Source organism: Sitophilus oryzae, unplaced genomic scaffold (genome assembly GCF_002938485.1).
Source record: "Sitophilus oryzae breed Bouriz unplaced genomic scaffold, Soryzae_2.0 scaffold_1350_pilon_pilon, whole genome shotgun sequence".
Taxonomy (NCBI): domain Eukaryota; kingdom Metazoa; phylum Arthropoda; class Insecta; order Coleoptera; family Curculionidae; genus Sitophilus; species Sitophilus oryzae.
The window spans coordinates 1,212,952-1,357,130 of record NW_022146005.1 but is presented as its reverse complement, the minus strand read 5'-3'; the positions used below and the strand labels follow the sequence as shown (position 1 = coordinate 1,357,130).

The following is a 144,179-nucleotide window of genomic DNA, read 5'->3' as shown; positions in this document are numbered from 1 at the left end:
GTCGATTTTGGCTTAATTGGGGACAGGCTACAGGATGACGCCCTCGACGTTTCGAACCGATGCCTCTAAATGGACGAAATCATCGGGATTTTTCTTAATTATGGGTCGATTAGAATCAAACTCGGCACGTGGATAGAGGCACCCGAATGGAGTGCTCAGACGGACAGACGGATAGACAGACAGAAGGAAATAAGGAGAAGTTTCACTCCAAATTTGCGCACATAGTGCACACACAATTTTTTTTAGATACAAATGGATAAATAAATAGAAAATGGATTCTGCAGCATTTTATGAAAAACATATTGTTTATTACAATTTCTGTGTATTTACTGTATTATAAATATTTTAATGTAAATTATACAAGGTACTTAAAATATAATCGGCGATAATTTTGGTCTGTACTCAATCAATACTCTAATCTGTATTCTTATTAGTTTTTTATGACGCTTACAGCGAGCTGGAGAAGGTTGTAATTTATTTTTACATTGAGTAAAGATGATTTTTAAATGGTGTAGTTTAAAATTCGAGAAAAAAATATTTTTTTTGAAATAGACTTGTGCTTCTCGAAAAGTTATATCGTTTTTAATCTTTTTATAATTATTAGTGTTAATTTTTTACAAGTTTTTTGTAAACTTTTATCATCGATTATCATACCCCAGCCATTTTTTTTGATCATACGGTTTTATGTATGCTACCTTGGAAAGAAATGAAATTCAAAAATAAAATTGATCTGGTATTCTGTGTAAGAACACTTGTTCAAAATACTGTATAATAAAAACAAAGAAATAAAAAATAAATAAAAAAATAAAATAAACAATTAATAAAATAAATAATAAAATCGAGAAAAAATGTAAAAAAAAACAGAGTAAAAGATAAGATGATCAAACGTTTCATGTAAGACTTATATAGAGTTGAAAAAAATGCTTTAACTCACCCTCTAGTGTAAAAAAGTCCGTATTTTCTACGAGAAATCGCGCCAAAATTCTTTCGAAATTTCTCAACAGCCGACAAAATAAAAATCCGACAAAAATATTTCAAAAAAATCAGCTTTTATCAGCGTTCAAAAAAATTCACCGCCAATCAAATAAACAACAAACTTTCTCTATTACGCTTACGTCTCCCCGAACTATATCGCTTGGCGTGGCGTTCCGACGCGTTCCCGATACCCGTCTGGTCGTCGTCGCGGCGCTTCTACGCTCGCCGGCGTCGCTTTCTGGGCAATGAGGCGTCGAGTGCCGGAGGCGCGCGGGGGCGGCGGTGGAGGCGACAGGCGTCGGTGGACGGGGGCGGGTGGGCGCGGGGCGGGCGGGAAACCGTTTGGTCGCGTGCCGACACCGCCACATCGCGCTGCTGGCACCGATGGAGGTCCCCGCACGAAGTGAGGGAGGTTGGGAGGCGAGGAGGGAGTGAAGAGGTGGGTGAGGGAGAGTCGGTGCTGGTCAAAATGTTATCGGTACGGATTTCGTTGGTTTTTTTCAGGCGCTGAGGTTAATCACTATGACCTTATAGATCTATTGTGTCCTCCTTTCTTAAATTCTAACTCATCATACAGGGTTTAGGGAAAAGCCAATATCTGAGACGGCTTTACAGAAGGTAGGGGTGAAGTTTTTTTACTTGATATCACTTATAAAAAATCCAAAACAAACACCAAAAAACCAAAGCAATCAAAACACGATGTAACCTAAAACGCGTCTGTTTACGAATTTCAATTGACAAGTACTTTTCAAATCTTGATATGTCAATATTTTATCAATAAATGAAAATGGTACACTTCCGCCAGAAGTGTTTTTGTGTGTCTATGTTTAGAAAAATTTCTAGAATGAAAAAGAGAAACGCCTTTTTATGTAGCTATTCTAAAGTAGAAAAACTGAAAATTATGCATTTCTGCAGAAATTTTTTTCTGACATATTATTCAAAAAGGCTTCCAAATTAAATAAACAAATATTTCTTACATAATTCAAGTAAACGAAACTTGAGCCGAGGCTAGTTCTTCATATCCGATATCAGTCACACCAAAGTTTATGACATGGATGGTTGTCGTTTCGGCGCAATCAATGATAATGTGTTCTGGTGTTTCCCCATTTTCCCGACAGAATCTGCATTCGCCGTTGTTTCTCAATCTACGTACTGAGGTGTTCATGTTAAAAAACATCAGTGTCATGTTAAAAAACCCGCGACAATCCAAAAATTGTTCTTACTTAAATCAAGAAAAATCTTTGATTTCTTTCGATTGTAAGTCCTGTGAAACTTCTTCGAGTGTCTTCGACCGTTGAAGGAATCTCATGCCAAATTAGGGATGGAGTCTTCCAGGTTCTTGAGTTCCACTTTAAGTTAGTTTTTACTTGCGACATCTGGTCTGTGCAACTATTGTAGTGAAGAAAATGATTTCGAGCACACGCTGTTTGTCTACCCGAGATGGACTACACAGAGAGATATATTTATGAATTTCACTGCCTTTTAACGCTGTCAACATGATGGACGGACTTACTGGAGAACTAAAGCAGTGGACAAAAACCTATAAAACACAATTCGGAATATTATTTCTGGGAAAGAAAATGATCTTAGAGAGCAATTATGCCAACTTCTACTCTGAAGTATTGCGAAAACGGTTCCAGAGTAGAATAGTGAAGAAAAGGAGGGGTACGAATCTTACACTGTCCACAACCACCACTACCGATGGACGTCTGTGTAAGATTTCTCTTTCTACAAAAAAAGTTAGCTTTTACTTGGGAAGCAGAACAGTTCTGGTCCAATTAGTTGTGTGTTTGCTCCTTTTCTAGCTAGATCGTTTGCTTTCATTACCTTCTATCTATTGGTGGGCTGACACCCAAAGTATGTGTTTCCAATAGTTATATTTTCGATAGATCCAAGAGATAAGTTGTACGCATCTTTCAACTGCGTAGATTTCTACCTGAACGATGCTGGGTTAGGTGTTGTTCCTGCTTTGCATAGGTCTTGTTCCTGCTTTGGTTTTTGAAGTATCAGTATACCGCATTATGATATGGTCTTTTAACTGCTGAGCAAACTTTTCTCTCTTCCAATTGTTTTTATTGCTCAATGCTACAGTGAGGTATTCTATAAGTTGTACATTCTTGGTAAATCATCCACTGGGAGTTGAAGAAGTGGAATTTTCATTGTGAGGGCGTTCCAAACTTCTGAGCTGCTGGGCCTGAATTCTGGAATTTAAACGTTACGCTTCCAAAACGATACGCGAAAGTATTCGATTAGTGGAACGCCAAGTAGTCGATTTTGGTATTCGCGTTGCCGTGCGAATCGTTTTCTTGATACGCATTGAGCGCATATTGGCAGCATCGCAATTTCTCAGGTATCTAATAGTCAAATATGAATAAAATAACGAAAAATGTCAATTTTACGTGAATTTTATAAACTATTCTTGAGTTATGTCAATCTATTTTTCTATGGATATGTCATATATTCTTATTATACGACGGAAATGTTGAAAACGCTTCTCAGCATTTTCGATGTTTTGAACAATATTTACAGCTGCCAAGTCGTAAATTATCAATTACTTATTGAGGAATTTTTAGAAAAGGGTTTTCACTAAAGAGCAAGAGAAAGCACAAAATCAAATTTTCTAATTTTACTGACAGTTCGACAAGCAAAACGATCCTTTAAGGTAGCCGTTTTCGAATCGCTTAGTGCAATCAGTTAAGCGCGTCAGATGAGAATACCCAAATCGGTAGTTATGTACGCTCTAAGCGAAAATTAATGTCATATACGCTGAGCGTCTAAAAGCGCTTAGCGTTTTCTAAGTTACAGAATTCGGGCCCTAACACTTCTTCCAGTGCAGTTACTAATAATTTTCGCATTGGCAACCTTTGAGACTAACTCTGATTATAACTGTGACTGTAATTAACTCTAACTATATCTAACTGTTAGACTGACAATTTTAAAACAAATCCAGATCGAGGTGATGCAAGCAACTGTTAGCCGGCCGCAAACCGATTGGTTTTCTATCAGCCTGGTTGAGTAAAATTTAATTTTACATCGTTTTGCTCAACTTGATAATAAATCCGTCTTAATTTTGGTCCGCTATTATACCCACAATTCATTTTCATATTGTTAAAAAAGCATTGAAAATTATCCAAAACTCCATGAAATATTTCCGAAAACATTTTGATTGCCGCCGTGGTCCCTACCCGGGGGCGCGGGTGGGCCGCCGCTTGTTAGACACGAGACGCGTCAGACACGCGCCGCCGCGTCCACGCCGCCGCCACCGCCGCAGCCGCGTCGCGACGCCAACGCTGCCCGCGGAGAGCGCCGTTTGCGCCAGCGATAGGATAGCACTACGAGTTTTAAAGGGGAACTAGCCAACGGATTGGGAGAGAAGAGTCGATGAGATATCGGTAATTACGGCTAATATTTCTTACTATTAGGTATGATGTAGTTAAATCCATTCAAATTGGGGTTATTTATGCATCATTGTAGATTATATTTTATATGAGAGGGATAAATTAATTACCGCAACCTCTTATATCTATTGTGTCCTCCTTTCTTGAGTTCTAACTCATCATACGGTCTATAAGGGCTTTGACATAAGTCACTATCTGAGACGGTTTTACAGAGGCTAGTTTTCCATTTTCCATACCAGTCGTATCAAAGTTTATGGCACAATTTTTTGTCTTCTCGGCACACTCAGTGATGAGGTGTTCTGGTGTTTTCTCATTTTCTCCACAGAATCTGCATTTGTCGTTGCTTCTTAGCTCCAATCTACTGAGCTCTTCATTGAGGAGACAGTGTTCTAATGAAGACCACGTGACAATCTGAAGATTCTTCTTACATAAATCAAGGAAAATTTTTGGTTCCCAATCCTGGTTCTTGAGTTTCGGTTCCACCTCCAGGTTGAGTTAAATCTTGGGTTTTTTTTCGGTCTTAAGTCTAAAAAATTTCTTCGAGTGTCTTAAGCCGGGTCTCCACCAAAGCAACATATGTCGACGACATTGTCATTAACTTTTGTTACTATTTTCATAAATATTGTCGAGAAATGTAGATCGTACCTACCAAAGAAATATTGTTGCTTGACTTCATTTTTCGACTAAAGAGCGAAAGTTTAATTAATGTTTATCAACATGTGGAACGACGAGGATGTAATTATAATCTCAGCCGGATTCCTTATTATTTCGCGAAATGAGCATCGTCAAGCCAGACGGCAACGTCGTTTTTGGATACGTCCTAGCCTCCGGAAGAGAAGTTTACATAGTGGTAGTGACTTGCTCACTGATGTTTGTACAGATAACTTAAATCCGCTCCACAATGAAATAAGAAGTAGTTTCAAGAATTTTCTAAGAATGAGATCAGCTGTCTTTGAATCATTGCTCCAAATGATTGGTCTCAGGATTTGTAAAATGGACACAAATTATCGAGATGCAATTCCTGTTCAGGAGCGTCTTGCTATTACGCTTAGATTTTTGGCTTCTGGGGATTCATATACTAGCCTTTGTTATCTTTTCAAATGTGGAAAGCAGACGATTTCAAAAATAATACCAGAAGTATGTGATGCACTAAGAGCTGAACTTAAGGAAAATGTATATATGGTAAGTATTCATAACACAAAATATCCGTTTTTTCCAAAAAAAACTCAGCAATCCTTGAAATTTTTAAAACTTTTTTGATGGCATCTTGGTGAACATCTCAAAGTGCAACTTTGCCCCAATTTAACCATATTCGTATCTATTACGGTAACCGAGTTACCAATGCTCGTACCTCGAATTTGTGGCACCCTGTATATTTTTTAATTTTATAAACTAGTTGATTATGTATGCAAAATTTTTCACAAAAACTAAATAGAAATTACTATTACTATTATTAAGGATGTAACTAACCGCGCTATCCATCCTTCTGATCTATCTCCCCAACCACCACTGGCGCAAACACCTTTTTCCCGCTCTCGCCCCTTAACTGCGCCCCGCGCGTGACGGCGCTAAGCCCTCGACTCGGCCCCCGGGGGCAGCGAGCTGGGCCGCCCGCGCCACCCCATCTCGTCGCTGCTGGCCGGCTTTATTACTGCTCATTTACCGGCCAACCTGTTCGGTGCCCCCGGCTAAGGCTGCGGGGGCGGCGATGGTAATGGGACCACGGTGGTGTAACCGCCGCCGTCGCAGCGGATTAAACAGTGGCTGGTGGTGGATGAGAGGTTGTAGGGTTGAAGGCGGATCAACCTCAAAATGGTGAGATCTTCTAAAATTATAGTGATCATTATAAAATGGTATTCCATGCTAATATGTATAATCCAACGAGTTAGGGAAGATTTCGATAGTCGAAATCGTCAAAATTTAAATTTGGCATAATTACTCAAAATATAATTTGCCTGTGAATTAAAATGACAGACACAAAACTGTCACTGATCTTCTAGTTTAGAGATTCCCAACCTATTTTCTCGTGGACCACATTGAAAATTTTACGGGGATTTTTCGGTGGATCCCTACATTTCTACCATATTTCCAAAACTCGTCAAAAAATGTAAAGTTAAGTCTAACGATGCAAATTTGCGCCGTTGACCTGGACCACTTTGGAAATCACTGCTCTAATTGGACAGACTATGGTTAATATCGAATATAATATATTAATATAATACATACCACGCGGAGGCTACAAGGAGGACTACAGCTTCTATTCAAATGAAATTTTGTGAGCATATATTATTAGGCTGATAGTAATTAGGCTGACTTTTTTAAATATAGAGAGTTCTACAGGGTATCCCAAAAAAAGTTACACATCAAAGTTTTGTTTTTACTAATGGAACACCCTATATATTAATTGATTTTCGGATTCTAGGAAAAAATTAAAGGTGAGTTTTATTAGAGAAGTATATGGCTAAAATGTAAGGTTTCTGAGATATTTAACAATTTCTAAAAATGAAGAATAAATTTAAAGTTTCAATAAATGCTACCGAAATTATAATTTATTTGGTATAACGTATTATGTAGTTAAAATAACTATTGTACTTTAAAACATTAAAATTTGACCCAAAAAGTTGTACAGGGTGAGACAATATTAATATTGAAAATTGGCCACATTTAAAAGAAAGTTACTCTTTTATTTTAAATGGAACACCCAGTATATTATTCCCATATTCAATGGGGAATGCATGTCTCTGCAAAATACTATTAAGGTTGCCTACCTCTCAAACAAAGATTTTCCGTGATATTTTCATTTCTATGATTTAGTGTCGGTTGATCTATATTATTTGATAAAATCTAGGTGGCTGTGATATCTTTGTAACTGTGCAACTTTAACAACTAGTTATCATTTTGTGTCAGATAAAACAAAAAAAAACAACGCGAGACAAAATTATTATTGAACACTGGTCACATTTAAAAGCAAGTTACTCCTTTATTTTAAATAGAACACCCGGTATATTATTTCAATACTCAATGGAGATTACATTTTTCTTCAAAATACTAGTAAGGTTGGCTTACCCTTTAAACGACGATTTTCCTAGATATTTTCATTTTTATGCTCGTTTTTATGATTTTGCATCTCATTATTATCTGATAAATCTAGGTGGCTGTGATATACCTTTTGTTAATTTAAGAAAAATTAATGTATGCAGAGTAAAATATTCAACGGTAATGAAAAGATACATGTTTAAAATATAATTTAATTATTACAGAATTGAAACTAAATATAAACTTATAATTATGTAACAAAAATTAGCTAGATGCAATCAATTGCTCAAAATTCTTCCATTCCTGTTCGCTGCAAAAAATGATACTCTTTTCAAAAGACATTTTCAAGTTAAGATGCATATGTGAAGTTCTCCTTCGAAAAGCAGCCACAATAATTTTTTTCATGTTATCAACAATAGTTGGTCGATTTTTGAAAACACTGTCTTTAACATATCCCCATAATAAAGTCCAGACTAGATAAATCAAGAGCTTTTAAGTATTGTATTAATTGGTGAATGCACACTGCAGTCTCGAACTAATAGAATCATAATATCACTATTCTCTGATATAGGATATGTTTCCATTTTCGGCAATTTTCTAGTGTTTAATCATTTCCGCTACAGAATCTGCATTCCCTGCTGATTGTCAGCTGATCAATCAACTGAAGTGTTCATTGATGATTGATTGTTTTGATTTTGATTGTTTATTGAGGATTCATTGAGTGTCCTGTTAATAACCCCGTGACATTCCGAAGATTGTTCTTATTTAAATCAAGGAAAATCTTTGACAAAAATCTTCGAGTATCTTAGACCGTTGGAGAATTCCCATTCCAGGTTATGTATGGAGTTTACCAGGTTTTTGAGTTCCGCTTTAAGTTGCTTTCCACTTGGGAATATAATAAACCTGTTATAATTGATACAAAAAGCTTTTAGAAAAAATGTGTTTAAAACGTCTCTATTCTTCTTCTATCAATCCTACCTCGACGGCCGCCGAGCACTTGACACCGTCACCGCCGGCGCCACACTTTACCCGCTCGTTTTCCACCCCCACCCGCAAACGTCCCCTTTTTTCAAACAAAGCATCTACTTCACCCTTTCCTCTTCACCCCCTCACCTCCTCAAAGCGATCCGACCTGCGAAACCGGCCGTACATCAGCCGATAATCCGGCATTTATCAGAAAATCCCCGGCTTTCCTCAGAGCCGAAGGGGGGGACTTGTCCCCCTGTCCATAGTTGACGTCGCAGTTGGCATCCACACGGTACGGGCGTCGTCGCCACGTGCTTATTATTTCTTTAATATTTACGAGGTTGAGATCGGGTGGCGGAAATGAGAAAGGTGCAGAGGTCGGAAGGAAGGTATAAAAATGTTTGACGTCTCGCGCCGGTGGGTTTTAGAAGGTTTCGTTATTTTTTCGGCTGTGAAATATGAGTTTGTACAAAATATTTTCTCTTTCTTTATCGGGAATATTATTGCTGAAGTTATTTTAAGTATCTACTAGATGCGATAAATGCATATGCATGTATAGAAAATAGACTAACTAGGGATACACATAATATGAGAAAAAAATAAAGTACAATACAATCGGTTAGGTGAATTTTTCCATGTAAAAAACTATTGACAAGGTGGGTTTTGTTTAGATTCTATGCAGCAGCATTTTCCAAAAAATATTTATTTTATTTTATTAAATTTTTGTTGCAGTGGCAAAATACCCAGGACTAGTTATGAAATAAATAAGTGTTTTTCATATACCAACAAATTATGAAAAAATACTAATCTTTTTCATTATCTTCTAGTTGACGTTATAACTACCGCATGATAAAAAAAAATTTCAAATACAGCTGGGGAATAACAATCGATGATAATTATCAAATCAAAAAATCAAAATCATTTATTTAGACTGCACTTATAACAGAAAAATATTCCCATGACAACAGTACAGTAAATACAAATTAAAAAATACAAAAATAAATATACAATAAAAATAAAGAACTCTCAATAACATTAACAACGAGACTTAATAAAATAGTTGAAGATTATCTTTTTATTCTTATCACAGATAAAGTCAAAATCAGAGTGATCTAGGGCAAACTTATTCACCGCCTCTAGGCACCTGTTTAATGGTGAACTAACCAACGAGGTCTTAAAAATTACATGCCTTTTTCTTAGTCTACAATCAGGCACTACATAATAAATAATTCCAAGTAGATCCGGCACAGGAACACATTGGTGATTAATACTAAATACAAACGACATATCACTGAACTGCCTCCTTTCCTTTAAGGGTGTTATGCTAAATTCTGCTAGTTGAGATTCGTATGATACAAGATTGCGAAAGCCGGGGTAGAACCCGTGTTTTTGCAGAAATAGGCTTCTCAGGAATTTTTTCTGAACCTTCTCTATCATATTTGAGTAGGTAAAAGTGGTTGGATTCCAAATAATTGAGTTTAGTATATAGTATATAATAGCATATTCTAGTTTAGACCTAACAAATGAGTTAAATAGCAGTATTCTGGTGTTAATATCGCTGAACTCACTGCTGCAGCACAAGATAAACCCCAGCTTTCTCATTCCCTCAGAATAAAATTTCTCTATGTGTTTATTGAAGGTAAATTTCTTTGTAAAAAGAACACCCAAGTCTGTTATTTCTTCCAGCAGTTCCAGTTCACAATTGTCAACCGAATATTTTGACAAAATTGGTGATCCACTACGACAGAATGTTACATATTTGCATTTAGCTATATTTAATTTAAGATCATTTTGTTGACAAGAATAATAGAGAGAGCTTAAATCTACCTATAAAGGTGGGCAGTCACTCTGACCCCTCACCACACTGTAAAGTTTGAGTTCATCCGCATATAGGAGAAATTGGGAATACTTTATAGAGCTTTACAGAGCACAGTACTTTTTTCGGTAGTAATCTCTACGCTTAAAATGCTTCTTAAACATTCTAAAGAAGTGTTCCTTTTGTTTTAATTTGTGAACCAACTCTTTAGAGAACCATTTTCGTTTTTCGTTTCATTAAAAAAATATTTTGAAAAAAATTTGTGACACCAAGATCTTTATTTTTATAGCTTATGTGACATACTAAAAAAAAACTGATGTTTTGATGTCACTTTCTAAAAGTGACATCAAAAATGTGAAGAAACTGTTTCGCAATGTTTCTCAACAAAAATGTTGTTTCAATTTTCAGTCTAAAAGTATTACTTGGGCCAAATAAAACAACACTTCCAAAAAAATCTTGTAGCTTTACCCGACGCATTTTACTTTCAAATTACTAGCGCTGTTACGCCCGTCCAAACGACACACATCCTCCACCGCTTACCCCATTGCTGCCCTCCCCCACCCTCATTCTACCCTGGAAAAATTTCAATTATTCCACACACGGAGCGACTGGCGCTCGCCGTGCCCGTCAGGGCCCTCGCCTGCCGCAATTAGTAATTCAATCAGGCCAGACGACCGAATTCGACCGCTCCATTTCGACTGCGAGCGGTGCCGATGCCGCCCCTTGGCGCTGTGGAATTAGGGGTGCGCCCCTGCTGGTAAATATTAAAGAAATAATAAGCACGCGCGCCGAGGCGGCAGGAACGAAGATGATGGGGGTCTGGATGGGAGTTGGCGGTGACATTGGTGATAAGGTCAGTGACAGTCTAAAGGAGCTATCGGCAGGTTTAGGTACACATAGAAGAATACACATAAAAATGCCAATAAGACATTTGCATGGCTGGTAGATCTCGATAAAAGAAACATATTTCCTCTTTACCGTTTTTCAAATAAATCTAAATGAACCGAGATATTTTACTTTGAAAATTTCCAAAAAAAAATATTTTTTGCTAAAATTTTGAGAACCACTGGATCTTTTCTGGATTTTCTTTCTTCTATGCCCCCTACGTTATGCCCTTCCATTCTGGGGTACTTGCTGCGCAACAAAATTTGATCGTGTTTTCATACTTCAAAAGAGAGCAGTTCGATATTTATTGGGACTGAACAGTAGAACTCACTGCCAGAATTTCTTTAAAAATTTGAAAATACTGACTCTTCCTTCTTTATTCATTATATAATAATATTTGTTATTATTATTAACAAATTGAAAAGTATTTTAAAATGTCGCTATTTGGAGTTAATATTTTTTCTTTTCAAATTTAGATTGTGAAATTTTCTTACCGAATACCACATAGCTTAAATTATTCCTGGAAATTTTCTTTCGGGCACGAATATTTTAGGAAAATTATCCCTCGTCTTCGACTCGGGATAATTTTCAAAATATTCGTGCCCTCAAAAAAATTTCCGAAAATAATTTAAGCTCTTGTGATATTATAAGTGAAAATTTCCAAAAAAAAAATATTTTTTGCTAAAATTTTGAGAACCACTGGATCTTTTCCGGATTTTCTTTCTTCTAAATTTAATCTATTATCTGTGTTGTCATATTATCAACAAATTATATTTTTTATCTAAAAACTAAAAAAAATTCCAAAATTTTTTTCAAAAAATTTCAAATTTTCAAAAATCTTTTTTCGCGAAAAAAAACTCATAATCGTGTTTCTGGGGTCAAAATATACTACTCTTAAATAAGTGCAAATATTTTCAGGGCTGGTAGATCTCGATAAAAGAAATATATTTCCTCTTTACCGTTTTTCAGATAAATCTAAATTCCCCGAGATATTTTACTTTGAAAATTTGAAAAAAAATATATTTTTTGCTAAAATTTTGAGAACCACTGGATCTTTTCTGGATTTTCTTTCTTGTAAATTTAATCTACTTAAAAACTAAACGTTCTCTAACCCAGTGTGAGTACATATTATCAAAGTAAAACCTCTGAAGGCGGGTAAGGGGACAAATAACTCATAATCTTTAAGATGTTTATTTAAATTTAAATGCTCCAAAAAAAAGCAAGGGGGCGACATGTTTCGGGACTTAAACAATTCCCATCTTCAGGTCCAGAAAGACAAACGTCAACCTAGGAAGTACCACCACTCGGAAGAAATAAAATTAGTTAGAGTTGTTAACATTCACATATCTCTCTCATTGAAATTACAAATTGTATAACTTTTCAAGAGGGAAGCCTTTCGTTGTAATACCAAATAAATGTCTATATCATAATTTTCAGATAATCTTATTTCAATTTTATATTTTCATTTATGACGAGAATAATCGTTCGTCGTATAAGAATGTTTCTGTGATAATCATTATCACCTAACCGCCTTAATCTACTTACCTATGTTGTCATATTATCAACAAATTATATTTGTTAACTACAAACTAAAAAAGTTTCCAAAAAATTTTTCAAAAAATTCCAAATTTTTAAAAACCTTTTTTCGCGGGTCGAAATATACTACCCCAAAAAATTTTTGCAGTTATTTAAGACTCGCCTTGTATAGGATCCGGCAATAGTGCGTCAGGCATCTGTAGCTCCTAGAATAAAAAAAACTTAGGAATTAGTAATTAGTGCCAACTTAAAGTATGTATTAGGATGTATTTCACAAAAATATTTTAACTTCTACATGATGGGTGAAAAAAGTGTGAGTGAATCCGGATGATTTTTTTTAAACGGAACATCCTGTATATTATTGCATTTTTGGCTTCATTTCAGATCACTTTACATAATCTTAAGATATGAGTAAGTATATTTTTGTAGTTTCAGAGATACTAAATAAATAAAAAATACATATTTTTCAACCTTTCTTAAAAAAATTATTAAAGATACAAAAACCTGTTCTGAAATCAAAACCATATTAGCGATTTGCTTTAGATGGTCTGCACTTACTTTGCTATAAAAATATGGTAATCGTAAATTATACAGGATGTTTAAAATACTTTTTAAAATATAAAATAAGTTTTCTTTGTTTTTTTTAATGGAATACCCTGTATATTATGTTTTCAATAGATTTATTTTGAAATTACAAACTACATCTTCCATTCCATCCTTCTTTTTGTTTCGTATAATAAAAACGACTTGCTATATCTGTCTCTTTTCGTCTAATGCCTCGGGTTTTTCGGTGCTCGTATATTTTTTATGCCCAGCAACAAAATAGCAAAGATATGATCAGCTCAAAAAACTTGTCATCCGGGCCTCGTTTAGTCCTTTTCCATCTTACTTTCCTTTTTCTCAGATGTCCACGCTTTATCCTCGATGCGTATATTTTGTTCAAGATCCTCTTCGTTATTTTTTATTTTTTTTTATAAGAAGCTCATTTTATGTGACGATCTTATCCTGAACTGTTCAGAATTTTCTTGGTTATCTTATTATTAGAACGTCAAAAAAATGTGCTGCTTGCTAAAAGAAATATTGAAAGAAAAATACACTTTATAAATATAGATATTTCTTATTACAACAGAATACGATAAGCAATGTTTAATTAATACAATATAATTGATAAAAAACGGCGTCGAAGAAGGCTTGGGAATACCAATCGATGATAATTTTAGCGAGGTCAAGCCCTAGACCTCATTTACTTGGCCCGTACTCTTCTTTATTTTTTAATTTTAGCAGATATTTGCGAAAAACTGATTTTTCGGCCATTTAAAGTCATTTTTCGGCCAAATTCCCTAAAACTACCCTACAGAGGTACACAATCCGCCTAAAAAGTCATGGTTGACGAAATTGGGGCCTTTTCGTGTCCTCATTTACTGGAGTACGGATTTGGAAGTAAATAATAAGTAGCATAGTTATATACATAACTAGTTATTTTCCATTAATCATAATTTATTAGGACCTGATACACATTTTATTATATTAATCTATTTTTCTAAAAAAATAATTTAAGCACATCCAAAAAAATAATAAACGTAATGATAAATCATAAAATATCTAAGAAATGCAGATATATTTACAAATCGCTAATCTATTTTTAAAACAATATGTTTTTTCTTCAAAAAAATTAAAAACCTGTTCAAAAACAGTTTTCCTTTTGCCGCATATACCGGATAAATGCAAAAGCAGCTATGCTGTCTCTCTGGAACTAGGAAGGATCGATCCTGGTAGTCACGTTTGTTGTCATTCCAGCCTGGCTCTCGGCTCTCCGGACCCAGGAGAGGAAACAAATGAGAACCGTTCTCCCCGACTGACACGCCGTTTCTTTTGCTACTTCGTCCTCAAATATTCCCGCTCTTTGAACATAGTACATATATGTGAGAGTCTTTGTAGTAGACATACTTTCTTTAGTGCGTGCGTGTATATTGTACACGAACTTTTTATACATGCCAATTTTTTTAAAGTTTTTTAGAATCTGTTTTAGTTAAAAAACTAAACTTAGGTTAAGAAGATGACTATGGTAGATTTGTGTCCTTATGTGACCAGGAAATAAAACAAAACTTTTATTTAAAACATTTTCGACGTGTAATCTCGTTTTTTTCAAGGCTATTTTCAGCTAAAATGTTCGTTTGTTAAAAGTAAATAACTAGTTTATCCTGATAGTAAGGGTTCAATCAACAACTCTACACATAATAGTCTGTCCATATGGACAAGACATTAAACACTATACAAGAATGTAAAATATACACAGTTTCCCTTATAATATAAAAATTAAAAATTAGAAATTTACAATTACAGTATAAAGATCAAGGAAATACAGATGAGTCATTAGTTGTTTTAATGTATCACATCCAACTTAATAAAATTTTAAAGACCTAATCTTATCCGATAACCAAAAGCCTTAAAAGTGGTCAACTCAGTGACCATCAATTCGAAGTTGGTCAAAGAATACTTAGAGAAGCTGAACAAATTAGGCAAAGAAAATAAAGCCCTCCTGGGTGCCAGACCATTAGAAGATAATGAGAAAGCAAACGCTAGAAACGGAGCGAACACTCCAGAATCGTTCTGGTTCCCAAGTAGCAACCAACTTAAAGCAGAAGTCAAAAACCTGGAAGACTCTATCCGTAACCTGGAGTGGGAATCCTTCAACCCGGTCTAAGACATTCGAAGAAATTTCTCAGGACTTACGACAATCCGAAGAATAATCATCGCATTGTCACGGTTTTTTTAAAAGGACATCACTGTTTCTTCAATAAACGCCTCAGTATATTGAAGCTAAGAAACAACGGCGAATGCAGATTCTGTGGGGAAAATGGGAGCGATGGCTATGAAATGAAGACTGCTGTCATTTTATATGTAAATTTATATGGGAAATGTCATCGATCGTCATTTCCCAGCCAACTGGACGCCGTTTTTTTTCGATCATACATTATTATGTAATGTCAAAGTGCAAAGTACTTCCTTCAGATCGAAACCTCGGTAGAAATTTGGAAAGCTAGAAGTTAAATTGGAGCAGGGCAGAAGTTATCTTGATCAATATACAGCTGTTTCTAAAAATATATAAAACAGCATATTTTCTGATAATGATTATAGATTCTCGGGAATGAAGATATAGTCTAACATTTGAAGAACGTAGTTCTGCACTAGAGTTTGCCAATGAACTGTATTCGAACAGCGGATTTTTGTCACTTGTAGGTACATAAATTTCAAAATAAATCTCTAGCATTTAGAGGTCTAATGGATAAAATATTTTTATAGTTTTTATAACTTTTACAGTTATTTCTCGATTTATTACAAAGTTTTACAATTTTTTGATTTACATCTCATGATTAAAATAAAAAAATTACTCGATTTAAATCATAATTTATATCATTTGAATCATGCCAACTCTGCTAGTTATCGTTATATATGGTAACCTCCTATAACTAACTCGCTCCTATACAATCTACAAAAAATACATAAATTTGAGAGAACAAACAAAAAATAGATAATTTCCATATGAATATTAAACTGTTTTGAACTACGATCACTAGCACTGACCACCGATTGCACATTTGATCTATTACACACCCCATTTCATTAAGAAAAACACATTTTTCTTTCTATCGTTCCATCGTCTTCGCCGTCCCTTCCTACTCACGCGCCCTTTTCCGAAAACACTTTTAGCGCGATCCCTTACTTTTCCTCACCTCCGACCCCATAAATTACGACCTCTCATCACACAACTACACACACTTGCCCTCGCCTGCCAGCCTGCGGAACGGCACAACCGAAGCGTCATAAAAATCTCTCCTTGGGTCCACTATAAAAAGGGAGTTTTCGAAATGCGGTGGCACTTACGTAGGTCGATTCGGTTGGAAAATGTTTAGGTTATGGTTGCAGAATACTCTTGTCCAAGGATACTATAGAGATAAGGATAATTTGAATCCTATAGTGTCAGTTTTTTGACGTCATCTAGGGACCCAGATGAATTTCGCGCTAAAGATTTTAGACAGTGCGAGTGACGCTAGTGTTTGACGCATGAGCGGATGTCCCTGAGTGACGTTGGCATCCACGACGACGATTTAGAAGTCTTGAACGATCTTGAAAGAGCAGAACGTATAGTATATCACTGCGAGGCTCTGGATCGCAAATGACACACCCTATTGGTGAAAACAAGGCTAGAACCTAAAGTATTATGTTCGCATCCTACCAGGGACCTGACCAAGCTGGTGTAGGGTACAAGGATTGGAAACTAAATATAAAAAGGGACAAACACAATAGGCCGTAGAGGTCGCAGTGTTTCCGACATAAAATCACCCCCCTAGTATATTGAGGAAAAAACTGTCTGCAGTTATCACTCACTTCCTAAGTGAAGACCGCGCCAAAGCCATTGTGGCAGTTTTCCGACGAGCGGACGGGTTGACGAGGACGAGGAAGAAGAGAAGTGGAGGGAGGTGAAATGGGTGTTCGGCTGTGTGGAAAACCGACGGAGAATTCTAATCGGGTGCTGCTACGAAGAAGAGAATTTTTGTTGTAATCAAAGTCTAGTTGGTAACAAAGAAAACTAGGAATTAAAATTAATGAAAACTACATTATGTTTACTAACACCTAAACATCTCAGTGGAGCAGGAGCAGCCTTAAGAACAATCAACTCAGTAACTATCAATTGGAAGTTGGTCAAAGATTAACTAGCTGGACCAGAACCGTTCTGCGTTCCAAATGGAAACCAACTTAAAGCGAAATTCAAGGACCTGGAAGACTCCATCCCTAACTAGGAATGAGAATCATTCAATGGTCTAAGACACTCGAAGAAATTTCTCCGGACTTACCTCAGAGTAAGATTTTCTTTAATTTAAGTAAAAACAATCTTTGGATTGTCACAGAAAGGGGGTTTTTCACAGAAAACTCAATGAACACACCAGAACACCTCTTTACTGAGTGTGCTTAGACGACAACCATTCGTGCCATTAACTTTGGTAGGACTGATATGAGAGATGGAGAACTGACCTCTGTAAAACTGTCTCAGATACTGGCTTTTGTCAGAACCCTGACACTGTGTGATGAGTTATAACTCAAGGGAGATACAATAGATATATAAGGTCGCGGTGATTAACTTCCTTCCTCCCATACGATCTACAATCTTGGTATACAAATTGGTAGTCCAGAACGAAAATAAAAATTAGAATACACAAATGAACATTTCATAATTCTATGCCTGCTGAAATTTAAACTTAATATTAATACGAATAAATATTATTATTAAGAAACTGCATTGATTTTGCGCCCTTATCTAATGCACCTGGTTTATTAATATTAGCACTAATATTGCATTCAATAAATAATTTAATATCTGGAGATATATGCACATATATCTTGACATAGTCTAGGAAAGGCCATTGCTATTTAAATAGGTATCTATTACAAAATAATTATTTATAGCTTCACTATACAGGGTGCATCGCCGTTGGGAACATGGGAAATCCCATGCAAATTTTGAACTGTTCAAATATCGGGTCCCCTATTGATTTTACAGCAAAGTCATACATTTTTTAATATGGTTTATGTATGGTAAATACACATGCCAAATTTGAACAATTTTGAACCAACCGATTTTGGGTAATTTAAAAAAGATTGCATCTATTTTTAAAATAAAACGAACAGGTAACAATCAAACACCGATCAAAATCTAAGATACCTTAGGTTACGTTTGAAAATGATGTTGACAACTTAAGGTATGTCGGTTTTTGACTGGTGTTTGATTGTTACCTATTCAGTTTTAATTTAAAAATCGATTCATTTTTTTTTCAAATTACTCAAAATCGGCTTTTTCAAAATTGTTCAAATTTGGCACGTCTGTTTACCAAACGTAGACCTTAAAAGTGGTAAACAAAATTAGAAAATATCACTTGATTTTGACTTAATCTGTACACCTATATCAAACAGAATGGAAATATTAGTTAGCTGAATTTTGAAGAATATACAGGGTCCGGCAATAGTGCGTCGGGCATCTGTAGCTCCTAGAATGAACAATTTGGAAATGTTGTTGAAGTGCAAATCTAAAGTATGTTCTAGAATGTATTTCAGGAAAATGTTTTAACTTCTATAGGATGGTTAAAAAAAGTGTGAGTGGATCGGGATGATTTTTTTTAAATGGAACACCCTGTATATTATTGAAGTTTTGGCTTCTTTTCAGATCACTTTATATAATCCTAAGATATGAGTAAATATATTTCGATAAGTTCAGAGATATTAATAAATAAATAACCTCGTAACTAACAAATATACTACAGAAAAGTTTAGTTTAAAAATCATCCTATTTTCAGTAATCATCAGAAAACAACATAAATACTATTATGTTTTCTTAGTTGCGAATTTAGCGGCATCCATTGGAACTAAAAAAAATGTATATAACATTTAATTCAAAAATAAACAATTTAGTTTGAATATTTTTGTTTGTCAGTATATAGAAGAATATTTGCTACTTCTTTGAGGCCGATTAGGATGCCTCATTAAGAGGGTAGGACTATCACTCAGACTCCACTAACTGACCTCTGAGACTAAAAACTCTCTCAGTCTTAATCATCGTCTAATGATGCTAACATGGTTAGCGAAACAGTGCAAAAGTAAAGCGTTTTGGTGTATTGTATTCCAACCCCCAACTGTAATAGTACTGATAATATCTAATATTGAACGCTTTCTATATAAGAATCGTTTTTTATGCTTAATTAGATGGGATATTTGGTCCGACACGCCACCCTCCTTAACCCGATAATGGAACGCACTGCCCTTATCTTTCCTCCCCCTCCAAAGGATCTAATTGACCGGATCGTTCCCGTCCGGCAATCCCGTCCGAATCGCTTTCATTCCCCCATCGTTAGCCACCCCACCCCCAACCTCGCAGCCCTTTCCTATTCTGCCTCGTCACGTTGCCTCTTGCCCTCACCCTGCCAACACTTTTGGGATATTCCAATATAACTGTAATTTTTTATGTCTTGTGATGTTTGCGCTTAGTGGTTGTCCCACACAGAGACAATTCTCCTGTTTACAATTTTATTCCAACATCTACCATTGAACGGCACCAAAAATATACATCTTAAAATTTTCGTGAATTTTAAAGTTCAATATATTCTGATCAAGTGGCCTGATTTTTAAAGGATAATTTAAATTTTTAAGCAATTTGTAGCTAAGAGAAAAATCTAAGAGCCATATATTATTAATCTAATATGCCAGGTGCGACTCAAAAGTGGCTCACCCCCTATAACTTTTTTATTTTTTCAGATAAAAAAACGAGATTTGGTATGTTAGTATATGACATAAATTAGGATTGATTGACGTATTCAATTGTTTTTGGTCACTTCCTGCTTCACCGGAAATTACTACGACTTTTGATTTTTAAATGGCACTCTCGGCATTTTTTTTATTTTATTCGAAAATGACACTCTGAATAGAATGACATATCATATTTCAACTTTTGACATTTTCGCATATGGTTAATTTGATAAAAAAATCTTATGACCATTTTTCTGGAATCGACATACGCTACCAATTACCATACTTGCACCTATTTAACGGACACCGCCAGTATAGTTTAAAAAAAAATGATACAAAATATACCAATTAGAGCAGAATCTCCCACGTATAATCCTCGGAATAGCGCCGACTTCCCGGTCGCTTCGCTCATTCCGCAGAAATTTTATATCCCCTCGGGAGTGACAATCCGCGTTCTCTACGATCCACGTTCGCTCGTCACCGACGCCGCCACCGGCCGCCGCCTTCTCCCCTGCCGCCACCGGTCGGTCGCTTCTGTGCCGCCTCTCGTCCGTAAAAAGGGCGCCCGGGCATAAATTTTCCGCCTTTCGTATCGGTTTCCGACAAAATACGTTCACAGGACCGACGAGGTCGGATCATGGAGTTTTCAATAACTAGATTTTAGGCAAAACGCACTGTAATATAAGGCCTACCTTACACCGTCAATATTACTGACACAATATGTTGTGAGATTGTGTGTGCAATATGTGTGTAATGTGAGATTTGTGTGATGTGAATACAATGGGTGAGCGTAGCAATGTTACGTTAGCCTGGGTATCAGGGTACGACTAAGAAAATCAACGCTTTTTGAGATTTGGCTATAAGGAGAATCCTGAAAATCACTTGGATGGCAAAAGAATCAAGCGTCGAGGTTTTAGGAAAGTCAATAAAGACGTGAATAAACACAACTTATTAAAGCCCACAAAATAAGTCATCATACTAAATCATTACTTAGGAGAAAAATCTTTGTATGAAGAAGACTTGTTCAAGAAAACATTGTCAGAACTTTCCCGGATTATTCGAACAAAATGCGATCGATATGATGATCGCAAACACTCGAAGAAGAAGAAGAAGAAGAAGAAGAAGAAGAAGAAGAAGAAGAAGAAGAAGAAGAAGAAGAAGAAGAAGAAGAAGAAGAAGAAGAAGAAGAAGAAGAAGAAGAAGAAGAAGAAGAAGAAGAAGAAGAAGAAGAAGAAGAAGAAGAAGAAGAAGAAGAAGAAGAAGAAGAAGAAGAAGAAGAAGAAGAAGAAGAAGAAGAAGAAGAAGAAGAAGAAGAAGAAGAAGAAGAAGAAGAATTCCCCATTTTCCCCAGAGAACCTGCATTCGCCGTTGTTTCTCAGCTTCAGCCTACTGAGGTGTTCGCTGCGGAGACTGTTAGAAACCCCGTGACAATCCGAAGATTGTTTTTACTTAAATCAAGGAAAATATTCGATTTTTTTCGGTCGCAATTTCTGAGGAACTTTTTAGAGTGTCTTAGACCGTTGGAGGACTCCCACTCCAGGTTACGGATAAAATCTGCCAGGTTCTTCAGTTCTGATTTTAGTTGGTTTCCGCTTGGAAAACCGAACGGTTCTGGTTCAGTTAGTGGAAGCATCAGTATACCACATTATGGTACGGACTTTTATATATCATGGACCATGCGCACCATCATTACCAATCCTTAGAATTTGTTAATCAAAATGTTTCTGTATTTAGAATTTTGGTTCTGAATATTTCTACCCCTCTAGTTCTCCAACCTCCACGTTCTCCCTCGGCGGCGGAGCGTGTTTGGAACTACTCGATCCTCCCGTCCTCGTCTCGGTTCTCTCCTCGTTCCGCTAGGCCGCTCGAAGGACCGGCTGACGTGCCGAATTTAAATCGGCCAGATCAAGCCATCCGAGATACTGAGACCCGCCAAATGACGCTGCCACGGCCGCCTATTTCGATTTCGGGATAGGGATCGACGTTTGTCGTTGGTTCTGTCCGTTGCTTGGGGAGGAAATCCTTTGTTTTCAGTAACTAGTATTAAATAGTCTTTTTGATCATTAGTATCATGTGCGATCGTGATTTTACTTTACTTGATAACGAAAAGCGTACCGGAGAAATATGACAACGCTGCAACAGCACACCGTCGCATTTCTCTCACTCCGACTTAATAAGATCCCTATTTACTTCCACACATGTAAATAAATTTTTCCACACATGTAAATAAATGCGATTTACTTCCACACATGTAAATACCGACCCAAAAGTAACAGTTGCCAGCACGTTAGATCTATTGCGTCCTTCTTTCTTGAGTTATAACTTATAACTCATCATACAGTCGCAGGGCTTTGACAAAAGCCAGTATCTGAGACGGTTTTTATAGAGGTTAGTTCTCCATCTCTGATCAGTCGCACCAAACTTTATGGCAAAAATGGTTGTCACCTCGGCGCCCTAAGTGATGAGATGTTCTGGTGTTTCCCAATTTCTCTACAGAATCTTCATTCGCCATTGCTTCTTAGCTTCAAACTACCGAGGTGTTCATTGAGGAGATAGTGCTCTATTAGAAACCCCGTGACAATCTGAAGACTGCTCTTACTTAAATCTAGAAAAACCTTCGATTTTCCTCGGAAGTAAATCACGAGAAATTTCTTCGAGTGTCTTAGACCGTTTGTGTATTCCCATTCCAGATTTCGAATGGAGTCTTTCAGGTTCTTGAGTTTTGCTTTAAGTTGGTTTTCACTTTGGCTATTGGTAAGCAGAACGGTTCTGGTCCAGTTAAGGGGGGGTGCTTGCTTTTTTTCTAACTAGATAATTTGTTTTTTTATTACCTTTGCCTAATTTCTTTAGTTTATCTAGGCATTCTTTGACCAACTTTAAATTGATGGCTACTGAGTTCCTGAGAAATTAATAAAATTGTCTTAGACCGTTGGAAGATTCCAAGTTATGGATGTAGTCTTCCAGGTTCTTGAGTTCTATTTTAAGTTTGTTTTCTCCCGGGAAGCGAAACGATTCTGGTTTCGTTAGTGGAGTACGATCCAATTTAGATATTTCTTTATCTAATGCTATGTAACAAGGCTCGTGATCTTGAAAAAAGAATACATTGGGAATATGAAGAGTGTATTGTCGAAAGCCAAAATAGACGGCTCTTGACGATATACTCCACCTATTTCCAATATCATTTTTTCTCCTCCAATCAACAAAAACTATTTCACAAACATCTAGTTCATTTTTCCTTTTTCCTCTTTCCTCTACCGGAAAACTTTTTTCTCTACCGTTCTTTTTCTTTTTTCTGTCCCTCTTTCATCGGAAACAAAGGAAATTCGTTCGGCTCGACGCTCGCCGGCCGACTTCCTCCCGTCGGCGTCGCGACGCTGCCTCCGTCTGCCAGTCGTCCGCACACGTGTGTGCGAGGGCCGCTGTCGTCGGTTGCGGAAAAACGAAGAAAAGCGGGTGGAAAGCGCGCGCGAGACGGGCGCCGTGCCGTTTCCAGGCGGCGGCTTATTTGTGGAGGACTGACGGTGAGCCGCAGTGGGTCGAAATATTAGTAATATTTTATTTTTTCTTCTTGCTTAACTTATACCATGCGATCGAATAAAAAGGCGTCAATTGAGGAATGACAGCCGATGATAATTTTCGCGAGGTCAGGCCCTAGACGTCATTTTCTTGGCCCGTACTTTTTTTATTTGTTCATGGCGATTACTGCCAGTTAACCTAAAGAAGGTTGTAATTTATATTATTATTAGAGGTTTTTCGACTGTTTCTCCAAGTATTTACTGATACTTACGTGGTATTCATCAATATTAATTTTCTTTATATATTTAGTACAATCTTTAATCACTGGTCGTGTTGGAATTCTTCTCTTACATTATTTATAATCTTCAATAACTATTCTGGCATATTTGGAAAATGTACAGATAATAAATCCTTTACAGCCTGTAGACTTTTTTCTCCATAAAACCACTAAACTATTTTTCTTTCTTTAGTTGTGTTAGTCATGTTTACAAGTTATTTTCAACACGTTTAAAGCCAATATGACATTAAATAAATGATTCCTTTTAAAATTATTTTTGGCAAAAATAAAGTCAATTTGACATTAAAAGACTGAATTTGAAGGTGGCATGTTTGTTATTCTAATCAGGGCCATATTATTATTTTTTTGATTGTCTTAGTATTTTTATATCCCTCATAACTCAAGAACGAATTCGTATAAATAATTCAAAATGAACAATTTGCTACCTTAAAAAGTTTCAAATACATTTTTATGTAAAATAAAATTGGGAAAACGTATGCATCATTTTTAAAATTTACAAGGGATTTCCTATGTACAGGTCAGTGTTGACTGTATATGTATTTAGAGCAAGTACACAATCCCACACTAGTCTAGAACTGACCTCTATGAAACATTGAAACAGAGTATTTATCCTACCTATAAGCTGGGTTCTGAATAAGCTGTCATTTTGGCCAGATTCCTTGATTATTGGGCCTAGTGCGTGACAGCGACGAAGAACGTCTACGGAATTAAAGTCGGTTTTTGGAGTAGAGAAAAGTCGGTGGGGAAATGAGTATTTTTCGGTGCGGCCCGCTGAAGCCGACTCGAGGATTATTATTCTGTTTTGACCTATTTTTATTTCGGCTCAGGTCCAAACTTTTTCCAGCTTTTAATTTCACTCTTTTTTATTTTTGCGAAAGTACCAGAATACAATTTTATGGTCTTTCTACACGTCAAATTCTAAAAAACTATGTTTTACTTCATACTGTCCGGTATAACGCTTCTTATAGTATTTAGCAATTTACAGCTTGTGGAAAGCAAAGGAAAAAGCTCCTCAAGATGGCATTGCAAATTACAGACAGAGTGTTACAATATGATACCAGAAACGACGTGTTAAATACATTTTTTCCCATTCGAGTTAAATGGCGAAAATACCTTAGACTTTCTATGTGCTATATGTCCATCTGCGCTAGACAAACAAACTGAAGTATGTCCTTGTGTGCTGTGGACATACTGCTGTTTACTTGTCATTGTCAGATGAAAATTTTTTTGTACTTCAACTATTTTTTGAATAATACTATTTAAAATAATGAATGGGTCTAAAAGACAGTCAACAGTTTTTTCAATTTTTTCCTATATCATCAAAAGTAGATTTTTCACATGTATTATGTAGATTGTAGATGTACTATTTTTATGATTTTTGAACCATTTTTCAAGTTTATTAGTTTTTTGGTAAGTATCTTGCAAAAAGTGTGGCAGTTTGTTTGCCAAAATTCGAAAAAAAGGACAAAATGCCTATAAATAGTCATTTTCAATTATTACTAGAAAAAGTTAACAAACTTTTGACTTTTCTACTAATTATACTTCAAAATTTGCGGGGAATGTCATTTTGACCTTTGATTATCATTCATCACAAAACATCCCCCTTTAGAACTTTTTCTTTAATGGCCATAAGCGGGAGTAAAAGCCCAACCGCCCGAACAAACACTAGAGGCGCCACCGGTCATCAAATGGTGTAAAAATTGCGAAAATTTAATCATCTAATTTTGACACAAGGGGCCGCGCTTAACTTTTTCAATTTTAATTCAATATTCATTGTTTTCAAACTATATTATTAGACTTTGTTGTATTTTGTGAATGTATAAATGTTTTCTTAGTATAAAGTTGCATTATAGTAATGTGAATTATATTACATACATATTTAAGTTTCAAATATTATGACATATGTCAGTTGCCGTCTAAAATGTCATCTTGATAACAAAAAGTTAGTTAGTGTCAAAGGTAGTTATAATCATGTTAAATTATTAAAATTTACATGTTATAATTAGATATTTTATATTATTTCAACAACAAAACCCATAATAGTACGGCGTAATGTTGATATGCAGGTCCAAAACAAAAAGTGCAGTTATATTTTTCAGTTTTCGTTGTCAGCCGCGGAAGTTTCAGTGATTTTAGTGTTGTCGGATATTTTTATTTGTGAAATAGAAATATTGCGTTTGGATTCCAAAACTACAAGTGGAAGTTTTATTGCAATGTAAGTAAGCGTTTTTCCATTTTATATTTTACTTTTTTCATACCTACGACAAATATACATAATATATTGAAATTTTATAATTCGTTTTATTTAAAAAATGTTAGAAAACAAGCTTGTAATCCTGTAATTGACATAATTGTTATGTAATATATTCCATTTAAATGTAATATATTACTTTACAATTAAAAAAATGTAAATTTAAAAAATATATTAAAAATATATACAGGCATTAATTGAAATTTTTTGAGTGCGAACAAACACGAGAGGCGCTTTATTATTTACTTTCATTTCTTAACATGATAGACGAAGTTCTAAAGGGGGATGTTTTGTGTCATTCATTAAAAGAAAAGTTTATCTATACTAATATATAAAATCCTTAAGTGACTGACATACTGATTAATCACGATCCTGCTCAAACCACTCAACTTAAGAAGCTCGATTTTGGCATACAGGTTGATTCTAGGGTGTAGAGGTTCGATAAGAAGGGATTTTTCGAAATTCCAGTTCCAAGGGGTGAAACCACCCCTCAAATATTACAATATTTTTTATTTAAAGAACGGTTAAGTTTCTGAAAAAACGCTTAAACACGTATATTTTATTTTGTTTTTTTACATATTTTAAAATGTTTTAAAAATTTATACAGGGCGTTTAAACAAAATATTACCATTGAGTAATCACGATTCTGCTTAAACTGATTGATGTTTAAAGCTGATTTTTGGCAAACGGATTGACTGTAGGGTGTAGAGGTTCGATAATGAGGTGTTTCTCGAATTTCAAATTCCAAGAGGGTGAAAATGCCTCTCAAATATTACAATATTTGTTATTTAAAAAACGGTTAGTCTTTCGGGAAAACGCTTGGACACGCATAACTTATTTTGTTTTTTACATATTTTGAAATTTTTAAAAAAATCATACATGGTGTTCCAAAAAGTTGGGTAATTGATTAACCACGATTCTGCTTAAACTGCTTGACGTAAAAAGCTTATTTTTGGCAAACGGATTTTTCGAAAGTTAAATTCTAACGATATAAAACTACCTACCCCCCAAATATTACCAAGTTATATAATAATTTTGTCATATTGTTTTTTCTCATGCTGACATAAATGTGAGAAAATTTATTCCGGTTTGTATGTTAATGGAAATTCTGCTTTATCATCACCATTACAAATGATTAATTCGACGCGAACGAAGTCGCGGGTACACTGCTAGTTGTTTTATAAACTAAAATATTTGGCTTTCTCTATGGATAAAACGCACTACTGTAAGCTGTTTCTAGGATATTCTATTCATTTTAATTGTGTTTTTTTAGACAATGTGAATGATCGTAAACTAAGAAGTATAAAGTGTAATTAAAACCACTAATTTATTCCACTAATTGCGAGGTTCTAAATGAAGTTTAAGTCATATTACATAACATTTTTCCAAAATTTGACTTTTCCACTAATTATACTTCAAAATTTGAGACAAATGTCATTTTGGCCTTTGATTATCTTCCATCAAGAGAAATTGTGGTTAGGTTAGGTTGTAGATCAGATGTTAGGCAAATCAAAAATTTATTTTTTATAAGCCTAATATTAGGCTTTCTCTATGGATACAACCGACTAACGCAAGCTGTTGTTAGGGTATTCTATTAATTTAATTGTTTTTATTAAACATTATGTATGATCGTAAACTAAAAAGTACCACTAATTGCGAGGTTCTGAATGAAGCTTTATAAAATATTTTTTGACAAATTAATATTTTCATTCTCGAATTACGACGGCACCTGTAAACACATCCGTATTCCGCATTTGCAAATTTTTAAAAATTTATATTAGTTACATCCAGGGTTACATCACTAGTACACACATATTCAAATTTTTAATTAGGAGTACCAATCTCATCTCCACGTCCCCGATCACCTCCAAAACTCCATTACGCTCTCTTCCTTATACAACAAACACCTCCCCAGTCTGGGAAATCTGCCGAATTTATGAGCGTGCCATGCAAAATGTTCAAGACGAAGGGTCCCAAACGCCCTATGTTCACCTACGAGAGCTGCAACGAACGGTCTGGATTAAAGGGAAAGGCCGAGGGTATCCGAAGGGAGTCGGGGGAGACCGTGGCAGTGGTCCGCCCTTGGGGATGATAAAGGACCTCCGCACCGGAAATTTGGTGGACGTTTTCGGGTCCCGGGTAATTAGGCGAGAACCGACCGGAGGGTGAGAGGGAGGGGAGTGGGATAGGGATAACGGCGCTTATCCCTCTGGATTCGGGAGGATTTGTAAACAAGGTAATTTAGCGTTTTGTGTTATTCTGTTTTTTTTTTCAGCATGTGCGTCATGAGGTACATACACTATCAGACAAAAGTAGAGAAACTTTTTAAAACTCGTCGGATTTCAAAAATGTCCAATATTTAAAATAATGTTTGTTTTAAACATATTTCCTTTTAGCAATACCATAATTTTTCGCCACATTCCAAATTTATCTTATCGGATGTTTATTTATAATATGGACAGAAATATTTTTGAAGGGATATAAATGAAGAAACCAACATAAAAATTGACCAACAGTGAAAACTGTTGATATTCTGATTTACGTTTTTATTAAATATGCCACGCGGAAAATATTTGTCTGAGGATCTTCGCGAAAAAATAATCAACGCACATCGCACAACGCAACTAGGTATATTTAGCTTGAAAATGCACAATGTTTGAGCCATTTGGATGTTCTTCTAAAAAGCCATGAAAAAAATATGGCCGTTTAATCCGAAAAATATTTTATAGTTCCATGTGTCACCACAAAGTACCGGGAACAATAACATATTAGGCCAACCCTACACGTTTGGACCTTTAAAATCTTCGGATTGATAAAGTGACAATTGTAGCTACCCAAAGGCGACTTTATAGAAACAATAACATTTTTGGAACTACATGGTCAACGATTCTTTGAAACCATAAAGTGATTTTTTCCAAGAAAGTTCCCTGCGCCACCAAATTGCCACTTAATTGGAGCGTTACTACACCGATGGCGGCGTTGCGGTGGCGACTATACATTCCATTGATGCCACTATGACGTTCCGCCTTGCCCTTTGAAGTTCCTATTTGGAGACGCGACGACGCGAATATGCCAATTCAATACAGAATAAGACGGCATTAAATTCTTCGATAGAAAGTACTAGAATATATAAATTTCTTTTTATTCACCTTAGGCATTTTACAAAATTTTAATAAAGCTTAAAAGCAAGTAAAAAAAACACTAAAACAGAGTAGCACACGATACAATCTGAGGCAATTACATTTATTAGGGTATATTAAGCTATAGTCACTATAAAGTAGCCGTTTTTGATCCCCGTGACTTTTTAGTGGCAATGGATGAGCGACGGCTACTTTATAGTGACCTAGGAAGGTAGCAGTAACCATTTTGCTACTTTCAATGCTACTATAAATTAGAAGTAACTAGGTGTCGTGGCCGCGACTACCCCGTAACTTAAATTGTTACTATAAAGTAACAAAACTTAATGGAGGCATTATGTTAGCACTTGTTAGTAACCCCTACTTTGAAAAGTTACTATAAAGTTTTTGGTCTTTTATGGTGTCATATTCGAAGATTCGGGTAGTTCCAGCCACTTCTTTAAATTACATGTTTGCGACTTGCAATCAGAGTGTTTATATTCCACTTTTATGGTAGGTAGGCACTAACCGGTTACTCTCGAAATATACTTAAAAGTGACTATTTCTTATAGAGTAATATTTTAAGTTGCAGAGTGGGCCTAGGAACTATACGTTAGGGGCAGTGACATTTTAAAAAGAACTGGGAACTATATTTCCTAGTTGGGAACAACACGATATTATACAAAATAATGACTGACATTAGGATAATTGTCAAATAATAAACGACAACCTTGCTGAAAACGGCGCAAACTGTGACCAACATAGCGATAATAAAATTCGGTTTAAACTAATTTTTGCAGCTTTAATCTAAATAAAATATCTGTTACAATCATTTGCTCTATAAAGTAAAATGAACACCTGCTCAGTATCTTAAATTATAAAACAAATTTAAACATTTTTGCCAAAATTTCATTTAGTCAAGTTTATAGACTTTAGTGTCTAATATCCATAATATTTGCATGCATATTTCAAGCTTTTTATGATGCATGTAATGTGGTCTTTACTGAGAAATATAGATTGTTGTCGTTTGTGTGAGTGTGTGTGTTATAATGTTTATTCTTTTTATAATTTCTTTATAACTTTCATAAATATATTTCAGTTTCTAATAAGTCCTGATTGAGTTTTTCTCCTTCCGGATTACTTCATAGCTCCAGGATGCTTTAAGGTATTATCCTGTTTCTTTTTCTGCTCAAGAACTACATTTTTTCAGTTTCAAAAACAACAGTTGCTTTCTAAAACCTCTACCCTATTTATTAACGACTATGATCGATCTCTGACCAACCCCTACCCATACCGAATACTTCTTTTAACCCATAATAAGGCGATTTCATAAAAAGAAGGGGGCCCGAGATTGTCGGATCGCTAACGAGTAGTGCGGCCCGTGAAATTGATTAGTCTCTCCGGTGTTCGTGGAGAGGAAAAAGGAGAAACGCCGGCGAAGGGGGAGGGGCGGGAGGCCGAAGAGGAAGAGGAAACGGGGGAGCGAGGGCAAGAGAGAACGGCAGAGACCCCCCGGGAGCGCCCGACCCGTCTCTGGGGTTAGATAAGGACGCTGAAGTACTACAACTTCGGACGGAGAATAGGGAATATGCGGGAAGCTGCTGCCGCCACCGAGGATGTTGAAGAGAGGCGGCCGAGGGTAAATTGGACTGAGGTGGCGACGAAGGGTTTTCCAACAAACAACTCGGTTGCTTTGTTTGCGAAATTAATAAAGATCGCACCCTTGATAAATAGTTATTTATTTCATACTATCGTATAGTAAAAGACATATCTTTACATACTTGATTATGGTCTGGAAAATAAGGTTTTACTGTAGTAAGTCCAGTAACTTATTTTACCGAATTAGACCTGTAATATTTGTCATAATGATTTTTTTGGTACCAACTGCCCTGTAGCCTCGTTATCCGAACTGTATTCCGGAAACTTGAGCAGCATATTCTGCAGATAAAAATAAGTAACAATGTTCGTATAAATGTATGTCCTAAAATGCTTAGTTTCGGAGATACAGGGTGTAGAATTTTCAATTTTATTTCAATTTTTTCCGAATAATTTCTGAAGTAACGTCAATGTTTGGATGAAAGTTGCTATCTAGGAGTCTTTTCATATGAGAAATTTGATTTTGATGTCAATATGACTCTTACTTGTAGAGGGCGCCACCTTCATATTTTTTAACTGATTTGAAGAGTAATAACTTTTTGTTCGCACTTGTATAAAACTACTGAGTTTAAAAGTATACATTTGCGATGTTTTTTCCGTAAAAAAGGTCTCTTGCTAAAAATCGCTACGAGTAATGGTTCTCCAGATATTTGGAACCGAAATTATCAATACTTGTCATCACTGACCTAAATTAAACACGTTGACTAAATAGTTATTAGACTGAAATGATAAATTTGAAATGATTTTGTGCCAAAAGTTCAACAAAAACTGTTTTGATTTGGTTAGGTTGTATTTTTTCGAAGAAAAATTTATGATTAATTTAAACAAAATATAAAGTTCCCAAATTTATCATTTAAGTCATATAACTACCTACTCTCAACATGTTTATTTTTTGTCAATAATGACATGTATTGGCTATGTCCACCTTAAATATCTTGAGAACGGTTGCTCGTAGCAATTTTTACCAAGATATATTTTTTACGTAAAAAATCACTGGATTGTAATTTTTTTCACTCAGTAGTCTTATACAGGTACGGACGAAAAGTTATTACATTTCAAAACAGTTACAACACATGTAGTTGGCGTGTAATGGAATATTTTAGAGCAGACAACAAACCTAGCTTGTTAAAAGTGTATCATGTGTTTCCGCCCTTAAATTGGTTTTTTTCAGAAGATCGTAAAAACTGTTTAGAATGAAGGACCCGTTTCTCTGGGAAAAACTAAATATTTTTCTGTTGGTTGTAAAATCCCACGTCCATAAATTAATACAATACTTGCTTTAAAACAGCTAGAAACGACTAGCATCAGTCATTAAGGCTGTAAAACCCTAAATTTTAACTTCGAGATTATATAAGCAAGACCCCTAGAAAGCAATAAAACTCCTAAGACGACACTCTTCTCACCATAGACCTCCCACGGGCTAATACAAACAGATTTTGGATAAAAACAAGTATAATTGTTAATTTAAATATTAAAGTAAAGTTCACGTAATGATGTTCTGAAAGTTAAGGACTGTCCTCCTTTTTTATCCAAAAATATCCAAAAGTATGAGAAATAAATAAACTTATAAGATAAAACAGCGGAATCTAATGAAATCAAATTATAAATGTGATTTGTTTGGTTTTTTTAAGGACAGACCTTAAAATATACTTTAGTTAGGGTTAGTTTTAATCATGTGTAATTGTGTTTACGGTAATTATAATATTTACACGGATATTAGTAATAATTTGGAAATAATATAGAAATGCTCATAGTAACGACATCTGTGACAAGTAGGGCGAACTAGACCGGGAACGACAGGGTAGTTGAGGTTTTCTCAGACCAATCAGACGGTTCCTGAAAAGCGAACCCGAAGAGGATTTGAGAATGGCTCGGCTTTTGGGGGTTCCCTATTCGTTTTACCCGCCCATTTTAAAGATTTCGAGATTTAAGAATATAGTTTTTTGGATCAGTTCGGTACTGACTTTTAAATTAGACGGTCGAATTTACTCCGTGTAGATCTTATATTATCCAGTGATTTCTTTTTAATAATTTTAGTAAGTTTTCTATTTAAAGATTTTCTTAAATATTCAATTCTCAAGTTAGGAAATTTTAAACATTTCATGTATAAAGATTTTTAATTTGTTGTTTTAGATTTTCTTTAATATTTTTTATTAACGATTTAAGACTTTCTGTTTGTTCTAAAGGCTTTAGTAAAAGTTAGATGTCATCACACAAATGATTATTTTGCAATTGTTCTTTTTATTAAATTCTAATTTAAATCCAATTGTTCAGTTAATATTTTTTTTTGACATATTAATTTTCTGGCAATGAAAATTCTAAGAGAGATTTGAATTGTATGCTAATTTTAGATAATTTAGATTAGACTAATAAGAAGAATATTTTGTATTTTTAACTTTATCATTTCTGAATTTTAATATCATTTATTAGTTATTTTGATTAAATTTCGTTCCTTTTTTTTTATTTCATTAATTATAAATGTCTTGTTAAATCTTTTTTCTGTATTTTCATTTTATTTATTTTTTTATATTAAATATAGTTAGGTGTTGTGAAAAATCGGAATTTTATTTTTTTTCTCTCACCTTTTCACTAAAATATTAAACTATCTAAAAGAACACTGTGATAACCGGTCGAGTGGTTTAATGTAAAGAATGAATCCAAGACCGAAGTGGAAGATCTACAAGGAGATCAATGAAGTCTTCGACAGGTTCTTGTTGTTGATGAAATGCTGACGGATGTTGACGTAATAAGGTAAGTGGTAGTAGAATTGTATATTAAGTGAATTTAGAAAGAACTCTTACCATAAAAGTGCGATACCTTAATTTCTATTTTTAGCTGGATATATTTTGTTTTTTTATATGTAAACGATAATCTATATTTACGCTCTGAAAAGTCGGTGTTCTCATTATCCAAGTTCTGCCTACCGCTCAGTAAATTATTTTAATTATAATTATATAAAGGCCACACTACCATGTTAACGGACAAATCTTGAAAGTTTTGTCACAGGCGCCCCCTACTAATGGAAGTCATGTTGATATCAAAATCAAATTTATCATGTCAAAAAACTCCCATACACCAATTTTCATCCATATATTGAAGTTATTTCAAAAATTATTTCGAAAAAATCGTAATAAAAATGAAACTTCTACACCATGTATCTCCGAAACTACGCATTTTAGGGCATACATTTATACGAACATTTTTACTTATTTTTATTTGCAAAATATGCTGCTGAACTTTCCGGAGTACAGTTCGGACGACCGAATTATTACACGAAGATAATGATTGTTTAAACATAGTAGATAATGTTTTATTTAAAATAAAAATAAGTGTTGTGTCAAACTTATCAACAAAAGTATATACCTACAGGGTAAAAAAATATAAAAACCGATTTTTTAATTTTCGGCAACCTATAAACGGGGTCAAATTAGAATTCTTACATTAACGTCTTCTAACCGTACCAGTTGAGAAAAGTGAAAAAAGTATACAGGGTGTCCCAGAAATAAGTGCAAGTATTTTAACTGGTAGTATAGTTCAACTCCAGAAACACGCCTATGAGGTTTTCTTCGCGAAAAAAAATATTTGAAAATTAGAAATGTTTTGAAAAAATTTTTCGAAATTTTTTTAGTTTTTATTTAAAAACCATAATTTCTTGATAATATTGCAACATAGATATTAGATTAAATTTACAAAAAAGAAAATCCAGAAAAGATCCAGTGGTTCTCAAAATTTTAGCAAAAACATTTTTTTTTAATTTTCAAAGTAAAATAACTCCGTTATTTTGGACTTATTTAAAAAACGATAAAGAGAAAATACGTTTCTTTTATCGAGATCTACCACCCCTTAAAATACTTGCACTTATTTCTGGGACACCCTGTATACAAAGCATGAGAGTGATAATGCCGCTATATCTGCGCGACGTACTTTTCTAAAAGAAGCTTGTTTTGTAGCATGTAAGACCTCATGTGGTACATCGTGCTAATATACAGAATCTCAGTCTACTTCTACGTGCTTCTATACACAAATTAGCTGGATTGCCATTTTTGCAGCAAAGAGCAGCAGAGCCGAATGATGAAAAATTCTATCAAATTTGTTCTCGACATAAAAACAGGCGCACCAGGACACTTCCCAGCGACCAATTTGCACGGAACACACCACCTTTACTTGTAACATTTGCGCTGGATACGAGTCTGACCAAGAATAACAAAGGAATGTAATTTACATTACCTTCTGTTAATAAAGAATTTAATAAGATCATGCGTTTTTAATAAAAATTTCTAAATATTTTATAAAAATGCGTTTTTTGCGCTGTGGGCAAAATGCTCACTCACGACTTGTAACAGTCCAAATTTAGCTTTAACTAAGTTTAAAAAAATATATACCAATTTTGCTTACAAGTTGGATCAAACTCTTATTTATGCTGATAAATAAATTTATTGCATTTAATTTTTATAAACAAATATTCATTACAGCTATATTTCATTATCTTTCTTACTCTCCTTTGCTTAATTTATTTTGCTTTCCATGCCATATATCAATCAGTAATCAATCGGTAATGATCTAAAATATAATTAAAATTTATTATCTTATGCTAATATAATCAAATTCACCAAAATATTACCTTTAATTTCTGGACTTGTTTATGTTTCTGAATGTTTATGTTTCTGAATGTTAGTTCTGCGGTACTGCTTGCCCTTGTATTATCTTAGAAGATTTATTAACAAGTGTGGATTGTCTCTAAAATATTATTTGATTCTATATTTCATTATAGAGCTCAAAATGAAGTTATTTACCTACATATTTTTTGAAATTTATCATTTGTTTATTTTCTGCAAATTGCAAGGTTAACAATTATTATTAATAATGGCATTTATATTTGAATTGCTCAGATCAGTTGAGATTAGTGTATTCGGCGCACACACGCTGTTGTCAGGTTGAGCAGTACTTCCTTTAGGTTCTGATGTTTGTATTTTCTGATAATTATTGATTGCATAATCGACATCCTTTCCGTAATATTGTGTATGCATCGTCACCGGCATAAGGTTTGGTATGTTTGTGTCTGAATGGTTATTGGAATTTACTTTTAATTCTAAGTAATGTTTATTTTGGCAATGTTTCTAAATTCCCAGAATATTAAATTGCAACTTTGCAGCATAAGTCAAATTTCTTCGGAGCGGAACTCTATCTGATCGATGTAGGTTTCCCATTTTTCCCTTCAGCTTCAAAGCAGGTGTTTTAGTCAGTGTAATTTGTTGGAATTTTCCTGTTTTACCCGTTTGTTGAGGATAATCACTAACTAGAACTATTATAAGGGATACTTTTGCTGTTTGAGTTGTACCTTACCTTTTAAAAGTATCTCTGAGACGTTTTATACGGGATTTTAATCTGCTCGTGGTTGGTAAGTTTTTTTTGATCGCCATTTTGTCTAGTGTGATTTGTACTATTCAAATTATTTCTTAACAGGGAAAGCCTTTTGATTTATTTCTTTGTCATCGTCGATTTTCTTGGGAAGAGGAACTTAAAACCACCACCTGTTCCAGTAATTTCTGCTTTCTGAATCCAGCAATTTGAACATCCATCTATTAGAAAAAAAAACTACATTTTTTTGTGAAGCCCAGCAAGGTAACTTTTTATGATATTTTCTATATTTCTACAGTTGAAACGTGTTTTGGTTATTTCATTAATTATAGCTGTATGTTCCTTTTGTTTCAAACTATTCCTTCTAGGTAACTTTCTTTTAGTTCGGAAACCTAATACCGCTCTCGGTTTTAGGGCTTTTTTGGACTAGGATTGTTTACACCAGGATTTTTTAAGACCAGGATTGTCCCCACCAGACTTTTAAGACCAGGCTTTTTCTACCAGGATTTTTCTGGCTTGCTTTTTCTGACAGACTTTTTGCAGTACGTCTCTCTGGAAGTGATTTCCCTCTACAGCACTCAGCTTAGCAAATACGTCGCTGGATCAGATCGGAAGCAGAGACAAGTAAACGTTACTGAAAATTTTATCTTCCCCTATTTGTTTTTTTTTTCTTTTTCTTACTTACCTTTTTTTTATCTTATATTGATTCTGTGCAAAGCCAGTGGCGCTTAAAACCCACCCCATCTCTTCGGCAGAGCTAGGTCCTATTTGCACGCACACTCCACAGTTTAATAAGACCTTGTTTTTTTTATTTTTTTTTCGGTTCTCTATAAATTTTTAATTTCATAATTTTTCTCGTCAATTTAATAATTTTAAAATTTAACAATTTAATTTTTTTTTAAACCAATTTCCTGCAAAGGAAACGCGTGGCAGACTAACGGCGCGAAAATATATTTAGCGACTAACACCGGGTTAATACACTTCTAATATACAGGACGTCCCATTTAAATAATAAAGTGTATAACAATAACTTTGACATTTGATAACTTATCACAAGGTTGTAATATGTAAAAAAACTTGACTAAAAACACTACAATTTGGTTTTAAACAAAATGTTCAGTTTTCAAAAATAAAAAAGTACGAAAGTAAAATTGTACGAATAGCAAAAAAGTTATAGCGTTTTAAAAGTGGGACAAAATAAAATGCCAACACAGTATAAATTTCAATTGTAATATATAACAAATTTTGAATGTTATCGTTAAACAATCTCGTCGACCGGACCAGTTTACTGGTGCCCTTAGGCCACATTAAACAGGCAGGAGGCGGTTGGCAGGCGAGCTTGATCGGCAGAGGCGGTGGCGGCGTCATTCCGGCCGAGGCACGATGCCAACCGGGGGCGGCGTAGAATGGGACATTTTCAAGGGGGATGGTTTCGACGTGGGCTCATCACTTCGGCATCGCTTTGTTCGCTTTTTTATGTCTAACTTGGTTGTGATGTGGGAGGCTATGTGGTGCTGATCTACCCAACCGGGGGTAGAATTATAAATTATTTTGTTTTCAATTAAATCAATAGTTACCTAATAACAAAACTAATATTTTTTCATAGCAACTGTTAAAATTGCCTTATATCTATCAAAAATAGTAGATAAAATAGTACTTTAACAGCGAGGATAGGTTAAAAACTTTATTTCTTCTCGCACGTTTTTTAATTGCTTCTATTTTTGAAAATTTTTGTATTTCTTTTCATAAGGGAGTTAAATGGAAGTAGTTTGGATATGGCGTTTGTCCCCTAAGCCTGAATTAATTGGTAATTTACTTATTTCGTTTTGAGCCATTTCTGGCTCCAATTCAATCAGCAATCGACACGAAAGAGAGTTAAAAAATATTGACTCAAACCCGACAACTAAAGAGACAGCTTTATTTATTTGTCAAATTACATAGAAACCAACGCCAACCCAGCACAATATTTTTTCTACTCGTAATAAATTCCTTGAAATAATAATTTCTGAATATTTTTTAAAACGTCACTCGCTGTGGAAGAAAATATTGTTTATACACGACGATAATACTTAAGTAGTTCTAAAAACAACTTGTTTAAATTGCTTGTTCTAAAACTACTAAGAATAATTAGTTTGTTGGCTTTTTTATTTAGTTTGCTAATAAAAGAAATAAATCAAATAATCAAAAATAAAACAAGTTTTAATTGCCAACTCATAATCATTTTAAATGTAGAACTTGAAAATGTAGAATTTTGCATATATCTGTTAGGGATAATAGGATAGATAATAGTAGTAGTAGGAATATTGTAAATTTATTGTTATAAATAGTAAATTCTAAGAAGTAAGCAATTCTAAGTATCTTCTTTCTTTTGACATATTCCTTCCTTAATCTGTTTATTCGAAGTTATGATCACTAATATGATGTAATCGTCTTGCAAAAATTATTTTGTCAAAACAAAGCATTTTATTTTTCTATCATTCCATTCCCAATCCCTCCTTTATCACACCTGCAAAAAAACCATAACGCCGTAACGTTCCTCCTAATCCCCGACACTTTTTCCCCCATATAACATCCGTCCCTAACAATCCCCATCCCCTGTGAATCCCCGGACGGTCGTTTGGCGCGCCCCCTCGCGTGTTTCCGGCTAATTTCAGCCGTGCGGCCCTGTGCCCATTAGCCAGCCGCCGCCGCCGCCGTGCGATAGATCCATCAAACAGACGGGGGCGGCGCGGCCGGGGTTGGCGGCAGCGTCGGCCGCGAGGCGCTAACCGAGACATTTGCCACTGACAGGTGGCGTCCCACGCGCGCCTATCGGGACCCGTCGGACGGACGGGAAAGCCGCGGTGAAAAATGAGGGCTGATGGTCGGGTCCGACGGGGGTGGTCGGGGGATGCGGTGGTTTCTGTGGCGTGGAAAGGTTTTATGGCGTGCAATTTTTGGTAGAAAACGAAATATATATGCTTTTTTTTAAATGTCTGTACCTATGTGGCGGATTTATCTCTCCAAAAATCCTATATGGGTATTTCAATACTGCAAGAAAATCTACAAAATAAAATACATAGTTATTTTTTGAACACTTCTGCATTAATCCCAAACGGAAACTACTTGTCAGAAGTTAGGTATACAGATATACAAATTTGAATAAAGAACAAAAAAATGCCTAACGTTTCGGAAAGTTTATCTCTTTCCGTCGTCGGAAGCAAAAAAAATACAAAGAATAAAAAAAATATTTAAATTCAACTATTCGAAAACACTTGAGTTTTTTTTAAACAGATACGTCTACAAAAACCGTTGACGTTCTGTTAAAATGACATTATATCAAGTTCAACTTCAAAATTAACAATTACTACCTGATAACAATTACTTAATAAGGTGAAACCAAAAAGCCCCAAACGAAATATGGTGTGCCGAAAGAAATTCTAAGAATATTGACAGTCTTGATGGCATATTTTAACGACATGGCAAGGCAGAAAAAGCCCTCTGCTCTTTGGGCTACGTACAGCATGATAGGACAATGCTAGAATTAAGAGAAAAGACTGACATATCAAAATATCACAAACTCGTCGCTTTTTTAAAACGCCAGAATGTAGGTTTTAAGCCAAAGAAGTCTAGCATTGTTACCAGGCAAAACTTGGAGGATTTTCTCACGAAAGCACCTCAAGAATTCCTTCCTATTAAATTAAGGCTTTTTTAAATGTTTTCTTTTTCTGTTTGTAAATATTTCTTTTTATTGTTTTAGGTTGCGCTTATATAGTAGGGGTGTCTATGTCTGGGGCATGTCGAAGTGATGAATTACTGAAGATGAAAACTACGCATATCGATATTATAGAAAACAAAATTTGCATAGAAATTCCCGATACAAAAAATAAGATTTTATGATAACTAACACAAGTTGGATAGAAATTGTGAAAGAATTTATACAGTTACGAAAATATATTGAAAATGAGAGATTTTTTGTTCAATATCGATTAGGAAAAGCTCGAAATCAACCCTTTGGATACAATTCTATATCTAAATTTCTGTACAAAACTTTAGCTATGGTATATTATTTCTCTTAGAGACACAGAATTATAAAATGAATATTTTTTGTGTTTGAAATGGTTTAACATTTTTAACAGTTTCGCAGAAATAATTACAATACAATGATTAAAACTCTACCGAACTCATCTACATAATATAAATTAATACTATATAATACAGTATAATATAATATAATAATATATAATTATAATATTTTGAAAATAATAGTATCTATTATTTAGGAGCGTAAACGTATTAAAATGTTAATGATTATATTTCGAAAATAATATGCTACATTAAATTTAATCGATTTAGACACAAACAGCAAAATAATTTTATCAAAAATTACGAAGGAAATTATTATATCGCTATACAAATATTGTAAACCTAATCAATGCAAAAATAATTTTTAGATAACTTTATTCCCCATATTATATGCATATTATTACTTTGAGTGATTTGATTAGCATTTTCAACTAAACTGGAGACAAAGTCTGTATTAAAAAATGTTGCTCTCTTTATTATTAGAACGAGACCTATAGAGGAGGTAAATAATTTTACTTACTTGGGTAGTATAATCTCAACCAATAGAGGCACAGAGCAAGATATCATAAATAGAATAAACAAGGCCAGAATAAGATTTGGAATGCTCAACGATATTTGGAGATCTAGACAGTAATAAACTTAAAATTTTCAATTTCGAATGTCAAATGAGTGTTGCTGTATGGTGCAGAGACCTGGAAAATTACATCGCCATTAATTAACAAGCTCCAAGTATTCATAAACCGCTGTCTGCGAAAAATTGTAGGAATATAATATAATGAGATGAAACTGAGAAAATGGAGATGAATTGGTCATACATATCTCTCAGAAACTCTCTAACTCAAGTGACTATACCAACTTTTTTATTTAAGAGAGTTCCTGAGAGTAAACACAACTCCGAAAATTGGTATAATTATTATAAAAGCGTTTACACGAGTCAAGTCAACTGATCAAGTGACTTGAGTTTTTGGCGGGGGTGGGGGGTTGGTAAGGGTGTATGGGAAGGGGTTAAAATTTAAAAAAAATCGTAATTCCAAAATTACAGTAGCTAGCGAAATTATTGCACAGAGTGTTTTGAAGTTACGGTAAAAAAACAACCCCTCGATTAACCCTGTATAATATGCCAAATACTAAAGTTTATAAAAAAGTTAGTCTACGAATTAAAGTTGATATAATTATACACAGTTTGCTAAAAAAATCATGAAAATATGGAAAAAAATAAAAAAAATATAACACTTTAAATTTGATCAAAAATTTCTCGAGTGTATTTTCTGTAATTTTTGAATATCGTCTGTCGAAATATTTCCTGACTCGTTGGGCAGACTGTATTATAGATGTTACTCAACAAACATTTTCTTAAGTACGCTTTTTTTTAACCGGCTTATCCCTTTCCTATTTTCTCCTAGTTCTCTAATCACCAGAAGCGAAAAGCCAAAAAGCGCACCACCAACGCCACCCCCTCCCAATCCCCGTCGGTCGGTCGTATAGCGGCAGCGAGCGTACCCGCGCCCAAATTCCACCGATTTTTCCGCAACGTCGGAAAACCCGCTCGCAACGAGCTTCCGTCCCCCCCTCCCTGGCCGTCGCACCTAAAGCCCCCGGGGAACTCCCAATCCCCACCCGTCCCCCCGGCACTGCGACCGAGAGCGCCGTTCGCTCGCTCGTTGCCCGCTCTCGCCGTTTCCAAACGATTCAAGGGGATAGAGCGAGGTGGGGAGCAGCGATGGAGAGCTCCCCTTTAAAATTATTAATAAATGCCGCGCCGGGTTTGAATTATTTATCCGCGTGTGAAAAAAAGTGGCTGCTCTGTTTATTTGTTTTTCGGCGGGCGGGCTGTCGTCGCTCGTGCGCTGCGTGTATAGGTGGGTGGGTGGGATGTATCGGACCATTTGAACGTAAAAAAGGAAGCGATGATTAATTTTATCGATATTCTAATATCCCAAAAATGTTTTTTTTTGCTTCATCGCTATTTCTGCAAAATTGCTAGAATACCAAATACGTAATGGTGTACTAGTACCATATCGACGAGAGTCTTAGATCGGAAAAAGCATGTTAAGGACGAATGGAAGGTTGTGCACGAGGCGTGTAGCGAGCAGTAGTGATAGGCATTACTATTCTTTTTAGTTAGATTCAATTTGTCATATTGAATCGACTTCTACGATTCGTTCATTTAAACGAACCAAATGCATAATTTACGTTACATAAAAACAAGAATCGTAACTGGCACTACCGGCGATAATTTGGCCGGACAATTACTTAAAGAATAATTTAACTTACTTTTTAATTATCCAGAAAAAGAAATATACCGTTCTTTCATTTGTTTTTCAATACTCTCTGACAGTGGTGTAATTGGATTCATTATTTTATCTATTAATATTAAATTATCAATCCAATTCATATATACTATTTATTAAAGACTTCTTAATACCAATTTAATATTTTTAGAGCCATATTTTAATTCCGATTTAAGAATCATAATAAATAGTACATAATACCACATGATCGAAAAAAATGGCGTCCAGCTGGCTTGGAAATGAACATCGATGACATTCGTCATATAATTTTACATATAAAATGACAGTTTTTTGACATGTGACATTTACATATAAAATGACATATTTTACACAAATGACATTTACATATAAAATGACGTAAAATGTGGCTTTGTCCGTCAATTCCATTAGCTTTAGCTGCTTATTCAGCTTAAAATACCCTGTATATATGTTCAACACTTTAACATTCATCCGTTAAAGCTTACTACGACCATAGGAGTAAAAGGAAACAACCAGACCAGATTTCCTTTAGAGTTCTTATTATCAGAAACTCTCTTAAGTAAGAGGGTATAGAGTCTCTTGGGTAAGAGAGTTTCTGAGAGAGAGTTTCTGCCCAGAGAGAAAGACACCTTCTTCTGGCTGATGGCATTAAATGTCCTAGATAATTTTTCCAAAAAGAGGAAAAAAAGTCAATGGCGCACATTTTTTTAGAAAAATATTCCAGTGATAACCCGTGCACGGCCCTGGTAAATCTGTCGACACTTTTATAGCATTAAAATATGTAGCATTTATAGTAACTTTTGTCCTTCAAATTTCATTCGAATCACGAAAAGAACTTCGAAGAAAATTATAATAAATCGAGAAGAAATGAATACTTTAAACGTCTAACTACGAAACAAAGCAGAATCGGACCTATGTCGATATGAAAAATAAATCTTATTTTTACGTGAGGAATCTCCCCACGAGAGATGGCACATGTTTTTTGAAACACCCCGTATAAACTCATTTACTTTTAGGAATAAGATAGTTCACAGTTGATAACGATCAGAAATACATCTGCTCGAAACTTCAAAATTTCAAAATCAAAGAAAAAGTCAAGAACAAAGAAATATTTTATTTCATAACATTTCTTTGTTCTGAAATTTTCCAAATTAACGCTAGATTTTATTAAATTAAAAAAAAATTAATATAGAGCTCTAAGGATTTAATCAACTGGTAATTTCTACACGGTTCTATCTTTCCGCTTCCTTCTTTAAATATTGGCGGCAAATTTTGAGGCGTGCCAATTTTTAATTAACACATTTATTAAATCTGGGTTTCTACAGGATTCCGTAATGCTTAGACTGGTTTCTTCCCGATTAAATTTCAAGGAACGTAGTATCTTAATTACAGAATTTATCAAAAAAAAAATTAAATATATTTTTCTGTGCTAAATCAGGTACTTTATAGAATCTTTTTACACAACGAGAACTCAGCTCAACTCTTTATTATTAACATATTGAGAAAAATACATTCTTTATATTTTTTTCTTTGTTCTAAAATAGTTAATCCAGTTTATATTTTTCCAAATTTCCATACCGCTTTCGAAAGAAATAAAAAAATATGGAAATATCTTTTAAAAATCAAAATGCCTTTCTATGGTAATATCATTTTCATTCAGCGATAGATGCAAAGAATATACATTAGATAGATATTATTTTTTGTAAATACTGCTGCGTTAATTGATCAGGGACCAACTTGTCAGCAGTAATTTACTAATAAACAAATTTGCCTAATGGACAAAAAACATACATACATTTGGTACTAAATTTTCTTACTAAATACCAAGCGAAGTTTTTCTCGCTCATGAATATTTTTAGAAAATTTTTACAAAATTTTCATGAGCTGGAAAAAATTTTCGGAAATAATTTAACTTCTTGTGGTATTACTAATAAAAATATTTTTATTAATTTCCCTTTTTGTTTAAGTATACAACAGACATATTTTACTACATATGTTACATTACTTGTAAATCATACCTTGATCGATTAAGAGTCTTCGAGAACCCCTCTGAGGAGGAAATTTTAATTTCTAAAGCGTGGCGTTTTTTAATTAAGCAATTTATTAAATCGCTTTTTCCATAAAATCTGACCGAGTCATCTTCGCAATCTCTAAAGATTTAATTTCAAGAGGGTGATTTACCTTAGTCTGACATTTCACTTATTCACAACGAATATTTTTGATTTTTTTCTCTTTTTTTTCGTAGAGTTTTAATTTCTGCGATTAATTGTCACCCATTATTATCTACAGTAAATTTAAATAAAATATTTTTATATAATCTTAGATTTCTGATCACTCCTAGAACCCAAACTATAAAATAGATTTTAACGACCTGAAGCTACAAAAATAAATAATTAATAATTTAAAAGACTAAGATTTTTTCTACGCCGATTTTTTAAAAATTATGTGTATCATATACAGAGAAGTTATGTAAATTACAACATTTTTAAAGAAGCATTTTATTATTTTCACAGGCTATAAAAAGGCATTGTACTCGTCAATTAAAAAATTATTACAGTTGCAGTTGATATTTTTGGTATTATAATAATACAATGAAAGAGTTCGTTACATTATACAAGGACACCTTATATTTTAGACATTTGTTTCACTAACAATTTTAGCATCACCAAAAAATAATTATTTTCAAAAGTCACAAAAGTATTAATTTTTGCGACGTAATTGTCAATATAAATAGTATATTAAACAACGAGTTTCGAACACGACGTACAAAGAAGTTTTCGAACGAGTTTCTTACGCTATTTTTTCTACGACTACAAATTAGCAGCAGGCTCATTCAGTTTTTGCCAGTTTTGTGGAATAATTTGCGATGTAATGATGCCACTTTTTTGACGGCTTCGTTGCGTTTGGCGTTTCAGCTAAGCATTGGAGGTTAAAAATGTTAAAATTGGCACATGTCGTGTGCAAAATGACACATGTCATCCGCTAAATCCTTAGCACACAACAGTTTGCAAAACGCCAATTTCAGATCGAGTTTTCCGTGTGTCAAACTGCATTTTCTAGGCTAGTCGTAGAAAAAAGTAATTGAAACGCCTTGGCATAAAAGTAAGAATAGTATATTGTTTTATTAGGAGTAAAAACGACACTTTTGTGGCGATGCTGTGCGTTTGACGCAACCTAATAGGCGAATTCGTGACAAGGTTGATTTAATTTCTCCTTACGCTTCAAGTGCTGTACGGTGGAGACACAAATCGTTCTGCGGTCAACGCATAAAACTCTAATTTGGCCAGCTAAGGCATATCGAAGACGGTGTGAATCTGAAAACGACAGTGTTGCCATAATAGAATGTGTAATATTTGTAATACGTTTGACGAAAATATCTTTGGATGAAAAATCCGCGTTTATGTACTGAAGATTTATTCGTGTTAAAAATAGCATAAACAACAAAAATAGATATTCTTTTATAGGTACTGAATATGTTGTATGATTGAAAAAGTGGTTTAGTTGGTTTGGAAATGACGACTATTGACATTTACCATAATATTTTACATATAAAATAATAGTGATCTTCATTTCCAAACCAACTCTGATGTCGTTCTTTGTCTAATCACATAATATTATATTAAATTGTTTAATGACAGAAAATCCGTATTATTAACGCACTGTACCCAAAATCCGTAAATCCACGGATTACTCAATAGTTCTGGCAACACTGTCTCCGGCAACCATTCACTCTGTCCACTGAAAGCAGAACTACGATACAGTATTATTTTTTATTCCTATGCTGAGCTGTAAACGACTATCAGAGCGCAGCGGCGCAGATCTAAACTAAATCTCGGAATTCTCGGACAGGCTGACGGTAAAGCCAGTTACATCTCGGACAGGTTTTGTTCCACAAAATCGCCCATAAGATTGCGCATCTTCTTATTTCTTCAATCAACAATTATAGTTTGCCTTTGTAAATAATCAAAGAAAAGATTTCAGTTAACGTCTCCTTTTTGCTGCCAGAGCTAATCTGGACAGGGCCTACTTTGTTTACGCGAAATCCGAACCGCGGTCCTCGGCCATATCATGGTCAATGGCCTACCGACTTGGCAAGTGTCTAAATCAACTCTTACTCACGAGATATCCAATATTATCCGGCCTCGAACCGGCGTGAATGAGCAGTGTGTGTCAATAGATTTTATACTTTTGCCTTTATTGGACAACAGCACGATACAGAGTCGGATCACGAATCGAACCGGTCACCCGTCCATCCACTAGTATCGCCTTACGTCTCTTAACTTCGGTGTTCTAATAGGAACCGGTGTTTCGACGTAACTGCGCCGTTGCCCTGTAAATAATCAATTTTACAATTTTTTTAACCAAAACAGCTCCAATTTTTACTGCACGAGAACATCTTCCGGTGCCTAGCTTCGTCTGCCCCGAGGCGTTAAAAGGCTTCACCTCCCTGTCAGGATGGAAAGTCCAATTTAATAAATCCCTTGATTAAAGGACGAGGAGCCGGTGGAAAGGGACGAAAAGCATGGGGTGAGGGCAGACGCGAGTGGAAATTAAATCGACGCCAAGGAGGTTTAGTGAGGAGGGAAAATGAGGGAAGAGTCTACAGGCCGTGCCGCGGGAGGTTTAGAACAAGCCGCCAAATTAATAAACTGCCTAATTAAAAAAGGACGAGTGCAGAAGGTTAAGGATATTGGGTTATAAATGACATCTCTTTTTTTTAATATTCGGTAAAACCACAGTCTATATAACTAATCTGTGCCAACGTACGATACTTTTCATAGAAATCTGCTGACCTAAAGTAATCGCAAAACAATTTCCGATGCACATGATTAATTTTCAGTGACAAGCGATGGTGACAGTGCTAAGAGATTGTGATGGATTTATGAAATGAATCAATGTAAAATTGGAAAACAATATATTTATTATATAAAAAACGAAAATAATTTCAAAATGCCAGATAACATCAGTCCAAGAAAATATTTTAATTCAAATATTTGGATATTACTTAACAATTTTTTTATTAGGGCATCTTTTTATCGTGTTTTGTGAAAGACAAAACCTTTTTTACGTTCATATCCAAAGCAAAAACCGACAAACAAAAAAAACACCACAACCCTTACCGCAGCGTCGTTTGGAGACGAGGAAGCGTCGCACGAAGCCGAGCGCGATATCAACCCTCTCGAGGGTGTGCGGTTTGGCGGTAGTTTAGAGATGGCTGGGGGCGGCTGGAGCGGCGTCAAAAGTATATACGACCCGAGATTATGGAGCATCGCGACGTCTGCCGTCGGCGTCGGATCTGACGCGGGAGAGGGTTAAAATAAGAAGGAAAATAGCGAAGTGTCGTCGGGGAGCGAAAGTGTAAATATGGTACAAGGGTTGGGTATTGTTAATTGTTCTTCACCCATTGTTTGTTGAGCAAATAATGACTAACTGTTATAGATAATATCCTAACAGAAAAAGTCCTATACAACAACTACAAATACTTAGGCACAATATTAATAATATTTATTCATACTCCATGTTTATTATCTTTTATTATCGTTAGATGAGACGAACGAAGAAATCAAGTTTGATCTTGATTTCTTCGTGAAGTAGTACGAAGGATGTAGCAAAATAAAACACTAAATCACCACAATACACCAAAACAGTTTTACTTTTACACTGGACGCGCGTTTCGCTAACCATGATAGCATCATCAGCAGATGATTAAACTCAATTTGCAAGTATTCAATCCTTCATTACCAAAATTGTATGCGTTGCCAAAAATTCATAAACCGAATAAGTATATGTGCCCAATTGTTTCGGCTGTAGGTTCTCCGACTTATAATTTGGCAAAATGGTTATCTAGAGAGTTCGAAAATTTATCTAATCATGAACCCTCTTTCTAAGTTAAAAATAATTTTGAATTCATTAACAAAATTAAAAATATAACATTGCATGAAGGTGAAATTTTGGTCTCCTTTGATGTAACTTCGTTGTTCCCAAGTGTTCCAATTCCACATACTTTAGGCTATTTGAAGGAATTACTGAACGCAAATGGTCTAGACAACAAAACTGTGATTGAATATATTATTGAGTTTACATCATTATGTACGAAACAAACTTGTTTTCAATTTAATAACAACTTTTTTGAACAGCGGGAAGGTACAGTAATGGGTACATTGTCTCCATTTTTGGCTAATTTATTCATGAGCAGGTTTGAAGTAGAGGCTAAGAATCAGTTTGAGTATTTTCCAAGAGTATGATTTAGGTATGTTGATGATATTTTTGCTGTTTTTGGCACATATTCAGACACCATAGATAATCTTATTCCTAAGTTAAATAATCGTTTTCCTTCCATTAAATTTACACATGAAATTGAGAACAACGACAGATTACCATTTCTAGATGTATTAGTTATTAGAAATAGTAATAATTGTCTGGAATTTGATATCTATAGGAAAAATACCACTGCACGCAGATATATACCCCTTGAATCATATCATAGTGTTGAACATAAAATGGCTAGTTTAAATTTCTTAGTTCATAGATTACTTAGTTTTCCACTTGCCAACGAAAGATATGAAATAGAAAGGGATTACATTAGGAATGTATCGGAGTGTAATGAATATTCTCCTTCACTAGTTAATAAAATAATTAGAAAACGTAGGTATAGATTAATGATTTCTGAAAATTCGACTTTTCAAGTGGAGACAGATACGTCAAAATATTTTTCAATACCGTTTGATAAAGAGTTATCCCGTGGTCTAAAAAGAATTTTTAAGAATATCAATTATAAACTTGTGTATAGTGCTAACAATAAATTACAACAATTATTAGGTAATCCAGAGGATAAAACACCTCCACTGAAAAGGTCGGGTATTTATGAAATTTCTTGTAAAGATTGTAATCAGAGATATGTTGGGCAAACTAGAAGATCAATATTAACTAGATTTAAAGAACATTTAGCTTAAATAAGATATGGTAGACCGGATAAATCTTGCGTTGCTGAACATATTGTTGATAAAGAACATTGTATAGATCTTAATAATTTAAAATTAATTAAACAAATCTCAAATTACAGGCAATTAGATGCATATGAAAGCATCAGAATTAATAAATGTAAAGACAGTATGAACAGAGACAACGGTCCAATTCCTTCAAGTTCTTTGTTCCTAATACTCTAGTGACGGAAATCTAACTGTTACGTTCGGTGGACTTTGACTCCGTTGGCTAGATCTTGCCCTGACCACTGAACGAGTATATAAATGCTCAAATTGTAGATTGTAGTTTAGTTTAATCATCTGCTGATGATGCTAACATGGTTTTTGAGTTTAATCATCTGCTGATGATGCTAACATGGTTAGAGAAACGCGCGTCCAGTGTAAAAGTAAAAGTGTTATGGTGTATTGTGGTGATTTAGTGTTTTATTTTGCTGTGTAACACCAAAGGTTCCAACCCCCACCTGTAATCAACGAAGAATATAGACGAGTTTTATAAAATTTTTGTCGAAACTGGTCAAAACCTTTCTAGAAACATTTTCCAAGACATTTCCAATAAGAATAAAAAACCAAAACAATCAATTACAATTCATTTCCAATAAGAATAAAAAACCAAAACAATCAATTACGGCTTGTCTCAATGCTTTGCAAAATATTTCACGAAATATCTCCAGAAATATTTAACACAGAATAATTACAGTTGAGGGTTGGAACCTTTGGTGTTACACAGCAAAATAAAAACACTAAATCACCACAATACACCAAAACACTTTTACTTTTACACTGGACGCGCGTTTCGCTAACCATGTTAGCATCATCAGCAGATGATTATACTCTCTATTTAAACCCATGTATCTGTATATACCAGTTGTTTATGATATTCTTCCATGGTGGCAGCAACGGCGGAATTTATTAATTATTCTGTAAAATAAAAACACTAAATCACCACAATACACCAAAACACTTTTACTTTTACACTGGACGCGCGTTTCGCTAACCATGTTAGCATCATCAAGGTACATAATTATAATTCAAAAGATGTTCAAAAAACATTTAATCACTAGTTGATTAAAAAAAGTATACCGTTAATATTACAAATTATATTTTATCCTCTCATAGTATATTTCTATTTAATTTTTTGATTATGTAACGAGCACTTTGTTTACTCACTTGTTTCGTCATCTGCTTGAATTCATTTTTGCTTTTGAACAAATCGGTGTGAGAAACTATAAAGCTATAAAATGTTGTTTCGGGAGAGTTGAATATCCGGAAAAGTTGAGTTATTGAATGTTTTTGCATCCAACAACGCCCTAATTACGCTCTCCTTTACGCGTATTATTATTAGAAATTTTGTATCGAATTTTTCACTTATTTTTTACTACGCGAAACAGCGTTATATCACACAAACCTTGTGCCTGAGTGTTTTATAGTTTCAATAACTGCACTAGCAAAAAACTACAATACTTAAATAGTACGAAAAAGCCACGATTTCAATATTATTTTAATGCGATCAACGTGAACTGTAACCGCGACTGCGTGAAATACATAGCAAAAATTTCTGATTTCTGCCGTATACAGCGCTGCGGTCGGAATTTGTTGAAATCAACTGAAATGTACCAAGGTCTTTATCGAGACAGGCAATAATAGTTATTTTTTATACAAGACGATAAAATGGTATTTTATCGTCGACCGAAAAGATTAATTCACGAGCGATGAAATCGTGAGTGAATTAATTTCGGGAGACTAATTTCGAGAATTGGAGCCAGAAATGGCTCTAAATGAAATAAGTAAATTACCAACAGATATTCAGGCTGAGGCGACAAACGCCATATCCAAACTATTTTCATTTAAATCCCGAATAACTTATGAAAAGGAATAGAAAAATTTTTAAAAATGGAAGCAATTAATAAAACGTGCGAGAAGAAATAAAGTTTTTAACCTATCCTCGCTGTTAAAGTATCATTTAATCTATCCTGGCGGTTTGCGGTTAAAGTACTATTTTATCTACTATTTTTGATAGAGATAAAGCAATTATTTTAACAGTTGCTATGGAAAAAATACAATTTTCGCCAAACATTTTAACTTACGAAGTTTTCAAAGTAAGGTATCAATATTTTGATCGGCATAATAACATTAAATTGACTGACTTCTCTTTAAAAAACCATACAATCAATAATTTACTAAAACTACAAACAAAAAATAACCGTGTCAAATTCGCTCGCACTCCTTCTTAATCTCCAACCTGTCCCAATTTTCCACCCCCTACAATCCCCATCCCCTGCAGCACACGCCGAAAAATTAAAAGACGACCGCCCGCCGAACGTTTAATATCTTCCGTTCGGAGGCACAAATCCACCCTCTTCTCCTTCGCCACCCTGTTTGAACGCGGCCCCCTTAACAACCCCCGGTGTGCCCCATCTGGCGTCGGCGTCCGTCAATCCCCCCCGGAGGACGTGTGCCGTCATTAACCCCGGGGCGCCTCGAGCACGCTTCGCTTGTCGGTCTGGGGGTGGTTGGGAGAGATGGGGTGGGTAGGATGGAGGGGATGTTTTATCCCCAGTCGTATTTCTTTATATTCCGAAATGTGAGAACGTGTCGGGATGGTTGTACGTGGATGGGGGGAAGTTATGTAATGTTTATTTGGGAATCTGTTTTGTAAATGTTGTCGGTTAATCAGAAAATTGCACGATCAGTATTATTGACAGTATTTCTAAAAACTGTCAGTAATCTTGACCGTCTGATGGTAAATACCGATAGTACTGTCAGTGTAGGCTTGGAGCATTTTTTGCCGGTGCTGCCGCAATCGAAAAATATAAATACTAATTATTTTTAAAGTGTGTATACTTTCTACACTATGCCCGAAATGTTTTTTCGAAATATTTCCAGAAATATACAAGGTGTTTCGAAAAAAATGTGCCATCTCTTGAGGCTCTCATGGGAGATTCCTCACGTAAAAATAAGACTTATTTTTCATATCAACAAATGTCCGATTCTGCTTTGTTTCGTAGCTACAGGGTGTTAAAATGTTAATATTTTTTCGATTTATTATAATTTTCTTCCAAGTACTTTTAGCGTTTCGAATGATATTATGAGGGTAAAAGTTACTATAAATGCGACATATTTTAGAGCTAAAAAAGAGTCGACATATTCACCAGTGTCGTGCATATGGGTAATTACTGGAATATTTTTCTAAAAAAAGAATGTACGCCACTGACTTTTTACTTACTTGTTTCCGAAATAGTGTAAGCAGTTTAATGCTGATTAAAAGATGTCTCTTGATATTTTGTCGATTTCGGCCTCCTTGATGAGATAAACGCAATTTTATTAATTTGCCTTGATCCAGGTCTAACCGAAACCTTTAAAAAAATTAATATCATTAACTTGCGAACGTTTTAAATAAGTACTCATGATTCCTCATCAAAAAAAATGAAAAAAAGTTCCTATAAACATGGGTATGGAAATGTATAGTTTTAGAGTTACAGGGATGTTAATACTTTTTAAAACAAGGTTTTTTGTAATTATCTTAACTACGATTATTTTTTATTTGAAATTGCTGTAGGTTGAACTAATAGTAATATTAACTAATAATAATAATATTTAATAATAAATTAAGTAAAATATATAATTAATTAATTTTATTTTTATTTTATTTTTATTAATTGTGATTAATAAAATTGCGTTTATCTCATCAAGGAGGCCAAATTCGATAAAATATCGAGAGATAACTTTTAATTGGCAATAAATGGCCTACACGATTTTTAAAAGAAAAAAGTCAGTAGCGCACATGTTTTTTTTTGAAAAATATTCCAGCACGTCCCTGATGAATATATCCACACTTTTCTAGCATTAAAATATGTAACATTTATAGTAACTTTTACCCTCAAAATTTCATTTGAATCACTGAAAGTACTTGGAAGAAAATTATAATAAATCGAAAGATTATTAAGAATTTAACACCCTGTAGAGCTACGAAACAAAGCAGAATCGGACCTATGTTGATATGAATAATAAATCTCATTTTTACGTGAGAAATCTCCCCACGAGAGATGGGCACATGTTTTTTGAAACACCCTGTATATTGTTATATCTGGTTATATCTAATATACAGGGTGTCCCAGAAATAAGTGTAAGTATTTTAAGGGGTGGTAGATCTCGATAAAAGAAACATATTTTCCAAGTCCAAAATTTTTTTTAAAAAATTCCAAATTTTCAAAAAAATTTTTTGGCGAAAAAAACCTCATAGGCGTGTTTCTGGGGTTGAACTATACTACCCGTTAAAATACTTGCACTTACTTCTGGGACACCTTGTATAATAATCTATTAATTTTAATAAATTGGATTAAAGAAATAATCTATTACACCTAATTTTATTTATTGTGATTAATAAAATTGCGTTTATCTCATCAAGGAGATCGAAATCGATAAAATATAAAGATACATCTTTTAAAAAAAGTCCCATGGGTATTTCGCAGCTGTAAGAAAATCTACAAAATATAATAGTTATTTTTTTAACCACTGCCACTGGCTGCGTCAATCCAACGAAGACTAATTGTCAGCAGTGGTTTACTAATAAACAAATTTGCCTGACGGACAAAAAACATTATATCAGAACAATTTAACAGAACGATAACGGTTTTGTAGACGTATCTGTGTTAAAAAAAATTAAAGTGTTCTCGAATAGTTGCATTTAGATATTTTAAATAGTTTTTTTTCTTTGTTTTTTGCTTCAGACGACAGAAAAAGATATACCTTCCGAAACGTTAAGCATTTTTTTGTCCGTTAGAAAAATTTGTTTATTAGTAAACCACTGCTAACAATTAGTCTCCAATGGATTGACGGCAGCAGTGGTTTCAAGAAATAACTATTTTATTTTGTAGATTTTATTAATTGTGATTAATAAAATTGCGTTTATCTCCCCAAGGAGATCGAAATCGACAAAATATCAAGATACATCTTTTAAAAAAAAGTCCCATGGGTATTTCGCAGCTGTAAGAAAATCTACAAAATAAAATAGTTATTTTTTTAACCACTGCCACTGCTGCGTCAATCCAACGAAGACTAATTGTCAGCAGTGGTTTACTAATAAACAAATTTGCCTCATGGACAAAAAACATTATATCAGAACAATTTAACAGAACGTTAACGGTTTTTGTAGACGTATCTGTGTTAAAAAAAAATAAAGTGTTCTCGAATAGTTGCATTTAGATATTTTAAATAGTTTTTTTTCTTTGTTTTTTGCTTCAGACGACAGGCAAAGATATACCTTCCGAAACGTTAAGCATTTTTTTGTCCGTTAGACAAATTTGATTATTAGTAAACCACTGCTAACAATGAGTCTCCAATGGATTGACGCAGCAGTGGTTTCAAAAAATAACTATTTTATTTTGTAGATTTTATTAATTGTGATTAAAAAAAAAATTGCGTTTATCTCCCCCAAGGAGATCGAAATCGACAAAATATCAAGATACATCTTTTAATCGACATTAAACGGCCCACACAATTTTGCTGACAAGAGAAAAAAAGTCAGTGGTGCACATTTTTTATATTAAATCATTTTCAACCACCAAACTTCGAAAACCGCATATAAAATATTAACGCATCACCCAAAAGTCCGGATTTTCCAGCCCCGACCCCTTTCACCGTACTCGCCTCGCACTGGCCACGGACACGTTTTAATCCGGGTTGAGCCGGATCGCCGGATTATTCCGGGGGCGGCCGACCGGTCGGACGTGATTTATCACGGCCGGATGACGCGGCGTGGCGGTCGGAGCAGAGGGGGTGAGGGTTGAAATAGCTCTTGGCGCGTTCCGCTCCCTATTTGCATCTCTGCCGCTCCTCGCTAACGACGCCGTTTGCCGCTCGGCTGCTGCTTAGTCGGCGACAGGGGTGATTTGTTTGAAAATGGTAAAAAATGGAATAGATAGGTAGATTTTTGAGGTCTGTTGTAGATTCTAGATTGTATGGGAGGGGGGGAGTTGATCACCGCGATCTTATAAATCTACTGTGTTCCCCTTTCTTGTATTATAACTCATCATACAGTCTCAGGGCCAATATCTCAGACAGTTTTACAGAGGTTGATTCTTCATCTATGATATCAATCGCACCAAAGTTTATGGTACGAATGGTTGTCGTCTCGACGCATTCAGTGATGAGGTGTTCTAGTGTTTCCTAATTTTCCTTACAGAATCTGCATTCATCGTTGTTTCTTAGCTTCATTCAACTGAGGTGTTCATAGAAGAAATAGTGTCCTGTTCAACACCTCGTGACAACCCGAAGATTATTCATACTTTAATCAAGGAAAATCGATGTTTGTTCTCGGTCGTACGTCCTGAGAAAAATTTTCGAGTGTCTTAGACCAGGGGGGGGGGTAGGAGGAATCCCATTTGAGGTTACGGATGGAGTATATACAGACCGGACCACCGTCCGCCGGATAAAAAACAGGCGAAAAAATGCGATAAAATAAAAATAGGTAGATATGTGATAAGAATGTTTCAGAATTTGTATTTATTCGTGTTTTAATAGCCAAAACGAATACATAGATTCTCGCGACAGTTCTCGTGTAAAATTTATTTTTTAAGTAAAATAATGGATGTTTACGAAGTTTACGTGAGAAAATTCAAATTGTAAAATGGTAATTCCAAAATAGGTCTTATCGGGATATACAAACAATTTTTCCACAAACTTTTGTAAACAGGCCAATTCCATCTTTACCTACTATATCAAGAGTTATTAATAATTTTGAAACACATGGGTGCGTGTCCCCACACAAAGCCTGATGTGTTGATGAATGAAGAACAGGAGTTAAAGCAAGTGTTCATTTGTGCTACCGCGGATCAAAATCCCACGTTTTCAAATAATCAAATTGCTGAGGGTTACCCTGCCCACAATGCCCGTATTGTTCAAGAATATTTGAACAATACTTTTCCCAACCGTTTAATCAGTGGACATGGAACTATTTTGTGGCCCGCTAGATCACCAGATCTTTCTCCCAATGATTTCTTTTTGTGGGGTTATGTAAAATCCAAAGTGTGTGGTCATAATAGGACTAATAATCTGGATGAGCTTCAAGTAAAAATACGAGAGACTTTCCAAACTATTAGCCCTAATATGTTAGCCAATGTCAGACGGGGACGTTTTACAGGCGTCGGCTTCTGTCTAGCACAAGAAGATGGTCTTTTTGATCACTTGTTATAACTTTTTTTTATTTAGAGTAATATCTTAGTTTTTTTTGGTTTAGAGAATTTATTATTACCGAGACTGCAGTATCAAAATTCGAATATTTCTCCCGGTTTCCTAGATACCCTATAGAAACAACCAAAATGGTGCACCCTGTACACTGCAATACGATTTCTATGTTCTTTATGTTTGGCTATCCATATGAAGGGCTCATTTTCGTATAAATCCATATATTCCAAAACAACATCATTTGAAGACTACACGGGAAAACCCAGTTTTGTCCATTTTAATTGGAGCCAAGAAAAATGCAATTTAGTGTTTTTAAAGAAATATGTTATTTTCGTTTGAATAATTAGAAAAATATATATTACTACCAATTCTGAATTATTAATATTGTGAATTATCGCCATATTCTGAAATACCGAAATAAAAATGTCAAAATGCAAAACAAAACAAGGATTAACCAAATTAAAGGTTGTATAAAACCTAAATCTAAACTATTATTTTCTTGTTGTAGGAAGAAAATTAATATCTATTTAAGTAAGTTTTTATTGCAATACATAAATTTATAACATATAAATAACAATACTAATTGCAAGATGCATGCTTGTCGCCCATGCGTAAGTGCATCCACAAATCTGTGGTGCATCTCAATGGTTTTTGCCATTTACGCGTGGACTACTCTGGTTTTTCCTTTGTACGGCAAAATAACCAAGCTGTAATATCTCTAGGACTAAGCGTATTATTGCTTTCTTTTTTCTCGAATCACGTTAACATTTGTCTATAAAGTTGTATCGTTATCTTAATTTCTATGAAAATGTGACATATCTGTTTTTTTCCGTGTAGTCTTTATTTGTCCAGTCCATTTATTGCTGTGAGAACGATTTAGGTATGTCGCCAATATTGAAGTTATTAATGTAAATTTGATATTATATAATCTATGTAAGGGCCAAAATTATTTTGCAAGCGGTCAACTCAAACTTAAAAATAAAAACCATAAAACAAATTTAAAGGGCGTAAATGTTGTATAATAAAATACAACTAATAATATAAAATAAAAACAATACTAAGAGATGGTACTTTACTAATGGTAATAGCGAACTTTGATCTGGGCGCTGCAAATTGACAAATGTTGTATAGAAACAAAAGTATTGTATAACCTGGCTACCGAGATAACCTACCTGCAATTAAAGAAAAAAACATGGTGTGAGCAACAATGTTACCAGTTATTATTAAAATAAAGTGAATCTAAAATTAAGCAGGTATTTGAATGATTTATCAATAGTCCAACTTAGAAATACAAGTTTAAATAAATAATAAAATGCCACACAGGCTAGTCACACAGACTATTAAAAAAAATCTGCCACACAGGCTATCAAAATGCCACACAGGCTAGTCACACAGACTATTAAAAAAATATGCCACACAGACTATCAAATGCCACACAGGCTAAAAAAACAAGCCACACAGGCTATCAAAATGCCACACAGGCTAAAAAAACATGTCACACAGGCTAAAAAACCAAGCCATACAGGCTATCAAAAGGCCACACAGGCTAAAAAAATACACAAGTTAATAGTCAAACTACACTACGGGGCTAACTACTCTTCAAGGCTAATTACGGTACGGGACTAATTATTTGTCAAAGCTAACTACGCTACAGGACTAATTAATCTTCAAGGCTACGGGACATACTCTATAAGAGTACAATTAACCTCGACAAGCATAGACAACGTTGGCCAAGTACACTTGGCAAGTGTACGAATAATTATTGTGATTCTTTGACTCGGGCTATATTTACCGATAGAGAGTGGGGACGCGACGAGTGACCAAGGAAACCGTTCTCACGACATGGCGAGTATATTTCAATAACAAATGTTTGTCAAGTACACAAGTCACGAGAATGCGCCTTTAGACTCATTTGTACAATATCAATAATAAATACCAACTACTGATGGTTTTAATTTCCTGTTCCAAAAACCATGAAGCATACCACTTCAAACAACCGTATCCTCTATAATTCCTCGACAAAATCCTTCATGAAACGTTCTCTCCCGTGCTCCAAGACACCACCTCTGACCCCCATTACGGAAGTGTTGGTTCGTGACGTCACCGAGGGTTGGAACGGAGGCGAACGATCGGCCGTTAGAGCCCTTAGGGCGGCTAGGGAGCGCTTCTCTCGCCCTTAATCCGACCGGTCGAGGTTCGACGACGTTTCGGTGTCCTGCGGGATTACGGCGGGATCCGAAGGGATGGCACGGGACGAGGGATTATTTTTTACGCCCCGGGATGGGGGCTATCTATCTATCTGGGTTGATGTCGGGCTGGTGCGGTAAGTGGGTAGGAAATATATTGCGGAAGTATCGTGATATATCAGGTCCTTAAAGACTGAAATTCGAAATATCAAGAATAAGATTGATTTACACACTTCGAAACAGAATGTTGAGTGTATTTTGAATAATAATAAAATAAAAATAATAGTGTCTGGCCCAATGACTAAAGAATACAAGGACTTGTAACGTCCATATACGAGCTGCAGCAGAATTTATGATGGAAGACGCCATTTTTTTGGTTGTAGCGAATGAGTCATCACCGACAATTTTAGCAATTTTTAATGGTTTGTGTGTAGTGAACTTTGTATAAACTTTATTACAATGGTGATTAGTTGTTCCGCTTTAAAGTGTAAAAACCGCAGCGATAAGAAAGAGCCAGGAGTTACGTTTTATAAGTAATAAACAGCCTACCCCACCTTTTTCTTTTATTTCTTATTTTATTTGTCCTCATATTCTTTAGTCATTGGTCTGGCCTTATTTATCCTTCCTGGTAATTCTGAATAATATAGAATTAATATTAATTTTTAATGCGGATATCAATCTAATAAGTTTTCCATACTGAAGTATATTTTTCAAACATTTTTCCTCTTGAGTGCCACACAACTGCGTAGTTTCGTCACAAACACTCGGCACATACGTTTACACGAAGCTTTACTAACGGATTCATGGATATATCTATCTATATATCCAGGATTATGTTTCTGTTTATATATTTGTCATAATTAAACCACTATGTTATGGAAAATCAAAAAAATTAAGTGTCCAAAAAAATGTACCATATCAAAGTTCATGTTATTAAGAATATTCTTTATGTATATTTTTTATTTAAAATGAAAGTTAATAATTATAGTACTACTATATTTATAAAGGATATTTTACTGTTTATATAAATTATTTAAATATTTAGAATCAAATATTTTTTAAGTTTGCCCAACGAGAGAACACATCACAGTGATATTTTCTGTTATGTAAAACTTGGAAAATAAGTTGGTTATAATAATGGTTTTATAATTCGGAAACTCTCTATTTATTTATCTAGCAATGCTAGAACACTCTATTAATTTGAAAGTCGATTAGAGAAAATAGTATGATTCATTGGCAAGCGATGTAAATATTTGTGAGCAGGTAAAAATGTGATGTAAGAGGAGGCTTAGCTTGCCGACGCAGTATTATTGACTATTTGGATACAAGTCTTATTGACTATTAGGATACGAGTGTTATTGACTATTTGGATACGAGTCTTATTGACTATTAGGATATATGAGTGTTATTGATTATTTGGATACGAGTCTTATTGACTATTAGAATACGAGTCTTAGTGACTATTAGGGATGCGAATCTGTTTAGCTGCAGATTTGCGTCCGGGGAAGGCCCCTATACTTGTTTCAGGTGACGCCAGCTAGTTGTTGAAGATTAACCAATAGATCCGAATAGTGTTTGAATTGGATGGAAGATATGGAATAGGATATGTTGAATAGAATACCAGTGGCTAGGGGGCGGAGTACCCCCGGGTGAGTTTTACTCTTTTAACTATCAATTTTATCCAGATCAGTAAATGTTTGTTTTGTTATTTTCATGTACAATGAGAGAGTGCTTGCCAATGACCAACTAAATGGATATTTGAGGTGAATTTGCATTGTGAGACCCGGTTGAGTAAGTCCCAGATATAAGCGATTTTACAGTTAGTATATTGTTTGTATATTGTCCGTCGAAATTTTGTCGACTCGTTAAAAAGACTTGAGTCTAAACTAAAAATATTCAACCATGATGAAATTTTTGGTGGGAAGTTATATCCTAAATTATTCATTTTTCACAGCTCTACTCAGCTGTTTTAACAGCCAACTATTCCTTTATCTAGTATCTAAACACTTAACTTAAAAAAACTCATTAAATATACGTAATAATATAAACCAAAATGTAAAATCAATATTCTAACTTTCTAGAACGCTACTTAGTTGACATAATTTGACACATACCGGGTGTTGCATCGTCGGACGGGACATAGGAAATCCCATGTAAATTTTAATGGGGTCAATTATTGGCTTCCCTAATTATTTTAGAGAATAATTCTATTTAGGTTTATTGAAGAGCACTAAAACCCACATTCAAAAGAATAACTTTAGATATTTTTGATTAGCTCTTTTACGAGTTATCGCCGATTTCTTTTTAAATATTTCTCCTTTCTTATGGCTTTGTATTTACCTATGAGCACCAGTCAAGGTAAAAGATAACTGTCAAATGAAGTTGTCATTTCAGAAATTTACCTATTTAGTGCTTTATTATTATTGAAAACTCATTCCTACATCGGAAATCTTAAAGATGTATTTATAAATACAAATTAATATGAATTAAAGTAAAATAAAGTAATCAATTACAAGGTTAATAATAGTATTATTACAATATTCAATAACTTATTAATTTAGGTACTATTAAATGACAACTTTAATTGACAGTTATCTTTTACCTTGACTGGTGCTCATAAGTAAATACAGGGCCATAAGAAAGGAGAAATATTTAAAAAGAAATCGGCGATAACTCGTAAACGAGCTAATCAAAAATATCTAAAGTTACCCTTTTGAATGGGGGTTTTAATGCTCTTCAATAAACCTAAATAGAATTATTCTCTAAAATAATTAGGGAAGCCAATAATTGACCCCATTCGACATGCAACACCCGGTATTCTAACCTATATAACAAGTGTTTGACAAGTTTCAAAAATCTTAGTAACCACATAATCTCCAGCCCCTATCTTATGCCATCGATATATTACATAGTGATCAAAACACATCACCAGTTTTTAATAGACATGTATAAAATACTACAAAATCGGTTAAATTTTATGAAGAAAAAACATATTTTTCTGATTGTAGTTGTTCTGAAAATGAACCGTTTTATTTTTCCTGTCATCGTCTTTCGAAATCTTATTTATATCTGTAGAATCTGGTCTCAAAACGACTTCCACTGCTCTTTCCGTCATTCCGCGAACCCCATGTACACGTTTTCTCCCCCGCGGCGTCGCGACGCCGCTCCGGCCGATACGTATCGGATCCCTGCGGCAGCAACGCGTGCCTTCTCTCTATCGCTTGATTGACGTGCGTTCGCGCCGCCAGCCCGATAAAAAAAGCGTCGGCGATAAAATCGACGACGACGCTACCGACGCCGCCGCCGGTTTTCCGCATCGCCGACGACGCCGGGCGAAGGCGAACGGTAATTGGGTCCCTCTTTATTTCCCAATTAAGCGGACGCTGCCTGCTGGCGACGTTGTCGTGGCGTGGGAGGGTGTCGGGACGGAGAGGATGGTTCTTTGTTCGGTGGTTGAAGGAAAGGAGGGAGGGGGTTTTGGATGGTTTCATCGATTTCTGATCGATGGGCTAAGCCTTAGGCAAAAAAAAAACAAATGGACAAGCCTTTCTATAATAAACAAACTTTCTATAATTAACAAAGTTACCCAAGGTATGCAAACCAAATATAAAGAGAAAATTGCTTTAGGTTGTCACTTGTAGAGGATTGTTCTTTGTTCGGCATCGATTTCTATGTAAGTGTCAGTCTATCCAGTTTCGAAATCAATGTCTAAGGACAAAAAAACATAATGTTGTGGTACTATATTCAGGATGGTCCGAATTGTATTTGGGAGACTTCGGTAGCATATTCTGCAGATAAAAATAAGTAAAAAAGTTCGAATACATGTATGTCCTAAAATACTTACTTTCAGAGATACAGGGTGTAGAAGTATTATTTTTATTTCGTTTTTTTCTAAATAATTTCTGAAATAACGTCAATATTTGGGTGAAAATTGGCGTCTGGGAGTTTTTTGACATGAGAAATTTGATTTTGGTGTCAATATGACTCCTACTAGTAGAGGGCGCCACCTACATCTGTTTTACTTTTTGTCCGTACCTATATAAAACTACCGAGTGAAAAAATTTACATCTCTGTGACTTTTTACGTAAAAAATATCTCTTTGTAAAAATCGCTACGAGCAACCGTTATTATTTATTTTATTTATTAATGACACTTATTTATTTCACTGAAATAATAAATTTAGGAAATTTCTATTTTTTCCAATTAAACATAAATTTTTCTGCAATAAAACAGTTTCTGTTGAACTTTTGGCACAAAAACATTTCAAATTTATGATTTCAGTCTAATAACTATTTAGTCAATATGTCTAATTTGTCAATGATGACAGGTATTGATAATTTCGATTTCAAATATCTCGAAAACCATTACTCGTAGCGATTTTTACCAAGAGACCTATTTCACGTAAAAAACGTCGTAAATGTATATTTTTTTTACTCAATAGTTTTATACAGGTACGGACGAAAAGTTACTACTCTTCAAACCAGTTAAAAAATATGTAGGTGGCGCCCTCTATTAGTAGGGGTCATATTGACATCAAAATCAAATTTTTCATACCAAAAAACTCCCAGACACCAATTTTCATCCAAATATTAACGTTACTTCAGAAATTATTTGAAAAAAATCGAAATAAAAATGAAATTTCTACACCCTGTATATCCGAAACTAAGCATTTTAGGGCTAACAATTTTATTTATTTATACGAACTTTTTTACTTATTTTTATCTGCAGAATATGCTGCCGAAGTTTCCGGAATACAGTTCGGACCACCCTGTATAGAGAAACCTTATATACTAAGCAAAATGCCCAAGGTATACAAAAAAAAAGAGAAAAATACTTTAGATTGTCACACTTTATTCTGTTTCTTTATTGTTTATTTATTAAAAAATATTCATTATACAATACAATCGAAAAAAAACGACATCAAAGACAGCTGGGGAATGACAATACCTGATAATTTTGGCGAGGTCAAGCCCTAGGCGTCATTTACTTAGCATGTACTCTTAATTTTATAATGGCGCTTACTGCTAGTTGGTCTTAAGAAAGTTGTAATTTATTTTTATATTGAGAATTATTTTTAAATTTTAGTTGTTCAGATTTTTTTTGGGATTTTAGAAACATTGGGTCCTTTTTTAATCTGTCTATAATTAGTGTTAATTTTTGACAAGATTTATGTGTCTCAATTTTTAGTTACTGACGTCTAGAGATTGACCTCGCCAAGATTATCATAGATTGTCATTCCCCAGCCGTCTTTGACACCGTTTTTTTATCATACGGTATATAACACACGTTACTTGGTTTAAGGATCAGTACTAGGCCATATTTTGTTTCTTCTTTTTATTAACGACATTGCTAACATAAACATCATATGTATTTTTGTGTACGACACTTCACTTGGAGCAACAAGGACGTCAAGGCACTTCATAGGATTGTATCAAATAATAACTATAAAATAATATAAAAACTCGCTGCAACCTTTTGTACTTAACACTAAATATATAAAATATTGAAAATATTAACTCTTCCTTCCTTATTTACATTTGAATCCGTTTGCCTAATACGTAAGCATGTATCAGCTTCTCAAGAAAGGCCATCTCACACTTATCCACTCAGGAACGCGGAGCAAGATCTTTATCTTCCTACCTCACGGTCAGGGCTAGTTAAAAGTTTAAAATTCTACAACTCGAAAAAAATGCACAATCACCTGCCATTGGGAATTAAATCCATAACATAATTTTCTTCATTTCGCAAAGCATTGAAATTATTATATATACTTATTTACTAGAATTACTAATATATATACTTATTTACTAGACAAGGCATTCTACGCCGTAAATAACTTATATTTTGATAATCGAATTTGATCTTGTAAACACTGGTCTAATATTTGCTGTTACTATATTTACTATAAACTTACTAAATATTTTTGAATCTTATTTTTATTTTTTTATTCTTTGACATTGTAAACATTTATAAATGTTTATTTTAAACAATAAGACTGACAATGTAATTTGTATACTTGTTTTGTATTCTCTTTTATTTGTTTACTTTACCTTTGTTTACAAATTGTAAAAATTTTTGACAATAAAGGCATTTATTTATTTATTTACGTGTAGCACACCAATCAATTCACTTAAAATGAGATAATTACATATTATTTCTTCTTGCATTTTGCATTTTACTTTAGTTTTTTTTTAGAACAGATACGTCTACAAAAACCGTTGACGTTCAGTTTTGTGTAGACGTAAAATAACTATTTTATTTTGTAGATTTTCTTGCAGTGGCGAAATACCCTTATAGGATTTTTTTTGGAGAGATGAATCCGCCACATATGCAGTGGCGTTGCGTGAATTTTTGCTTTAGGCATGCGCTACGAGGTAATAGTAAAGCAATACAAGAATTTCTATTAACATACAAACTGGATAAAATTTTCTCACATTTATGTCAGCATGAGAAAAATGGCGATATTATTATATTTTGGCAGTTACTAAATTACCCAACTTTTTGGAACAACCTGTATGATTTTTTAAAAAATTTCAAAATATGTAAAAAAACAAAATAAATTATGCGTGTCCAAGCGTTTTCCCGAAAGACTAACCATTTTTTAAATAACAAATATTGTAATATTTGAGGGGCGTTTTCACCCTCTTGGAATTTGAGATTCGAGAAACCCTTCCTTATCGAACCTCTACACCCCACAGTCAATCCGTTTGCCAAAAATCAGCTTTAAACATCAAGCAGTTTAAGCAGAATCGTGATTACTCAATGGTCATATTTTATGAAACACCCTGTATAAATTTTTAAAAAATCTTAAAATATGTAAAACAACAAAATAAAATATACGTGTTTAAGAGTTTCTCCGAAAAACTCACCGGTTTTCAAAAAAAAATATTCTAATATTTGAGGGGTACCTAGTTTCGCCCCCTTAGAATTCGAGTTTCGAAAAATCCCTTCTTATCGAACCTCTACACCCTAAAGTCAATCCGTTTTCCAAAAATCAGCTTTTTACGTCAAGCGCTTTAAGCAGGATCGTGATTAATCAATGGCCAGATTTTTCGAAACACCCTGTATAGATTTTTAAAAAATCTTAAAATATGTCAAAAACAAAATAAAATATACGTGTTGAAGCGTTTTTTCGGAAACTGGACCATTTTTTAAATAAAAAATATTGTATTATTTGAGGGGTGGTTTCGCCCCCTTGGAACTGGAATTTCGAAAAATCTCTTCTATTGAACCTCTATGCCAAGTCCAAAACTCGAAACTCGAAATAAAATCAACACTATTCGTCAGCGAAACAGAGACGCGAAAAACTTTCCCGATCTGCAACCTGCGACTAAAACAAAACAATTATTATGCGAGCATGCATAATGTTTCGTGCATGCATTTGCCGGGAAAGCAGCGGCCGAATCCTGACGAATCGATGTATGGGTCAGTGACCTCGACGCGCTTAGTATACGCGTATCTGGTATCTGTTGTGATTGAATGCACATAATAATCATGCATGCAGTAATTTAAAATTAAGTATTTCCGTATTTTGATACCGATTATGGGATCATGTGATACAGTATATTATTTACCTATATGAATAGATATATTATAAGATAAAATATTGATAATAAATAGTAGATTTTTAAAGTATTCTTAGCCATGCAGTGCATGCGTTGCATTCAAGGAGGATTCGCCCCTGCACATAGGTATGGACATTTTTTAACACAGTCTCACCACAAAAAGTATCACTTCACGTTTTCATTATAAAATGACAACGATTCTTTATTTCCAAGCCCATTCCTACTACGCTTCTTTCAATCGTTTGGTAGATTTTTCATCAGCTTTTTGTTGCTATATTTTCTTTTCAACCGGAAAATTTATGCTCAGCAAAGATCTTACTGAATTCAACTTTGAAACTAGAGGAACGGAATGGGGCTACGCCACTTTTCTCACTTAGTTTTTCCGTAGGGCTTGGCAAAATGAAAACGAAAATCTCCGAACATTTCCCTGCCGAGGCTGCATACAAAAAGCGTTATAAACTGGTGATGCCGGGCTCCAGATTTAGTCTAGAAAACAGTCTAGTCGTACGCTTCGGCACAGACGCTTACCAAAATAAACACCTGGCTATTTTGGTATGCTGATTTTCGGTTTTTGGACTCGCTCGGTTGTAAAAAACAGGATGTTTTTAAAAAAAATATTTGTACAGTCAGGATGATATGCGCTTAACTCATTGAAAATATATCTAAAGATCAATGCGATCAAAGTTAAAAAAATATGGAACCGCTACCAAAACTATTTCACAGTATTTTCTTAAATTCGCAAAATTGTCACTGTAAATTTGAGTTTTGACAGAATAGCCTCCTATAATTATAGACGGAGAGCTGGCTACATAAAAAACCTTATCATCATTACATGGCTAATTTTTCTTTTGAAGTATCCTTTTGTGTAGCCTTTATGAAATAGACATGTCTGCCAGCGCGATCCCGGGGCTCAAAGCGGGGGCGACCAATCGAAAGGGTGAAATTTTGACACTAAAAATATTATAAGGTACACGAGTCATAATTGCCAAATAGCTTTTATTTATTATTAAGAAACGTGTAAAACTGTTGACAGACATTTTTCTCGTGGCTAAAATGCCGGCAGAGAACGCGAAGATGGCATGGAATTTGACAAAAAAAATAATCGCATACATGCATGTCGATTGGTGGAATGTCATGTTTATTTATTTAAAAAGTCGTATGAAAAAGGACAGACAAAAATATCGTGGCTCAATCAGCGGTAGACAGTTATAAAAAAAATATTACTCTACAGGGTGAATCTTGAATAAGTGTAAATATTTTCCGAGCTGATAGATCTCGATAAAAGAAACATATTTTCTTTATACCGTTTTCCAAATAAGTCCAAAATAAGTTATTTAAGGTTGAAAATTTAAACAGAAATTGTGGGCCATCTGTTTTTTTTCTGTACTAGCATCCGTTCTTTTAGTGTCGTAGCCATAGAGTAAAGCCGTAAGCATGGTAGGTTAAGAAATAATTATCAAAATTTAAAAATAATGCACAATTTTTTTACATCATTTTTTGCGAAAAAAACACATAGACGTGTTCCTGGGGTTGAAATATATCACCCTTAAAAGTATTTTCACTTATTTAAGACTCACCCTGTATAAGCGTTTTCAGGAAACGCTGGCCGCGTTATCAATTGAAACATAATACCTCTAAGTCTACAAAAATTTTACGGTGCAGATATCGACTCAGAGGAAGACTCGTTTGCGAGAGCGGGGATTTGCAGTACGAGTCAATGATACAAATAGTGAGACAGAATAGTAAATGTATGATATCTGTTTTGAAATAATAAAAAAAATATATATAATCTAATGGTATACATGATTTATCTATACTTAAATTGATGAAGCGGCGAGCGTTCCCTGAAAGCGCTAGAGTAATACCGCGCTTTTGATAACTGTCTGCAGCTGATTTAGCCACGATCTTTTTGTCTGCCCTTTTGCATACGGCTTTTAAAATAAATAAATATGTCATTCCACCAATCGGCATGCATGTATGCCATAATTTTTTTCATTCTTCAAATTTAATTTTTTAATAATTTTTAAAATTTCATGCCTCTTTCGCGTTGTCTGTCGGCATTTTAACGACTAGAAAAATATTTGCCAACAATTTTCCACGTTTCTTAATAATAAATAAAAACTATTTTCGCAATCATAACTCGCGTACCTTATAATAATTTTAGTATCAAAATTTCACCCTTTCGATTGGCCGCCCCCGCTTTAAGCCCCGGGTTCGCGCTGGCAGACATGCCTATTTCGTAATGGCTACACAAAAGCATACTTCACACAAAAAATTAGCCATGTAACGATGATAAGGTTTTTTTATGTAGCCAGCTCTTAGACTATTACTACTTCCAAACAAAATCAATTGTAGAATAAATAATATGAAATAAACGCAGAAAAGTCCATCAAATCCGCACGTCGGATCGGATCGGAACGGTCGGATCGGTCGGAACGGTCGGATCGGATCTGTCGGATCGGTCGGATCGGTCGGATCGGTCGGATCGGATCGGATCGGTCGGATCGGATCGGAACGGTCGGTTAGGTAATTTACTTTGCCTAATTTGTTCAGCTTTTCTAGGCATTATTTGATTAACGAATTGATGGTTACTGAGTTGGTCGCTCTTAAGATTGCTTGACTATCAGATAAGATGGCTATTTCCTGTTTCGGATAGTTCCTATCTAAAATCAGTTGTACGCATCTTTCGATAGCGCAGATTTCTACCTGATATATGTGCCTGAAAATATCCTGTGCAGGCACATGAAAACATGAAAACGGAACAGGAAACAGTAACCAAAGTGAAAAACGGAGCACAGCCGTAATCAAAATTAAGAGTAACAAATATGCGACATACGCCTACTCCATACATTTTTATTTATAATATGCTTAACCCTTTTCCATTCTAACAACCCCAACAAATAGTTACCGCACCCTTTCCAACCACTTCCGCAATTTAAATCCTCTCACTCCTTCACCTACGGAACGAGGTGACAGCAAGCAGCGGCAGCGGGGGGGACTTTTCACCGGTTTTTCACCGGCGTTCGGACCCCATCGGCGGTCGTAAATAAATTATCCGCGAGAGCGCGCTGGCTGCCGCTTTTCTCGATCCGCCCCCGCTTCCTCGCCGCCCCCTATCCAACATCATAAGTCAAAGGCGGCCTCGACGTCGACGACGCGGCGGGGAAAAGGAAAAAACGTGCCAACTGATAAATCGCAGAAAAGCGCCCGCATGCCGGTTGCCTCGCAGAGGGAATTGGAAGAGATGAGGAACAGGACCGTACTAAGTCGGAAAATAGATTTTGTTCACTGTAATTTTCTATATACAGAGGTAGAACTGCAGCAAATCGGTTTTAAAAAGACTTAAGTATTAAGTGTTAAGTAATTTTTAAAATCAAAATGATTTAAGTTTTCTAAAATCAAAATGATTTGACTTTAAAACAAACAATAATAAAAAATACAGTTACTAACTTAAAGCACTTAAGGTTTGTAATAGATGTACTTAGAATATCAAACACCAAACCAAACCAAAAATTATGTTTTATTTTACTGGTATTCCTGACATTTGAAATGAAAGTCATTTCATAAATAAACAGGACATCGTATAGTACACTCTATATTAATAATTTTTTTTTTATCCTATACTTGTTAGTCGACGCATCGCTAGGTATAAAATTTAGTACTGATTCCTATAGTTGTGTTTGTGACATATTCTGTTGTGTTTCTGGCAATTTAAAATAAGTTAATATTTAAACAAACATTTTTGGCTTTCCTGACAGGAGAGTGAACACAAATTTAATAAAGGTATAATGTGGATAATGTTCTGATTATTACAGTTTGCATGGATGACTGTTTTTGTATGTTGTTAATTTTAATAAAGTATATTTAATGAGTTTTTCAGTATTTCTTTTTCCCCCAGAGGAGTGTGTTCTAATCTTCATATATAAATTTTCCATAAATTATATCTACAAAATTTATTACCTTATAACTTTTTGCTAAGGACTTTGTAGTTGATACAGTTTAACAGTATATAAAAGAACTATTTAAATAAGATGTTTGAAAATATATAGCTGTTTTCGCACACATCAATTCAATTTGTGATTAACTGTACTGAAATAAAATCAAATTAAGAGAAATGGGGTGATCTATCAACTATAACATGAAACGCATCATCCTATTTCTAAGTCTATAATTATTAAATAATCTTGATAATTCTAGGAACTCTCAGATATCGTCAAAACATGAAAACAAAAATTCACTTCCTATAGTTCTTACGTCCCTTTAACTGAAATATAAGAAACACAGGGGAGTTAATTTTCTGACTGAGAAAGTTTACAAAATACCTTTAAATAAAATCTCTTCGGATCTGCGGTAAAATACCTTTATCCTTATTAGATAATTTCAACAATCTATGTTTTTATTTATGACAACCAACTAATAACCTAACTTTAACGTCACCTTGACAATCCTGAAAAATGTTATTGTTAACCAAAGAGTAAATCAATTTCTGAATTCGCTAACGCCAACTTATTTTTCATTAAACAAAAATTACCAATTTTCGTAACTAGGTCGGCCATATTGAGGAACTTTTAAAAGAATTGTACTATACCACTAGCCGAAGCATTGTGTAACATTTCAAAATCGAATTAAAGACAATATTAGTCCAAGAAGGTATTTTATTTTTTTAAGTCATCAGTTCTTTAATTTGTTACTAATTTCTTTATAGTAAAGTATACAGAACAATGCGATTTGTTTACGGTTTTCTTCTTTAGTTAATGTTTTTTTGATTGCCAGTTTCATTCATACTTGCTTCGACTAAATCTGTGGGATAACTGTTTTGCTGTAAGTCATTAATAGTTAAGGATTAAAGCTTTAGAGCGAGTATATAAACGCTCAATTTGTAGATATTAGTATAGTTTTAATCATCTGCTGATGATGCTAACACGGTTAGTGAAACGCACATCCAGTGCAAAAGTAAAGGGTTTTGGTGTATTGTGATTAATTTTTATTTTGCTTCACAATTATAGTTATTTTTTATACAAGACGATAAAATGGTATTTTATGCGATAATGCAATTTTATCGTCGTGTATAAAACAATATTTTTTTTCCATAGCGAGTTACGTTTTAAAAAATATTCAGAAATTATTATTTCAAGGAATTTATTACGAGTAGAAAAAATATTGTGCTGGGTTGGCGTTGGTTTCTATGTAATTTGACAAATAAATAAAGCTGTCTCTTTAGTTGTCAGTTTTGAGTCAATATTTTTTAATTCTCTTTCGTGTCGATTGCTGATTGAATTGGAGCCAGAAATGGCTCAAAGCGAAATAAGTAAATTACCAACAGATATTCAGGCTGAGGCGACAAACGCCATATCCAAACTACTTCCATTTAAATCCCGAATAACTTATGAAAAGGAATGCAAAAATTTTCAAAAACGGAAGCAATTAAAAAACGTGCGAGAAGAAGTTTTTAACCTATCCTCGGTGTTAAGTATCATTTAATCTACCCTTGCGGTTAAAGTACTACTTTATCTACTATTTTTGATAGATATAAGGCAATTTTAACAGCTGCTATGGAAAAAACGTTATAAAATTCAAGCTCCACTTTCCTAGAAATCCGGGCCTGTCCCCTCTCAAATCCTCTCGTGTTCTCGCTTCTCTCGCCCGCCGGCGGCGATGTCTTTCGACGACGACGGCGGTGGCGTCGCTCGGCGTCCCGACGCCCCCAAGGCTTAATTACCGATACGAGGGTGGGTCGGCCGCAGACGCCCTTCTTTTTCCCTGGGGGAAGGTCGCCGCAAACCGGGAGACCCGGGGGAACAAACGTGACGGATACGCGCGCTCCTCGGAGGATAGCAGCGGACAGACGGACGGACCTACGAATTATTAAATTAGGGTGTTTTTTAGGAGGGTGGCGGACGAATGACGTGAGGAATAATTCACTAGAAATGGAACGATTTTTTTTCAATTCGAAAAGTTTCAGTACTTTTTCTCATTGTTTCTTCTTCTGTCTTACTCTGATGATTAACATTACCATCTTACTCGATTAACATAGCAACAAACCCTTAGGCCGGTATCTATACTAATATATAAAATCCTTAAGTGACTGGCATACTGATTAATCACGATCTTGCTCAAACCACTCAACGTAAGAAGCTCAATTTTGACATGCAGGTTGATTCTAGGGTGTAGAGATTCGATAAGAAAGGATTTTTCGAAATTCCAGTTCCAAGAGGGTGAAACCACCCCTCAAATATTACACTATTTTTTATTTAAAAAACGACCAAGTTTCCGAAAAAACGCTTAAACACGTATATTTTATTTTGTTTTTTACATATTTCAAGATTTTTTAAAAATGTATACAGGGTGTTTGAAAAAATCTGGTCATTGATTAATCACGTTCCTGCTTAAAGCGCTTGACGTAAAAAGCTGATTTTTGGAAAACAGATTGACTTTAGGGTGTAGAGGTTCGCTAAGAAGGGATTTTTTGAAACTCGAATTCTAAGGAGGTGAAACTATCCCTTAAATATTAAAATATTTTTTATTTAAAAACCGGTGAGTTTTTCGGAAAAACTCTTAAACACGTAGATTTTATTTTCTTGTTTACATATTTTAAGATTTTTTATAAATTTATACAGGGTGTTTCATAAAATATTACCATTAAGTAATCACGATTCTGCTTAAATTGCTTGAGTTTAAAGCTGATTTTTGACAAACGGATTGACTGTGGGGGTAGAGGTTCGATAAGAAGGGGTTTCTCGAATCTCAAATTCCAAGAGGCTGAAAACGCCCCTCAAATATTACAATATTTGTTATTTAAAAAACGGTTAGTCTTTCAGGAAAACGCTTGAACAAGCATAATTATTTATTTGGTTTTTTTACATATTTTGAAATTTTTAAAAAAATCATACATGGTGTTCCAAAAAGTTGGATAATTTCTTAACCCCGATTCTGCTTAAACTGCTTGACGTAAAAAGCTTATTTTTGGCAAACGGATTTTTTGAAAGTCAAATTCCAGCGAGATGAAACTACCCCTCAAATATTACCAAGTTATATAATATCGCCATATTGTTTTTTCTTATGCTGACATAAATGTGAGAAAATTTTATCCAGTTTGTATTTTAATGGAAATTCTTGCTTTGCTTTATCATCACCATTACTAATGATAATTCGACGCGAACGAAGTCGCTGGTACACGCTAGCTACACTATAAAATTTCTTCGTCAAAGATTTTATTTTGTCAAAGAATTTGACAGTGTAATATGTATATTAATACTGTCAAATTTTTCATATAGTTTTTTTCATCAAATACCTTTTATAAAAGATCTTTCGCAAAGAAATTTGACAGTGCAATACTGGTTTTATATAGTAGAACATACGCTATAATTTATAGCAGACCTGATACGGAAAGACACCTGTAAACTGAAGCTGTCAAAAAGAACGGAAAGCTGTCAAAAGTGTAAGTGTCTAATTTGGGTCAATATGACTCCTACATGTATAAAACTACTAAGTGATAATGATGGTTGGATATATATGGATGGATAGTGATAATGACCGGTTCCACATTAGTCGCGTTATAATAGACAAGGCTCCGGCTTCCAAAGTGTCGCTGTTTCCGCCTATGCGGTATTTCTCTCTCACCCGTTATCTCTGTGCCCGTGGAAATTCATAAACAATAACAATTCATAAACTCCCCAAATTTGTAATCAATAAACACCACGCAGATGGTGAGAAGAATTTAGTTATGATAGCTTTTAATTTTGAAAATAGAACTATTAAATAAAAAATATAAAATAATATAATTTATTGGTATTTGCCATCTTTTCTTGAGACAGAAAAATAGCTTTTTATAAGCTTTCTATTTTTCCAATAATATTTAGATTTGTATTCTTCTGATACACGTTAGAACCGTTAGAATTTAAATTAAAATACATACTTACATCTTTTTTCTCAAAATCTGTTTACTTTAGAAATAGTTTAGCTTAAACAATAAAAAGTAATTTGAATCATTATTCGAGATACCTACGTCATATGCTAAATTTCTTTATCTACGTATATTCTTTATTGGTGGAAAGGCTAGATGCAAAATGTTCATGTCAGATAATCAAAGTAAAATTAGTCTTACTTTATTCCCGTATGTTAGTTCTATCAAATGTCAAATTCTCTTTCTTTGCAGACTATAAAACTCTAATTGGGATTATATTTTTAATAAATTAAAAGTAGATTTACAAATTTCCTTTTTTATGGGTCATATTTCTTCCTTGTTTTTTCTTCTTTTTGTTTGTAATTAGACCTACCGAAAATCGCGATCTCGAAAGTATCATAACGACTGTAACTGGAGCATCAACGCCAACAGCGACCGATCAAAGCGCGACGCTACGTACTTACCAGGATCCAGTTCCAGTTACTACTCTGCGCGACTGACGAAAACTCGACCCTACGAGCGCTCCAGTGAAGAAGACCACAATAGATCTGTAAAAGTCACAGTGGATCAGGCCGATATCCCTCAATCCACCTCAAAGAATCTAAACTAATCCCAACCAAAATAGCATACATGATATATTTTTTAATATGTAATTATCATTGCTTTTTTAGGACCGTCATCGCATACAGAATTCTGATTAATCATCCCATACTGCAACCAATTAGTAACTGATCCTCCCAAACCACCAACATAAAAGAAAAAAGCGTCACCCTCCGACCCACCCCCATCATTCCTATCGTCGTTAGTCTCCAAGGCAATCCGTCACGCAACCCCCCCGTCTTAAAGCGTAACGACGACGGCGGCAGCAGGTCAACTCGACCGTCACCGTAGCGTGCCACCCTCCCTCCCTCGCTTCCGCCTTCCTTTACAGCCCCGGTCCCCAACCGCCCAGCCGCCCCCTTGACGATCCCGTCGCCACCACAGTCTGCTGATTACGAAGCCGCCCCCTGCGGCACGACCGACACCCCGATAGGGCTTGCTATGGTGGTGGGTAGTAGAGGCCGGAATGAATTGGCTTTCAGTATCACGTTCTAAATTACAAAATAAATTTCCCATCTGCTCATTATACGAAGGAAAACAAAATATTAATATTTTGGTGAAAGTTTGAAACACCCTGTGGAATATGTTAAGACAGCAAAAAAAATATCATATAAGCATATGCTTTCTCGATAGTTTATTTTTTGGCTCACCTCAATAACTTTATTTTTGTTGGAGATTTTTGCTTTTGAAGCAAAAAAGACCTACTTTGGAAAAATAAATCCTCCAATTTTTTTTCCCAAAGACTATGCGATGTTGCGTTTTTTACAAGACACAAAAAATGTATTAAATACTAGTGGGACTATTTAGGGACCAAACCTAACCTAATCTAACATAACTGATATACCGGGTGCGTCTCAAAAGTGACTCACCCCTATAACTTTTTATATTTTTTAAGATAAAAAATCGAAATTTGGTATATTAATATGTGACAAATTAGGATTAATTGACGTATTCAGTTGTTTTCTGTTAATTCCTGTTTCGCCGAAAAGCACTACAACTTTTGATTTTTAAATGGTACCCTCGGTGTTCTGTTGCTTTATTCGATAGAAAATGAGACTCTGAATTGAATGACATATCATATGTCAACATTTGAGCTTTTCGAATATGGATTATTTGAAATTGCAACATACGATTCATAACGACAAATTGACTCGAAATACCAAGTGTGTAGTACCAAATTATTCGTAAAAAAATGATTTTTCCAAATATGGTAATGAGCTACCCTCGTTCCATTTGAAAAAATTGAGATATGTTTAAAAATACGATTTGAGCATCTTTTAACCGGCCAAGACAAGGCACGAATAATATTAGACGATCAAATCTATTTTTCCATGGCTCCTTAATTAAAAATTAGTGTTTTTAACACAGCCATGGCACTCTAGATTGAAATTTAAAACTCAAATTTGCTTTAAGCAAAAATGTCAAAAGTTGACATATGACATTGTCGTTCTATTTAGAATGCCATTTTCTATCGAATAAAGTAACAAAAAATCGAGGGTGTCACAGAAAACAATTGAATACGTCAATCAATCCTAATTTATGTCATATACTAACATACCAAATCTCATTTTTTTATCTGAAAAACTATAAAAGTTATAGAGGACTTTTGAGGCGCACCCGGTATTGTAAGCTGCTGCAAAGATACTTCTGTTAGAAAGAAACCAGTTACAAACCAAGAAATTGAAAGGTTTGAACAAAAATATGAAAAAGTGAATCATAACTTGCGAAATTATGAACTCTATTTTATTTTCATTTAATTTAACTGTAATCAATCAAGCTTGACTAAAAGAGTTTTAGTTCTGTATTTACGTGACTATAATTCAATAGAACAGTGTTTAATTCTATCGTTACTTTCGAGAAAAAGCACCAATGTGAAATTGGATGGGTTTCTACTTCTTTTTTTAATACTATTTTTTTTCCTTAAACTGAACAATATTCTAAATAAAATATAAAATTTGAGCTTTTCTAAGGTTAACTTTATATCCCTGACAACAGCCGCTATATTGTAAGCTGCTGCATAGATATTTCTGTTTGAAAGAAACTAGTTACTGCCAAGAAATCGAAAGGTTTGAACAAAAATATAAAAAAGTGAATCATAAGTTGCGAAATTATGAACTATGTTTTATTTTCATATTACTTTAACTGTAATCAACCAAGCTTGACCAAAAGAGTTTTGGTTCTGTCAATAGAACAGTATTTAATTCTATCGTTACTTTCGAGAAAAAAATCACCCATGTGAAATTGGATGGGTTTCTACTTATTTTTTTAATACTGTTTTTTTTTTCCTTTAACTGAACAATATTCTAAATAAAATATGTTTAAAAATTTGAGCTGTTCTAAGGTTAACTTAATATATCTGACAGCAGCCGCTATGTTGTAAGCTGCTGGAAAGATCGAAACAAATCGAAAGGTTTGAACAAAAATATGAAAAAGTGTTCCATAACTTGTGATATTATGAACTATATTTTATTTTCATACTAATTTAACTGTCAACAAACAAGTTTGACCAAAAGAGTGTTTGTAAACGAAGTTTCAGTGGAGTTCAGATCCCAACTAGTTGCCTGTAGCATGTGGCTTCGCTTTATTTTGTCCTAAGTAGCATTTTTGGACACATTTTAGGTGATTTTTCTAATAATCGTGTCTGTTTCTTGACATAAAATGTAAAGATGTTCAAAACATATATATTTTATGGATTTTATTACATGTGTTTGCAATGTAGTGGCACTAGCCGTTTCCTGAAATGTTTCGATGCGGAATCAAAACTTTTAGAGGAAATGTTTCGAAACATTTTCTGCAATTTGTGTCCAAGATTTTTCCGTTTTCAGCATCTGTATCTAACCACTGTTTCATAATATAGAGATTTAAATAAATATGTTATATTTTTTTATTAAATAATACTTAGCACAGTGTACTTCGGCCTCGATTTTCATCGTCGTAGGCCCTGCCCCCGACTACCGCCCGTACCATTTTAAACGGCACCGTCGCTCTGCCACCGTGCCATCGGCTCTAATACTCACGGCTGCAGACAGGGCGCACTGCCGCTGACGAGCCCAAGGTCTGCGGCGCCGTCCCAGCCCTCACCCCACTTTCCGGCAAAAAACCGAGTTTCAGGCCGGGTCGGGTCCCGCTTTTTGCATATTTTGTGGCCGAAGACCGGACCTTAACCCTCCGTGGACGTGCCTCGGGTTTTGTCTCGGATTTCGGAGAGATAGGCGAGGGAAAAAGGTTTTGGGATTTAGCGTGTGGGTCGAGAGGGTAAAAAAGCGCCGATGTGGAATTTGATGAGTTTCTAGTTTATTTTTTTGTACTAGTTTTTTTTAAACTGAACACAATATCTTAAATAAAAGATGTTTTCAAAAAAATTCGAACTTTTCTAAAGTTAACTTTAAATCTGTGACAGCTGATATATTGTTAGCTGCTACAAAGATACTTCTGTTTGAAAGAAACTAGATACTGCCAAGAAATCGGAAGGTTTCAACAAAAATATGAAAAGTGAATCATAACTTAGGAAATTATGAACTATACTTGATTTCAAATCTGTACACACACAAACCATCCAACCCTTAATCTATAAAAAGTTATGAGATCTTATGTAAAACCAAGTCAGTTTATTTTATTTAGACTCTCTTTAATCACCTACTCAACAATTTTATTATAAATTGTTAGTATCAATATTAATCATCTTTATTTATGTAATAATTATAATGACTTGGGAATTGCACGATATGATATTCTATTGTAATTAAAAAACTTTATTTGTAAGGGCACTGTTTAGATTTACTTAGTAATCGATGATAGATTATATTCTCTCTTTTAGAACTATGGTGCTGTGCAGTTGCCAAGTCATTATAATTATTACAGAAATAGAAATGACTAATTTAATTATTCTAACTTTGCTTCTGATGCTCATACATTTATTTCGCCAAACTATATCCCTTTATGATAATACATCATTTTTTACATAACTAAATACAGACCCTTTATGTTTATATATAAAACGTAGAACAATTTTTATCAGCAAGAAGAATTATTTCAGATTACCAATTTCTACGACTCAGCTAAACAATAATCTAAATAAAAGATAATAATATAATAAATTTCTAAAAGTTTTAATCTTATTTAAAATATTAGAATAAAGATAGGTTCCTTATTTTTTTGTTCGTTATTCTTTTTTTAATAAACTGAAAAATATCTTAATAATATGATTTTGAACGTCTAAAAGTAATAGATATAGTATGAGCTACAGGAACAATGTTCCTTTTCGCAAAGAAACTTGATCAAAATTATGAAATGTATATCATAACTTATGGAATTATAACTTGTTATTTTAAATTTATATTAACTTCATATATTTTAAATACGTATAATATAATCTTTAAAACCAAAAGTTGTAATTACAAAAACGACTCCCTCTCTACCCAGACAGTACATAATATCTTAAAGACGTCTTTTTTATATCTTAATTAGAACGCCTAAAGTCTAAAATAAGACAACTTTTGGTCATCATTTTGAAGATATTCATAAGATGAGACGAAACAAAACATCTTTAGGACGTCTCTAAAATGACCTTAGAAATGATTAAAAATTTTAAATTTAATTTTATCTATTTATCTCGTTTTTTTCTAGAATAGACGATAATCATAAAGAAGGAGAGTATAACCTGGTATGATATGACAGAAATATGGTATAATCTTAACAGAAATAAAAACATTATCCTGAATTAATTAGGTTGTTAGATATATTTGAACAATTATCTTATTTCTATTATTCATATTTTAGATGCGCATGATAACACATCTGAAGATGTCCCACCAGTGGTTGTCCAAGAAGAAAATACCAATACATAACGTTTCGGTCAGATATATCACTATTATAAAATGTTAGGTAACTGTTCACTTCATGTTGGTCAGTGTAACATCTGATAGAAACATGCTTAATTTAAAAATTGAAGACAATGCCAGTCCAAAAAGATGTTTTATTTTATAATTAACCATTGTCTCCCATTTTCATTCATATTAAAAAACATCTTAAGTACATTGTTAAAATATATCTTAAAGACATTGTACTCAAAACTTAACTTATTTTACACTAATTTAACTCTGTCTTAAAGATGTTGGGTTTTTTAACATCGGACGTTGGTAAGATGCCTTTAATACGTCTAAAGGTGAAAATAGACGTCTTTGAGATGTCAGTAATGTTGTAACAAGTTGTTTTATAGATGTCTTTAATATGTCACTGTGCTGTCTGAGTATTATTATAACGAACGGACAATCATTCAGTTTTTCAGTTTTATCCCTCTCTATATATGGTTTTTCATTCTGAAAATTTTTTAGTCTTTAGAGTTTTACTTTTTAAAAATATAAAGGTAGAAGATACAAAAATTACTTGAAAGTATAGTTTACAGAAATAAACCTGATTTCAAAGCTATGCATTTGCAGCCTGCAGCTGCTTTATCGTCCTTGCGCCCTCTCCGCTATCGCGGGCGATCATGCCGTGCCGCGGTAATACGGGCTTCGCTGCCACCGCCGCCCCCGCGCTCTTCGCCGCCCCTCTGCCGCCACCGAGGCCGCCTCGCGCCTCGTACCTGCAATAATTCCCGTTTGTTATCAAGTGGGCGAGCGAACAGCCGCCGCGGACGTGTAATAGGCCGCAGCCTCGGGGGCGGCGTGATAAAGCCGCCCCCCGTCGCGTCGGGGACCATCTGGCGCCGAACACTTTTTATCGGATGTGACGGATCGTAAAAGAAATCGCTACGAGCATTGTGCGTTTTCGTAGATTCGTTACCAACGTTCCTTTTGTCGAATGAGAGATGTAGAGGTATCGTCAATAAAGAGGATATGCTCTAAAGACCGACTGCTCACGGTTAGACTATTTTGAGGCAAAAGTTGCAAACTAGTGTACTCTTCAACCAGTTTACAACTAAGGTAAAACTGCTGCACGCACACGGATGTAACTCATTCTGAATCAATTTCAATTAGTTAGTGTAGCTGTTCAATTTAATAATTTCTACATGTCAAATTCCGAATATTCAGAATCAGATGACATCATTGAATATTATCAATACTGCACTAGAATTTATAAGACCCATACTGATTTACGCTGCTGAAAACAAGAGCAGAAACATCAAATGAGAACAACGGAGATGAAAATATTACGAACAATAAAACGGACTACACTGCTTGACAAAACATGCAACACAGACATGCTAAGAGAGTTGGGAGTATATTATCCAGGACGTTGTCAGATGGGTAAGAGCAAGGCGCCGGTATTGGAGAGACCACGTAGGCAGGATGAGTCCAGATCGAATTGCCAAGTGGGCCAAAACAAGACGCCCAGTTGGTAGACTCCCAAAGCGTTGGTATGACAGCTGGACGTCAACATCACAAGAAGGCAATAATTGACAGAATTGACAGGACCTTGGTTCCAGGGAGGTGACAGTAAACAGAATAATTGCAAACAGTCCTGGCGCTGTCCTACCCAGACAGAAAGCATGGCCTTCTAGACTGTCCTAGATAAAAATCTAAATATTTTTGTCAATTTCTGTTACGGAACATTTCTATGCACGACGGCGTCTTCTTCTTTTGTCTATATGTCAGCTTCCGAGGCATGTGGCAAGGATTTTGAAAATAGTTACTAACTGTCACTAGAAAATTGCCATGGCGTTACCAGCCATCTTGATTGCCATTTTATTTAAAAATCGCTTTTTATTCAAAATCTGAGATAGGAAACCCTAATATAGTTTGAAAGAGCATTTTAAGCTGCTTCAATTCATTTAAAAAATACAGGGTGTTGCATTTGAAATAACAAAGTTTTTATGTAAAATAAATCCTTAAAATAAATAACTAATTTTTGGTACCCCTGTATAAATTTAAGGCAGCAATAACATACTATATATAAAAATATAAATGCGCAATTACATACCACATAGATACCTATTATGTATTTTAATAGAGCAAGTCCTGTTTGATTTAATTCACAAAAGTCTTATGTACCTATATTTATGTTTTTTACATAATTTTTTTTTTGTTGATTCCAGGTTTTGTGTGTGTTTTTGTTTTCTTTTTCCTGCTTCCATTATTTAGTTTGACGCCCATGAAGCTGCGAAAACATTTATTTATTTTCAAGTTTCTGTAAGTCAATGCGCTGTTGCTTTACTAATTCACTTTAAGACAGCATCTCTGGTATTATTTAAATATTTGATATTGATACAGTAGTTTATATGTTTATATCTCCTTAATTGTGTTGATTTACATATTTACATTGTTCTAAATTTCAAATAAATATGTTTGAGCAATTTTGTTGTATTATTTACTCCTAGAAAGAGTAAAAAGTATATTAAACCTAATTTAAACCTAATGGGGAGCCCGCCATTAAAAGCCGGAAACGGAAATAAATTTAATAAAATTGAAATTGTCAAATGTCACACAGCCGCCATGTCTGAAAATTACCCAGGCCGCCACATTGTTTCTATCAAGTTGGTTTCCATGATTTAACATTGAGCTGACACTTCTTATATAGATTATTTCATGTCTCGTCCTATTACAAGCAGAAGAAGATTCTCGGTTATTGTTACTTTTAAAAACCTCCCTGTTACTAAAAAGGTTTTTGCAAGAAATTTTATGACATAATCCAATTTCAGTTTAAATTTAATTGAATATGTGTTATCTATAAATAATTATTTCTAATGTTAGTCTTTTAGTAGGTTGAGAAGAAGAAAAGTGTCTCATAATAAAATATATTATGATTTTCTCATACGCACTATTTTTTATTTTTAGAAATAATTTACCCGCATAAAATGAATAACAACAATAGCAAACTATTAAATAATGATTTGCTTACGAAACTAATAAATATATAGTATATTGTTATTAAAAAACTATTTTGTAACTCAACTTTCGCATGTTTTTAAAGAAATATTTAAAAAAATATAGTCAACAAAATTCTCAGTGACAATGACATTTAAATAATTTACCAACTTCCTCTAAACGCCTGCTATCACTCAGGCAATGCCAACTGTTTTTTTTGTATCGGACAACGTCAATAAAGCTCAATTAAGGGAATAGCTATTCTCAATAATTGAAAGATGGAAATGGAGTTTTTCGTTAGTTTTCCGCCCAACAGCTGTCACCAACAGCCTGAATGGTGAACGAGATTTAAATATTTCAAACAGATATCGATTTTATCCTTTGGAATATTGAACATTCGGTACCGTTGAAATTTAGTTTTAAACTATCGACAATCTGAGTAGTATAAACCACAATTATATTGCAAAAATTTAGACAATATAATTGTTGGACAACCGATATTATATGTAATTCATTTTAAATGAGCGCTAAAATTATAGAGATCATGAATATTTAGTTGCATATCTAAAGAAATACTAATGTGACATCTAATGACAGCATTGACAACTATATAGTTTTACCAAGTATTGATTTCTATTCTTCAGCATATTCGATAATCAATAGCCAAAGCAACATCTACTGAAAAGTAGGGTAGGTCATCTAAATTATAAGAGGAGAAACAAAATTTTCTGTTAGCAAGCAATTCATGGGCGTGCTCTAAATATTAGTGATGGCGAAATGATAGCGAAAATTAGCTCGATTATTATTGAAGTAACCGATATCGCTCGATTATGAACGAGCGATACAAGTGACGAGTGACGACGTAAGCGAAAAAGAATGAAATAAATTGAAATCCGATTTTAATTTGATATACTCGATAAAAAACCGAGCGAATTTTCTACATACATTGCAGGTAGCAAATTTATACGACGCCGTATATATATTTATCCGTTGCGTATCTGAGGGACAAAATTTTACGACCTACAATGCTTTGAAGTAAACTAAATCAAGCGATCAAACGAGTCGCTCGTCGCTTGCTACTTGCCATTCATCACCGAAAGAATATGTGCCCTGCGTATGTCCCCATACTTACAACAAGCGACGGGCGAAAAACCGTATTTTTAAATACGAGTGATATTTCGCTCGAGCGATCACTCGGTTATTGCAATAGCTTGAAATTCGAGTACTCGATTATTAAAATTAATTGGTTTTTCCCATCACTAATAAATATTTTAAATATAATTACCTACTACAATACAAAATACCTACTACAACCTACTACAAAAAAAAATTCAAAAATTTCAAAAATACCCAAACAGTTTTAAACGAGACAGTTTTAATGAGACATAATCTTTATAAAAATTAGAAAATTAAAAAGAAAACCCAAAATTAATAAAATCAGGCAACTATTTTACCGATAACGACTACACTATTCTCCAAGCTCGGTCTACTACCGTTTTAATCGATCTTTCTCGTAAAAAAATTGACGATGCGTCCCGTCTGAGTAATGTAATGAGTGACATACTCGTCAAGTCCACACTGGACTCTCTGCCGAGTGTATATAGGTAACGATCTATAAAATATATTGCTGTTTATTTAAATGTGTTTTGTAGTAAATTGATCACACTCCAATATTGTGACTGCGTTTTTGAAATTCCTTTCATAGATACAGATCCAGCAGTATACATACATACCGCCATTACTCGCTGACGAGTATTTGACACGCATCAGAAGATGGTCACGCAAGGCGTTTTCTTTCATGAGCTTTTCTGTGACTGAAAAGCCCGATACGTGATGTTATACGCCTACCGCACTCCAGACAAAAATCTCATTGCTTTGTTGCCTCATTACTTTTTGGTTGTCGCTCTTAACTGACTTTACAATTCTTCTCCATAATATATAATAATAGATAAATTATAATACAAGTTACACCTTCTGAAAATGTCAAAATATTTACTTTTTTATTTTTATTTTGAGAATTTTCACAATTTATGTTTACTTCCTAACAACTTTTAGAATAATTATATGTATAATTATAATAAATTTTACGTATACTCGCTATTTAAACCGGTGTGTTTGTATATATTAGTTATTTACGATATTCTCCGATGGTGGCAGCACCGGCGCGTATAACAATTTTATAGAAGGGAAAAATAATGAAACTATCTATTTTAGATTTATTTAGTCTTTTATTAGAAAAATACAGTACAACAAATGGGACGAATTCTTACAAAATTTCCTCTATCATCTATATCTATACAATGCAGGTAAATTACTTAACATGACGATCTAATGCACATATAAAGCACTCGATAAGAGTATTATTAAATTCTACAGTTCCACACACGAACGAACTTGTTTTATTCAGATCTTTACAGAAGGCAAAATTGAGCATTGGAAAAATATAGAATATTGAAACAGGTATATTTTTGGACAAGTTCAACTATATAATTTGACGTAGATGATTCTTATAGTATTTATCTTTGGTTAACAATAATTACAATTTTTGTTTAGATTACACCAAAGTAAAGCTTCTAAAAATATTAATACCGCATACATTTTTCTTATATAAATACGTTTATACAATATATGAAATTAATATCTACACTAATTAGTCTATACAACTCGTGTCGTTTAATTAAATTAACCGTAAATATACAAATTTCTCAAAATTCATCATTACTGTTATTGTAGTTTGTTTTGGATTGGTAATTGCATAAAGATTTTAAGAAATATATACTTACACTGGTTAAAAAATATCTATATTAATTATTAATATTGACATTTTATAATATGCAGGGTCTTAATATTGTTATTATTAAAAATTACTTCAAAAACAAGTTATTTAAATAATTTACTTAACTACTAAAAATTGTATATTTTTTTAAACAACTATGTAGATGTTTACTCTATATTTAATAATTCTTTTAGCACCAGTTGGCTGTGTGCATTTTGTTATATATGTATATAAACGCTTAAAAACAAGCTACTTAAAAAATCCGGACAAAACCATATTGTAAATTTACAATGATTCTTTTTAGTCCCGATTAAAAAAAATATTTAATTTAAATCTAGGTTGGTAAAAAAATATATAAAATAAATAATTAAAATAAACATTGTGATGATTACAGAGTATCTAACAGCATGATCGTTTATCACAGTTGTTATACATATTTGTTACGCTTACTTTAAATTGGTAAAATTTACTTTAAGCTTAAGTAGTAATGAAGATACTTTTTAACAGCTGGTTCAGGTTAAACTCTTACTAAAAAGCATCCCATGTCAGGGTTTGTTATGACTTCGACTTCCCTTTCAAATACTTGCCCGACGAGTTGGCATCACTGAGTTTTTTTGGTCTCAAAATGAAGTTAAGATTGTGTGCTGTATTGACTGCGTAGTAAACGTTGGAGTTTGGCGGCAAAAGCATTTCTGAAATAAAAATAAAATTACAGGTAATCATGATCTGTAAATTAATCATATTATGTCTGTACAGGTTGTTAATTTGTTTATTACTCGCGGCAAGAGCTTTATGGTTGAAATATGGCAACCTCGGCCCGCTCGTCGACAGACGACGCGACGCAAGAACAGTTAATCTAATAGGACTGCTCATTCAGCCAAAAGTGTCCGCCAGGTGCATGCGAAAACTACTCGCTTTGTGACGTCATTGTAGCCCTTGTCATGGTTATTAGTCCTTATCCGGCAACCAATAATACACACACGTGCATTATTGGTTACCGAATGCAAAACGTTCATTATTTAGTTTATTTATTTAAACACCTTATATGTATGCAGTATAGAAAATTAACTGTATAAATCGTATTAAATACTCGGATAATGCATTTTTAAGAACAGCAGTTCCCAGCATCACCTTTTGCAAGCATTCTTTTTAGAGTACTTCCATATTTTGCTTTAAAATAATTAATAAACAAAATCGGGGGCACTTAGTATGCACTTTGTCACAATCACAATCTACAACACAAAATGAACGTATTTATACACTCTGTAGCTCTAAAAACTTTAAAGACACCTTTTTCACATTTAAAATTGACAAAATAATTAACTCAAAATTTGTCAGCTGTTATTTTTATAAGTTTACCATAGGCAACTAATAATACACACTATCATGACAAGGCCACGAAGGCTTTGACAAGGGCTACAATGACGTCACATCTGTCAGCTGAAGCGCGGGAAGAGGCGAACGTACGTCTTATGAGGATGAGCAATCCTATTAGTTTACCGTTCTTGGACGCGACGGGACGAGTCGGCAGAAAACCCTATAAGTGCATGCGTTCTCATTGCATTTCTGAGCAATGGCAGTGTTGCCATTCTGTTCCCCTATAAGTAACTGTCCAGTTAACAACCTGTATAGGAAATGAAAATTTAGTCTTAACAAGGAAACATTTTATACTTTATACAAAATATTCGTTACTTTTGAAGTTAGATAAAAAAATAAAAAACGAATTTAGGAAAAGGCTGAATAGGAAAGAAACTTACCTTTTTCTGGTAAAACTTGTGCTAGTGTATACTGATCCGGATTTCCTTCTAGACCTAATTTGTACATTGCATTTCGTATTACTTGAGGTGTTCTTTCATTGTTGCTTAGCATTATACTTTTGTACAACACTATACCCTCCGTTTCCCGATTATCTGTCTCATATGTTACCTATAAACAGAATATAAATTATGTGTGTTTCTTTGTGGAGTATTACTATAATTTAGCACAATCACAGACTAACTACAAGACAGACATATTATATACGAAAATATTTAAGTACTTGAAATTCTTACCTTAATTATATAAAAATCTGGACTGCTCTTCTGAGAATGATTACTCAATGTCCCTGAGTTATTTAAAGAAGGCACTTGTAATCTATTGTTGGCACTACCTAAAATCACAAAAAATATATTTAAGCTATTAAAATACAGAGCAAAATAAACGTCTGATTTGTATTATTTTTTTAAGCTTACCTGAATGAGAACTGTTCAGACTAACATCGAGACTAGGTAACGAAGAATTACTACTTGAATTTGACATTTGACTAGGACTCAGCTTTCTATCTATACTGTCATGTGGCGAGCTTGGAACACTGTCCACGTCACAGTAGAACTGAGAACTGTTACTGCTGCTGGTGCTGGTAATTGAATCATTTTTTTGATGACCCTGGATTGGTTTCCTGATATTTCTAAAAATATATAAATATGGATAAAAATGAAAGAATATTTATAACAAATAAAGTATAGTTCTAATAGTTCTTAGTCAGGGATGTGTCTTAGCGCTTCTCCTATTCATTATATTCATGGCAGCGCTCTACATTATAGTGGACAGCAAACTGCAGGAAAGAGGGTTGGGCATTAGATACAGATACGACGGCGGTCTGTTCAACATAAAAAGACTCAGGGCAAAAACACGTACAAGATTCATCACAGATCTTCAATACGCTAATGACTGTGCTCTAGTTGCAAATACGTTACAGCAATTGCAAGAAATGTTGAACACATATACATGGGCATATGAGGTTTTGGGATTTAAGCTGAACATCAATAAAACTAAAATCATGTGCACTCCGGAGGATCACAACAATGCTATAAAGATCGGAGATGAACTACTGGAATATGTAGACTCTGAAAACTCAGCACAGGATTAGCAGCGCCTCAAGAGCATTCTGGAAATTAAAAAAGACAGGGTTTTCTACAATCATGACTTGAGCATAAAAAAGAAACTTGCAGTGTACCGAGCAATAATAATTCCCACCATGTAATATGGAACCGAAACCTGGGTGCCGTACCGCCGACCCATGAATTGCAACAGAGATAACTCTTAAGAATCAAATGGTTTCATCATGTCTCAAACGTATCGGTCGTATCGGGAAAAAGCTAACTGCGAGAGTATTGAAGTCATGATTACAAAGTCCCGCTTAAGATGGGCTGGTCATGTATGCAGAATGCAAGAAAACCGCATACCAAAATCTCTACTTTACGGTGAGCTTGTAGACGGTAGGAGGAGGCCGGGTTGACAACACAAAAGGTATAAGGATATTTTCCACGAAAACTTAAAGGGGATTAACAAGCAGAATGAGTGGCAAGAAGCAGCTCACAATAGAACGGAATGGAGAAGAGTTGTAAACTCAGTTAACAGCGTCAACCAAAAAGTGAGGAGGCAACAGAGCACTGAGATTTTTGAATGTCCGGAGTGCGGTAGACAAATAACATCACGTATCGGGCTTTTCAGTCACAGAAAAGCTCATGAAAGAAAACCCCTTGCGTGACCATCTTCTGATGCGTGTCAAATACTCGTCAGCGAGTAATGGCAGTGGGTGGAAGGAGTATAGTTCTAACTAACCTATCTTTTCTATTTGGTCCACCAGTTGGAGGTTCAATTTGACAGCTAAGTTGATAAGCTTCGCGATCATCTAGCACTAAGATTGAGTCAAACCACCTATCGAACGCTGCATCTTCAATAAAATGGTAAGCATTGGCAGCACCCTAACAAAAAAAATGATTAAAAAATAAACTCAAACAGTAAATATGTTCAAATTTACCTGTAGAAGTTTGATTTGGGCAAGGACTTCAAACTCTTTCCTTCTTTTATCAAAGTTAATCAATCCATCGCCTATAATATCAGGTATAGCTGTATCTATCATGGTAAGATCAGTCAAAAAGGTTCCTAAATAGGGTATAGTTCCGAACGAAATATTAGCGGTATGGTTGTTTTGTTTTTGAAAAATTTTCTGAAGTTGTTTGTCGTTTTCACCAACAGTATCTGTAACAATTAGATGTAAAAAATTAAATATTCTTCAGTTTTCGTCGATACCTAAAAACTTACCAGCAAATTTGGCAGTTCCCTCTTTCATTAATAACTCTCTCTGGGCTAGTTGGTTGTTGTCTTCACTGAAAATCCTAGCAAGTTCGTCGAAGAGTTCAATTTTCTCTCTTGAAATTGCTTGCCAAGTTTTTTGAAGTCTAAAATAGAAATAATTCATTACAATAACAATAACAACTGTAACTAAGATATCTCTAGATAATAAAAATAATAGAAATTTTGTTTATATGCAAAACTAAAATGTCACAAGGATCTAGGACGTATATAGTAGAGGTGGGCAAAAATTAAACGAGTTGTTCACTTGAACGAGTATTAAAAATGAATCGTGAGATTCGATTCACTGCTTAGAATACGGTTCGTTCAACTGAATCGTGGTTAGCACGGTAAATTGTGCATGTGGTTCGTTCAAATGAACGAATCGCAGGACTCGATTCAATATGAGAAATTGAATCGTGTGATTCAATTCACTAAAAAGAATCTTAATATAATGACTTCAAATAATATCTAACAACTTATGCTAACATGATTAGCTTTACTGGATCTGATAATTTAATGCATATTTTAATTTATATTTTGTACAGTACAAAATAATTTGTGTCAGTTAGTCCATTTTTTGATAAAAGCCTTGGAAATTAAGAAAAAGTACTGTAATTTAAGGGTATGACAACTCTTTCACGTTGAACGAGAAACACTTAGAAAAGCGGTTATCAAACTCCTCCTAGAATCAATTTTTAGACTTACCTATATATTGGATTGCTCTGTAAACCACTTATAATGGCCTTCAAACTACTGAAATTCTTAATAAGTCTTAGCTCCTGAGCTATATCTATCCAACAAACGATTAGAGACGCTCTATCGTGAGTTCTGAGACACGGTTCCACTAAAATAGATGATATAACCCTGGAAATAAAGCACATTATCACAGTCTTATAGTAATGGTACTGTATGATAAAAAAATGGCATCAAAGACGGCTAGAGTATGACAACCCATAATAATTTTGACGAGAACTAGTCAAACATTAACAATAATTAGAGAAATATTAAAAAAGGACAAAACGACATAAATATATTTCTAAACAGCTATTTTTTCTCGAATTTTAAACTACACCGTTTAAAAATCATTTTACTCAATATAAAAATAAGTTACAACCTCGTTAAGGCCAATTGGCAGTAAGCGCAATTAAAAGATAAAGAAGAGTACGTGTCAAGTAAACGTCTAGAGCTTGACCTTGCCAAAATTATCGTCGATTGTCAATCCCATGATCCGTCTTTGACGCCGTTTTTTTCGATCGTACGGTATTTAAAGTATTCAGTACCTAAAAGACACAGCGTTAAATTGGTTGACAGTGGCTAATACAGTGGCGGCTTCGTGAGATCTGCTGCGATCTCGTCTGGACCACACACCTCCTAAACACTGGTGAGGTACTAGTTTCTTAAATAAATCCTGCAAAAACAAGAAATGGTTAATAATTAAATCAATGAGAAGAAAACCTTCCTTGCAACTTACCACATCCATTCTGGTAAGCTGTTCGGCAAAGTGCCTGACTGGGATATCTGGTAACTTGTAACATCTCCATCCAGCTGAAGCTATGGACCTCATAGCAAAAGCCGGAGGTGGAGTTAAGAGGGGATCCACATGTGCTTCTCTGGTATATCTGGAAAAAAAGAAAATATTGTAAACTAGTCAAAACAAAAATTTGCAAATTAGTGATGATAAAAATATATACTCCAGTAACGAAAACAAATCAAGGTTGCCGTAAAATTTATATAAAAAATCACACCAACAACAAAAGACATAAATGAAAAAGCAAATGAGTTGAAAAGAAATAAATAAATATAAATATCTAGGAACAAAACGAAAACAAGGAATACACATGGACAAACCAAAAATATATTTAAAGATGAGAACGGTAGAAGAGTTGGATCATTCAGCATTAAGTTATGAATAAATAATCATTTTTATTCACAACTGAAAAATTGGAAAAACTAAATTTCTAATGTCTTACCTGTCGATCCTGTGTCGTACTTTGGCGTCGAGCTCCGTATTAGGCAGAAAATCTTCACAGAAGTTGAGTAACAGACGAAGAGCTGAATAGTTAGGCGGATCTTTAAAATCTTCCGGGTAACTGTCCAGCCAAACGTGAAGAGCAGAAATAAGTGTCCTGAAATCATTAAATAGTTAAATAAAAATTAATATTGTTATTTAAGAATATAAGTGCTGAAATATTTGACTTGTACATTATAAAATACAATTGATGTTGTACCTTTTATATTACAACAGTGAAATGGCACTAATTTATTACAATACGCCAAAACACTTTATTTTAAAATCTGGAATTGCTAATCAAATTACTACAATCAAGAGATCATTTAAACTATAGTAATTTTATTGATGATAATGCTAATTTAGTTTGATAGTTAAAACTAAAAGATAGTTAAGACTAAAAGTTACAATCTTAATAGTATTAGTTAACTGATTATAAAAAACTTCGCTTCATTCTTTTTAAAACGTTATAACTCTATGAATAAAATTACCGATAAAACTGTGATTTCGATATAAAGCTATTTGGGAAAACCCCAAAACATAAAACCCTGTTTTAGTGTTTTGTTTGTCTTGGCTAATCCGCAAATCGACTGAATCTATTTTGACGGGTCATTGACAGGGAATGGTCTTTTTCAGAGAATTCTACACACGTAAACATATCAATAAAATTTAAATATCTTTCTGTGATTTTGAATATTCCATTTTACGAAAAGTTTGACGAATTTTATCAAACTTTGCCATGTAAACCAGTATTTTTTTATTTTGTATATATTATGAGTCTTTTGAACTGTACTAAAGCATATTACTTTTTATTACTTCACTGCATATGTTTTTTCATTCCTTAACCTAATCTTATAACATACTGACATTTGCTATTAAAAGGCAAGAGAAAACAATATTTTATCAATCAATTATGAGCAAAATCAGGTTTATTGTAGGTTTGTAAATTTTCATTTACAAACCTACAACTTTAATAAAAAAATATACTTAAATCACACTGTATATGCATTAAAAAATAAACTACTGTTCCACTGGGGAATATGATCCAGTGTTTCCCAGTGACAGTTATATAACCCCCTTTGAATAAGAAGACTAAGGAAGGAGCATATCAAAAATCTTAGGTCCACCGCGATGGGACTCAAATATGGCCGACTTAAATTCCGGTTTATCAGTGCCGTTCTAATTTTATTTAAAAAATGTAAAACTATGATGTAGGGTAGACGTGGGGTAGACGTGGGGTAGACTCAATATTTTTTTTTATTTTACGTTGTGGATAAATGTTGGTAGTTATTAAAATTGTTATAAAAACATATTATTATAATAAGAATAGATAAGTTTTAATAATTATTTATTAACACAAACATCCGATACGCTACTGAAGCAGGTAAGTCAAATTGACGTATCTAAATTCTTTGACATCTAATCTTTGACAAGTAGTAAATAAAAGCAAAAATGCAAGAAAAAATATATAATTAGTTAATTTAAGTAAATTTCATAAATGATCGGTCTACTACACGTATGTATATTATATAGTCACTTACTAGCGAAAAGTTGTTCCATTATTTCACCCGATTTTTGCCGAGATCTACCGCACGCTACACAACCAACTATTTTAGAGTCTTTTTCGATAAATCGCGATAGTGTCACTGTTAATTTAAGTTTTGCTACAATTTCCATCTAGATTTACTACCTTTATACAACTATCAGTAGTAGAATAAATAATAAATAACATAAAATAAGCTCCGTGAAGACTGACAAATCCACAAAATTTCAAATCAAATTCAAATATGTCAAATGAATCGTCAAACAGAACTGTCAAGGATCCCCACCAGTCCTTTTTCCGCCCACCATGCATGAATACATGGATAGCATTATGCTCTTTCCTTAGTCTTCTTATTCAAAGATATCCCCTGTGTTTTTTTTTTTGAGTTTTGAGTTTGACTTTGACTGTAGGACCCGTATACTTGTACCAATGATGCCACACATTACAAGTGTGCTGTCTATGATGTTAAGAGTTGTGCTGTCTACACTACGACGTTATACCTCGGTTAGTGACGTCGAAATATACTTTGAAATTTAAAACTTGTTCAAATTAGAAAAGCCTAACTATTATTTATTATTTGATTATTGCAAAATCATAGGTTGACAACTTAAGGTATGCTGGCATTTGCCTGGTTTTGCATTTTAGTTCCAATTTAAAAATAGATGCAGTTTTTCTTAAATTACTTTACGGCTTGTTCCAAATTGTTTAAATTTGGCATGTGTATTCAGATCTTTAAAAACTCTATTTACGACTTTGCTGTAAAATCAACAGAGGTGTCAATATGTGGACAGTTTTGTTGAACAGCGCCTGTTTTCGTACACATGCAGGCACTCAGAGCACCAGTCACAAGATGGCTACAAAAGATTAGCGAATATCTAAAGATGGGTACACAAAATTCCATGTAAACGATTTTAAGTCGACTGGCTGTCTAATGAATAGGCTGTGATTGAATAGTGATTGAATAATAAGTTAGGCTTGAAACAAAAATGTATCTGAGATTTCTTACTTTTTGTGCTGTTCCAGTTGTTCTGTCCGTCCGTTCTGCGACGATTCGCACAATTCTTCGTACCGCTCCAGCAACAGTTTCAGTACTTCCTTGGCGGTGGAAAAGCTACGATACGTAGCCAGGAACACATTGATGTAGGTGGTCTCCAACTCTCCGTCGTCGGTGGAAAGAGCCTCCACTAACTTCCTCAAAGTGCCGGCCTTGACGAATCGCACCCTCACAGTTTCCCATTCTAGGTGGGAAATCTCGTCGTCTGAATCCTGCAATAATAATTTCATAAACATAAAATTGATGAGCGCAACAAAAATATAATTTTAAGATTAAAACAGTGACCGCTGATGAATTTCGATGAACTATATCTCTGGCTTTGAATATGAGACTTACAACAAATTTTAGTGAGTTAACTTAGAACACTTAAAATCTATGAGAAAAATTTTTGTTACTATTAAATGACATAGTGTGGTGAAGAATATATTCTTCTACTATTTCCAGTGTTATGTTATTTAATAGTAATAGAATTTAAATACATGTGATTTAGACACACACACGCTGTATGTTAAAATAAATATTTCTAAACGTAAATTTAATATTAAAATTAAATTTTATATTATAATTACTCCAATTGATTCTGTAAAACTGCTATAAAAGTCTTAATAAATAAGGAGAATTATTTTATGAGTTCTTCGAGTTAAAACGCTGTAATCCAGTTTGAAGAAGCCAATTAGGAAACAAATTAAAACTAATTAACGCTTAATAACTTTAACAGTAACATTATGTAATGCACACCTACCGACTACCGTGAAAACGGAATACGATTTATATTCGTATATATCTGTTTACATTATCTGGCAAAATAAAGTGGAATCGTCCTAGTACCGTATGATCGAAAAAAAAAACGGCGTCCAGTTGGCTTGGAAATGACGATCGATGACATTCCCCATATAATTTTACTTATAAAATGACAGCGATCTTCATTTCATAGCCATTGCTGATGTCGTTTTTTTCGATCGTATGGTATACATCAGGCCTGGTATACATATAAATTGTTAACTGGACGGTTACTTATTGGGGAACAGAATGGCAACACTGCCTACATTCCAAAACCGAGTCATCCCGTCGCGTTGTCTCTCGACGAGCGGGCCGAGGTTGCCATATTTCAACCATACAGCTCTTGCCGCTGGTAATAAACAAAGTAACAACCTGTATATTAAAAAATATGAATATAAAGGGTGGTCGGAACTGTATTCCGGAAACTTCGGCAGCATATTCTGTAGATAAAAATAATTAAAAAAGTACGTATAACTGTATGTCCTAAAATGCTTAGTTTTGGAGATACAGGGTGTAGAAGTTTCATTTTTAATTCGATTTTTTCCAAATAATTACGGAAGTAACGTCAATATTTGGATGAAAATTTGTGTCTGAGAGTTTTTTGACATGAGAAATTTGATTTTGATGTCAATATGACTCCTACTTGTAGGGGGCGCCACCTACATATTTTTTAACAGGTTTGAAGAGTAATAACTTTTCGGCCGTACCTGTATAAAACTTCTGATTAAAAAAATATACATTTACGACATTTTTTACGTAAAAAAGGTATCTTGGTAAAAATCGCTACGAGTAATGGTTCTCAAGATATTTGGAATCTAAATTATCAATACCTATCATCATTGACATATTGAAATGTTTTTGTACCAAAAGTTAAACAGAAACTGTTTTATGACATGAATATGTTTATAAAGAAAAATTTATGCTTAATTTAAAAAAATAAAAAGTTCCTACACTTCATCATTTATTCAGTCATATAACTATCTACTTAACATGTGTTTTTTTTTGTCAGAAATGACATATATATTGATTATTTCCATCCCAAATATCTTGAGAACAGATGCTCGTAGCGATTTTTACCAATAGACATTTTTTATGTAAAAAATCACGGAAAATTATATATTTTTCACTCAGTACTTTTATATGGATACAGATGAGAGAAAAGGTATTACTCTTCAAAACAGTTAAAACACATGTAGGTGGCGCCCCTTACAAATAGGAATAATATCGACCTCAAAATCAAATTTCTTATGTCAAAAAACTCCCTACGCCAATTTTCATCCAAATATTTGAGAAATTATTTGAAAAAAATCGAAATAAAAATGAAACTGAACATACCTTTATACGAACTTTTTTACTTATTTTTACTATTTATAGCAGAGGAAGTTTCGGGAATACGGTTCGGACCATCCTGTATAAAAAAAAATATTTTTTTTTTAATATTTAGAGTCTCAATTTTTTTTATCAGTTGTTATCAGGTTCTTTCCCTGTATGTATATTTTACTTCAAGCATCTATATCATATTATTGCCCTGCAGAGTTTATACATTTTGTAGGGATCAGTTAAGACTTACTATAATGTTGTAAAAAACACTAAAATTACTGGCGCTTATCGTGTTTTTCCCATGGATGCTTCATTTGTAAAGTTAATAGCAAATTCTAAGTAAAATTCTAAATACATTATAGGTAGTGTTATCACATGACATCAAATCTTACCGAATGGGAGGACGAAAGGCTTCTGGTAGGCCGATGGTAACGCACTTTCTTGAGGTAAACCGTGTAGAGGGCGCCGTCCGCTTTTTCCTCGCCCCAAAGCCGCCATGTGGGCTGCTGAAAGGAAAAAAACACAACAGTATTATCACGGCCAACTCAAATCAACAATATATGCGTAGCAATGCTAATAAGCAATTATCTAATCATGCAACCCGCACCATCCGCACCACTTACAATCTCATCGCAAAAACAAACGAACGTAGCGCGTACTGTCACATCACGCATTTCCAAAGCGACTGCTTGATTGGGAACGAGGAAAAAAAACACTTTAATGAAAATGATTCACGGGTACGACTTGGGTTAAGCCACCGTGTAATTTCAGTCGGTACCTCGTCGACTAATATCACTGTCTTATCGTGACAGTGATTAGCCAGCGAGCGTTTGTTGTTATAATTAACAACAATATATTCGAATATGTTTCGTCAAAATGTTTCTGATACACTGAGAAAAAGTAGCATTTTTTAAAAACATTTAATAGATTACGGTTAACATGACTAGTTGACTAGTTTGTAGCATAAGAGTCCATTTCACTTGTTCGAAAAAGTAGCAAAATAAGCGTTCGGTATTTAGCCTTTTATGTCAAACTGGCTAGGTATTTTTACACAAATGAAGAAGGAAATTAAAGATAAAGGATTATCCTATATCCGTATTGTAGAAGATTTTTAGGCAACTTCTTTATTTTTAAGATTTTGATGGTTAAACATCAACAAAATATTCCTTATGTTTGGACTAAATTTTCTCGAAAATAAAGACATAATTTAAAATTCCGTTACAATACGGAAATAGATTGAAGTTTTGTGATTACAGTGATATATAATTTATATGCTTTTGTAACAAATTGCTCGCTATTTTATGGCAAATGCTGAAGCTCTGCAAACTTTAATCAAGCCTTAATCAAAGCACGTGTGTTTGGAATTTTGGGTGTGGCTAAGAACAGATATTACATTGTGCATTTTAACCCGATCAAACAATCGGAGGTTGACTACGTACTGTAAAAACCAACTGAAATAGAGAAGGCGACATTGCCACATCTCAAATTTGCGCCTATCTACTTAAGTTTGATTTGCAGAAAAGGTGACTTTAAAACCTTCACCGTATATCAATAAATCTCAATTTCTTAATTAAATTAATAGTTTATTTTTAAAGAAGCATGCGTAATAATATGTTATTAACCAGAGGATATATGCATTACTATTAAAGGACATGATTGCTGTTTAATGTGCTGAAACGTCTAGAACTATTGGCAACGTCGATGCTAGTCTTCCAGAATGAAATGAGCCGTCCGTCCCTCGCGACGGCCCATGGTCCGTTATAGCGTACTACGTTTAGCTTACGGTGTGTTTGAAGTCGGAATCAAGGCCGAAATTAACTTTTCAGTGGTTTTCAGTAGTTTTTGTTTTTGTTTAACGTACTTTTGAATCTGCGAATGTTCAATATGGTAGGACAGCGTCAAATGTGTGAAAAAATAAGCTCAAATTACCCGAATTTGTCTTTTCACAGGTAGGTATTGTTTCCGCCGTAATAGTACATAGGCGTCCCACAAGGGAGCCTCGCAAAATTAAAATAATTTCTAATTATATTTGTTGAATTTTGATCTATTAAAACAAGAACGTAGTAGCCGGTAATTGAATTATAATTTGTCTCAATTACTACCTAACTGTTGTAGATCATAACAAATTAGAATATAAACGTTGCATTTGGTTTGGTGCTTCAAACTGGTCCAAATTGTAATTCACTGGTCCAAACTGTAATTGTTAGCATTTCCTAGTGAATGTTAACAATCACTGAATTTCCGACTTTCACTGTAACATATACAAATAACTTCATAGGAAAGGACAAAACCAATTTTGGCCTCTCAAATTTTTTCGCAGTTAAGCTGCCTACACCCTGTATAAATATAAAATATCCCGTTCTTCAATTTGTATTGTCTTTATTTTATTAACACACAATCAAGCAGAACGCAAAACGAAAAAGTTATATAATACTTATACAACCTAACAAATAATTAAACTTAATATACGAGGTAATTTTCGATAGATGACGTTTTAAAACAACAACAAATCATTACAAAAAATGATTACTACTTCCTATTTTAAAATTAAATTGACCGGAAACTACTATTGATATTAAGTTCAGGCAATACTATATTTATCATTTGAATACTGCGTAGTGTATTTAGTTAATTTGATCATGGAACACCCCTTGAAAATCTGTATGTCTTATGAAAAGGACTATACTCATTTTGAAATCAATTTTAATATTATTATTACTATTAATATATAATTCAATATACGAAAATGGTATTAAGTCATAAAACCAAATTTAACGACTTGATAAAAAGATAGTAAAATAATCTTACTAGGAAAGAGTATAGTGAGAATTAAAATGATTAGAAAAGTTTTAACAAATTAACCATAAATTCTAAAAATATATATGATATTCATTAAAAAAAATAATTCTTAATAAAAAGATAACAAGAAAAGTAGAGCTGGAATGGCTTGGAAATGACGATCGATAACATTTGCTATATTTTACATATATTATAAAATAACCGCGATCTTCATTTCCAAAGCCAACTTTGACGTGTTTTTTTTTGGCGTGTGTATCACAGATTTTAATCAGATCAACTAATTACATTATTTTGTTATCTTTTGAGATAATAATGGAATATGGTTTATCATAAATACTTTGACATGAAAGAAACAAAAAAAAAACAGAACGATTAAAAGTAACATTACTGGATATTTATGTTCATTCCTCAAGTAAGCAAATAATTATAATATGAATAGTAAATAGTAAATATGTTCATAAGTTAGTAAACATTAATATAAGTAAACTACCTACAAATATAACTTTGACTAAGGTTAGTGTTGGTTGTCAACAACTTTAAATAGCAGTGTGTTTATTGAAAACCTTTCTAGCATATTTTACTAATCAGTGATACTGATTAAACACATATTTAGTTTATTCAAACGCAGTTTCAAAGATAATTTTATTTTTTTCCTCCTTGATCTTGGTCTTGCAGTTAATAAGTCGTCCAAGTCTTGCATTTTTGTACAGTCCTGTTTCACCGGAAATGACTACAACTTTTGATTTTTAAATGGCACCCTCAGTATATTTTTACTTTATTCGATAGAAAATGATGTACTGATAGAATGACATATCCTATGTCAACTTTTGACATTTTCGCTCGGTTTATTTGAAATTGTAACATGCGGTTCATAACGATAATTTGACTCGAAATACCAAGTGTATGGTATCAAATTATTGGTAAAAAATGCTTTTTCCAAATATGCTAATGAGTCACCCTCGTTCTATTTGAAAAAAATGACATACAATTAGATATACGATTTCAGCATCTGTTAAAAGGCCAGGACAAGACACGAAAACATTAGACAATCAAATCTATTTTTCAAGGCTCCTTGATTAAAAATTATTGTTTTTAACACAGCCATGGCACACTAGATTGAAATTTAAAAAGACTTTTTTAAGCGAAAATGTGAAAAGTTGACATATGATACGTCATTCTATTTAGAGTGATATTTTCTATCGAATAAAGTTAAAATATTCCGAGGGTGCCATTTAAAAATCAGTAGTTGTAGTCATTTCCGGTGAAACAGGAAGTGACCAAAAACAATTGAATACGTCAATCCATCCTAATTTATGTCATATACTAACATATAAAAAAATAAAAAGTTGAAGGGGTGAGCCACTTTTGAGACGCACCCGGTATGTAGCTGAATTTTTATTAAATATTTCTTTAAATTAAATTTGCCATTCTGATCCTGGGATTATAGGTTCTAATCCTGGGATTTCAAAACGGGATCCCGATCCCGGAAATTGGACGAAGACACCCTAATTGCAACCAACCTGAAACACACTGTAGAAATGACAAGTGTCAATTAAAATCCAATTAATAACGAAAAACTAAAAAAAATGCTATCTCTTGGGTCACTGCATTTCCTTAATACGTAAGAAACTAGTTTTCGAAATTAACGACGTACAACTCTAATTATCACTATTCGAATTCGCTAAACAATCAAATCTGCATAAACACGTTCCCAATATTTTCCGTTTAGCACAATGGGAGAAAATTTTCGTGCCCCCCATTGAAAACAATCGAACTGTGACGGTTTTTATCTGCCGCCGACAGAATTGTTTGTTAAAACAAAATGGTTCGCAGCATACCGATCGAGGAAGTAGCTGGCGGAATTCTATTTATTTACCTTTACGTAAATGGGAATTATGCATTATATACAATTATTTCGACATAGTTTTAGATCAAGGCCATCGGCTATTATTATGACGTTTCGTAGAAAATACACATAGATACTGTATAGCGACGAAAAACAATTGATTTCTAGACCACCTGTTTTCCACAGCACGTTTGACTTATCGGTGCAAGTCTATTGTTGTCCCCACGTTCAATTGATCTAAAACAACTACTTGTATAAAAATCTAAATACTACAGTAAAGAACCTACGGTAACCGCAAAACATTTTCCGATGCACGTCATCAATCATATCGAAATTGAAGACTAAAGCCTATAAACCTGACTAAATAAAATTTTGGCAAAAACATTTAAATTTGTTGGATAATTTAAGATACCGAGCAGCGATTTTCATTTTACTTTATAGAACAAATGATTGTAACAGATATTTTATTTAGATTAAAGATGTAAAAATAAACTTAAAGCGATTTTTTTAAAACCATGTTGGTCATATTGTGCCGCGATCATAATGTCAGTCATAATTTTGTATAATATCGTGTTGTTACCAAACCAATCCAAAGGATAAAACAACTCTACTGGAAAGGTCGGGTATTTATGAAATTTCTTGTAGAGATTGTAATCAGAAATATGTTGGGCAAACTAGAAGATCAATATTAACTAGATTTAAATAATATTTAGCTCAGATAAGATATGGTAGACCGGATAAATCTTGCGTTGCCGAACATATTGTTGATAAAGAACATTGTATAGATCTTAATAATTTGAAATTAATTAAACAAGTCTCAAATTACAGGCGATTACTTTATATAAACCGTTCAAGTTGTCTTTTGAAGATACTGATAAGTACCTTTTAAAAAAAGATATTTTAAGTTGTCTCCTTTTTGCTGCTAAGGCTTCTCTGGACGAGGCCTAATGACTTTGTGTACCATACCACCGTTGGCTATATCACCACCGACTTGGCGAGTGCCGACTCTTAAGTCGGCATCCCACGACGTAGGACTTGGCGAATATCGGCTTGGCAAGTCAGTTCGCCAAGTGGCGAGTCAGCGAGCGGTTGTGTCTCACGGCGCAGCGCGTGGCGAGTGCAAATCTGCGCGCGACCGTCGACTGGACTTGTTAAGTTGCATAGTAGTGAAAACAGTGCAGTGTATATTTGTTTGTGGCAGTTTGTAGTCAACATCGTGAAGGGAAGAATAAATAATGATACTGCTACAAAAACCGCGTATTGCTGCCTGTGCAGCAAATTTTATTTTAATGAATGTTGAACTTAATTTAAATAAAAACAAAGAAAAAGACGATGGTAGATGGCCTCTTTCTATAAAAGTCGAAATATATATTATTTTTGTGGTTTGGGTCCTTTGATTCCAAATTGCTGGTTCTCCTTCGTAAAGTTCCAAAAATTCTACAACCAGTTCATTTGACCACTCCTTTCTTCAAAAAATAAATAAATGAGAAACTTAATTTGCCAAAAATACACCTCCAATCTCAACGATTATTCTGCGACGATATGAAGAACGCTACTGAGACTGCGAAACATTTTTGTTTAATACAGGCCTACGTGGGAATGGTAGGAAATGATTCAACAAGTTCAGACAAGTCAAGCCTGCGATACTCGTTCATCCTTTGACTTGTGCCACATTTACCGACAACTAACCGGAAGACCGCGCCGAGCCGAGCCGCTCGTCCCATCGACGAGCGCTCTCATTCCTACGACGCGTGGCTCGCCAAATCGCGCGCCAGCAACAGCACGAGTTTCCAGGCGGTCACCCGTCTATCCTCTTGCATTGAGCAACAATAATAATTGGATGAGAGAAACCTTTGCTCAGCAGTTAAACACCATACCATAACGTAGTATACTGATGCTTCCAAAACCAAAGCAGGCACAGAGATAGGAGTATTTGGGCCGAAAATTAAAAATTACGAACCAATGGGCACCTACCCTAGCATCCTTCAGGCAGAAATCTACGCTACCAAAAGATGCGTACAACTTATCTTAGATAGGAACTATCGGAAGCAAGGAATAGCCGTCTTATCCCTTAGTCAAGTAGCCTTAAAGTGATCAACTCAGTAACTAACGAATGCCTAGAGAAGCTGAACAAATTAAACAAAGAAAATAAAGTCTTCCTACAACTCCTATAAAAGACAAAAAATAAAAATAATAATCGATAAAGCTCCGATAGCAGACAGAGGTAGAAGAGTCCGAAAAGCAAACGATCTAGCTAGAAAAGGAATGAACATACTCTGATCAGAACTGTTCTGGTTCCCAAATTCCCAAGTGGAAACCAACTTAAAGCAGAACTCAAGAACCTGGAAAGACTCCATCCGCAATCTGGAATGGGAATCCACCAACGGTCTAAGCAGTCGATTATAGAAACATGGTTACCTAGATTAGATTAGATTCTTAGAGGTGGCTTTCGGCCTGGTCCACTGCGACCTTCTCAGATCTATTGTGGTCCTCTTCTGATCCTTTTCACAAAGTTTAGCAACTTGGAGACTGTACCCTCCTTGTAGCCCCCTGGCAATGGTCTTTCATTGCCTATTACCTAAAACCGCACATTTGCCAAGCTGTCACACCGACATAAAATGTGTTCTGACGTTTCTTCTTCAAATTGGCAGAACCTACACATAGCCTCGTCTGTCAGTCCCATCAGTTTTAGATGTCTATTACAATGCCCTGTTAGTAGACCTACTACAGCTTTAACTGTCTTTCTGCCCTTGCTTATCAAATCTACCGTGAATTTTGGCGAATGTTCTACAATGAACCTTTTCGCCTGTCTCTGCCCTGGCGAGTTTCTCCACCATGCTAGAGATTTGTTGGCCACCCATCGTTCCGTGGCCATTCTCGTGACGGCCTTTGCAATGCCGCAGAAGGGTTTCTAGACGAATGGCATTAATGAGCCTTGCTTATCATTATTAGGCTCCGCGCGCACTGCATCGGATCGGACCGACCAGCAAAAGCGACTGCGACCATCGTACATATAGACGGCGCCGGCGTCCACTAAAACATTTCGGCCTGTAGAGGCCAGATTCCTACCTCTACCTATCTACGATACTCGAGTCATCGCCTTCGCCGTTTCTCGCCGGCCCGATCCGATGCAGTGCGCGCGGAGCTTTATGGTTACCTAAACGCGCGTCGAGTGGTAAAAATTAAAGCGTTTTGGTGTATTGTGGTGAATTAGTATTTAATTTTGCCGTTGCAACACCAAAAATTCCAACTTTCGACTGTGTTTTAAGAAATAAAGAATAAAAGAAGATTCTACTTATCAAAAATATATTATCTAAATTATATATACAATATAGAAAGACTGAATATCTAAATATAAACCTAAATATAGTGCACCTAATGTGTTTGTCAATACTAAATTAATCCTTAACGATCTAAACGGAAAATATCCAAACATATCCTTGAGCCACCTACTACTATATTTATAGAGAAATTTTAATTCTAGCAATTTTTTCATTGCGTTTAATAATAGCAATTTTATATCAACGAGGTCTATATTGTTTCATTACCTCATTGAAAATACATTTTTAATGATATATTTTTGCAGTATTTCTTCATATACTCGTAAATATACAAAAATCGCAATTTTTATGTTATTAATCGGTCTCATTTTGAATTTGGTAAATATTGTTAGAAATAAATGATGCGAGCCGCTGTCGGTCACGGAGATATCAACTAATTTCAGACGGATAATAACATAGATAAAAGACTTATACTATTAAATAGATAGGCAACTTATAATACATTTCAATTTTATTATACAAGGGCGCCTCTGGTAGATGGAGGAAGAAATACTATTGGAAGAGAGGGGTGCGGGGAAGGGGGGTTGTTTTAGTTAATTTAAAATAAATTTAGACATACATGTAAGAACACTTTGTGTGCTTTTAATTAGGTCGAACATATTATAAACGATAAATCACTGAATTAAAAGCATACAAAGTGTTCTTATATGTCGGATATTAATTAAAAAATATATTAAAAATACTAGAAATAGCATATATTAAGTTGTTACAGTTATAATTTAATCTTTGGCGGTTTTCAGCAAATAGCAGGCAGTTTTACATAATTTTCCTCCCTTTGAAGTGAATTGGAAACGGCTAGGTATATAATTTTGGTGTAGGCAAGATTCCCAGTTTGTTTCTGTTTGGGACCTGAAATAATAAAAACAAATTAAATCAGATGTAATCATCTGCTGATCATGCTAATATAAAACGCGCGTCCTTAATTCCTTACATGCACCGTAAAAAAATTTAAATAACTGCTCTGCAAGTAGCATTTATTAGCAGTACTAATTTAAAAAATCTATAACTGTAAGTAGATATGTTTAATTTACTTACCATTGTATCCTTCGGAAACCAGGAGTACAACAATTAAACTCCATGATAAAAAATAATTAAAAGTTATTACAAAACACAAATTGTCCCACCATTTTTAAAAAACATTGTCTAAAAGCAGAATACTGGCAAAAATCTGAAGGAATTTATTTTACAGTAATTCGACAAATCAAAAACGAAAATGCACCGTAAAATCACAACAAAAGCGTCTCTGAGTGACAGTTAAAAAATCAAATTTTATTATTGTCAGATATTGACATTTGCATTATTAATCGGTTTCATTTTGAATTTGGTAAATATTGTTAGAACTAAATGATGCGAGCCGCTGTCGGTCATGTAGGTATCAACTAATTTCAGATGGATAATAAGGTTGCTTGTTGGAAATTCATTGTTGTGAATTTGGCAGTCAAGATGACAGAAGGCATTCTCCGTGCTCGGATGGACAATTCCATTCGCTTGAGAAAGATAAGTGTTATAGTTTTGTGTGTTTCCGTATTTTGAATAAAATATTACGTTAAAAATATCTCGGTTGTTATCAATATCATACATTATATCCACAACTCACAGCTCGCTATCCAAAATTTTACGAATATTTCCGCATGGAGAAAGAAACGTTGAAGTGTATTTCCAACAAAATTGAAAACTGTTTAAAAATACTGCAATTTTCAAAATATACAGGGTCGCTGATATGTACGGGAATCTTCGATTATTAAGTAAAATATAAGAAGTACCGTAAAAAGTTAAATACAAAAGTTCTAGGGTTTTTAAATATCTATTAGCGGGTAATAAATTTAAGTATACAAAGTCGGTCATAAAGTCGTGGCACATCAAAGTTTCATTTTTTTAAATGGAACCCTCTGTATATTATTGCATATTTCGGTTCTTTCTTCAGTTTTAAGCAAAAATCGAGATACACACAATGTACCTCAAACCAACCGTTTCCGAGGTATTGACTTTTGAAAATATTACTTAAACAATTCGATTTAATTTATTTCGATGTGTTTGGTTTCATTTACTCCAGTTCCATTCTGCGGAAACTGTCATACTCAATAATATTTGGCATTAGTTTTCAAGTTAGCATCTATAGATGTATAAAATGAGATTATATCAAGTCTGGAAATTACAAAAATTTTCGTTTAACATTTCAAAATCGAAACTTCATAATTCGGAAATTGTTGAATTTACGTACATTATGTGTATTATGATTATGTACCTAAATTGACACTAAGGGTACACTTAGTGTCAGTATAGGTTTCGCATTTCTTTGTCTTTAAAAACATATCTAAACTAAACTCAACATGATGTTCCGTCACACACTACTAAACACTTTACCTTTTGTTTCTAACCATACCCATGTAACTATTTCATCGACCTTGTACGTTTTTTTTAAAGAAGATACCAAAATTACTTAACATATTTATACATATTTTGAAATTCCCCCTCAACAATGAGCAGTGACACAAACAAAGCGTAAAACAATCGTCTTCCTGTTATTCTTTTTTCTCCGATCGTTCTTTTGTTTCTTCTTCTTTTCGGTAAGAAGACCGGTGTAAATACGCAAAAGACAGCAGAACCGATTCCAAGGAGCTCTAGATGGCCTTCGGTCGGCAAATAAACGCGGTAGGGTCCGACGATCTTGATGCACGCTTCAAAAACTTCCAACAATGGTCGATTTAATGGGCGATGGGTGTTAAGGGGGGTAAGGAGGGGGGCTAGTGGGGAACGTCTGGCAAGCGGGCGAAGTGACATCTTTTGAATAGGACATTTATGTGAAGCGTTTTCGGTTTCGCCTGGTGAAGTTTGAATTGCTTTTAAGCTCTTGAAAAGCTGCTCTGAATATAAAAATCTATAGCGGGTCGCATGTTGCAATAGAATAACTCATTTGCAGAGATATTAAAGTTTTAATTTTTATAACACTTATTTTTTTAATTCCTTCTATACATTATAAGGGTAGATTAAATGATACTTTAACAGCGAGGGTAATACAGTGTGTTGCATAAAGAAACTTTATTTTATATAAGGACGCATGTATGAAATACCTATGAAACATTGGAAATCGATGTTATGCCACGATCCACGATGGTTTTTGCAGTTCACAGTTCACAGCACAGCTTTTTAAGTTTTTAATGCCACTTTTTCACAATTATCACCGGTTGGAGTAAATAAAACTTGAATTAAACTCACAAGATAGCAATAATTACTTTGAAAATGGACGCTATATAAACACTTTTCGGGATTTCTTTAATGAGAGCGGTTTAGATTTTGAAAGATTATTATGATTTTTGAAGATTCTGACTTTGACAAGAGAAAATAATTTCTGTTTTTGTTTGCCGTTGTTCTTAGCGACCGCTATAGCAGCGCCAGATCGCGTATAACGGTCACGACCCAAAATAATTTACCGATCCAAAATTTATACGGGCTTTCCAATCTAAACTTGTTGCATTTATCTATGCCCAAAACTGACAACTAAAGAGACAGCTTTATTTATTTGTCAAATTACATAGAAACCACCGCCAACCCAGCACATTATATTTTCTACTCGTAATAAAATCCTTGAAATAATAATTTCTGAATATTTTTAAAACGTAACTCGCTATGGAAAAAATATTGTTTTATACAGGACGATAAAATTGCATTATCGTCTCCCGAAATTAATTCACAATCTTTTCTGTCGATGTATATTCGTCTTGTATAAAAAATAACTATTATTTAATCTGTTAGGTCGCTGTTCCAAAACCAACGCAGGGACAGGGATAGGATTGGGGTATATGGGTCGAAAAGGGGTAATTGTGTAAAAAGGGGTATATGGGTAAAAAGGGTATTTGGGTCGAAAACTAAATACTCGAACCAATGGGCACCTACCCCAGCATCCAGCATCCTTCAAGCAAAAATCTACCCTTGAACGAAAGATGCGTACAACTTATCTTTGAAAGGAACTTTTGAAAACAAGAAATATCCCTCTTATCCGATAGTCAAGTAGCATTAAAAGCGATCAAACCATCAATTCAAAGTTGGTCAAAGAATGCCTAAGGAAGCTGAACAAATTAGGCAAAGAAAATAAATCCCTCCTACTCTGGGTGCCACTCACAAGGGATAGAAAAAGAAAAAGGAAGAACGAACACTTCAATAACTGGACCCTTCTGCTTCACGAGTGGAAACCAACTTAAAGCTGATGACGGAACTCAAGAACCTGGAAGACTCCACCCGTAACTTGGAATCGGAATCCTCCAACCGGTCTAAGACACTCGAAGAAATTTCTCAAAACTTACGACCGAGAAAAATCAAAGATTTTCCTTGATTTAAGTAAGAACACTCTTCGGATTGTCACGGGGTTTTTAACAGGACACTGTCTCCTCACCGAAGTATATTGAAGCTAAGAAACAACGAAGGCTGCTGTTCGAAGCGGAGAAGAAAAGAAGAAACAACGAAACAAGTCTAGGTTGCTGTTCCAGTGGCAAAATACCCTACGCGTTTCCAGATATGAAGCTGTCAAAACGGTCAGAAATATTTAAACATTATTAGTCTATTGTAACATAAAAACACAGTCTACAGATATTATAATAATTAGAATATCTAAAACCTCTGTGTATGTTTATTTTTTGTGAATCACAATTCTGTGCCCGATCTTCAATAATTGTTATTAAAAAGATAATGAAAATATATTTCAAATTATTCAAACCACAACCGTCAGTAAATCATTCAATAGATGACTAATGAGTATCAAAACTATAGTGTAAAATTCCATATAACAAAAATATGCAATAAAATTATGAATTTCCACGTATTCCCTTATATTGTTCAAAATAAAAAAATAATTTTCTAAATTTTCGATTTGAGATTTCTCATCTATAGGCTCAAACAATTCCTCCTATAATATTTAGGCCAACAACCTTTAAAGTGCTTAATCATTATGTCATTGTTATATAAAAGATGCAGTTAAATATGCAATGTAAAATAATTGCATTTACATGGTGTATAGTAAATTCCGTGCCATTTGGAGTGTAGCATTCTTTCTCGAAGCAAAATCCTTCATTCATTCTTACTCAAATGTGGTACGTTGATTCTGCTTTTCATCGCCTATAGACTTACTTCATTATAGAGATAATAATGTATGTCTATGTAATAATAGATTTAACCATAGAGAAGATATTTTATTGTATCCCTTTAAATATTAAACACATACTTAATTAAATTTGAAAAAATAATGATTTATTTTATTTGACGTTAAAAGTTTTCCAAACTTCAACAGTCATCAGAAACAGCTGCATTCTTATCTTTGGAAGAGAGTAAATATTTTAGTCATTAACGTAAATATAATATATTATTTTTTGAAAGAATTATACGCAGTGTATATCACGTCGTATAAACATTGTTAAATCTTAACTGTTTTTTTAATGTGAAACCGTCTGAAAAAATATTACTTTACCTAACAAACAAAATGTTCTAATGTCAATAACTATATTTGGATTTATAATCATATATTAATTTTAAACTCTGGTATCAAAATAATATCAAAATATACCACTAATAATTCACCAAAGTTCACTAAAACAGTTGTAACATCATCAGGAGATGGTTAAAACTGTCCTAATTTAATCATCTGGAAGATGAAAGCATTGCAGGCTATTCTATGGTGGATTATGTATTATATAATGGAAAATAAATTTCTTGCAGTTTTTACGTATATAATAAAATTATATAAGAGTTTTTGCCTTGAACTGCTAATATAGAAATTAATTCCATCGCTGTGTTCGACATAATGTGAATCAACCTGCTCTCACTACCGGTTTCGGGGCCGTACCCCATCATCAGGTGAGCTTGGGTCGTTTCACAATATGTCGAGCACAGCGCAGAGTATATAAACGCGACTTGTCGTAAAGTAGCGGTAAGATTTTATTACTTAATATCTAAGCAATCCAAGGATCGCAAACCAAACCAAACAATCCATCCATTTTCTTTTAGAGCATAGCAATTTTCAGCAATCGTGTAATTTTTTTATTGATAAAGATTTTCACATACTGTCTACAAAGAAAATACAGCAGAAATATTAACAAAGTTCTTGAAAAAACTACAATCTATTATTTCTAATAGATTTCGAGATATCGATTTTTGAATTCAGAGTTCTAATAGCGCGACCACTATCGAACACCCACTCAATTCCACTTATTTTTACCAAAAAATGCAAGTGTTTCTAGCTTGCACTTATAAAAATTCAAGCGATAGGGAAAATTACAACGATTCACACAAGACACTAAAAACATTAGACGATCAAACCTATTTTTTCAAGGCTCCTTGATTAAAAATTAGTGTTTTTAACACAGCCATGGCACTCTGTCGCACTGCTGCACTAGGTTGAAATTTAAAATACAATTTTGTTTTAAACAAAAATGTCAAAAGTTGATATATGATATGTCATTCTATTCAGAGTGTCATTTTCTATCAAATAAAGTCAAAAAATACCGAGAGTGCCATTTAAAAATCAAAAGTTGTAGTCATTTCCGGTGAAACAGGAAGTGACCAAAAAATAATTGAATACGTCAATCAATCCTAATTTATGACATATACTATAATGTCCAAGAACAGATTAAACTTTGCACAATTTAACGAGTATTTTCTTCACTGGTCCCCATTTCTAAATTTATAAAAAACAAATCGATCAATCATCTAATTCCTTGAATATCGATTATAATTCATCGAAAGGAAAAAAACAACCAAACGCATCATCTTGTAATGCTACTTGCTACGACTGGGATCGATATATTAAACAATAATTACTTCGTTAAAAGATAATACGTATCTCAATTGAAAACATTAGCTAATTGCTAATAAAACGCATTAACAATTAAGAACAAAACAGCCATTGACGATGGAGAACGAACGTTTTTGTGAGAACGGTTTAATGACGACTTTTCATCTTTTGTTGATTTCTTTCATTTAGTCTAGGTTTTTCGTTTTCTAAATAGGCATTGTTATAAAAATGTAAAGAAATAAAAAAAATGGAGTGTAGTAATGAAAATGTAATTCATTAAAAATTAATTTATTTAGTACTAATATACCGAATGTGCTAAAAAGTTCTCATAAAGCTCTCATTACTTTCGAGAGTTTAACTAGGTAAAGTAATTACAATGTTATATTTTGAAAATTTTAAACTGTAGCAAAAAACAAGATTTGTTATTTATTGTTTTGTCGTGCTAACCATCAAAACCAGAACATAAATACCATTTGTCAATTTTGAATTCCTAGTTCGTTCCTTGGAATTTATGTGACAAAGAATAACAAATGTTATAGAAAATGATGATAAGGAAGATGATTTTAACAATGGTACTCAGGCAGTACTTAAATATAAAAAAACAAATCAAAGAGCTGAATCATATTTAGTAACAACGTATTTACAACTGTCAATGTCATGTATCCTCCCGTTTAACAAATTGTAATTATTGCCAGTTTATCAGAACGTCAACGGTTTTAATAGATGTGTCTATTAAAAAAAACTAGGCAAATAATTTAGGCAAAGAAAATGAAGTCCTCCTACTCTGGGTGCCCGCTCACCAAGGTATAGAAAGCAATGAAAAAGCAAATGATCTGGCTAGAAAAGGAGCGAACACTCCACTAACTGGATCAGAACCTGTTCTGTTTTCCAAGCGGAAACCAACTAAAGGCGGAACTGAGGAACCTGGAAGACTCCATCCGTAACCTGGAATTGGAGTCCTCCAACGATCTAAGACACTCGAAAAAGTTCCTCAGAACTTACGACCGAGAAAAATCAAAGATTTTCCTTGATTTAAGTAAAAACAATCTTCGGATTGTCACGGGGTTTCTAACAGAACACTGTTTCTAACAGAACAACTGTCTCCTCAACGAACACCTCAGTAAGCTGAAGGTGAAGAACAACAGCGAATGCAGATTATGTGGGGAAAATGGGGAAATACCAGAACACTTATCACTAAGACCATTCGTGCCAAGAGCTTTGGTACGGCTGATGTCGAGGATGGAGAGCTGGCCTCTGTGGAGCCGTCTCAGATACTGGCTTTTGTTAAAACCCTGAGACTGTACGATGAGCTATAACTCATTTTAACTCAAGAAAGGAGAACACACAATAGATCTGTAAGGTCGCTTTGATTAACTCCCCTCCTAAGCATTCTACCTTCTAAAAAAAACTAAAGTGTTTTCTAAATACATACATAATTACATTTTAACATTATGAATATATATTTTCTTATTCTTTTTGTTTTTTTTTCCTTTTGATAATGCGGGAGGAAATATACGCCCTGAAACGTTAAGCATTTTCAGTGAGAAAACTTTCTTTTCAAGAAGAGGAAATTTAGTCTGAAAATAATTTATTCAATTCCATTTTACTCAGTTTCCTGATATAAGAGCTTAATGAAAATCCTATTCATTATCGGAGAAAACTAAGAGTACAAGAAAACAAACTTAAAAGTTTTAATTGATTCTCAAGGAAAACTAAAAGTACACGAAATTCAACTTAGATAGACTTAACATTTTCCTACACAAATAAATTACATTTTATTTTGCATAACAATATAATTTTAGATTCTATTTTTGACAATGTATCTTATTTTACGTATTTGCTGTTGCGTATGGTCTTTAATGCATGTTTGTGTATGTGTATCGGTCATTAAAGAAACAAACTTTTCGGTATACAATGTAACGAAAATTTTCTGCGTTCTTCAAAATACACACGACCTTGTCATTTTCCTATTTATATTTTCCGAGCTGATAGCAGACGTCTTGTGTTTTCCCGGTCTGAAATTAGGTCATTTGTATGCAAAATTTCTGGGATAAGATAATAAACATTTTATTAAAGTCATATTTAAGTTTACATTTAAAAACAAAAACAAACGCATCTAAAAAAGTTAATATAAGAAAGATAATATTTTATTTTATTTTTGTATTGTACAGAAGGACCATCAAACCGTACCTTAAGAAAGCAGTGGAAAGTGGAGTCACTTTGCGCAAATTTGATAATAATGTGCCGATAATAATATACAGGGTGTTCCTTAATGACATGCTAATATTTTCCTTGGACCTATTCTAAGAGAAAACTTAATATGAATGTATGTCCTAAACATCTCAATTGTTGAGATACAGGGTGGTAAATTTTTATAAAAAAAACTTTTTCATAATAACTCTGATTTTATTACAGATATCTTTACGAAACTTGATACACGTCTTCGATGCATCAAAGTACCTTTTTTGGTGTAGAAAGAATTTTATTTATTTTAACCAGTGCCGTTCATACGGGTTTTACATTGAATATTTTTGGAGAAAAAAGTGGTACACAGGACTTCTCTTAAAATAAAAATTATTTTCAAAATCTCCATTCATTTCTAAACATTTTTTATCTCTTGATTTTTTTCGTCCGATGCATAGTTTTTGCTTAAAAAAAAATAAAGTTAGTTTACTTCAGGGTCAAATCGCTGAAAATCTGATGCGGTGACTGTTCTGCGGAAATTATTTCTGCATCAACTGGAAGCAAATTAAGAAATAAAACAATTTTTTTTGTATATCAAAATAAACATTTTGATGCATGACGTGTATCAAATATAACATCAGAGATATTTTGAAAAAAAATAGAACATTTTACCACCCTGCTTCTGAAAAGTTAAGATGTTTAGGACATATATATTGATACGAAGTTTTAGAATAGGAACAAGTTTTAGAATAGGTCCTTAAATAATAGCATGTCATTAAGGAACACCCTGTACAGGCAAGCTCTTTACACAAAATATACTGAATTGTTTATATCGTTTCAACGGTTTTGAAAATTATATGGGGGAATGTCATCGATCGTCATTCCCAAGCTAACTGGACGCCGTTTTTTTTCGATCATAGTGTATTATCGGGTATTATAACTTTCATATATTGTTTAGGTTTTAATCACTGAACTGTTTGGAATGATATTACTACTTCAACCTATTTAGCTATAAGCAGAACAGTAATAAATCTATTACCACAGTATTGTGGTAATGAACTTTTAAGTTGTCTTAGACATTTACTAAATAAAGGACATATGAACCATTATTCGCTATAATTAATACAAAATATTTACGGCTGAATATATAAATGCCATATGCTAATACGTCTAACAGTTTGTATATAACTAATAAATATACAAATCATATCATAACTATAGTCTGTCCAACGTGACAATATATTAGAGTATCAGTTGTCTGTCATTTTAATTCTAAAAAAATTAAAGTGTGCTTTTATCAACTTTTGTCATGTTAGTAAAATTAAGAATGTTTCCGGTCGTTTAAATAAAGATTTTGACACTTGTTCCCTTGCTCTCATGGTGACATATGTATACTGAAACAATGTATAATGAAATTTACTACTGGCTACTAGACATTTATAACTCTATAATTTTTATATTTAACTTTTTGCGGTACCTTGTATATTTTACCTAATAATCGACCGTTCACATACACATCAGCGACCCTGTATAAAATGACAGCGATCTTCATTCCAAAGCCACTGTTGACGCCGTTTTTTTTTTTCGATCATATCGTATAAATTTATATATAACTAGCGTGTACCCGCGACTCAATCACGTCGAATTAATCATTTGTAATGGTGATGGTAAAGCAAAGCAAGAATTTCCATTAACGTACAAACTGGATAAAATTTTCTCACATTTATGTCAGCATGAGAAAAAACAATATGGCGCTAGTATTATATAACTTGGTAATATTTGAGAGGTAGTTTCATTTCGTTGGAATTTGACTTTCGAAAAATCCGTTTGCCAAAAATAAGCTTTTTACGTCAAGCAGTTTACGCAGAATCGTGGTTAATCAATTATTCAACTTTTTGGAACACCCTGTATGATTTTTTAAAAAATTTCAAAATATGTAAAAAACAAAATAAATTATACGTGCCCAAGCGTTTTCCCGAAAGACGTTCCCGTTTTTTAAACAACAAATATTGTAATATTTGAGGGGCGTTTTCATCCTCTTGGAATTTGAGATTCGAGAAACCCCTCCTTATCGAACCTCTACACTCCACAGTCAATCCGTTTGCCAAAAATCAGTTTTAAACGTCAAGCAGTTTAAGCAGAATCGTGATTATTCAATGGTCATATTTTATGAAAAACCCTGTATACATTTTTAAAATATCTTAAAATATGTAAAAAACAAAATAAAATATACGTGTTTAAGCGTTTTTTCGTTTACTTGACCGTTTTTGAAATAAAAAATATTGTAATATTTGAGGGGAACTGAAATTTCGAAAAATCCCTTCTTATCGAACCTCTACACTCTAGAATCAACCTGTATGCCAAAACTGAGCTTCTTACATTGAGTGGTTTGACCAGGATCGTGATTAATCAGTGAGTCAGTCATTTAAGGATTTTATATATCAGTATAGATTTTATTCAATCACTTGCAATCTCTGGTTTAACGAACTCAACGAATCTTTTCTTAAGCTCGTTGGGAATGTTTATTATTATTTTAACCGCTCTGTAAATGATCTGTTATTTTATAAATAAATAATAACATTTTTAGTATAAAACATCGCGCAGTGATATACATATTCATAAAGTACTTTCTTAGAATTCTAAAGTTATTCACTGTAGCAACCGAGAACCTTGAATATTATCACAGTTATGACATTTTATGCCATTTTTCGATATGCAGTTTTTTCGAAATAATTAGTTAATTAATGGTAATGTCATAAACGGTAATTTGGAAATTGTGTTTTACATTTTATGGGATTTTTATCGATGCAAATTTAATGCATCGGACTTCCCCAGAAATCTATGTACAGGGTAGTCCAGTACTAGAGGACGTCAACTGTAGAATATCGATTGTAGAATGTATGGGATGGGAATTAATCACCGCGACCTTACAGATCTATTGTCTGACCTCTTCTTGAGTTATAACGAGTTATAACTCATCATACAGTCTCAAGGCTGTGACAAGAACGGTTCTTGTCCAGTTAGTGGAGTGTTCTCTCCCGTTTCTAGCTGAATCGTTTGCTTTTTCATTGCCTGGACATGGACTATTATCTTTGTCCAATTTGTTCGTCGGCTGTAACTCGGGATCGTGAATGACAGATAATAAAGTTAAATCAACCTAGAGAAACCGCTCTAAAGTATAAAGAATTTCCGGAAAATTGTCCGCTAGAGGCGTTAACAGCAACACTAAATTGAAAATGATAATATTCTTTTAAATTTCCTTAGTTCTGAGGCGTGAGGTTTGAATCACCCTGTATATATAAAATGCAAACTGTTATTGTGCGTTAAAAAATATCAACACAGTTTTATTCCCAGAATGCGATACAAAATTGTTGCTTTTTGAACGAAATTTGATAAATGATTACGGCTTGGTTTCCTGTTAACCATTACTGAACATAAACAAGAATTAAAATCCATTTTCTTTGTTAAAAATAACAACGAAATATAATTAAATGATAGAACACCCAACGCGAATGCATATTAATTTTAATAGATAATTTCAATTTTGTGCCAATAATGTCATTTTTTGCACCCGAATGATACTGCAGTTTTGATTTCATTTTCATTATTAATGTGCAAAAAGTCTCCGATCTAGATTTTTTAATTCTCGAAATTTCTAATGCACGCTCAGCCTGGGACACCCTGTATAAACATTGTAATATTTGTGGTATATAAGACGTGAGTAAACAGTTTAGAATTTCACTATGTGTAATTGTTTCTCTGTCAGATATTTCTATCTAAATTTCTGAATAAACTATTAGCACCCACACCTTATTTCCGATAAAAATTCACACACAAAATACTTTAAAAATACCATCCATTAAAAATTAATTGAATTAAGGCCTACCTAATAATCATCAAGAATTTCCTTGAAACGCTCAGTCATGGAAATCTATTTTCCAACATCGATTTTTAAAAGAAAAACAAACTACTATGACTAAGAACCAGGTGTTTGCCAAAGGAAAACTATATTGATCGCATTTCGTAATGTTAAAACTAACATACACAACACTGGTCAGGAATAATAAAAATATCAACAAATGCGGGCTACTGTGTATCTTTACTATAAATCAACTTTTAAGTAAGTCTTTTATCTATAAGTCGTGTTGAAATGGGTATGTATGGATTGCTATTTAGTATTGGTAATACAGCGTATCTGTTGGTGACACATTCATTCATAGAAAAGTTTTAGTTTATATCAATGAATGTTAACGGTTAGTAGACGTATCTGTAAAAGACTGTAAAGGTATTTTCGTTTTTGTTTGTTGCTCTTGGTTCTGAGCCAGTTCATTTACTTAGGTTCTATGATAGCAAAATCTGCTAACAGCTAAAAAATCTGAATATGGGAGGCTACAGCAATCGCACGAAAAAATAAACTGCGCACTCCCTTATTTTTCCCATAACTATGTATGGCCCTGAAAAAAGCAAATCGATATGAATAAACGCCTTGGAGATGTGGATATATCGACGGCTGCTGCGAATACCATGGACGGCTCATCGAACAAGCATTTCCATTATCGAAGAACTAAAAATTGAGACACATCGGGTCACAAAATTAAATCAGTCAATCCTGTGATATTTTGGCCATATTCCTAGGAGTGGCAACTCAAGTGGAAGGTGTTCACCTAAGAGGTGGGTAGACCAAGTCAAAACTCTAGTGGGTCAAAACCTGCCCGAACAACTTAGTCTATGGAAGTAAGGGGAATCAGTACATGATGTCACCATACTCTCACGTAGGGTGAAGGACAGAAGAGAGAGAGAGAGAGAGAGCCATCTCTTATCTTAAAATCCAAGCCAACTGGACGCCGCTTTTTCTCGATCATACGGTATAATAAAATTGAAAATATAGTGGAATTTAAAAATTACAAAAAAAAATAAATTGGAATCTCTAAACGGAAATACTCACGGTCAGGGTCATTAGCGTCTATCTATTTTATTTTAGTGGGCGTAATGACAATTCTATCAAAAATAAATTAATTTTGTGTTCTCACAATAATTATAAATAAATTATCTTGGTTTAAAATAAGATAATACTGAATTACCGCAAATATAAATATTTATATTGCAATATGCAATAAACAAAAACTTATTTTCATATAAAAAATAGATTAAACAGTAATATGTTTATTTAGTTTTATCTGAGAACAGTGGATATCGAGGGTTTCTGAATTTCTCAGGATTTTGTAAAGTTCCCTGTTTACTGATACCTACACTATCTTACAGCGCTCCATCTAAAAGCGCTGTAAGTTCATCTGTTTTTCAAGAAACTGCATCTAAGATAACTTTATGGTTAGTCATTTAATAATCGAATGTTGGAAATATCGAAATAAGAGAAAGAGTGACCATCAGAGTATATCGTTTTTCTTTGTTTGTTTAATGGGCATCTATTTTTTTTTCTTAAATTTGATACCAATTAGGTTACTTTGGTGTAACAAACTGGCTAAATTACCACTGATATAACTATAGATCTAGCAATCAAAACACGCTGTAAGCACAAATGAAAACGCGCAAGAATATTTTTGAGGTTAGAAAATTTTTTCTCTTATTTTACAAAAAATTGCATTTTTCCTTAACTCAAGGTCTTGTCTACTAACAGCATTGGAATATACACTTCATTTTATAGAAAATTTGTTAATTTTGAGGGTCATAAAGATATAAGCATAAGGGTCATAATAAAATATTTTGAAATCTAGTGCATTTTTTATTTAAAATTGTGATTAAAATATTTTTTCAAAATAAAAACACAACAAAAATTTAAAAAAAAATTCAGTAGAGCTGGCAACAATGCTTTTCCTTCTGTCGCTGTCATGTCAAATCCAGTGTTAAAATTTTTCATAACGTCAAATATGTCTCAAATACCATTCAAATTAAAGTATTTTGAAATTCAGCGCATAATCTATATTTTCTCAATATTTTTAAATGAAAAATTCCTTTTTTCTGTATGTGTATGTATGTCATTGTTTTTTTTAACCCCGTCCAGCGCCCCTATTCGCTCCCCGATCCCGTACGTTTGTTTGGTTGAAAAATTACTTAAAGAAACACAATTTCTCTCCTCCCCCAGTATATTTGCATCTCTGAGGTCAATAGAATGTGAGTACATATATATATTTTTTCTCCATATAATACAAAAATAGCCGAAAACCGTAATGCAACTGTTACCGCAAATGCTACTTCTACTCTAATTTCCTTAAAACGGAAATAGTATTTTTAATAAAAAATAAAATATTTAAGAAAGACTTAGATTACCAATATTGCAAATTTGTTTCGCAACTACTAACTACAACAAATTTGTACTGAAATCCTTTGTAATACAAGCTTTACAACAATTGCCTCTTTTATGTTCAAGAAGAAAATTAGGCTAGTCTGCAAATAACGGCGGAAATCAAATAAACTGTCCAGGTCCAGGTCAAGAATACGAAAATAAACGCTAGCGATTCCAGATAAAGTTTCGATTCCGTGTAGTTCCAGTTTATTTAGACTCATTATCTTTTTGTTTACGTATTGGCATAAGAAACGAGTTCATAACATCCACATCTTGGAACGTAGACACAAAAGCTTTCACAGAAACATATTTATGCTGCAACCTTATTGTATAAATTTACTGCACACGGCTTGTGAAATTTTTACTTCTAAGTAAAAAACAACACTACAACACTACTTTTTTGGAACGCTATTACTGCAAATATGAAAGGAAAAATCCCGAAATTTCATTATTTTTTAAATGTATAAGTAAGCTTTTGAGTTGGTTTACTACTTCATTTTGGGTTGTTTTAAACCAGTGATCTCATTAATCACATTTACCGTTCCATGTTATAAAAATAAATATAAAACGACACACCATCCGATAAACAAAATAAACAAAAACCAAAACAGTTTCTAACAACTTTTCGAGTTTACGTAGTTGTGTGAACCCACAAAGGCGGCATTATAAGGCACCCTTGACATTTCGTAGATCTATAAAACATCTGGATCGTTTTCTTTTTATTATCCGAAACATGACACAAGTACGTTTGATGGCATGTTCTAGGTTGCGGAATGATATAAACATAAATAATCGAAAACTCGAGGTTAGGTGTAAAATCTAAACAGAAAAGAGAATTCAAAATATACAGGGTGGTCTGAATTGTTATCGGGAAACTTCAGAAGCATATTCTACTGACAAAAATAAGGCAAAAAAGTTTGTTTCGATTTATGTCCCAAAATGTTTCGTTTTGGAGATACAGGGTGGGAAAAAGAGTACAGTCATTTTTATTTCGATTTTTTTTCGAATAATTTCTGAAATAATGATGTTTGGATGAAAATTGGTGTCTGGGTGTTTTTTGACATGATAAATGTGATTTTGATGTCAATATGACTCCTACTTGTAGGAGTGGTGCCTACATGTTTTTTAACTGTTTTGTAAAGCAATAACTTTTCGTCAGTACCTGTATTAAACTAATGAGTGGAAAAATATATATTTCCGCCGTATTTTATGTAAAAAATGTCTCTCATGATATTTGGAATGGAAATTATCAATCAGTAGGTATATAATATATAATTAAAATAAAATTAATAAATTATATATTTTACCTAATTTATTATTAAATATTATTACTATTAGTTATTATTACTATTAGTCCAACTTACAGTGATTTCAAATAAAAAAATAGTGGTATTTATGATAATTACAGAAAACCTAATTTTAAAAAGTTTTAACATCCTGTAACTCAAAAACTATGCATTTCCATACCCATGTTTATAGAAACTTTTTCTCATATTTTTTGATCAGGAATCGATGAGTACTTTTTAAAACTTTCGCAAGTTAATGATATTAAATTTTTTAAAGGTTGCAATTAGACTTGGATCTGGAAATCTCATCAAAGAGGCCGAAATCGACAAAATATCAAGACACAATTTTTATTCGGCATTAAATTGTTTACAGTATTTCGCCAACAAGAGAAAAAAGTCAGTGGCGTACATGCTTTGTTAGAAAAATATTCCAGTGATAACCCAGATGCACGTCCCTGGTGGATATGTCGAAATTTTTTTATTTTTACCCTCAAAATTTCATTCGAAACGCTAAAAGTACTTGGAAGAAAATTATAATAAATCGAAAAAATATTAAGATTTTAACACCCTGTAGCTACGAAACAAAGCAAAATCGGGCCTAAGTTGATATGGAAAATAAATCTTATTTTTACGTGATGAATCTTCCCACGAGAGATGGCACATGTTTTTTGAAACACCCTCTATAGGATAAGCTTTTTTACGTAAAAAATGGCGGAAATCTATATTTTTTCATTCAGTAGTTTAATACAGGTACGGACAAAAATTTGTTAATCTTCAAAACAGTTGAAAAACAAACAGGTGGCGCCCCCTATAAGTAGAAGTCATGTAGGAGTCATATTGACATTGAAATAAAATTTATTATGTCAAAAAAAAAACAATTTTCATCCAAATATCGACGAAATATCATTACATATAGAAAAAAATCTCTTAAAGCTGCTAATGTAAGTGCCAGCACAAATTTAAAGTGCACTTTTCACATTTTACAGCTTGTTTTTTTACTGTCGCCGGAGCCCTTACATCCTGTAAGATTTATTTTAAATGCGTCATTAGGTGAGCTAAAATTAATGAAACTATTTTAGTGCAGAGTGTTCAAGTTTGTCATTGTTTTCATTACCAAACGAATGCACTGGATAAAAATACCTGACACTGACCGAATATCATGTATCTAATTTACAGATTATAAGATAACTAATGAGAATTAAAATGAATTATTACAGATAAAAAATTAGACTACAATAAGATAATAAAAACATACACATTAGTATAAATAATTCTACAAATTTTCTTATCAATTGTAAAAATAACCCTTTTAAATTATTTGTGTAAAAAATATGTGTAATAAATCAGTCTAAAAAATTGCATAAATGTAATAATTATATAAGGTTCATCGCTGTTTTAGACTGCACTATACATATAATGAACTTACATATTCATTAAGAGGTTTCTCTGTAAGTTTGGAGTAGTTTATAAAGATAGATACGAGATATTATCATGTGCCTTTGAAGATAATACAATTGTTGCTCCTTTTAACTCAAGTAACTCAGTTACCTACTGTCTGATCGAGCTCTAAACAAAAATGTAGCAATTTCTTTTGAGTAGTTTGTTAAAAAGTTGTAGTTTGATGTACATGTACAGGGTGGCGCCTCTCTTACGTCGCGGAGGCTCCAAGGAGAAAGACAGTTTGTATTGGAATAAAATTTTCTGAGCATTAGTAGGTTAATTAAGAGCACTTTTTAAAAATATAGAGTTTTGCAGGGTGTCATAATAAGACAGTCCAACTTCAACAACTAGTTATCATTTTGTGTCAGTTAAAACAAAAAAATTTCTCAGAAATTTGCCGAAAATGCAAACTTATCCTACATCAGAGAGAATTGATATGATTCTATTAGTTGGTGAATGCAGTGTGCATTTACCAAATAAGAGAACACTTAAGCATTTAAGTATTCTCAGGTATAAATCAGGAGCATTCCTGATTTTATCTAGTCTGTTTTTTATGGGGATATGTTAAAGACAGTATTTATATACAAAATTCGACCAAGTATTGTCGACAACATGAGAGAAATTATTGTAGCTGCTGTTCGAGGTAGAACTCCACATATAAAACCTTTTAAAATGAAAATATCCCTTTGAAAAGACAATCATTTTATGCAGTTAACAGGAAAGGAAGCATTTTGAGCATTTGATTTCATCTAGCTAATTTTTGTCACATAATTATAGGTTTATATCTAATTTTAATTCTGTAATAATTAAAATATGTTTTAAACATGTATCCTTTTATTACCGTTTAGTATTTTACTCTACAATCTTTTAATTTTTATTAAATTAACAAAAGGTATATCACACAGCCACCTAGATTTTTTCAAATAATAAAGATATACTGACGCAAAATCACAAAAATTAAAATATCAAGGAAAATCTTTGTCTGAGGAGTAGGCAACCTTAATAATATTTTGAAGATATATTAGAGACATCCCCCATTGAACATCGAAAAAATATACTGGGTGTTCCATTTAAAATAATGGAGTAACTTGCTTTTAAAAATGACTGATGTTCCATATTAATTTTGTCTCACCCTGTATAACTTTTCGGGTCAAATTTTAATTTGGTTTAACATACAATGGTTACTGTAACTAAATATCAAGCTATACAAGGTCAACTAAAATTTAGGTAACTGTTATCGAAATTTAAAATTTACCCTTCATTTTCACAAAATGTGAAATATGTCAAAATCCTTAGATTTTAGGTATATGCTTCTTTAAAACTAACCTTTATTTTTTTTCTAGAATCCGAAAATCAATTAATATACAGGCCTCTATATCTCACAAGTTATCAGCTAATTTGAAAAACTAAAAATAGTATCAGATGGCCCTAATAAAGTGGCTATGAGACTATGCACTTATTTTTTTTTGATTTTCTAAAAAGTCCCGACAGGAAAAAAAATTGATTTTCAAAAAAATCCGTTTTTTTCAAAAAAATGAGCAATCCTTGAAAATTTTTAAAACTTTTTTGATGGCATCTTGGTCAACATCGCAAGGAGCAACTTTGCCCCAATTTTACCATCTCCGTATCTAGTACGGTTTTCCAGATACCAATGCTCGTACCCCGAATTTGTAGCACCCTATATATAGTGCATATTTCATAAAATTTCATAATTTTTTCCAGAGTTTAAATTAACGATACGGCAGTATGTAATAATGCCGTATAATAATGTAAAAGTAACTATATGTACGTAAATAACCAAAATTTTAAGAAAACCAGTTTTTTTTGCTTCATTTTGAATTTTATTTTATCCCAGATTTACTATATTTATATTACGCATCTTACATTAGAGATTTAGAAACTACCTTTTAATAGAAAACGAATCCAAATCAAGTAACCAACAATTAAATGCAGGAAAGTATTACAAATGCTGCAGTTTTCTAGGTTAAACGAACAGAAGCGACAACGTAAAACAAGATTTTTTTTGTTATAAACTTTTCATATCCGAGAAACGGCAATTAACCTTAAACTATTATCATGCCAATTTGAGATATAAAATCATTAAGAGTTCCATTAGATCAATTAATTTTACTAGTAGTAAGTTCATTTTTTTCAAGAAATTAACAAAATTTGAAAAAAATTTGTAAAAAACCTGAATATACAGGGTTGTTCACCATATACAACAGGCAGTATTGTAGCTAAACGATTAGATTTTTACAAATTGTAAGTTTTTGGTTCGTTGAAGGACTATTAGAGCTACAATTTAAAAATAATTTACAAGATACAGAGTGTCCCAAGTAAAAAATATTATAGCTGTATTTTTTAAATGGAGCACCCTGTATATTATTTTATTTTTACATTCTACGATTGAAATAAAGGTAAATTTTATTAAGGTTTATCATACTTAAACCTTACCGTTTTTGAAATATTTTCAATTTTGTGAAATTGCATTAAAAAATTTAAGGCTTAATTTCTCCAAGATTACCAAAGTTTTTAATACTAAATATTTATTGAAGATTATTTATTGATCAAATATTGTGTTGCAATAATAAAAATTATACTATCTTATACAGAGTATCCAAAAATTTATATTAAATAATTACTAGCTTACGGCAATCACTTGTTTAATTTAGATGGAACACCCTAACCAAGAATACTGCTTTGGCATCAGTTGGCCATTATTATAAATTTTTTAACGTAATTAGATTTTTGAAAAATGCATTTTTTGCACACCTTTTTTTTCTCGTTTTCACTTGTTCTTTCTCGTTGTTTTTTATCATAACAAATTGAGTTAACCTTATACAAAAACCTGTATAAAGGCGTGTTTAGATAATTGTACATTTTTATATCGCCAATGTTAAACTGCCTGTACAACGTCACACCTGTCATTGCATAACGCAAAGTCGAACAATATAATATGGCCAGTCTACTAAAAAAAGATCAGGCTAGATATATTTTTCGAGTTCAAAACACCATTTTATAAACATAAGTTTGTATGAAGTTTCCTATACTCATTTTCGACATCTTTACATGTCAACAACTTTAATATTATTTAAATACATAAAATGTGTTTAATATTTAAAGTAGTATTTAAAATTGAAATAATATACAAGCTGTTCCATTTAAAATAGGAAACTGGACATCTAATTCGGGTACAAGCGGAAGTACAGCAATCTTGAAACTATTTTAAACGAATGGCCCCCATTTTAGACATTATTTTCACTTTGTTACATCCATAAATAATCAAAGTTAAGAGACTCCTAATGAAATAATTTCTCTTCTCAGTCGAAGTAAAATCTGACTAGATAAAAGTCATAAATTTCTCGATATAAATGTTCATAAAAGACCCTGACAATTTCAGTTTGTTTTATTTTAATCGTCTATCAGCTGTTAAAAAATTATATCTACTGGTTTTGTAAATTATATTATAATTATTTATGCATCAGGGGAATTAATAAGGCTGTTAATCACTGAGGGTAAAGTTTTTGCACCGATGGACAATAATTCTTCTTCTTTACGTGCCGTCTCTTTCGTGGAGGTTGGGTTATATGTATATGAGTTCTTCAAAAGTTAGGTGAGTTCAGTTTCTGATGTTTCTCAACCAAGATAGTTTCTTCCTGCCGAGACCTCTTTTTTCTTCAATTTTACCCTTAACTATTAGTTATAAGACGTGGTATTTTTTATTTCTCAATATATGCCCTAAATATGATGCTTTTCTTATTTTTATTATATTGAGCTATTATTTGAGCTTCCTATTCTGTTGTAAACTTCGGTATTTGTGATATGGACCGTTCATGGAATTTTAAGCATTCTTCGATATATCCATGTTTCGAACGATTCGAGACGATTCATCTGTTGAACTTTCAGTGTCCATGTTTCTGCTCTTAAATGTGTGTCCATTTTCATTTTATACTATTACTCAAAATCTCTATTGTACTTCATTGTTGTTACCAATAAAAGGTAGAGGGAAGTATGGCTTCTTAATTCCCATTAATAATGTCCCAAGTGAGTTGACTCTATTTATGGTTAGCGTAACCAAAACGATATAAGTTTAATTCAGTAAGAAATAAATTATGTTAAATATTACTTATAAATAAATCGCATCTTTATAAATTGTATCCACTGCTATTTCCCCATTTGTTATGGTATAATGATGCAACAAGTAAAGGTAGTACCTATAATTATTTCTGACATTGAAAACGCACCTAGTATACAGAGTGTCCCTTTGTGCATCTTTGTAGCTGGTTATATTTTTCGTTTTATTTTTAAACCATTTTTTCTGAATATTGCAACAAACATGCTTTTGAAAAAAATTGGTAAAAAACCTGAATATACAGGGTTGTTCACCACATACAACAGGCAGTATTGTAGCTAAACGATTAGATTTTTACAAATTGTAAGTTTTTGGTTCGTTGAAGGACTATTAGAGCTACAATTTAAAAATAATTTTACAAGATACAGAGTGTTCCAAATAAGTAAAAAATATTATTGCTGTATTTTTTAAATGGAGCACCCTGTATATTATTTTATTTTTAGATTCTACGATTGAAATAAAGGTAAACTTGAGCGTGTTATATTCTTCCTAGGGAATTCTTAAATACTTTTAATTAGTTGCTAAATATAGGTTGTATAACTGACTTATTCTAATTAAGAAAAATATACCGGGATATTAGACATTCAAATTTAATTTCCTTAAATTTAAATAAATAATTTAGCAGGTTTGACCTTTACGATACCAGTTTCTTTTAAATAATGTATGTCTGCGTTTGAATATTTTAATTCAGACTTTCTTTATATGTCTTATCAAGAATACACAAATAAAGGTAGTAGGTATATTTACTTTTAGAATCACATATATAAAACTAAAAAAAATGAGATATAATTATTAATTATTAGTATCTTTAATCAAATTCTCTATCAATTTTGATTAAAATCATATTGTTTGTTGTTGTTAAAGTATCAAATTTTCCGATAACGCCTTTTCCGTAGAATTGAACCAAATACATTTTGTGCTTCATAAATAAATAACAATCTGTCAAAAAATGAAAACGAAATTATATTACCATAAGAACGCGTTTTGATTTTTAGGACTTTTTAGGACTATAAAAAATTCAACTAATTTTGATGTTTTTCTTAATTTTCTCTATAACGGTATGGAAATTTAAAAAAGTATTAACGGTATTATTAAGTCAATAATAACAAAGTTTCTCCTCTTCTAAAGACAATCCATACTGTATGTATCATTAATTTTTGGGACAATAAATATATTATTATATTATTATTATTAAATTCGATAACATTCGAAAAAAAAAGTAAATTTATTAACTTCAAATAAATCATTATTTTGAAAAAATTAAACTAATTATGATAATTATCGACGTAACTACCACTATCTGATATAATTTGTATATTTTACGTTAATGAAACTATAAATTAGACTATTATAATACGGAAAATTATCATGTCATGTCATAAAAAATGACCTTTGCAATAACTAAATATTAATATTATAAAAAGTTTAGAATTATAATTTATATACTTATTTCACAGAATGTTTAAATAAATGTATGTTTTTACATCATCAAATGCAAACTATGATTTTGTAGCACTCCTGCTATTACATAATTATGATAAAATCGTTTCTTAATGCGTTAAAATACCTATGTTCGTTTCTTATCTACTAAAAACTAATTTTTGAAAAAATAAAATATAAATAAATATATTATTCCCTATTTCTATTAAAAAGAATATATTCTTTAATACAGCTTTTTACAGTTTGTAACTAAAAATCTTCAGACAACTAATTACACTTTTTTACACTTGGGGATTGGAACCTTTGGTGTTACAACAGCAAAATAAAACACTAATAATTCATCACAATACACTAAAACTCTAAATCGCTTTACTTTTGCACTGGACGCGCGTTTCGCTAACCATGTTACTCCAATACAAATGTAAAGTGTTTTGGTGTATTGTGGTGAATTATTAGTGTTTTATTTTTCTCAACCAGTTAAAACAAAATTTACTGCAGTATAGCAAAGACTGAACAAAATGAATTTTTAGGACTTTAACAGATCTAAAAACTAAATTTTATAAATAAAAAAGGACGAGTTCACAAAATCTTATTTATTCCTCAAAAAATGAACGAGCAACATAAATCACCAAGCCACTTATCTTGTTGATTTGGAAAATATTCTGATAATAAAACTCGTGCAGGGGAAATCTATATATATAAATCTGACTGTCCTGACTGATACTGACTCATCAACGCCCAGACCAAACCCTTGACCCTAGAAAGCTGAAATTTTGCACAGGGATTCCTTTTATGATGTTTACGTAAGATAAGAAAGGATTTTTAAAAATTCATCCCCTAAGGGGGTAAAAAGGGGGGTGGAATATTACAATATTTTTTATTTAAAAAACGGTCAAGTTTCCGAAAAAACGCTGAAACACGTATATTTTATTTTCTTTTTTTACATATTTTCAGATTTTTTAAAAATGTATACAGGGTGTTTCGAAAAATCTGGTCATTGATTAATCACGATCCTGCTTAAAGCGTTTGACGTAAAAAGCTGATTTTTGGAAATCGGATTGACTTTAGGGTGTAGAGGTTCGATAAGAAGGGATTTTTCGAAACTCGAATTCTAAGGGGGTGAAACCGCCCCTCAAATATTAGAATATTTTTTATTTAAAAAACGGTCAAGTTTCCGAAAAAACGCTTAAACACGTATATTTTATTTTCTTTTTTACATATTTTAAGATTTTTTAAAAATGTATACAGGGTGTTTCGAAAAATCTGGTCATTGATTAATCACAATCCTGCTTAAAGCGCTTGACGTAAAAAGCTGATTTTTGAAAACGGATTGACTTTAGGGTGTAGAGGTTCGATAAGAAGGGATTTTTCGAAACTCGAATTCTAAGGGGGTGAAACCGCCCCTCAAATATTAGAATATTTTTATTTAAAAAACGGTCAAGTTTCCGAAAAAACGCTTGAACACGTATATTTTATTTTCTTTTTTTACATATTTTAAGATTTTTTAAAAATGTATACAGGGTGTTTCGAAAAATTGATTAATTGGTCATTGATTAATCACGATCCTGCTTAAAGCGCTTGACGTAAAAAGCTGATTTTTGGAAAACGGATTGACTTTAGGGTGTAGAGGTTCGATATGAAGGGATTTTTCGAAACTCGAATTCTAAGGGGGTGAAACCACCCCTCAAATATTAGAATATTTTTTATTTAAAAACCGGTGAGTTTTTCGGAAAAACTATTAATTATATTTTATTTTTTGTTTTACATATTTTAAGGTTTTTTAAAATTTATACAGGGTGTTTCATAAAATATAACCATTGAGTAATCACGATTCTACTTAAACTGCTTGACGTTTAAAGCTGATTTTTGGCAAACGGATTGACTGTGGGGTGTAGAGGTTCGATAAAGAGGGGTTTTCGAATTTCAAATTCCAAGCGGGTGAAAACGACCCAAAAATATTACAATATTTGTTTTTAAATACGGCGAGCCTTTCGGGAAAACACTTGGACACGCATAATTGATTTTGTTTTTACATATTTTGAAATTTTTAAAAAATCATACAGGGTGTTCCAAAAAGTTGGGTAATTGATTAATCACGATTCTGCTTAAACTGCTTGACGTAAAAGCTTATTTTTGGCAAACGGATTTTTCGAAAGTCAAATTCCAACGAGATGAAACTACCCCTCAAATATTATACCAAGTTATATAATAATATCGCCATATTGTTTTTTCTCATGCTGACATAAATGTAAGAAAATTTTATCTTAGTTTGTATGTTAATGGAAATTCTTGCTTTGCTTGATCATCACCATTACAAATGATTAATCCGACGCGAACGAAGTCGCGGGTACACACTAGTTTCCTATAATTTTCAATAAATCTTCATTCATACAAATTATACTGAAAAATAGACTCGTGCAATGTAGGATATAAACATTATTTTTAGAAAAAAATTCTGATGTATTTTGGTAGGACTTGATATTTATTAATGTCTATTTAAGAGAAATATCAATTTAGATGTATATCTGAAGTGGGACATCCCATCATAACATAATAGGTTGCGACACGCAATCGACTCTATATCAGTTAATTAACAATTACTATACCTATTTCTATACCCTTGTGGCGGGTTGATTTCTGGGTTTTTCAGCATAAAAAAATCGTAATAAGTTTTAACATTGCGTTCAATCAAAGAGGATTCAAATTGTCATAACCTGGCAGGTTACGATTCGCAATTACTTCTGTTTTAGAAAACTCCATATCAGAAAAATTTATCCAACATGTAAGGTAAGGAAAGAGTTTGACAGACGATATCCTTAAAATGACAGAAAATATAATGTATACGTGAACTGAAATGACAGACAACTTTCACTGTCATGAATCTTTTCATTTGAGCAAAAATATTCCTAATTTTGTTAATATTTTATTGGTTTTTGAAATCCCATGTATTTTTAATTAATGTAGTCATTAAACATATTTTATAAATGCGCTAAAATATGTTCGCCAGCTTTATAGAAATAATGATGTATCTACTCGTGTTCCGACAACCAAAGTTTACAGAGTATCTTACCCAGTGAATTTTCCGAGCAATAAAAACGATTAAGGTATTAGCAGCACTACAGAAGGTAAGTAAACTACTTCAAATTCTTATTTCAGTATTTTTACTCTTATTTTAACAGTTGTATTAGTGTGCGTCTCAGCAATCAAAATTTAATTACGATTGCTTGATATACAGGGATGCATCAAAAATTTGAAATTGGCTCAAAAGTAAAATCGGCTCTGGTGCACAAACGCTTTAACACTTTTTTGGGATTTTTTTGCAAGATTATCTTAAACTGAATATTTTTTAAGCATAAAAATTGTTGGATGAATGTGTTTTATCTTTAAAAAGCGGCAAAAACGTATTTTAGGTACAGGCGACGGACAGTAAATATGTTAAATTTTCTACACGGATTCAGTAAAACATCACATATTAGTACTTTATTACCTTATATAGACGTGGAATGATCTAATTAATTTAAGCACAAAAATGTAACGAATCTGCTTTGTAAATAAAAATTTAGAAAATATATTTGATTACATCAGCTCAAGCTAGCAATTTTATGACTTCCAAATTGACAGTTAATCGATCATCGGTATGTCATCTATGGTGCTTCGCATGCGAATATTGCGACGTTGTCAATAAAATTACTTTATATAGTATTTTCTTTAATTGAAATAAAGTGTTGTTGTGGAGGGACTCAAAACGGTAAGTTATGTGATTTAGTGCAACAAAAATTCTGTCTAATAGCTTATTATATTAGTGTGGATTATTTTAAAAGAAATTTTCTGAAATAAAATTTTGCGGATTTTTCAGAGTTGAACTACGAAAATATAAGTTTTTTAATATATACTGTATTTTCGATGCGTAATCAATGAAGTTTTGTTGAGGCTCAATTAATTAGCCTATTAATTAATGTGGTTAAGTAAATGGTTATCGAACTCAGACTATGGGGTGAAAAATTAAATTGAAAGTTTTACACGTGCCAATTTAAAAAAAGTTTGGAGGGTGGTAATGCATTGGTTAGCCTGGTTATTTGGAGGGTGTTAATGCATTGGTTAGCCTATTATTATTTGGGGGGTAATATAAAGTATTGAATATAAATTATTTTATTTGGAATTTTGGTAATGCATTGGTTAGCATGTGGTTATTTGGAGGGTGTTAATGCATTGGTTAGCCTGGTTATTTGGGGGTGTTAATGCATTTGTTGTTAATATTATATAGTTTCTGGTTATTTGGAGGGTGGTAATGCATTGGTTAGCCTGATTATTTGGAGGTGTTAATGCATTTGGTTAAATAGGATGGTGATTTGGAGGGTGTTTTGACATCAAATTTAGCCTGGTTATTTGGGGGTGTTAATGCAAAAAAATGGTTAGGTTAGATATTCTGGTTATTTGGAGGGTGGTAATGCATAACAAATTAGTTACTGGTTATTTGGAGGGTGTTAATGCATTGGTTTGCCTGGTTATTTGGGGGTGTTAGTACGCAGATCACATCGATTTCGGAATCTTACTGAACAAATCCGGGAAAAATATATTTTTAAACAATTGTGCTAAATACTGTGTAATGATTTTATTGTCAATTTATTTTTTATAGTGTTTTTTGTTTTGCCTCGTTTATTATATTTATTATAATTTTTCGTGACGAATAAATGTGTCCTTATCTTTATCTGACTCCACAAAAAATCAAAGATGCCGGCTTCTTTCATAGCATTGCCACCGACCGGGTTTTTCGGAAAGAAACCTACGTCGCCGGGCGACAACTAAAATCCAGTTAATATTTTATTATAATCGATCCTGACGAATAAATTAATTTTCTAAATGAATGAATTTTATAAATGAATGGTTTTTGCTGCCGAATTACTAGAATACAATATTTCAAGGCAGATGACGCATCTATTCGATAATTTTTATTCGAATAGTTTTCAACGAATGTTTTTTTACTAGCTATAGAATTATTCGAATGAATTGCAACTATCGAATGTTTCGATAGTATTCATTCGATAGTTCCCACTACTAGTTTAAAATAAAAACTAGATGTTATATTTAACGTCGCAGCCACTTACTGCAAAATAATTTAATAATTTAGAACATTTTAATAATTTAATTTGTTGGCATTAAGCAAGTGAAAAATTAAAACACAGTTAATAATAATGCTTATAAAGCTGATTTTTATTTTTTGTACCAAATTGCAGCTATTTTTCAGATATAATAACAAAATAATGAAATATCTAAATTAATTTTATATTGCCGTATTTATACATATCTATAAATACAAGGCTTAATAATTATATATTTTACGTTAATAAAAAATCTGATGTTTAAACAATTAATTTTAAACAAAAAAAAATACAATTTATCACTTATGTATAAGTACTCCCTACAATGATACATAGATACTATATATTTTTTTTCTATTAGAAACAAAAAGATAAAGTTATAAAATTTATTCGAATATAATAAATTGACAAAAGTTTAGACAAAGAAAATATATGATGTTGTTATACACATTTCATTAAAAATTTCACTGATATTTATCTAATATTAACATGCAGATACCACAATTTATATGGATGTAGATACTAAAAATATGTAGTTTTGATTTTAGAGGTATTATATTATCTTTTGCATTCTAAAAAACGAATATTTTCTCTAAATTCTAGAATAGATATATATAAGAACTTTAAAAATAATAAAGTTCTTATTTGTGTTGTATTGCCTTGAATTTTAAGACCAATACCACTTTAAGAATAATAAAAAAAATGAGTTGTCATACTATACAGTATGTCCCCGGATTGTCTTTTAAAAGAGAAAAAACTTTTTCATTATCGACATTTTTAGAAAAATGCAACCTTCATTTCATAAAAATTTTTACTTGCTCGAAAATGGTTAATCCCGTTTATACTTTTTCAAATTTCCATACCGTTCTAGAGAAAATTAAAAAAAACCATGGTTGAATTTCCTAAAAATCGGGCGTTGCTATGGCAATATCATTTAATTTTAAAATAGCATAATATTTGAAATAATACACCTATAACCTATAATATAATAAGTAAGATAAAAAAAACAATCAGGCTTTATAGAAATGCCGATCGCTTGTGTATAAAAGTGACGCATTTCTTCTTGACCATACTGTATATTTAGGGGTGTTCTTCAGAATATCACCACTTTAAAGGAACAAAATCAAGTCTAAATTTATCATTTTTCCTTAATTTCATACCATCTAGCGGGTGTATCTCAAAAGTGGCTCACCCCTATAACTTTTTTATTTTTTCAGATAAATAAACGAGATTCGGCACGTTAGTAATACGACATAAATCAGGATTGATTGACGTATTAAATTGTTTTCAGTCACTTCCTGTTTCACCGGAAATGACTACAACTTTTGATTTTTAAATGGCACCCCAAGTATTTTTTTTTTAATTCGATAGAAAATGACACTCTGAATTGAATGACGTATCATATGTCAACTTTTGACATTTTCGCTTAGATAAAATCGTATTAAAACATTAATTGATTTGATTAAAAAACTGTGTTAAAAACACTAATTTTTAATCAAGAAGCCTTGAAAAATAGATTTGATTATCTAATGTTTTTAGTATCTTTTCCTGGCCGGTTAACTCGATTTTCTCAAATGGAACGAGGCTTTTGATATAAAAAAATCAAGATATTTTGATTATTGCAAAATTTTTGTTTTGAGTAGCCTATATTCCTAGAAAAGTAAACTATAATTTATTATTTTTATCACATTGGGTAATCAAATAAGTTTGACCTTTATAACAGGCATATAAATCAGTTAGATTATTATTAGCTAATTATTATAAGATAGCCAACTTAATCAGTTGAACCTAGGACATATTTACAAAAAAAATTATACATAATTAAAAAAATGTCAACGTTTTAGGAAAGTTTTTTTTTAAAATATCAGAATAAAAATTCCACTCTTACATAAATAATTATACAGTATGTCCCAAGATTTTCTTGACAAGAGGAAAAACTTTTTTATTATTGACATTTTGAGAAAACTGCACTCTTCATAAACATTTTTGCTTGTTCTAAAATAGTTAATCCCATTTAGCCTTTTCCCAATTTCCATACCGTTTTAGAGAAAATAAAAAAAAAACATAAAAATATCCGTAAATTTTTTCTAAACATTCAAGTCCTAAAAATCAAAATGCGTTTCTATGGCAATATAATTTCAATTTCACTCTTTGAATTTTTATTAATTTTGATTAACGTCATATTTTTCTGTTGTTAAAGTATCATATTAATAACATTTTAAAACAGCAAAAAATCTTGATAATTAAAATTCTATCAATACAATCTCTCAAAGAACAAAAACAACATTATAATTACAACGCGTTTTGATTTTTAGGATTAAGAAAAAAAGCAACTATTTTTTCGTTGTTTTTTAATTTTCTCTAAAACGGTATAAGAAATATGGAAAAGTATAACGAGATTAACCATTTTAGAACAAGCAAAAATGTTTGTAAAAAATTAATTCTTCTCAAAATGTCAATAATAAAAAAAATCCTCTTGTAAAGACAATCCGGGGACATACTGTACATCTGGGCATAATATATTATTTATTACATCCAATTCGGCTGTAAATTATTAAAACAGTCTGCCAATCACCAATTCAAATAATTATTAATTATTTCAACATGTGCTACGAGACATACACGCATAGATGGTTTAATAAAAAATCAATTTTAAATGCCAAACGCCTATAGCGCAACAAATAACTAGATATAAAAAATAGCTCAATCCCTAACCTACCTTGACATACCACTTGGCGGACTTTTTGTTTTTTCTGGGTCCCGTGCAGGCACAAAACCGAAATTTGGTCCTTTCGGCGCTTTTGCTGCGCGTCTGATTGCTCTTACTTTTTCTCGTACACTTCAAAGTCAGAAATTTCGTTTTTTCCGCCACGCCGTGATAAATATCGTTCTGAAATCCCATGGGACAGTTCGAGTTGGCGCTGGGCAGCAACATATCTCGCTTCGCTCGCCAAAAAAAACTGAACTATTCGACCTTTAAATCGGAAAGCATCGATAAAAACACCGTATAATCACACAAACTGAATGAGGATAGCGAATAAACCGTATAAAATGGGCACTTTAATTGATAAAAACACGATTTAACGAAAAAATAACGATGTTTGTCGCGAGCGATGGACTAACTGAGGGGAGAGGACTAACTAAAGGGGTTGAAGTAGATGACACATCGGCGATGGTCGCGTGCTCCCGATCGATAGGGAAGCGATTCTCATGGGTTCCCCGGGGGTAAATAAGAGCAGCGGCCGCCCCCTTTTCAATAATCTAGTCGCCTGGTAAATTTTCAACTCACTGCCCCCTGCTGCTGGTGAAAACGGCGCGCCGCGCTTCCGAATCGAAACAAATGAGGCGCGTGAACGGAGTGCGCTGTTGCCGGATGGGCTGGTTTTTATCTTAATTTCCGATTTCTGGTTTGTAATCTAAAGCCAGACTCGGACGACTCGTGTACTTGTTCCGGGTGGCCAACTAAGAATGGACGCCGGCTGTATCTCAGAAACTACTTATCGTATAACTTTGGGTAAAAAAGTCTAAAAAGTAAATCGACCAAGAGAAATCGCTGGAAATTATTTTCAAGTTCGAAAAATGTCCGCTAGAGGGCGTCTCTCTGATAGCCAATCAGAAAACAGGGTTTTTCTCAAAAATATGCAGGTGAACAAGTATTTTAAATATTACTATTGTAATCACCGAGAAATTTGTAATTTTTTTATAGAGTATTTTGCTCTATCTCATAAAATAAAATGGTGGGGGAAGGTTAAACTTGCTGATTTAAATAAACTAGGGCTCGTTTAAAAGAGCTTTTCTTCCTTAATGATCTCCAGTATAAATTTTGTTTCCGTAATTTTTTTCGGGGGCTAGAGCTTTGTTCTCTTAATATCTCAGGTTAGAGAGAAGGTAGAAACTTGCGGTTTGTGCTGATATTTTGGAAATTTTTTACTCTATTTTACTGTGCTAAAGAGAAATATAGCCTCCTATTTAATTTTTTTATGCAAAAGCGCAATATCTGTTATGATGTCAAACAGCGCCCTCTAGCTACCACGAAAAAAATTACGAAATCAAAATTTATACTGGAGATCATTAAGGAAGAAAATCTCTTTTAAACGAGCCCTAGTTTGTTTAAATCGGCTAACCTAAACCAGAGTTATCCTTATTTTAATAAAAAGCAGCCTTTCCCCACCACTTTATTTTATGAGATAAAGCAAAATACTCCATATTAAAAAAAAACATTTTCTCGATAATTACAATTCTAATATTTCAAATACCTGTTCATCTGCATATTTTTGAGAAAAAAAAACTGTTTTCTGATTGGCAATCAGAGAAACGCCCCCCAGCGGAAATTTTTCGAACTTAAAAATAATTTCCAGCGATTTCTCTTGGTCGATTTACTTTAGAAGTTTTTTCCCATAATTATACGATAAGTAGTTTCTGAGATACATACGTCCATTCTTAGTTGGCCACCCGGTACATTTGTATTTGGCATAATGGCATATACAGGATCCGGTAATAGTGCGTCGGGCATCTGTAGCTACTATAATAAAAAACTTAGAAATTTTGTATACTCATAACAAATGTTTGACAAGTATATGAGTCATCAAAATCCAGCTTAATGAATAGGCTCTGATGATAGCACAAGTCTTGATAGTTTTATGATCAGAACTTCAAGAGAGCTCAAAATCCGACTTGTTACATAAGATAAGGGTATATCTAGATAGATATAGCCTGTCCATCACCTGTCAGTGACAGTTCCGTCTTTTGTCATTTTGTTATTTTAATTCACAAGCAAATTGTAATTCGTTCATTTTCTGAATGTTGTCTGTCGAAATCTTTCCTGGGTCATTGGACAACAAATTGCTACGTAAACTTTAAAAATTTAAGCAACAATCATGTCTCTGCTTATTAAACGGCCAATTAAAAAAAATACCGATTATTTTTCCAACACAAAAAGATTCCAAAGATTTTCCAATAATTTTGGTAAGTAATATTGGCAACGTTGCCTCGGAGAGTTTTCGCATAAACCCTATCCTAACGCGCGCACTTTCTAAATATCAAATTATTAGGCAGAAATATTATTACGTAGGTACTTACATTTTCTCATACCCATGAGAATATTATAGTCAATTTTATATTATAATCACTTTAATATTCTCTCTTCTAACATCACGTTAATAAAGTAAAACTTGACTGCATAAAATAAATATATACAAGCACAGACTGTGATACAAGATACAACCAAATCTTAAAAGAATCGTTTGTTTTTATTGAATAAAATTATATGCCTAAAGGATAAAAATTTAATCATTTCTGATTTTATCATAAAGGGGTAGATACAAATTTGTAAAAATATTCTAGTAAAACAATAGTAACAAACATATTTATGCATTCAGTTATACTACATAGACTGAAACTAAATTAAGTCATCTATGATATCATAAAACTGTTATATTCTTATTCCAAAATTCCAATTAATTATTCAATTCCATATAATAGATCTAAAAATACATCTTATTGCTTAAGCTTATTACTACCCATGTAAGAATACAATTTAACGTACTGCTTTGCGATGAGAGAGTAAGTTTGGTACAATATTGCCTCAAATAGTATACAATAGACTGTAGGTAGTTTATTAATTAACTACCAGAGCACCAATATAAATAAATATTAGGTGTTTTGAATAAATATACTTCTAACAGTTTTTCAAACTTAGAACTGCTATTCTTATAGGAATTCTAAAACAATATGAACCACCACCGTAATAGCTAGTGTTGTACTTTAGTAAAATATGACCCAAAATCCCAAAAACCATTTAACTGCTGTTAGTACTGATTTAAAGGACATCTGTACTGACCAAGCTATCAGCATCATTCATTTTTTTCTCGGCATTTTGATTGAGTATTGTCCTAGAGGCTTTCTTCTAATACTGCAGAAAGCAAAAGCATATTTGTAATTCCTTGACGAATGGACATTGAGAAACAGTAGTGTTAACTTTTACTTCCAAAGGAATTTATGGACCAAACACAACACAGCAATATTTCAATATTTTAGAAAACAAAACAGACAAAAACTAACACATATAAAACAGTAACATTAATTTTCATAAACGAATAACACAACTTATACAAAAGCAAACTTAATTCACAGAAGGAATGTCGTGATTAAAATTATAAAAAAAATTAAAAAAGAATGATGTGGAGATGTTTTATGACAGCTTTCACTTAAAATGTCACTCATTCCATTGACAATACGGTTTTGAAGTGCTGCAACCCATAAAACATTCCGAACATTTGTGATTTATGGCATTTTTAAGCTATTAGACTAAATCAGACTAAATATATAATTCCTGGATGAATCGCGAAATATCTAATTGAATCTAGTTTGTAAAATCTATATCGCATTTTTGTACAGGATTTATTTTTATTCAAATATTTTTTCGCAGATTGGCCTTAAAATCACCTGATATTTTGACATCACCAGATGTCACAAGTCACAGCTTTAAAAATGTCAAGTTCATAGTACAATATTTTTAAGGTAAGTAAAACACTTCTAAAACAACAGTTCTTAAATAAAATTGATATTTTACATATCTCTTTTAGATTTTTGTAAAATATTCTTCAACTATTTGAGATGGTCATTCTTAAATACTACAAAACATAACCCTACATTTACCCCAAGTTTATCATGGAAACTTGACCTTTATTACATTACGTTCATCGAGTATTTATCTATGTTTGTATTTCCTAAACATGGATTTTATTCCGGTAGAAGTTAATGAACGCCAAGGTTACATAAAAACCATAGAATGGCATATGATGGACAAAACCAAATTCTTTCCATTGTCAATGCTAAGTTCCTTCTCTGTACGATGTGCCCTTTATCCCTTGACATTGATAAAAACAAGACTACAGATACAAAAGCATAATGATATGTACACAGGTAAAGCCTATTTAATATAAACTATGTATATATTTCATCAGTTTAAATAATTATTGTGTATTTTAGGAATGTTTGATGCTTATGGGAAAATTTACAAATATGAAGGTATTTCAGGCTTGTATAGGGGATTCTGGATTTCATCAGTACAAATAATAAGTGGTAAGTAACCAATTTAACTGAGATGTTCTAAAGTAATATTGTATATCTACCTTTATAATCTGATGATATTCAAAGGATGATTAGTAAATGTTATCACCTGTTAAAAATTAATGAGTTAGTGGGTAGCTCTTAACTTGAATCCAACAGTTTGTTTTAATATTTTAGGTGTATTTTATATCTCTACTTACGAAGGGGTGAGGCATATATTATCAAAGAAAAATCTAGATTCACGTCTCAGAGCATTAGTTGCAGGTGGATGTGCATCTTTAGTGGGTCAAACTATAATTGTACCATTCGATGTACTAAGTCAGCATCTTATGATGATAGGCACAGTGAGTAAAGAAAACAAGGTAACTCTACCTCTATTAAAGTATTCCCTGTCTTTATTTAAAATTCTTAGATAGCATTCAACCCTTTGGGTGTTAATAGTAATCCAGATAGAAGCAAACTAGCTCTCACGATTGATGTGGCTAGGAAAATATTCAATGTTGACGGTATTAGTGGATTCTATCGAGGATACTGGGCCAGTTTAGCAGCCTATGTGCCAAACTCGGCTCTTTGGTGGGGATTTTATCACTTTTACCAAGGTAGATTGATATTTTTTTCAGGGATATACTTAAATTATTTTTTTCTTGTTCCAAAAGTGTTAAATATGCATAATCAAAAGATTAGACTAAAATTCTCATTACAGGGTGGTCCGATCTGTATTCCGGAAACTTCAGCAGCATATTCTGCAGATAAAAATAAGTAAAAAAAGTTCGTATAAATGTGTGTCCTAAAATTTTTATTTCGCAGATACAGAGTGTAGGAGTTTTATTTTTATTTCGATTTTTTTTAAATAATTTCTAAAGTAACGTCAATATTTGGATGAAAATTGGTGTCTGGGAGTTTTTTGACATGAGAAATTTCATTTTGATGTCAATATGACTCCTACTTGTAGAGGGCGCCACCTACATATTTTTTAACTGGTTTGAAGAGTAATAACTTTTCGTCTGTACCTGTATAAAACTACTGAGTAAAAAAACATACATTTACGACGTTTTTTACATAAAAAGGTCTCTTGGTAAAAATCGCTATACGAGTAATGGTTCTCGAGATATTTGGAATCGAAACTATCAATACCCGTCGTCAACGACAGAAATTAAACATGTTGATCAAATAGTTATTAGACTGAAATCATAAATTTGAAATGTTTTTGTGCCAAAAGTTCAACAGAAACTGTTTTATCATAATTTTTCTCATCATTAATTTAAAAAAAATAAAAAGTTTAAAATAAAAATAAAACAATTTATCATTTCAGTCAAATAAACTATCTACTCGATATGTATGTTTATTTTTTGTCAATAATGATATGTATTGGCCATTTTCATTCTAAATATTTTGAGAACGGTTGCTCGTAGCAATTTTTACCAAGACATTTTGACGTAAAAAATCACGGAAATGTATATTTTTTCACCTAGTAGTTTTATACAGGTAAAGACAAAAAGTTATTACTCTTCAAAACAGTTAAAACACATGTAGGTGGCGCCCAAGAACGATAAACTAATAGGCTAAGCTAATAGGATTGCTCGTCCTCATAAGACGTACGTTCGCCTCTTCCCGCGCTTCAGCTGACAGTTGTGACGTCATTGTAGTCCTTGTCATGATAGTGTGTATTATTAGTTGCCTATGGTAAACTTATAAAAAAACAGCTGAGAAATTTTGAGATAATTATTTTGTCAATTTTAAATGTGAAAAGGGTGTTTTTAAAGTTTTTAGAGCTATAGAGTGTTTAAATACGTTCATTTTGTGTGGTGGATTGTGACAAAGTGCTTACCAAGTGCCTACGATATTGTTTATTAATTATTTTAAAGCAAAATATGGAAGTATTCTAAAAAGAATGCCTGAAAAAGGTGATGCTGGGAACTGCTGTTCTTAAAAATGCATTATCCGAGTATTTAATACGATTTATACAGTTAATTTTCTATACTGCATACATCTAAAGTGTTTAAATAAATAAACTAAATAATGAACGTTTTGCATCCGGCAACCAATAATACACACACGTGCATTATTGGTTGGACTAGTAATAGAACTAGTAACCATGACAAGGACTACAATGACGTCACAAAGCGAGCAGTTTTCGCATGCACCTGGCTAACACTTTTGGCAGAATGAGCAGTCCTTGGGTGGCGCCCCCTGCAAATAGGAGTCATATTGACATCAAAATCAAATTTCTCATGTCAAAAAACTGCCAGACGCCAATTTTCATCTAAATATTGACGTAATTTTAGAAATTATTTGGAAAAAATCGTAATAAAAATGAAACTTCAACTCCCTGTATCTCCGAAACTAAGCATTTTAGGACATACATTTATAAGAACTTTTTTACTCATTTTTATCTGCAGAATATGCGGTTCGGACCACCCTGTAGAAAACCTGATATGGAGCTTTTTCAGAACACTTTATTAACATAATATAGGAAAGATCAATATCATAAATTATAATTATTTATATTATATAATAGCATTTTGTTTGGTTTAACCTGTCCTTAATAAATTTTATCGATAAAATATTTTGCAGATGAACTGCTCAAGGTTATCCCAACATCAGTTTCCCATCTCTTTATTCAAACAATAGCAGGCACAATGGGTGGCTTCACAACCACCATTATAACAAATCCGTTAGATATAGTTCGAGCCCGGTTACAAGTTCAGCGTTTAGAATCGATGGGCGAAGCATTTAGAGACCTGTGGAGGGAAGAAGGGCCGAGGATGTTCACGAAGGGGCTAAGCGCCAGACTCGTACAATCTGCCACGTTTAGTTTTAGCATTATCTTAGGTTATGAAACTATCAAACGGGTGTCTGTTAATGAGGAATATAAAGAGTTTGTACGATGGTGATATTTGTCTGTAAAACTAGTTTGCTGTAGGTATTTGAATGATGTTCGGAAATGTAATGAGACGTAAATCGGAGCTTTGAAATAACGTTTCGTTTATGTACAGGGCGATTTAGCAATAAAAAGTGGTGTAGAAATGTAGAACTTACAGAATACCTCACTTCAAATTAATAGAGTTCATATTATTTAATTCACCACTCGATTTGAAAAAAGGCACTACTGTCACACAGCCATACACATACATTGTGTATTATCGAGAAAAGAATACAATATTTTTTATACAGATTATCTAGATCAATTTTTAGTTATATTATTTATTTTCATAGTGTTTTATTTTTGTTGTTGAATTTTGACGTGATTTGTTACATTTTATATAACTTAGTTTATAAATATAAAAAGTTGTTGCTTAGTTGAAGATATAAGGTTATAACGGAAGTACTAGACATTGGACACGCATTCTATGAAATATAACGGTTTAAAATCGTTCGGTTATTTACTCTATAAGAATAGTTGAAAATTTAAGGTTAGGAAAATGGTAAATACATTTTGGACACTTACAAAGACATACGTAGAGGACGGACTTAAGACTCTTTCAATTAATTATTTGACATGTACTTTGACAATAAATTGTAAGAGATATAAAGGTTTCATAATGTCCACAATAAATTGTATTATAAAAACAAATGTCAATGTCTCAATGAAATGTTAGAGTGGATCTGTTTATGACAAATTCCAAGAAAAATGTATGTTATACATAATAAAAATGTGTTTATAAATTGATGTTTCTCGTTATTTATTTATACCTTGAAAATCATAAATTGTCAGAATATTAGTAATAAATAATAACACGATAAAAATGGTTGTATATGCAACGATTTCGTAGTCGCCCGGTATATTACAGGCAATTAGATGCATATAAGAGACTCAAAATTAATAAATATAAAGAGCATATGAACACAATTTCCTTTCCAATATTCCTTCGAGTACCAAGTGTAAATAATCAAGTAGTACTAAGTGGAAATTTAAACATTAATAACATACCTTTGGAACAAGTGCATATATATAAATACTTAGGGCATGAGATCGGTATTAGAAGGGATAATCAGACCCACGAAATTCTACGAAGAATAGGTTTGTCGTGGGCGGCATTTGGCAAACTAAGGCATATACTGAGATCTGACATATTCCCATATGTTTAACATAGGTTAAACATATTCCCATATGTTTAAGAAGAAAGATCTTTAACCAGTGTGTCTTGCCTGTCCTCACGTATGGAGCTGAAACGCTTACTTTGACAAAAAAGAACA

At 33.4% G+C, this 144,179-nt stretch overlaps 3 protein-coding genes across 10 annotated transcripts in view; 1 reads left to right on the top strand and 2 right to left on the bottom strand.

Annotated features, from left to right (window-relative positions):
• The window catches only part of LOC115875168 (transcription factor HES-4-like), a 4,433-nt gene extending 3,214 nt beyond the window's left edge, over positions 1-1,219 (bottom strand). Inside the window, exon 1 of the mRNA XM_030890574.1 lies at positions 935-1,219. The gene's annotated coding sequence lies outside the window, so the exon portion shown is untranslated. The remainder of the gene's footprint in view (positions 1-934) is intronic.
• An 83,654-nt stretch (positions 1,220-84,873) lies between these two features.
• LOC115875166 (ral guanine nucleotide dissociation stimulator-like 1) lies at positions 84,874-139,093 on the bottom strand. 6 transcript variants are annotated; one of them, XM_030890569.1, is made up of 14 exons: positions 138,751-139,093; positions 96,655-96,768; positions 94,115-94,374; positions 91,528-91,683; positions 91,029-91,176; positions 90,838-90,965; positions 90,263-90,421; positions 89,525-89,661; positions 89,241-89,461; positions 89,042-89,184; positions 87,670-87,884; positions 87,490-87,587; positions 87,196-87,364; positions 84,874-86,130 (listed from the first exon to the last, which is right to left on the bottom strand). In XM_030890569.1, the coding sequence occupies exons 1-14, from the start codon at positions 138,769-138,771 to the stop codon at positions 85,994-85,996; spliced, it is 2,106 nt and encodes a 701-aa protein (XP_030746429.1). In that variant the 5' UTR covers positions 138,772-139,093; the 3' UTR covers positions 84,874-85,993. The 6 variants fall into 6 exon arrangements, with proteins under 6 accessions (XP_030746429.1, XP_030746430.1, XP_030746425.1 ...); XM_030890570.1 differs by having other exon boundaries at positions 96,655-96,765; XM_030890565.1 differs by lacking the exon at positions 138,751-139,093 and adding an exon at positions 135,631-136,213.
• Positions 130,738-143,355, top strand: LOC115875167 (solute carrier family 25 member 44). Of its 3 annotated transcripts, none has more exons than XM_030890572.1 (7): positions 130,738-130,937; positions 139,339-139,430; positions 139,496-139,835; positions 139,902-139,994; positions 140,160-140,344; positions 140,395-140,581; positions 142,557-143,355. In XM_030890572.1, the coding sequence occupies exons 3-7, from the start codon at positions 139,646-139,648 to the stop codon at positions 142,874-142,876; spliced, it is 975 nt and encodes a 324-aa protein (XP_030746432.1). In that variant the 5' UTR covers positions 130,738-130,937; positions 139,339-139,430; positions 139,496-139,645; the 3' UTR covers positions 142,877-143,355. The 3 variants fall into 3 exon arrangements, with proteins under 3 accessions (XP_030746432.1, XP_030746431.1, XP_030746433.1); XM_030890571.1 differs by lacking the exon at positions 130,738-130,937 and adding an exon at positions 139,164-139,279; XM_030890573.1 differs by lacking the exon at positions 130,738-130,937 and having other exon boundaries at positions 139,207-139,430; positions 140,160-140,326.
• Positions 143,356-144,179: the final 824 nt, after the last annotated feature.

Coding starts and splice junctions, on each gene's coding strand:
- LOC115875166 (XM_030890565.1), bottom strand. CDS start 135,846: ATGTTGCTGCCCAGCGCCAACTCGAACTGTCCCATGGGATTTCAGAAC. Junction 89,662..90,262: donor CAGAGCAATCCAATATATAG/GTAAGTCTAAAA, acceptor TTTCTATTTTAG/ACTTCAAAAAACTTGGCAAG. Junction 86,131..87,195: donor ACAAGTTTTACCAGAAAAAG/GTAAGTTTCTTT, acceptor TTTTTATTTCAG/AAATGCTTTTGCCGCCAAAC.
- LOC115875167 (XM_030890572.1), top strand. CDS start 139,646: ATGGATTTTATTCCGGTAGAAGTTAATGAACGCCAAGGTTACATAAAA. Junction 139,836..139,901: donor GCATAATGATATGTACACAG/GTAAAGCCTATT, acceptor TGTGTATTTTAG/GAATGTTTGATGCTTATGGG. Junction 140,345..140,394: donor CAGTGAGTAAAGAAAACAAG/GTAACTCTACCT, acceptor TAAAATTCTTAG/ATAGCATTCAACCCTTTGGG.